This window comes from Saccopteryx bilineata, chromosome 3 (assembly GCF_036850765.1).
Source record: "Saccopteryx bilineata isolate mSacBil1 chromosome 3, mSacBil1_pri_phased_curated, whole genome shotgun sequence".
NCBI classification, from domain to species: Eukaryota; Metazoa; Chordata; class Mammalia; order Chiroptera; family Emballonuridae; genus Saccopteryx; species Saccopteryx bilineata.
Window position 1 is genome coordinate 199,690,236 of NC_089492.1, and position 144,179 is coordinate 199,834,414.

At 40.8% G+C, this 144,179-nt stretch overlaps 1 protein-coding gene and 1 pseudogene across 2 annotated transcripts; one reads left to right on the forward strand and one right to left on the reverse strand.

The window, feature by feature from the left end:
- Positions 1-17,986: 17,986 nt before the first annotated feature.
- Positions 17,987-76,916, reverse strand: DUSP22 (dual specificity phosphatase 22). Of its 2 annotated transcripts, XM_066268533.1 has the most exons (8): positions 76,692-76,916; positions 67,313-67,346; positions 58,081-58,163; positions 35,904-35,953; positions 25,370-25,444; positions 22,440-22,611; positions 21,887-21,959; positions 17,987-20,140 (listed from the first exon to the last, which is right to left on the reverse strand). In XM_066268533.1, the coding sequence occupies exons 1-8, from the start codon at positions 76,710-76,712 to the stop codon at positions 20,091-20,093; spliced, it is 558 nt and encodes a 185-aa protein (XP_066124630.1). In that variant the 5' UTR covers positions 76,713-76,916; the 3' UTR covers positions 17,987-20,090. The 2 variants fall into 2 exon arrangements, with proteins under 2 accessions (XP_066124630.1, XP_066124629.1); XM_066268532.1 differs by lacking the exon at positions 17,987-20,140 and having other exon boundaries at positions 20,148-21,959.
- A 5,294-nt stretch (positions 76,917-82,210) lies between these two features.
- On the forward strand, positions 82,211-83,371 carry LOC136329972 (AP-3 complex subunit sigma-1 pseudogene; annotated as a pseudogene).
- The last annotated feature ends 60,808 nt before the right edge of the window (positions 83,372-144,179 follow it).

The following is a 144,179-nucleotide window of genomic DNA, read 5'->3' on the forward strand; positions in this document are numbered from 1 at the left end:
GATTCTAATCTCAATGTCCAAAAAAGAAAAAAAAAAAAAGAGAGAGAGAGCGTATCTTCCCAGAAACACATGGATGGAAATAAGGAGGTCAAGCAGAAGATCCTGGAGTGTTTCTGAATGGAGGGTGATGCTCAGAGAGGTGACAGAACTTCAGGTGAGGCAAGAGTAAGCTGGTCTCCTCTGTAGAATGGAAGGAATGCTCTTGGAGCAGTGTGATTCTTAAAGTCATATGTGTCCACTGCATTCATTTTGATGTGAAACTGGCATTAGCCCAAATTCAGACTTTATCAGGTTCATCGGGACTTAAAGAGTTTAGGCTGAACATAACCCTACAGTTACAAGTAATCAGAAATCAAGAGGTGTTGGCTTGCTGACGGTTTGTTCTATGCAGATGGTGTTGTTGATTTCTTTCTCAAATATTAGGCTTTTGAAATCTACTTGTCTTGCCCTACTCTCATATTAGGGCTTTAGGAAAAGACAGAGAGAGAGAGAGAGAGAGAGAGAGAGAGAGAGAGAGGGAGGATATAAGTCAAATAGATCATAGTTATGAATCAATGTGGCTCTTATAATGATGATATAGAATTAGTCATATTTACAGGGAATGTTGACCTAACCTGTTGAGTAAAAAAATCCTGCTATATGACAGTATCTATGCTATGGCATCAGTTATATAAAATTCTTGTCAATTATCTATCTATCACCTATCTCCCTATCTATCTATCATCTATCTATCTATCTATCTATCTATCTATCTATCTATCTATCTATATCTCATCTGCCTAGATAGTAGGAGCAACAGTCAATAGATGTTAAGAGTGTTGATCTCTAAATGAAGAGGTGAAGGTAATTTTTACTTTTAAAAAAATACTATACTTCATATACATATGTACTATTTCAGTAATTAGCAAATGTCATTTTTTACCTTCAGAAAAAAAACACACCTGCTTTCATTTGAAGAAAGAGAGAGAGAGAGAAACAGAATAACATTTGTCATGTTCCCGAGCTTCAAATTCAGGTAGAGCATTTGATCTACCTGATCAACCAAGCTGAATATTTTTCGAACGGTGTTGGAATGACTGACCTGAAACATTTATGTATGAAGTTACTATATTGTTTTTTGTTGTTGTTGTTTTTCTTTTTTTACAGACTTTATTGTTTTAGAAGTTTTAGGTTTACTATGAAAATTGGGAGGAAGATACAGAGATTTCCAATATGCCTCCTGTCCCCTCCTACACTCACACACAGCCTCCCCTACTATAAACATCCTCCACCGGAGAGGTCCATCTGTTACATCAAAACATACATTGACACATCACCCAAAATTCATAGTTTACATTGCTTCTCACTCTTGGTGTTGTACATTCTGTGGATTTGGGAAAGTGTGTAATGACATGTATCCATTATTACAATATAGAGTACCTCAGTGCTTCTGTGTTCTGCCTAGTCATCTTTCCCTAGCCCTCACCCCTGCAGGCACTGATTCTTTTTTTTTTATTGTTGAAATTACAGCTTTTTAAAGGCAAGATTTTCTTTTGTATTGCTTTTCTTTTATCTTTGGAATTCAGTTTTAGAGAAAATTTTATTTCAGTCCAGGCTCTAGTACCCACCAGTTGTGTGGCTCTGAGCAAATTATTTAATCTCTCTGAGTAGGTGTCCTCAACTGTAACATAGAAACATAGTATCTATCAGTGATGAATAAATGTGTACAAAGGGCCTATGGTAATTCTGAAGAGTATATGCATGCATGAGTGTGCATACACATGTGCATGCACATATAGAATGTGTACATGTTCATACATGTGTACATGTGTGCATACATACATGTCATATATGCACATTTGTATATACACAAATGAAATGTGCAGGTATACATGTGTGTGCATGTGTGTACTTTGCCTTCAGTTTATTTTCATCATGCATTTTTGATATGGATTACTGTTAGTGTGGACAAGAAGTGATATGCTAATGAAACTTGGGTGACAAAGGACATTAAAATGCAGAAGAGCTGCCAGAAGACCCCATTGTGCCTGCTCTCTCCTCCCAACCAGCACACCCACTCCAGGTCCTCCCCATCCTGGCCTTTCTCCATCATTGGCTGGGCCTTGAAAAGCTGAGGCAGAGCTGCCCATGGGAACCACAGAGGAGTCAGAGAGAGGAGAAGTGGCCTAGGGCAGCTGAAACATTACTGTCTGTCAAATTCCCAAAGGGACCCTTGGCCACATCACAGCAGTCCCCTCTTTGTTATTGAGCTCTAGACAGACAGAGTGCTTTGTTTCTAGTTTATGATCACACAAAGCTCCAAAGAACAAAGAGTTAGACTTCACCTCTTGGTATCTCAACTACCCCAATCTTTGCTCTTAAATAAAACAAATATTTTAATTCTGGCTGATTTATTTTTATTAAATCCAAGAGGGCCTTCATGCTGTACCACATGCTAAGTGCTAAGGACTTCCTTAGTTTTGTTTTTACAGATCTGTTTTCTTTTAACCTCTCTTCCCACATAAACTTAATTTACCAATGTTAAGAATAATATAGTGGATCAAAATTCTGAAGTTGAACTGGCAAAACATAACTAGAGTGCATAATATTGGCCCTTAATATGGTGCAATTTGTTGCTATATAAACTTAATGTAGTTTATTAAATACCTTTATTAGAAACCTCCTAACGGTTTCTGCAGTTTCCTGGAAACTTAAGCTATACAAGCCAACATTGTTTGCTACTTCTGTCATTGCTAGATTTTCAAAACCAGGTTGTATTAAGACATCAGCCAGGAAACAAGAATTTTATACTCTTTTTTCCATCATTTTTTCCTCTGCTGGACAGTGCAACGTGCTGTATAATATTTTAGGAGACTCCAGAACTTTCCCAAGTGTTAAGAAAACAAGCAGTTTCAGAAATGAGTTAATATTTTAAACATACATAAAGACTATACTTTCAGGGATCATTTCTAAAGTTCATTGAACACATAAAATTAGACAAATGGAATCCCAATGCAATGACATGTATTACAATCAAAGGAAAGATTTCCATCATGCAGACACTTTGTTATAAACATGTAGCCTAAAGATAAGCAGAAATTCAGTCAAATCTAACATAGGGATTCCCAATTCAGCACATTGACACTTGGGCCATATAATTTTGTGTTGTGGAGGCTGTTCTGTGCATTGCAGGATGTTTCGTAGCATCTCTGGCTACTGTTTCCCAGATGCTGGTAGCACTCACCATCCCAGCTGTGACATTCCAAGATGCCTCCAGTCATCCCACACATTGGCCCTAATGGAGAGCTGCTGGTCCAACCCACTAGCCATCAGCCTTTAATTCCAATAAAAAGCAAGCTAGGTGGTTCACTAAAAAGAAAAGAACACCAATACATGTCACACCATGGATGAATTGCAAAAACCTTATACTAAGTGAAAGAAGCCAGACACAAAGACTACATACTGCACAATCCCATTCATATGGAATATCCTGCAAAGGCAAATCCAGAGAGTGGCAGAAAGCCGACAAGTTGTTGTCAGTGTTGGGATAGGAATGAGGATCCACTATAAATGGGGATAAGGTATCTTACTGGAGTGATGGAAATGTTCTGAATCTGGATTATGGTGACAGCTTTCATGACTTGGTAGATGTCCTAACAAATCAGTACTTGTACACTCTAGATGGGTGAATTTTATGTATGTGAATTTGACCTTGTTTTTTCAAAAACACGTTAAAAATAGGAGAGTAAATTGTATTGCAGGAGAGAATCAAAACTGCACGTAAACCTAATCCCAGTGATTTCCTTTAGCCATGGGAGTAGTCTCCTAAAAACAGAGATTAAATTCTCCACATTCTATCAACCCAAATGACCGTTACTATAAGCTCACAATATTTTTGCCAGCCAGACAGCTGCATGACTGTTAGCACCTGATGCAACTCAACGGGCTGTTTAATTACTTCTAGTGTGTGTCTCTCTATGGAAAATAATGTGCATGCATGGTCACCCATGTTCATCATGGCCAGGAAGAAGACAGGATGATTAGTGGGGGATTGTTGTGTGAGACATTCTATGTTTTCTGTTAGAACATAAAATAACTCACATTCATGATGAAACATGTCTCATGTGACATATGTGACAGGGAGAAGGTCCTAAACCACTCAGAATTCCACTATGCCCACGTAAACCTCTGCCATAGTATAAAAATAAACAAACCAAAATAACCTCAAATTTTCCTTTGGTGTGCATTAAATAATAGCTGTTGTGACCATTCAAATAAATTCTGGGATGCTCTTATTGAGCATATTACTTTATGGAAAATATCAGCTGCTATAAATTTACTGTAAAAATATATACTATATTCACTCTTTATTTAGAAGTTTAGTCTTTCCAGGGGGTTCATGACCTGTTTGGGCATGTTAGCAAGTGGAGTGAAAGAGTTTCTCCTGGTTAAGTTACAAACATACAACTGTACGTGAGGCAGCACTTAATATTTCTAGAATTTTCAGATGGAGCTAAGAAAAGAAAGAAACTGGTTAGAAATTGGGGATTTTGGGTAAGTTATCCCAAGACCTCAACAAAGCAAAGTTTGGGGCAAAGGAATGTGTTGATAGCAAATTTATCCCCACCCCCACCCACCACTGTGGGGACATGGAAGAGCCAATTTCAACAATTTAAATTCCCTCATAAGGCCACACACACACACAAAGATTTTGTGCCAGACCGGGATCCACCTGGCATGCCCACCAGGGGGCGATGCTCTGCCCATCTTGGGGCATCGCTCTGCGCAATCAGAGCCATTCTAGCGCCTGAGGCAGAGGCCATGGAGCCATCCTCAGCACCTGGGCCAACTTTGCTCCAATGGAGCCTTGGCTGCGGGAGGGGAAGAGAGAGACAGAGAGGAAGGAGAGGGGGAGGGGTAGAGAAGCAGATGGACGCTTCTCCTGTGTGCCCTGGCCGGGAATCGAACCCAGGACTCCTGCACGCCAGGCTGACACTTTACCACTGAGCCAACTGGCCAGGGCCAGATTTCTTTTTCTTTTCTCTTTTAATGACTCTGCATCTGAAATATTACAGAACACTGAAAAAATCTGAGAAATTCTGTCCCTATTTTAAGGACTAGTAAACTGAGGACTAAAGAAATCCCACTGGACCAGAGCAAGAAGGCAGCCGGGATGGTGCTGTGCCCGACAACACCTGACAACGCATCAGGAAAAATAACTGAAATGGTAAGTAGTTCTGATGAGGCCCAACTTGCAGCCTGGGGGCTGAGGACAAGAAGAGTGCTGTTCTACCTGGTTAAATCCTACCAGCTTACTAGAAAACGTCAGGTACATTTGACTTTTGCTGATCAACTCTAACAACAGGCACTGAAAGACCATCCAGATGGTATTTGTTACACACATGTTCTGTGGAATGTACACATCATAACTCTATAGTGACAGTGTGCTGAGCAGAATTCAGGTAACTAACACATTTTCAGAAAAAACAGCTCCTAAAATATGGAAACTAAAGGTGACATCACTAGAGAAGATCCAGAGTGCTTTTTTAGAAAAAGGTTTCTTTTTACATATTGATAGTTGTCAAGCTCCATGATCAATCAGGCTGAGAAGCATATGGCTGGGACAAGACCAAGTCCTTGTACCTAAGTGGTGCAGGTTAGGTTATTTTCCAAAATACCAAGTTGTCTTTTTTTTCTGAAGAACATTATCATTTTCTGCTTTCTAATCTTTTGGTTAAACTTACAAAAACCAAAGTGGAAAAGAGTATAATTCAACATCTTCACTATCTTTGTTCTAGCTAAGAAAGTCATAGATATTTTCACCTTGTACCTTTTAACATGAGTCTCTAAGGAGACTCATTGTCTCTTTAGAATAGTTGTCATAACTAATCTTCAGTTGCCCCATTGCTTTTTGTCCTACTAAAATTCTTTTTTTTTTTTTTAGTTTTGGGGCTGCCTGACCAGATGGTGGCGCAGTAGATAGAGTGTCGGCCTGGGATGCTGAGGACCCAGGTTTGAAACCTGAGGTCACTAGCTCGAGCACAGGCTCACCAGCTTGAGCACAGGGTCACTGGCCTGAATGTGGGATCATAGAGATGACCCCATAGTTGTTGGCTTGAGCTCAAGGTCGCTGGCTTGAGCAGAGGGTCACTGGCTCAGCTGTAGCCCCCCGGTCAAGGCACATATGAGAAAGCAATCAACGAACTAAGATGCCACAACGAACTGATGCTTCTCATCTCTCTCCCTTTCTGTCTGTCCCTGTCGCTCTCTAAAAAAGTTTTGGAGAAAAACAATTCTTACTTCTGGGCAAAAGGAGATGAACTCTATGGTGTTAAAAGTATGTTAATGTTATATCTGATGATTTGATAGAAGACTGAACAGGTGTCATTGATCTAGAACTGTTTCTTAGACTGTAACTCTCAACCTGCCACCTGCCGAGCTATAGACCCCCAGGAGCACACGAGCACCCCTTCCATCTGAGCACTTGTTTCTGTGCAATCTCTGTCCTGGCCCAGATCAAATCCCCTCCTCCCTGTTGGCTCAGTTCTTGGTTCACTAACCTCCTTCCCTCTCCTGTGCAGCTTCTGCCTTGCCTCTTGCTTCTCTCTGCACCTTTGTCTTTCTTGGTTCTTCTAGCTTTGTTTCTTCTAGCAGTAATTTTGATTGATTGGCATTGTCCCTCTTTTCAGACACTCTCTCTTGACCTGCTGCCCCTCTGAATCTGAATGCCACTCACTGGCTTGTCCAGACTTCTCCAGTGGATCGCAGGACACAACCAGTTCAAAGACAGCTTCAGATTCAAAGTCCTCGAGGAAAGCACTTTTACTGCATAAATGTATCTTGTGAAGATATCATTCTCATAGAGTGGTTAACTGTGGCCTCTTCTACTATTTATGTGTTCTATTAACTCATAAACTACTTAATCCATTGAGAACCAGCTATGTCCCCAACCTTTGTTTCTAAATTATTCTGGCAGATTGCTCACACAAAGCGCTCATTTTCCATTGGTTCTAGCACAGTGTAGGGCAAAGAGCGCTGGACTGAGTCAGACCTGAATTCTAGATCTGGTTCTGCTAGTTAGCAGCTAAATGTGGGTGCTAGCAATTCCATAGGTTTGTTGGAAAAATTAATAAATATATGTGAAACTGCTCTATATGCAGAAAACACTTGATAAAACATTATGTAATTGACTAAGCAAAAGTAATTTTAATTCCATTGTAGACTTCTTTTATTGGGGGAGGGACAAATTTTCATCATGCAGAAGCTGCTAGACAGAAAACCTAAAATCTGCCCTTTCCCCAAGAAACCTGAAGAAAAGATTTTGTAAAATTAAAGGAGATGTATATTCTGCATGCTGTTGTGAGCCAAAGGCACCTCAGACCTGAATAAAGAGTTTGCATGGGAGCCTTGGCTGTCAACATGTTGGCTTAGGGCTCTTCGCTCAGTTCAATGTTAGCTCTTGTCTAGAAATAGAGAAGGACTTCAGTATCAGGAGTTGTGTATCTCTAAAAGAAAAGTTGCTTTGAAGTAACCGTTTTAAACGGGTACTGTGAACTTTGTCCAGGGCTAGTTTCACACAAGCAGTCAGCATCAAACTCTTCTGAGAAATGAGTGTAAATTGTGAGAAAGGCAATGAATGAAGAAATCCAGGAAATACAACAACACTATCAGATAGCACGTGCATGCGTGGATGTGAGTGAAAGGTGATAAGAATAAGGTCAACAATATCAATACATAATAGTTTAACAATACAAGCCACAGAAGGTAGGGAGTGCCAGGAAAGTGTGGGTGGGCTCTGGCTGGGGCTGCAGGAAAGATTCACAGAGGACCCGAGTGGCCCCGACCACCCCGACGTGGGGTCAGCTAGGCGGGCCAGACCCACTGCTGAATGAACACTGGAGTCAGCAGTAATTTTGATTGATTGACTTAAACATAGAAAAAGGAAATAAACGTGTCAGTATAAGTGTTTTTTTTCTGTTTGCTTTTTTTTTAGTTAATGATGAAAAATAAAACAAGATTAGGATGCTAGGTGCTAGGGGGATATCTTGTAAAAAAAGTTTAAAAGGCTTAGATTCAATTCCCAAAACATTTGATTCTTATTTATCCTTGAAGAAAGGCTCAGAAACAAAAGATGTCCGCACATAGGGAAGATTACAAGCTCCAGGTAAGTTAAACGAGGCTGTGCCCATGTCACAGTGTGTTCAGATTTCTATAATTCCCATTGTGCTAAGTTGCATGGAGGCAAAGAAGATGCCAAGCATATTTCTATAGACTGGACTGGTGGGAAGGAAAGGCTAAGTGAGCAGGCCAGCTTTTGTTCACCTTTAGGTGGCTCAATCTTAACACAAAGGGAAAGAGATGGAGAACACACACACTTGTGAGGAAAAAGGAGAAGTTGTGGAGTGTGGAGCACAGACAGTGCCCTAGGGGTCCAGATTATAGGCTGGAGGGTAAGGATGGGAGCCAGGGGCCAGGAGCCCATGCTGCTGGCCCCAGGAGTCAGCGACAGCCTGAATAAATAAAGTAAAGGCCACTGGGAGGCTCTGACGATAGGTGGGGGGTGGGGTAGGGCAGAGAAAACCACAGGATCAGTGATTTGACAAGAGTTCACAGTAGAATAGGGTGAATGGCCCAACCTGCTCCAGGCTCTGCCCTCGAGAAGCCGGAGTCCATGGCAGAGCCTTGTAGTCCTGTGTTAGAGAATCACACTTTGTGATTTCAACACAGAGGAAGGGCACGTTTTATTACTGGGAATTATAAAAAATTTACAAATTTCAAATTAGGTTCCATTGCCAGATAAAGGTATATTGTGCTTTTTGCAATAGAGAAAGTAGTCTTTTTTTTTTTTTTGTAACAGAGACAGAGAGAGACAGAGAGAGGGACAGATAGGAACAGACAGACAGGAACGGAGAGAGATGAGAAGCATCAATTCTTCATTGCAGCAGCTTAGTTGTTCATTGATTACTTTCTCATATTTACCTTGACCAGGGGTCTACAGCAGAGCGCATGACCCCTTGCTCAAGCCAGTGACCTTGATCTCAAGCTGGTGAGCCTTTCTCAAACCAGATGAGCCTGTGCTCAAGCTGGCGACCTTGGGGTTTCAAACCTGGGTCCTCCACGTCCCAGTTTGACACTATCCACTGAGCCACTGCCCAGTCAGGCTAGAGAAAGTAGTCTTAATAAACTGTATGTACATGGAATTATTATAATTCTGACTCTTTTGGAAGGCACTATGGAAATTGGCAATTTAAGGATACACTTTAAATTGGGAATTCTTTGCAAAAGAGAAAGGGGAAAGCTTCAGCCTCCATTGATACTTTGTGAAATGTAGATTTTCTAATACTGACCCTGTTAATAAAAGGGATACCACAGGAGAACAGAGTCAAGAAAAAATAAAGCAACTTTCTCACCAGGAGCCTCAAAAATAAACATGTAGTCTCCAATTATCTTTGAAGAAAGAACCAGAAAAAAATGAAAGAAACATGCAAAAATAGAATTTTCATTTTCTTTTTTATCTCTTTCTTTATAAGAAAAAATGAGTTGGTCAAGTTTCAGGAGATGTGATAAAACCAAATTAGGAGACAGGACACATACTAACACTGGCCACAGTAACATCCGATGGGCTTCCAGGGACCCAATATTTCCTAAGAGGGTGTTGGTATAGAAAGAAGAAAGTGAAGCACATAAAAGTTTGTTTTGTTTCTCATGAAGGACCTTGTAAACACAGGTGCATACTTACTGTGTTTGACACCCAAGTCGCCTACATGACAATCATTAATAGTTATGGAATGAAACAAAGAATAACAAGGGATAGAAAAGAAATACATGTTGTAAAAACTTTCTTGTTTAATTTTATACTTATCATGACAATAAATAAGGGCAAAAATAAAATATCACAGTAAAAAAAGGGAAAAATTCATGTACTAATATTTTTTAATTACAATTATTACTTTTGAAAAATGGGAAAACATACCTACATGTTGGTCTATCATATTAATGAATAGTTACAATTAGTTTCTGAGCCTTGATTCCTGCAAACTTCTAAGTTTGCCAAAACTGCACTTCTCTTTGTCAGATTGTCAATCTATCTTCATTCATTAAACAGAACACTTTTTTTTTATAAATTTTTATTAATGTTGATGGGATGACATTAATAATTCAGGGTACATATATTCAAAGAAAACATGTCTAGGTTATCTTGTCATTAAATTATGTTGCATACCCCTCACCCAGAGTCAGATTGTCCTCCGTCACCCTCTGTCTAGTTTTCTCTGTGCCCCTCCCGCTCCCCCTAACTCTCTCCCTCCCTCCCTCCCATGTCCTCCCTCCCCCCACCCCTGGTAACCACCACTCTCTTGTCCATGTCTCTTAGTCTCGTTTTTATGTTCCACCAATGTATGGAATCATGTAGTTCTTGTTTTTTTCTGATTTACTTATTTCACTCCGTATAATGTTATTAAGATCCCACCATTTTGCTGTAAATGATCTGATGTCATCATTTCTTATGGCTGAGTAGTATTCCATAGTGTATATGTGCCACATCTTCTTTATCCAGTCTTCTATTGAAGGGCTTTTTGGTTGTTTCCATGTCTTGGCCACTGTGAACAGTGCTGCAATGAACATGGGGCTGCATGTGTCTTTACGTATCAATGATTCTGAGGTTTTGGGGTATATACCCAGTAGAGGGATTGCTGGGTCATAAGGTAGTTCTATTTGCAGTTTTTTGAGGAACCACCATACTTTCCTCCATAATGGTTGTACTACTTTACATTCCCACCAACAGTGTATGAGGGTTCCTTTTTCTCCACAGCCTCTCCAACATTTGCTATTACCCGTCTTGTTGATAATAGCTAATCTAACAGGGGTGAGGTGGTAACAGAACACTTTTAAATACTTTATTTGAATTTCGAAAAATTTCTTTCACGTTAAGCAGCAGATATATAGCAGACCTCAGCATTCATAGTTGTGAAAAGTGTTAAACAAAAATGATGAGATTAGGAGAGATTCATAAAAATCACATTTCACATCAAATTCCATAAATAGCATGTCTATGTTTCCTTGGGACCAATTCTAGTGGCTTTCCAGTACCACTGCTGTCAAAAAAATTTTAAAGACAAATAAACATGCCAATGGCCACGCAAAGTACCAGACAGAAGTAACTGACTGTGCTATTTAAAATTTACTCCACAAGTGCAGAAATGTAAACACAGGAGCTGTAGATAAAACTGCCCCCGCGAAGCTTAGATTTCAAATCATTCTGAATTTACTGGGAAAAAAAAAACCCAAAAAGATTATTGACAAGGTCATTTCCTATGTGATAATCCTTCCTGTTAACTGGGAGTTCTCCACATTCGGTTCCATACAGAAAGCATTGTTAATTAAAGGAGCCGTTATAGAAGTTTATTATTAAAACTTTAAGTGAATACACCCAATATTTAGACTTAGAACTTAGATCAACAAGATTTTTGCAAGGAGGTATATTTTATCATTGGCTCTTAAGGATTGCTGGCTCTCGGTGGGAATAAAAAACAGACTGACTTTTAGTGAATTATTAAAAATTGGGTTTTTGGTTTTTTTTTTTTAGAAAGGGAGGAGGAACAGGAAGCATCAACTGTAGTAGTTGCTTCTTTTTTTATTTTTTAGATTTTATTAATTCATTTTAGAGAGAGGAGAGAAAGAGAGAGAGAGGGAGAGAAGTGGGGGAAGAGCAGGAAACATCAACTCCCATATGCGCCTTGACTCAGCAAGCCCAGGGTTTCGAACTGGCCACCTCAGCATTCCAGGTTGACGCTCCATCCACTGCGCCTGCATCTCCTGTACTGGGAGTAGAGGGGAACTGCTGTACTCTTGGTGGCTGCTGAGGAGGCACACATGGAATTCCTGAATTCCTGGTGCTGCTTCCATGCTTAGCCAGGACACTCAGCTCTAATCTCAGAGAGGGAGAGGGACAGGGAGGGGGAGGAGTACAGGGAGAGGGTGGGAGGGTGTGAAGTCAGAGACACCCCAGTGACCAAGCCACATTACAAGGCTTGAGATGCAGTGCTGGAATTTGAGTCAAACATTTCAGGAAGTCCTACTGTAGGAGACTTTGTGGAGAAGTCTCTCTGAAAGGTTGCAAGTTAACACCAGGTGCCCAAGAGAGCAGCCAGGCTGTCCTGCCTGGTAAGTGCTCCTGAGTTCTGGCCTCTCAGGGCTACAAAGCCCTAATCCCCAGGCAAATGACCACACCTGCCCCCAGTCTCCTCAGGCTGAGAGGAGGTGTGAAAGGCATGTGGCCTGCTGGCCTTCTGCCCTGTCAGCCCCCTCCCCCACTCTGGTCACAGGTGCTACCTGCCAATAACCTTTTGCACCCCTAACTGTTTCTGAACACCAGGCAGTGCTACTTATCACTATTTAAGGTGGCGACTATCTATGGAGGTCACCTCACTTAGCAGATGAGTCTTGGTAGAGAAGTCCAATGAAGCATCCAGTCAGGCTATGACACCTGTCTCTTCTACCTCCAAACTGCTGGTTCTTTCTGCCTTCAGCCGGGCCCAAATGAAATCCAAGGTCCTCTCATGGCTGCCCACAGCTTACAGAACACGCACCTACGTTGGCACTTAGAATTTGGCCCTTTCTACTTCCCAGCCTCTGCCTTCTCTCACAGTAACCTTCCCAAGGGCAGGTCCGAAGACAGCTTCCAAGTCCATGGCATTCACTCCCATCTGTGCCTTTACTTGCATGTTACCCTCTGTCCAGAATGCCCTTGACCCTTCCTCCAAGTTCCTCATCTCCGGTCAGGGTACGCTCCATCAAGCCTTCTCCTCTCAGCTCAAAAAGTCTTTGAAGACAGGGCTGCCCTGCCTGATTCCTCCTTTCTCTGTTGGCAGTCTGCACAGCGCTGCTTATCAAAGTTGCCTTGTGGCACTGTGGTATGGCTGCAGCACCGTACAGTCTCTCCCCCCCCTGCTTTTCAAGGCTGGGGGTCTTGTCGTGAGGGCATTGTGCACAGCAGACGCTCAGATGCCACTGGACTCTGATGGCCTTCCCTTAGAGCAGGGGAAGTCAACCTTTTTATACCTACCGCCCACTTTTGTATGTGGTACAATTTTCTAACCACCCACCGGTTCTACAGTAATGGTGATTTATAAAGTAGGAAAGTAACTTTACTTTATAAAATTTATAAAGCAGAGTTATAGCAAGTTAAAGCATATAATAATAATTACTTACCAAATACTTTATGTTGGATTTTCGCTAAATTTGGCAAAATAAATCTTTATAAAACAACTTACTATAGTTAAATCTTTTTATATAATCTTCGGTTGCTCCACTACCGCCCACCATGAAAGCTGGAACGCCCACTAGTGGGCAGTAGGGACCAGGTTGACTACCACTGCCTTAGAGGGTGTCACTTGACCAGAAAGGTCTGGGTACACATAGATCAGGGGGACATACTGGCAGGCAGGGATGCTTCTGCAGTGCTTTCTAAAGATCAAATCAGTGACTTACTGTCAAAGCTTCAGATAGCACACTTCTGGGGCAAAGCATGAGAATCCAGGGTCCCAAATCATACCCACTTTCAGTATCAGCTTGTTAACACTCAGATACTTGGAAGCAGATGGCACTTCCTTGATCTCATCAGTCTCTGTCACACCCATGGCCTGGCCAAGGGCCAGGGATGCCTTGTTATAAGGCATTCCCTACTCTATCCCCTGTGGGCCACAGCGTGCAGGCTCCACCGCTGGCCAGTTTCCCATCTGGTTAGGGGAGACAGGACAGGAAGACATGGGATTGGTCACTTGTACCCTGCACCCTCCCCCTATCCAACACTTCTTAAACATTCACCCTGTCCAGGCTCTGTGGGGCCCCCTTGCACATTCCTGTACTTATGGGTTCTGGGAACCCATCTCCTAGCACTGCCCCGCAACCCCATGGGCTAGGAGGCCCTGACAGTCTGGGTGTTTCAATGCCCACTCTTGCTTCCCTTGTCTCTGTCTGTGATGTAAGTCTCCATTTGTGTTATTTGAGTTGAATAACAGCAAATCCCTAAGCTTTTTGCAAAAACCTCATCAGACATCAGAGTTCCTCAATCAGAATAATGACAACTTTTCAGGGGCAGAACACGATCTGGTACGGGTAGTGCCTGGCACGGGTCCCAGTACTGCGCACACACACTGAAGAACGTGGATTCCTGCAAAGGGCCTCCTGGGGCCCCAGGACATCCCAGACCCTGCCTGCTGCTCTCGGTTAAGTCAGAAATGCCCACTGGAGGCGTGCATGGTGGCTACACTGTACACACACGGCAGGCTTTGGTGGAAAAAGAGAAAGAACTGATTTTCCTTGTGCCACTATCTGTCTTCCACCTTACTTTCCACACGAGGCCGTTAATTTAATGTAAACCCATCTTCAGAAAACATCTTTGACATGGATGCCCGTGATGGTTAGCATTTCATTAGTTGAACCTTCCCGGTGGTACTAGCATTTGGAAAGGAGTGGTAACTTATAGACACACCCTAGTCACACTGCTTGGATTCTAATCTTCATTTGGCCATTTTTCTAAGCCTTGAGTCTGAGTAATGCTCAAAATCTCTAGAGTTTGGTTTCTTCATCTGAAAAACAGAGTAATATTAAAATTTATCCCACAAGATTGTCATGAGGACACGATTTCAATAAAAAGTCCTAATGCCAACTTCTGTCACACATTAAGTGCTCAACAATGGTTGACCATCATGCTCCCTAGATGAAAGGTTTTTGGGATCAAAAGGGGCCTTCCTAGACACATATACTGTCACAGGAAGGCTGTAAGGAAGACTGGCCTGACCACATCACTGTGCCACTAAACGGAGTGCTCATCCCTTCTAGGGAGTTTCTTTCATGCCAGTCTTGAGAAGTTCCTCACATACGTGGGCTGCCTCCTCCAGAACTTCCCCAAGGTATTCCAGAGAACCAGAATCAAACTGGACCTTAGCCAGGCCTGCTTGGTCACAGGTTTAAGACTTCAGCCTCTCATTTGCTAAGCACAACCCCTTCCCTACAACACACTTCATGGGACCTGTACTTGTGTACTCCAAAGACATGGGGGACAGGAAGGGGTCCTGGCAAAGCAGGGAACAGGCCCTTCTGCTGTAAGCCAGTGAGTACCAGGCATGAAGTGGGTTTCCACTAACCCCTGGTGCCTGGTTCTGGGAGGCATGCACTTTTGGAGAGTCATGAAAGCTGCTGCAGACAGACAAGCAATGCTCCTCTCCTCACACCTCTTCACCCTTCCCTCTGTCACCACACTAGTGTGGCTTACTTAACACAAGCCAAGCAGACTCAGAACATCTGACCCCTGGCACATGACAAGCCTCTCTAGGGACATTCTGAAGAAGCTCTGTACCACTTGGGCCTCTTGCTGTGGAGGACACACCCTTTTGCAAAGCAGAAGGTGACATTTCTCTAGGGCACATGTAGAGACCTTTTGATTTTTATTTTCCAATAGGCTCCCCATCAGTGCCTTGGGGAAACCCAGGGCGACCAACAGAAGGCAAACCTGCTCACAAGAGTCCAGTTCCTGTTTGTGCTGGCTCCACTGCTTCTGGGGGTGGGTGCATGAGGCCAAGGGGAAGGCAGTCGGCAATAAATGAACATGTAGGGAAAAGAGGGCCAACACCACGTGGATGGGGTCCATTCACACATGTCACTTGTTGCTAATGTGTGTCCTGGAGGATTGAGCAGCCAAATGAGAAGTCGTGTAAGCTGACATGGTCTCCTTGGGTCAAGCAGGAGAAATGGTGTGATCAGCATGGTTTCAAAGAGCCATCCTTAAACTACATCATTCCCAGAGGGAATATTTAACCCTAAAGTGTCAACCCCCTACCCCACTCCTAACTAGTTTTCTTAAACAGGCCCTTTGTACAAAGGATCCCATCCAAAAGGTTTCTTTCAGTAACACTACCTCTAAATAAAGTCAACACACACTGAGAATGCTGAGCTGTCCAGTACTTTCAGTCACCTATTAAATAGCGCTCTCGATGCCAACTCTAATTAACTGAACTAGAAGGTTCAGGAACTACTAACTCTTCATGATCAACAGTTTGCATAGAGATCTAAAGCCAAAATAAACCCAAATCTGCAGATGCTCAACTATGTGCTGTAATTCTTCCCCTTGATGGAAAGAGACACAGACATAGCAGGTGCAACCTTCAGTAAGATGTTTCTTAAGGTGGTTGAGCCTGAACTGCAAAATAGAACACTAATTCTGATATTAGCTGAAATAATTACGGCCAGTTATTATAGTCACAGGTCTCAAAATCTCTAGCAGGAGTAGCAAAGCAAGACAGCAATGTGTCAAGGTCTGTCTGCATGATGAAACACACCAGAGGGTCACACGGTTCCAAGCTCTGACAGGGCTGGCGAGCCTGAGGCCTAGGAGACCCTGCTGGATCCTAAGCAGGGAAGGGAATGCTCGAGCCTCCAGTAACAAGTCAAAGCCAGTTTTCCTTTACTTTTTTGTTTTTCTTCTCAGTTTCTCCCTTTCTCTGGGCAATAAAAAGGAAAGGGAAGAGGAACTTGCCTCTGAAGTCTTGGTGATTTCTTGTTAAGTACATATATAAATACAAGCGTGTTGAAAGCACGTTCTTGATAAAATTATTAATAACTCAGTCAGGATGGGAGGAGTCATCTAGTGTGGGATCACAGGGTTTTGACAGCGTGTTCCCCATTTTTGTGACCAGATACTGGTGTGCCGATCAGCCTTTGTGACCAACTCTGGTTGTGCAACATGAGCTCCGACGTTTCCCTGGGCGCCTGGGCTCCTGAGCTCAGCATGCCCCTTGATGTTGCAGACATGACTTCTGAAGTTTAAGAATTTCTCTAAACAAATTTAAAAACACCTGCAGTGGCACAGTGGATAGAGCGTCAACTTGGAATGCTGAGGTCACTGGTTTGAAACTCCAGTCTTGCCCAGTCAAGGCATATAGGAGAAGGAATCAGTGAACTACTAGAGTGAAGCAACTACGATCCCCTGATCTCCCTCCCTCCCTCCCTCCCTCCCTCCCTCCCTCCCTCCCTCCCTCTCAAATCAATAAATAAAACCTTAAAAAAATAAAAAATAAAAACAAAACAGCTGTCTGCACAAGTGCGCGCGCACACATACACCAATGACTAGAATTGACAGGTTGTCTCTATGCGTGAATAACATGAAATAGTCCCAGAAGCTGACAGCAGGGCTCCCTGCTGAGACAGAAACTACAAAGAACTGAAACTCAGTAAATTAAAAAAGCTGCTAGTGGGAAACCATCCTCATAGGAAAGCAAAAATGCTGTTGACACTCAAGGTTAATTAAGGTACTCTGAAAAACATGATTTAAGTAAAAGAATTACCTTGGGCGCAGAGAGTATATAAACATGGTGGTCTACCTTGCACCCAGAAAAGGCGATTTTTAGGGAGCAAGCAGGAGCCCTGCAGAAGCTGGGGGAGACTGGGGGCTGGGCGCACGGTGGCAGCAGCACTGTGATCACGCTTTATCTTTTACAAGAAGTTAAGAAATTGGACATTTGAATTCCACATTGTCACACACCTTGTTCCTGGGGGTCTGTCTGGGTGCACAGACAAATTGGGTCACATCCAGGGATGAGCCCTACTAGAGATCCAGCAGTCGCTGTGAGTCTAAGCTGGCAACACAGAGCCTGCACCCACCACCCCAGTGCGGGTGCCGCATGAAGCGGGCGAGGAGGCACGCACTGGATGCGAGGCTCCAGAGAGCAGCTCTGAGGCCTCCCGCCTCTGGTCTGGCACCAGTACTTTCTTCCCTCTCCCCAACCCCCCCCCCAGGGAGTCCATTTCCCTCCTTGGTTCCTCTTCATCTCCACACGACCCTGTTCAGGGTGCCATCCACTATCATCTGGATGTTTGTAACAGCTGCCTCCTGACTGCCCCCGCCACCTTGGACACTCCCATTCCCACCTACCCACCCACCCACCAGTCATGGTGTCCGCTTGCTGAACACATTCAGTGACCACTCCCCTCTCATCCTCCCCATCTTCCCTCAATCGCCATACACAATGTCCACAGAATGGTGTCCATTCTTACAAGGCTCCAAACTTGGGAATGAGACCTGCAGGGAGCTAGAGGAGCACCTGACCTCTGAGCTGGGTCAGCCCCATGGGCTGTAGACTGTGGGGTAAGCACACATCAAAGGCTTACTGTGATAACAACAGCCTGCCGCTCAGGCCTTACCTGTGCCAGCTGCTCTGTCAGCACCACTCGCCATGGCTTCCCATAGAGCTACAGCTCTAGTCACACTGTACTCTCACACGCCACAAGGCTAACAAGTGCTGGGGCTCTGCCTGGACTCCCCTGTCCTCCCACTCAGCCCAGCGAATTCCAGCACTTGGGCTTCAGGTCTCACATTAGGTATCACTTTTTCTGAGATGCTTTCCTGAGCACCACCTCCCTCGCCCCAGAACCGGTATGGTGTTTCTCCATTCCCTTCTCCACACAACGCTCCAGTACCTATCCAGTCCTCATGACCTGCTCTGTAATGGCCAGTCTTCCTAACTGCCAACCCATCGAGCCTTTCTGGGACTCAGGAGTGTGTCTGTGCATCCTGTATGAATGCCATCCGACTGTGATGAGCGTGCAGTGAGTACAGGTGGATGGACAAACAGCTGAATGAAGTGGAAGTGAGTGCAGCTGGCGTGGTGAAGTCTCCTCCACTATAGGCTGCAAGTCTGAGTTCCACACTAGAAAGGATCTCTGTGAAAAAATAAATCACAGAAAAAATAGCCTAAGAAAACTTCCCCAGGCCACGACTTCCTCATTGGACAAACCATGCCCTGGACCAGTTCACTGTAACCCACCTGAAACATGACCCAAACACCTGGTCTGGCCATGGACAGAGAAGGGGTCTGTGCCTGCAACACCTAAGTGCGGTCAAGACTATTTTAACAGACATGTCTTGGGCTTCTAGGTTGGGCACATGGGAGTGCCCAGAGGTACCTGTGCTCCACCCAGGCAAGCCTGTTGATTCATAATTAACATTATAATGCCCCAAACTGATCACTGCCATGTCTTATCACATCATCAGAGGTTGCTGCCAGAACACCCAACTCAGCTCCTAGCTGGCCCCCAGCTCTCCCCAAGCCCCTTGCCAGGAGTTTCCAGGCTCCAGAAACAGAAACTCAGAGCCTGTGGCCAGCCTGCCACCTACAAAGGGCCCAGGGATACTTGCCTTCAGTTCAAGCCAAACTTATCATTCTCCCCCTAATCCCCCAGATTTAGACAAGGAAAATGTACAAAGTTGACTTAAATTGCTTTTTGAGCCATTTTTTTCAAGTCGAAAGCTGAATATGGAATTAGAACAACTGCATTCAACAATATGCGGCAAATGTCCACAGAGTGCGGGCTGCTTCCCTCCAGTGAGCTCAGTCGTCCCCAGGGAGCTGCACTCAGTCCCCACACTGGGCAGGACACACAGCTCCCACACCCGGCTTCTGTCTGCTCATGTGGAGGACCACCATCTCTCTCATCTGCTGCACCACCTCCGGGAGGAAAACAGCCGCTACAACAAGACCGGCAGGACAGCCAGAGGCCCGGGTTCCGACCTTGCTTCATGACCCGCAAGGCAGAAACACGTGTGACACCCACGACTCAGGAAGAATGCACTGCACATGATGTTAAATGTTAAATGTGGCTAAGCTGCTTTTATTAACAAAAGTGTGCAGCTCTTGGTAAATGCTACCACGGAGAACACACACCATGGATAAAACACATACAGAGAGATATCCTGAGATGGGAAGTTTAAGAACACGTGAGCAGGGTTTGTGCAGCACAGTCATCATGAGAAGCAGTCAGGATCACTGACAGTCACCCAACACCACCACAGCTGCTGAGATTGATTCACAGATAGAGTTGAGGTAAAGGAACAGCCATAGCAGTGAAATTAAGGTAAAAATGTATCTCTGCTAAAGAGTAACCTTAGTTCCCAACATAGAACACCACCATTACAGGAGTATTCAGTTTAAAACAAAGAACAAACAAGTTTACAAATCACTCTAGATATTTAAAAATAAACTCTAGGTTGCTTTACTTTTTTGGAAGCACCAGACAAAACTCTGTGGCTTTGCAACATTTCAGAAACTTCAGGTGCATTACAGTCTTCTGAGAAAGGCCCAGTACTTCAGAATTCCTGGAGGTGTGGCTGGGGAGAAAAAGCGTTACTGACAACAAATAGTAATGCAACATTTTGAGACCTACAGAAACATATTTAGATATTCACAAGTGCACAAATATTTAAACATTCCAGTGGATATCCTCAATACTTTTTCAGTTAACATATATACTTACATTTCTTTTTGGTTTAAGAAAAAAAATGTACTTTATAGGCAAGTTGTTTCATCTGGAGATGGATAATTCTGTGGCCACATTTCCCTTCCTCATTGTATATCTAGGGCCTGTACAAGTGTGGAGACTCAGGTAACTTCATTCTCCAGGTCTCCGAAGAGCCCACCTGTGACATACCCTCTAAATCCATGGGGAAACTGCTGTTCTTTTTGTGGTAGAATCAGAGAAAGAGATTGCAACATCTTTTTAGGGAGAAGCCAAGGGTATTTTTTTCATGCTTGTGGCTCTGTGTGCTTAAACAGTCTATGTTGGTATAAAGGACTAAACCACAGAATTGCTCATGCAACATGCCAGGGAGCTGCTGCCCAAGCTGCAAACGGCAGGTGCTCTCTGGCCTGCTTGCCTCGGCCTGAATGTGGAATTTTACCCTCCAGAAAGCACTACTGGAGCCCAAATCAGAAACTTTAAGTAGCTCAGTGGTATCGATGCTTCCCCTTTGGCTTCAAAAGCAATCGAGGTTGAACATTTTCAACTATCAGGCAGAGTTGACTGGAATAAAGAAAAACACCTTTTCAAAAAACATTTAATGAGGTAGCTGAGATCAACTATCAAATCCACAGCGTACACAAAGGTGCTCAGACTTTTTAAAACGTATGTTCAAATGCAAACCACTACAGTGCTTAACAAATGTTCTCATTCCAATCCCTAATGGTGCATGCAAACCTTCTGAAGAAGCCTCTTGCAGCATGAGAACAGCGAGAGGCTGGGGTCAGGGAAGCTGAATAGGAAGAGAAAGGAAGGGCGCTGTGGGCACACAGTGCTGGTTGACTTGGTGTACTCGACGTGGAACTAAGATGCAGTCTGTGCACTGAGAATAAACACCAAGTAAAACTTGAGAACACAATGGCTGAAGAGGAGGCCTTGACTGGAGGCAGCTGGAAGCCAGGGCCTGGGCACCTTCATTAAGCTCTGGAGTCTGGAGAATGCTCAAAGCACCAACCTACATCACCTCCTGAGGCCCCTGGAATGACCCTCAGGAGGAACTCTGGCCACCTGCAGCCCTGCCTGGCCCACCCCGGGATCCAGGGAGGCTGTTGCTCTCAGCTGCCCTGCCCCCTGGGTTCTCAGTGTGTGCTCATGGGCACAGGCTGCTTCCCGCCCAGCAGCACTGCAGATGTTGACTTTAAAGCCTTCCATTCGGACTCTTGGACAAAGGGACAGGTGGCGATACCAATCCTGGCAGCATGGACTTTGTGCCTGCTCCAGCACTGTTCTCACACACGCACACTGACCCGTGCAAAGGTGTGAGACAGTACAGCAGGTTTTGGGGGGACAGGAGCAGGCGAGGGGCGGGGCCTGAGGCAGGTCTGAGGGAGGTCCTGGGGACAGGCCTGAGTCTACCTTCTTTACCACCCTCCCTTCCTGTTCTCCTAGGCGAGGCGGCAATCAGCAGAGGAGGGCGCCTGGCAGAAAGGCAGGCCCAGGTCGCAGTGTTAGGTTTCCGTAGTATAGTTGCTGTAGGCCAGAGGAGACAGGGCCCGAAAGCTGCTCCCCCTCCACACACCAGGCAGGGGCTCCATACGCCTTTGCTCTTTATATTTACCCAGAATACTTTTGGCTTCTTCTGCATCCCTCAAAGGGCTCTCTCCATACTCCTCCTTCAGCCATTGTCGATACTGAAGAGGTTGAAAAGAAAACCAGAATGTCACATATGCATACCTGCATCCACACAGACTTCTACGTATTATTTAACGGTACAAATTTTGCCACATCTGAACTGGGAAATAAGTGGGCATTGGGCAATCATAGACCTGTGGTTACCTACTAGTGTCAATCAAGACACTAATCAAGGAGAAGTTACTGCTCCTTCAAGGTTGTGTCCAGAGGACGTAGAAGCAAGGCAAACCAAGAAAATGGCACTTGATCCAAAGAGAGAGAAATGAGCTAACATGGGGCCTAAAGAAGAAGGAACAGGACAATACCCTGTGCCTGCAGCTGGTGACTTCAATGTGTGATGCAGGTGAGGTGTCCCTGGACCAGATGGCCTCTGTGAGCCTCCCTGACTTCAACTTCCTTGCTTCTAGGGGTGTACAGAAAGACTGAGGCATCTTCCCAGGGCCTGCTGCCTAGATCACCAGTCCTCTGACCGTGGTTACCTGCTGGACTTCATGCTTCTCAAACTCCTGGAGCTGTCTCTGGAAACCCAGGTTGGGGTTGGCACAGGACCTCCCCGCACGCACAGTGTGCAGGGCATCTTCCCAGCCAAAGTCAGTGACGGTCATGATGTATGCGATCACCAGAGTCACACTCCTGGAGACACCGGCCAGGCTGTAGGTCCAAGAGAATGCCACATGGGCAAGGAAGCTTTAGCATTCACAGTCTAGCTTCTGATCCATCTATAGCAAGGAATTCTGGGGACCTCATTTTAGAAAGTTTCCCTACCTTGGATTATGAGTAGACAACAAACCAGTATGTTACCTGGAAATTATGCAGAAACACACAAGCTTCTCTCTCTTACACTAGACTCTCAGGCATTGTTTATCTGTGTTAGCCTCATTTTTTATAGATTTTTTTATAGATCTGCTGGCTGTGACCCCAGACACTTTAATGTTTTGGCTTTCTCTCTCCTGAGTCCATCTTCAGAGATCTTCCATTTTTCCACACAGATAGAATAAGTAGAGCACATCAAAGAAACTTGAGGGGTCTGGCATATGTACAAGATATCCATTTATAACCTGCAGCAGTTTAGAAGGCTTTACATTTTTTTTGAAGTGGGCTTTCTTAAATATGTGAGGGCTAAATCTATAATTTAAAAAACCCATCAAAGCTTGACCAGGTGGTGGCACAGTGGATAAAGCGTCAACTTGGGATGCTGAGGATCCAGGTTTTAAACCCCGAGGTTGCTGGCTTGAACGTGGGCTCACCTGGCTTGAGCACGAGGTTGCTGGCTTGACTGGGGGGTTGCTGGCTTGAGCACAGGACCACAGAAATGACCCTATGGTCATTGGCTTGAAGCCCAAGGTCATTGGCTTGAGCAAGGGGGCACTGGCTTGGCTAAAGCCCTCCACATATGAGAAGCAATCCATGAACAACTAAGGTACCGTAGCTAGAAGCTTATGCTCCTCATCTCTCTCTCTCTCTCTTTCTTTCTTTCTTTCTTTCTTTCTTTCTTTCTTTCTTTCTTTCTTTCTTTCTTTCTTTCTTTCTTCCTTTTTCTTTCTTTCTTTCTCTCTTTCTCTCTCTCTCTCTCTCTCTCTCTCTTTCTTTCTTTCTTTCTCTATCTTGCTAGAAACAAACAAACAAACAAAAAGCCATTAAATACAAATGCCTTACCAAATAATTTGTGATCTCCATGACATGACTAAGCAGAGCATCACAGAGGGCACACTCCACATGTGCTCTGAAACTCAGTCAAGGTGTGCGCTCTGCAGGAGGTGACGGTTAAGCATCTCTAGCAGGCTGAGTAAGGGACCAATTTTAAATGCATATGCAAAGTTAGGAAGTCGCAGAAAGGCTGTGCTGTGTCAGACTTAGAGTGTTCTAGCAACGGTTTAGGATGGGGAAGTTCAGTACATTTCTCATTTTGAGAAAAGCCTATCTTCAGATTTACACAACAGTACAAAATACAAGTTCCTAGAATATTAGACCACGCACAGTTAAATATAAATAATAATAATATAGTAGTAGTAATACTAATAAACCACTTTCAAGTGGCAGCTCTTCCCTAAGGCTTTTTATATCAAAACGAGAGCTTTTAAAAAATATATCCACTTGAGCTGCAACCCTGGAGACTCTCAGCAGGTACAGGAGCTCAAGATGCCCCTTTAAATGGCTGCAACTGTATTCCCCCCACCTCAAGTGCTTTAAAGCAAATATAAATGATGTTACAAAACCTACCATTTGTATTTATAATGTATTCTACTCTTTTGAAAAGTAAAATGAAAAATCACACTAAACTGAAGGATACCCTTTTTAAAGCAGTCAAACTGTGCTCTCACATTCAATGAGTTACTGGCCCTTAGAAAATATTAAGTTTCCATGAGTGACTCCTCTGGACACCGTGCAATGGCTCCCCTTTGTCATGGCAGGACCGCCACCAACCGTAGCAGCAACACTCCCCAGGGGACACCACTGTGCATTTTCCAAAGAGCTTTCACGGCTATAGCAACTTCTTTGGGGGAACACAAAAAGTTGCTAAATAACATGAAGCCTCATTCAAGATAGTGAGGAGACATGTTCAGTCTACACTTTGACAGCCGAGCTCTCTTGTTCTACAATGTTGGCTGCTGATTCCCTACACAAATTAGTTATGCAATCAGAACGAATACTAGAGATAATAAAACAAGAGGCAACATGCACAGAGAGCTCACCACATGCCAGGTTCAGTACTACGAGCTTTATGTATGCTGTCCTTGGGGTATGTGTGTTATAACATCTTTCTCTGCACAATGTGTATATACATATATGCATATATACATATACATACATACATAAAGGTGTATGTATGTATGTAAAGGTGAATTCAGGTAGATAAATGTATATAACTATTTAATTCTAAGAGTCTATTCAGATCCTTTCAAAGCAAAGTAGTAAGCCAAACTCAAATAAAAGCCCCAACCTACAAATAAAGAAGAAACAGTCATTCTGGTGTTACAGTGACGCAATGCTAAAGATCCACATATGCAATCAAAACTCTTCAGAAAAAACAGTGTTCTGAAAGACCACTGAAATTTCAGGAGTGAGCCTACAAAATATGGACTCTCTGGAAGGGGCTGTTCTAACGGAATGTTAGAAGTAGGTTCAAAAAGGAGTTTCTGTTGTCCAGTAGCCTTGACAATTCCTACAGAAACCCTAACTGTGAAAATGAAAATCCTAAGTGAAAATGAAATTTTAGGGTTGTCTTTCCAGAAGAGCAAACAATGTCTAACAAACGGGAAGGGTCAGCTGGGATGTGTGTGTGTGAGATTTAGAGGGTAGAGAAAACTGTTAGGACATGAAACGACTGACCACACAGAGACAAACAGCTGACGGGGACCCAGGCCGAGCAGAACATGCTACGTTGTCACTAGGCAAGGGGCGTACATACCAGTGCACAAGACAGCCCTCTCCCTGGAGGCGGCACTCGTGAATGAACTTAATACTTTCTCTGAAATGTCTTGTCCTGAGGGGAGAAAAAAAGAGAGAAGTGACATTTGTCTACTCAACACATGATGAGAAGAAAAACCCAGCTGAGGTTTGCTACAAAGGTCTCAGAGCCCCCACACTGCCACAGGTTACACTGGATGGGCAGGAGCCGCCTTGGCTTTAGAGTCCATCATACTCGACACCAAGGCCTGGGGAGGGCTTCCCATCTTCTGGGCTTTTCAGAATTTCTCTACAAGGGATTTCTGAAACACCCAGTTACCACTCAGTGGCGGTGGGGTGGTTTCTGCCCAGCTCCGGGGCCGGTCTGGACCCTTATGCTCTGGTGAGGGAGGTGCCCACATCGTGCAGGCATCCCAAGCCCTAAGAGCTAGGACTTCTGACAGTCTGAGAAACCCAATGATACTCTCCCACACTGGCCTCCCTTGGCTTTGCTAGGTCCTGTCTGGTGTAGTTGAAGAGTCACGTGGAAACGGTAATTGTAGCTCCAATACCTGCTCAGGAGCTTAGTGGCTGTGGCACCTGGGGAAGTCACTTGGCTTATAAAATGGGAATAATGGTTTACATGCTAATATGCTTTATAGACTCTAAAGTCCTCCATGATGATGAAGTCACAACCCTTACTTCTCTTGACCCTGAGCTTTGTCACCACCCTGCCTCCTGCCACTTGTTCATTCTGCATGTGTATGCCAGCTCCCGGCAGGTTCTGCACTGGCTGGTGGGCTAAGCATATTTACTCTGAGAGCACCTATGGAGTTACTAAATGCTTTTCAGATCCTCTACCTCTGAGAGGCTTCTAACACAGCAATACATCTCAAGTTGTCCCTGGACTAAATTCATCTCCCTGTAAGCACTAACGGAGTACTGACTACTTACCAGGAACCCTGCTAAGCTGCAATCGACTCAGAGATGAAGAAGAGGTAGCTCCCAACCACACAAACTAGGTCTACTGTCTCATGGAGAATGACAAGGCAAATGAATTTATTGAGAATGAAAATTTACGTGTGGCATAATAAACTCCGCCTGGTACCAACTGCAGAGGAAACTTGGTGACCCAAGTGCAGGTGCCCAGATGGACGAGGGCAGGCAGGCCATAGAGAAGCTGTGAGTGTGGATGCAGGCATACACGTTCCATAACCAAACATGCAGCATGATGCTACTATGCATGTCAAGTCCGAGGGGTCCAACTGAAGGACTTCAGACTCTCACCTCAAGTTTCTGATGATGAAAGCATCACAAAACATGCTTCTATGAAATTTCCCAGGGACAAACGCTTCCAGATATAAATGTACATATTGACTGATTACAACTCTATACCCAGAGACTGGGTTGGTATAAAGCAGGTCGAAAAAAGATTCCTGTTGTAATCCTGAAATCTGGTGTGTTAGTACTGAGAGAATCCTCAGAGCAGGGGTGTGGAGCGGAAGCCCATGGAAGCCAGGCAGGGAGACTATGTGGAGGGGTGTGGGCACAGGGGCAATGAGACTGTAGGAACCCAGTCCAAAGGCAAGGCTCAGCAGGCAGGGGTGAAGGCTCAGAGCTCAGTTTCCTGTCTCTCAAGCAAAACCCAGTCCAGGCTGTAGTGAACTCTTCTGATTCTGAAGTACTGGAACTGTGGAAGGAAATCTTCAGTTGTACTGATTTTATCTGGAGCAGCAAAGTGCCCAGTCCCTCCGAACATCCTGTCTTCTCTCCAGTGCTGGCCACAGAGAAGTATATATATAAAAAAAGCTTACAGTGGGGACTTCTGAAAAAATTTTCCCTTCCCAATGAAAGGAAAGCTACCTATCTCTTCCCCAGGCTTCCCGCCAGGGCACTGGGAGGGAGCACCTGCTTAGAGCTGTGCCAGACACCTGTCACCATAGGTGAGAGGCCCCAGGGGGAAGGGCAACAGGATGGAAAGGTGACACCAGAGAGCTGCTACCCAGACCTGGGAGCACCCACCTCCACCCAGGCTTCCTGGTCAGGTGTTAAATAAAAGCCTTTATAACTTAAAACACTCTTAATCATATATTGTTACTTACAGCCAAATACAACCTTCCTAACATCAACAACTAATTCAAAAGTTTTACAAACACTGAGCCAGCTCTTCTGCCCGCCCGCACTCTGCCTCGCAGTCTGTGTGGTGCAAGCTGCACTCCGCTGTAGGCTACTGCAGGGCAGGCAGGCCAGGGGAGCTGGGTCTGATGGTGGACCCAGGGCCCAGATGGGCGGGTGGCCTAGAACCCAGGACACCCCCAGCTGAAGGGTAGCCACTGAGTGCTACAGCGGGAGGGTGCACGTCTTTGCCCATGAGGCACCACACTGGGTCATCCAAGGGCTCTGGAGAAGCCTCTTCATGCCGTGGCCCAGGCTCCCGCCTGTCCTCTGTGGGAGAGCTGCATCTTAGACAAGACAGGCAGGAAGGAGCAAGCTACCAGAAAAAGAAAAGCAAACCTAGGAATAAATGACAATTGCTTCAATAACTGAATAAAGCACAGACTGCCTCGTAACTTGGTGAGGCCTCCCAGAATATAAAGTTAGCAGTGCTCCAGCAGGCAGCAAGCCTCGGTGTCTCAGGGAACATGGTCAGTGCTTTGGTGTCTCCAAGATCTTGCAAAGATGACAAATGAATCCTTTTTATGAAAATTTCAGAATGGGAACACCTTCTTATGTCCGATTTTTACACCTGCATGACCCAAACTACATGCATAATGGAACCCAGGTCTTAAATATTGTGAGGTATACCTGGGTTCACGAGTCAGCCTTGTCATAGCTCAGAAGGAGAGTGTGAAGGGTGTGTGCGTGTGGTCAGTAGGGCAACCTTCAGGCTTACCAGAGCCCAGACAAGGTATGGGAAGGGGCCAAGGAGCTTAGGAAGTGTCCAACCCTGCCCCCACTAGACCTTATTCTTTCAGCTCTGTCTGCTTCAAGGGTTAAGTCCAGGGTAGAGCCTTGCACAACTCCGAGCAGCACGGCAGAGCCCCCAGGCACCTGTGCAAGGGCTGCTCACAGCCCTGGCCCGGGAGCACGATGATGCTGAGGAAGCATCATTATGGTGCCACTCAGAGCCCTGCATAAAACTTGACTCATGAACACATTAGGCAGGAGGCCAAGCCAAGCAGACATTCCTAGAAATGCCTTTTCCAAGAAAAGCCGGAGGCAAGCGTGCTAACTACTGCTTTGGTGTGTTGCAGGAGTGGGGGGTTATTTCCAGGGAAGCTCATGACATAAGCGCAGCCCTGGTCATTAATCTCCCTCCTCCACAGTGGGAAATACCCACGACTCTGGTGCTGATATTGCTCAACCCCTCGATGGGAAGCAGAAGCCCAGTCTGAAGCCTCGTCCCACCACAGGCTGTTTCACAGGTTCCCCTCCTGCTCTTCACTGTACCTTCCATAGGAAAGCCTGGGGAAGACGTTCTGTCCCTGCACAGCCAGCTGTGCTAACCCAAAGGCAAGCCCAACCCATAGGTGTTACACCCAAAGCTGCCTGCTGCTGACCCAGAGGGAACACCCTGGCCTGGACACAAGGGCACTTTACCAAGAGATGTCCTCCACGGGGGGGCTCAGCAAACCGCCGGGCTGCTGCCGCTGCCGGGCCTCCGTCGTCTTCTTCCTCCTCAGTTTGTGCTAGGCCTCTTAGTGGACCGGTGCATCCCCAACCCCTCTTTTTCCCCACAGAGGCCAAAACAAGAGCCTGCCAGGTTTTTCTGACCTTCAGGGAGCTCACAGAAAGGATGGTGGATGGATTTCACAAAGCTACACCACTTAGGGTTCATTTTTTTTAGCTGAATGATTTCTTCATACTTCAAGACGGCAAGACTTGATTGTTGTGATTCTTGCTGTGGGGTATGAGACAGTCCTGTCCTGCTGAGGACTCTACTTTCATGAGCAAAAGCCCAAAGGTGTAGCCAAGCACCCGGAATGGCAGCTGGGCTTGTCTTCAACCAGCCGTACTGAGTGCAAAGCCACAGCATCCAGGAAGCTTCACCTTCCCCTCAACAGAGCATGAATATATGTATGTATGCACATGTACATGTGTGCATGAAAGCAAAGGAGAAAAAACAGAAAGACAAGCACCCTTCAATTTTTTTAGTCCTCAGAAAGGAATGGGTAAAAACCAACAACAATAAAATAGCAAATGGGGGAAGTATTCTAACTGGCCCCAGGCACTGGAAGGTGAGCTCGGCTCAGAGAGCTGCTTCCTCCTGAGCAAAGTCAGTCCAGGAACTCTAGGTCCTATCCAGCCCCTCTAGCTAGCACACTGACTCTGAGTCTCTTACCCAAGCAGGAAGGAACAGACTTCATTCACACAGACAATAGTAGGACTTCCTATCAGCACACAGCATTAAACACATAAAACTAATGCACATTTACATCAGTGATTACCCAGCTTTTATATTTCCTATAATGTCAACATTTCAGAAAAAGGGGGATGTTTATAACATATTTTTTCTTCCCTTTTAAAATTATTTTTATTATGAATTTCAAGTGTATATTATAATTTGACATCTGTATGCATTATAAAGTGATCACCCTCCAAAAATCTAGTTATCATCCATCATATAACTGACCCCCTCCCCTATCCCATCCCATTGCTATCTGGTAACCACCAATCTGTTCTCTGTATCTATGAATTAGTTTTTTATTTTATTTGTCTTTTAGATTCCACATGAGTAAAATCATGTGGTATTTGTCTCTCTCTTATTTCACTTAGCATAATACACTATAGGTCCATCGATGTTTTCCCAAGTGGCAAGACTTCATTCTTTTTTATTGCTGAGTAACACTGCATTGTGTATAAATGCCACATCTTCTTTATCCTCTCATCTACTAATGGGCACTTGGGTTGCTTCCAAGTCTTGGCTATTGCAGATTATGCTGCAATAAATATAGGGCTGCATATATTTTTTAACATTAGTATTTCATATTCTTTGGATAAACACCCTGAAAGTGAAATTGCTAGGTCATATGGTAGTTCTACTTAAAATTTTTTGAGGAACCTCTATATTGTGTTCTATAATGGCTACACTGATTTACAGTCTCACCAACAGCTCACAAGGGTTCCCTTTTCTCCACATCCTCACCAGCACTTGTTGTTAATTGTATTATTGATAATAGCCATTCTAACAGGTGTAAGGTGGTAACTCATTGTGGTTCTGATTTGTGTTTCTCTAATAATTAGCAATACTGAACACTTTTTATGTACCTATTAGCAACTTATATGTCTTCTTTGGAAAGATATTTATTCATATCCTCCGACCATTTTTCATTTAGGTTATTTGTACCTTACTTTTTATACTGTGAGATAAAGTTATTTTAAAAGCAAACTAGGCCTGACCTGTGGTGGCGCAGTGGATAAAGCGTCGACCTGGAAATGCTGAGGTCACGGGTTCGAAACCCTGGGCTTGCCTGGTCAAGGCACATATGGGAGTTGATGCTTCCAGCTACTTCCCCCCCTTCTCTCTCTCTGTCTCTCCTCTCTCTCTCTCTGTCTCTCCCTCTCCTCTCTAAAATGAATAAATAAAAAAAATTAAAACAGAAATTTAAAAAAAAAGTAAACTAAAACAAAACAAAACAAAAACAAAACCTCTCTACCACCTAGTACAAAATCATTTCACAAAGACTAGTGCAACACTAAAAAAACTAGGTGGATATAATCTAATTAAAAATAGTTCAAGTTAAATAAGGTAAGCCTTATGAAAAGCTCAATACACATTCTTCACATAGTTCTCATTTCTGTAGACTACAAAGTCTTTAGGAGCCGTATGTAAGCATGTCTGTGTATGTTCACGTGTGTATTCACAGATGTGTGCACCTTTTTGGAAGGGCCGCTAAGAGCCACCTGGCTCTGATCTTGCAAATCACGTTTTAAATAATGCCAAATAGAGAACAACGTAAAAAGAGGGAGCAAAGAAGATATCAGCTAAACTACAGAAATATGCACAACAAGATAGAAAGGTGGAATAGGGCAAGTAAATTTTACTGGTATTTTAAAAATAAGCTCTCTGTATTGCTAATGCCTCTTCTCACGAAAACCTCAAGGAATTTAGAGATCTGCTTGATCTCAAACCACTGAATGTCACAAAGCCTCTACTGTAATGATGCAATGCTGCTGACTCCACAGCCCAGACCACATTCCCCTGGACTTGGCAGCAGAAGGTAGAAAACAGTAATTATTCTCTTAAAAATGTCTAGGTACAAAACATGAATAAACATTAAAATAAAAATGAACAAAACAAGCTACTATACATCTAACCACCCATTCTCAAAGTACATTAATACTCCTAACTTGAATACACCTGAAGATAGAATTTTATTTTTGGAGATGCTTAGTGTTCATAAAGAAAAACACTTCTACTTATCTCACGTCATACTATAAGAATTGTGTGAGATACAAGTACTTTATAGTGAGAGAAGTCAGCTTAAAATAACCTGCCTAAGGAAGGAGAAGAAGAAAGCAAGGGCAAATATTTCCAAAGCCTTAAGTCACCAACCCAACTAACATCTGCCATTTGGGGAACACGCAGTGTGTGTGCTGGATACAAACTCTAGGACATCTTTAGTTGTGACATGCGAAACGTGACAGCCTAGTACGAGGGGGTTACTATGACTAGAAGAACTTAAACTTTCATATTTCCTGACTTTTACAGGGCAAGGTGGTTGGGGAAACTGAGCTGAAATTTTAGGTATTAGTATTATCTCAGATGGTGTCTGCACATTGAGTTCCTGGAAGATGAGATGGGGAGTTGATGAGTATTAAGTCCAAGGCTGAAGCCTGACCTTTCTGGGCAGTTAGTCTGCAGCAACTAAATGCCAAGTGCAAGCAGCTAGTTTCAAAAGGTCACAAATCTCTTAGTAAGCGTAACTAGCCAGAAGAATTCTATGGTATAAAAATTTGTGGGTAAAGGTTTAGGATATAGAACCTTAAGCTATATCCAAAGTTATAAATAATTTTAAAAATCAACAGTTAAGTTTAAAACAATAAAGAATACAGTTTTATAGAATTTATTTTGTCACTAAATATAGGAACTCTCAGGCATCAGAAATTATAACTGGCTAGACTAAACAACTACTAGTTCTAACTGGGTAACCCAGAGTACATTTTCCAAGTGACAGATATGGTCCCTTTCACTTTTATTAGCAAGAGCATTAAGAGTATATACCTCTCGACCACCCACATTGGTTGATGATGGAGAAATGAAGGTTCATTTCAGCCTTCATATGCTCCTAATATTTACAGACAGCACGAAATGAGGTAGGTCATATAAACATAGTCAAACGTTCTGCCTGCAAACACTAGGTTAACAGTCTGATTTACTATGGAAACACGCTCACCTATTAGAAAGCATGTTATGCTTTTCAATGAAACGTTTATAATAGGCATAGAGAAACTCAAGCTATTTTATAGGCTGGCTCATTCAATATACAAGCACACTCAGCGTTCAAACTTAACTCCATAATCTCCATATCACTTCACTAGAGCAAGAAATAGTTATATAAGTATGACTCCCAGCAGCATGCCAGTTTTTCTGCCTGTTGATGACTTCCTTTCCCAAATGAAACAGAGGTCATACTCTCGTAAGACTTCATGCCAAATAGCAGCGTGGTGCGTTCTCTGCACAGTTCTTTCATTAGCCCTGGACACGGATGCTGCAATCACTCCTTCCTGAAAACTGGTATCCCATACCACACTTAAAAGAAAGGGTTCAAAAGGCAAACCACATATTTTTACAACATCGCTGTACACATTTGGGACAGGTGAGAATTAATTCAACTCTTACAGGTTAGTCCTTTGGCCCTAAGGTGACTGTATCTGGGCTGATTTTGCCAGAAGATCTGAAATGAGACACTGGAATTTGGAGAAGCCGCTGCCATACCCTCTTCCACATAAGCACATCTTCCAAGTGAAGCAGGCCTCCTGAGCACAAAAACTTATTTTCAACTCCCTTTTCTGTAAGTCTCAAGATATAGTAATATACTCTTAGTTTTAAAAGTGCTTAGAGTTTATAGAAAACACTTTCATATACATAATCTCATCTCCAAAAATTCTAAAGGCAGGCCTTATTTTCAGATGAAAGAATTGAGGTATGGATGGGGTAATGAATACGACTTACCCAGTGAAGACAAAACTGGTTTTAAATTTGAGTTATCTAATTCTATGTCTACTGCTTATTTGTCTACATAGTGCAGGGACACTCAACAGTCAGTCTACACTTGGTAAGTCAGAACTTTGTCTTTACTTGGCTCCAAGCTAAGCTAAATCTTGGGGCAGCTTAAGTACAGATGGTGGTCATCTGCTCTGACAACAAATCCCAAAATGTGTTATACAGTCTGATTCTTCCAAAGAGTCAAAGTGCCAATCAGGGTATTGACAATTTCAACATCATGTTAGAATCTCAGGTTGAGATAAGAGTAAAGCAACCATTCTAAAAATAGCTACCAAAACACAGGCAGAAGATCGCTGCGGCCTTCAGAGAAAGGCAGTGGCTCACTTCCTTCCGTACACACCATGCCCTTCCAACCACTTCTGTTTCCTGACACGACTAGTAACCAAGGAAGTTCTCTAAAGCTTCTTCTCCTTCCAGACCTAAGCTACTATTGTTTTTCTGAGTGACTGCAGTAGAAGCCTTCCTCTTGCAGTCTTAAAGGTTGACCTTTCCTGTGAAATATGGAGTCACTGTGAAAACACAAGCCTGGGTGGAATGTATTTTTCCCCACTGCCAACCAGCCTCTGCCCTTTCTTGATCTAGCTCTATGCCACCCATCCCCTCATCTAGCCCCTTCATTCTTCCTCACATCAAGCTATCTGAATCCAGGCCCATTTTTTTTTTTTCTTTTCTGTCAAACAGGAAGGAAGACCCCATAAAATTATTGTATAACCTATGATCTCTTCTCTGCAGCAGTGAAAATTCATGGTTGGCTTATGTTCCAATTTGACAGCTTCCAGAGAGGCTGGATAGTTGGAATACCGCATATAAGATCGCATGGTCTGCACTTCTGATATGTAGGTTTTGTAGGCAATAGAACTTGAGAATCATGAAGGATGAATCCTGACAAGCCTATGGACTCCCAAATTCACAAACACCACCATAGCTTATGACTTCCCTGATGAAAAGCAGTAATATATAACGCTAGGAGGATCATGGTATCTGACCTCCAATGACAGCACATGGCCAGCCTGTGAAGCAGAGTGGACACTGAATGGCTGCTGACTCGACTTCTGCCCCCAGCTTCTCAGCCTGCATGGTTCAAATTCAGGCTTTAGTAAAACATTAATCTACATCATGGTCTTTCTGGGTAACGTCTTCAAACTGAAGGGTGTGAATGTTAGAGCTGTCACTGCTGTGGGCCTCTGGAGACCTGTCCCCCACGCTGCAAAAGCCCAATCTTATGGGTCTCCACATGATTGCTGTGATCTGGGAAAGACAGCAATTACAAATTTATCTTTCTAGGGACAAAATGGTGTCAAAGGTGTATTCAGCTGGAAAGAAAGAGAGGATCGGACTTCCCCAAACCAGAAAAATCTATTCACTCAACCCAGACAGGTTTTAAAGGTAAGCTGTTCCACAAAGTGGCCACTCACCACATGTGGCTGTTGAGTACTTGAAATAAAGTTGATCCAAACTGAGATGCGCTGTTTAACTGTTAAAAAAGCTACCTGACTTTTCATCCTTTTTCATATGAAAAAAGGATGCAAAATGTCTCGTTAAAAAAAAATGAGCACATGGTTGACATGATAGTATTTTATATATTCAGTTAAATAATACATATTACTAAAATTATTCCCATCTCTTTCTTTTTTACCTTTTTAAATGTGCCTCCTAGAGAATTTAAAGTTACATGAGGACATGCATTTGTGGCTCATATTCTACTTCTGTCAGACAGTGCTGTTTTAGCTAAAACCTAACAGCTTCTCCCTGGCTGGGTAGATCAGCTGGTTAGTGCTATTCCGACACACCCTGGTTGCAGGTTCCATCCTCAGTCAGGACACAAACAAGAACCCGACAATGAATGCAAACATAACTGGAACAACAAATCGATGTTTGTCTCTCTCTCTCTCTCTCTCTCTCTCTCTCTCTCCCCTTTCTTCTTTCTCTCTGTCTAAAAGCAATCAATAAAATATTTAAAATATAAAAAAAAATTAAAAAGAAAAACCTAACAATTTCTTTAAGGGTTTGTTTTGGAGAAAGGGTGAATATGTCGAAAAGTTTGGCCTGAGGTACTCTTTATAAAATTAGACTCTTACAGACACTCACCAGTTAGTGGAGAAGGACTGGTGAGCAAGAAGCAGGCCCCCAGCTAAGCTCTGCCCAAGCGGCAGCACAAACTTTTGTGGGCCTCATGGCCCCCCAGGAAGGCAGCGGCGGAGCATGGCAGCAAGGGTCCCACTGACCCCTTGACTTCACTCTACTTAGTTTGTTAGAGACCTTCGTTCATTATTAAATCTCCAAATAATACAGAAAAACAACAACAAAACAAAACAAAAAAACTTACAGGTTTTGAGATGGTGAATCCGCTGCTGGAATGCACAGGTATTTAACCCCCTGTAGAATGATAAAAGAATAAAATAAAAAGATGAGACCCAGTATAGAAAAATATTTAAAGGAACTATTTACTTGGTTCCTGGTAAATATCAAATCAAATCAAATAAAAAGCAGAAGTTTTTCACCCATCTTTTGTTGCCAAGGAACTGGGGAAAACTCCTTAATTAGGTTCCTGGTTATGTTCCATGACCACATGTACAAGCATTCATGCTCTAGTCTGGAAACAGCTTGTAGACAGGACACACAAAAAAGTAAAATAACTAAGTACTTTCCAGTAAGTGTTAAGTTTCAAAACTATCACTTTAGATGCTTATTCACATTTTTTTGCTATTTCATTTAGGACCACTGTTAGTAAAAATTATAATATTATGATGCAAGACAAATAAGATTTATAGTATTACATTACAGTTTTCTATACCAAATTTTAGTATGTGGAGATTACAATTTCACTGACACACTTGATAGGAGCTTCAACACATTGGAAATAATGTGATTTTGTTTCTTTTCCAGAAAAGAGTTTATTTATTAAACTGAAAGGCTTAAAAAAATGAACAGTTTGAAAAACAGCAAACTTCATATAGTTCTCTATGAACAAAAATCTATAAAAATTTTTATGTTAAGTTCATGTTGCACAAAAATCATGTTAAATTTGTTTTATTAAAAACCTGATTGTTTCTTCTTCAAAGGGACTTAAAAGTATAGTTTAAAAAGTCTTCAATCTCAAGTAAAACTACAAAATCTAGAAATCTCAGCAACCTTTGCAAAAGAAAATGGATTCGTAAAGACTTAGATGGACCATTTTTAAAACCCTCCTCTCTTGGTAGATGAATGTCAAACAATCCTGCCACCATGTAACGGATAAGAAATGTGTGTGAGAACACATCAGAAACTAGAACAATAACCAACCTATGAGAGTAAGAGGAGGGCAGATGTACAGCATAGTGACGTACGCAACCATAGGTTCCTCAGCAGACAGAATCATAAAATAACATGTCTTTTAGAAATTTGAAAATTTTGCAGTTGATCACTAAAGTTCTACTATTAACTTCTGTCAAGAGGAGTATCTGTGCTGTATTTACTCATGTAGTCTTGTAAGGAATATCTAAATCTGTGGTTGCCCCAAACTCTGTCACAGGTTCATATGGGTGTTCTCTCCTATGGTGAACCCCACTGTCCCAATACATGACCCACACAAACTACACTACTCAGCCTCCTTTGCTATTAGGGTGCAGATGCGAGACTGGATTTCAGTACCTGACACACCAACAGCAGCAGATTTGGAAACCTGGCAAAGAAGAGTGAGATGGTACAGAGAAGCTGTCTGGCAGGCAGGTACAGACAGAAGGTGGCAAAGGCAGCAGCAGACCTCACCAAGATGGATGTATGGTGTGGTCTGGGTGTTGCTCCTGGAACTTCAGCTAAAACCCTGTTTCTCCAGAGATTATCAGCTCTCAATACACCCCCTACTGCTGACAGTGGTGTAGACGAAATCTGTTGTCATTATGACGGGCCAGAAAAAAGAATTTTTTTTTCCTATTTAGTTCACACACACGCGCGTGTATATAGATATAGATATACATATATTTTCAGCTTTGAGCCAATCATTTCATCTCCCAACAAAAGATCCTTTGGATTGTGAAGAAGACACGTTTTACCGCTGCTTATCCAGATGGGAACATTTCACATGAGATCACACGGGCGTTCGTATGCCAAGGATAAAAATTAAGGATCAGCTGCTAGCAGAAGAAAGCGAAGCAGCAGATTCTTCCTCTTTCAAGTTTTGCTTCATCATTCGTAACTGCCCCCTTCTGTCTCTGCCCTCGTTTTCCCTGGACTCTGGGTGCCATGCTCTGTGGGAAGCACTGAGGCAGTTGTCTGAAGTTCTCAAGCACCTTCAAACTCAGGTAGTAGAGCAGTGATTTTATTTGACTTTATTTTATTAAATGAGATGTGGGGAGGCAGAAAGACAGACTACTGCATGTGCCCTGACCAGGATCCACCTGGCAAGCCCTCTACCTGGGTGATGCTCTCTGCCCACCTAGGGCAGCTGCTCCATTGCTTGGCAACCAAGCTATTTTAGTGTCTGAGGTGAGGCCATGGAGCCATCCTCAGTGCCCAGGGCCAACTTTGCTCGAACCATTTGAGCTATGGCTGCACGAGGGGGAGAGGGAGAGAAGGGGTAAGGATGGAGAAGCAGATGGTCACTTTTCCTGTGTGCCCTGACTGGGAATCAAACCCAGAACTTTCACACACCAGTTGACACTCTACCACTGAGCAAACCAGCCAGAGCTAGAGCAATGATTTAAAGGGAAAGAAAATGGAAAAGGAAAATACAGTGTAAAAAAAGGTTACTTTACTCCTTTGCTCCAAACAGGCTTGTTGGTGTAGAAACATAGTCTGATCCAGTTCTGACAGCCACCACTGAAATGACTCACTTTTTTCATTTACTCTTAAGTGAAAGTTGTCCATGGATTAGGCCCAGAGCTTGTGAAATCCCTTCCTCCCAGACACTGCCTCCAACCTCTTTCAGAATGATAACTCCAGGGGGATGAGAGGGCTTTCAGGTCTTCACCTTCCCTTTCATTGTGATCATCAGTCTGAGCAACATAAATTAATCAAGGACGCTGAGGTGATCTCCTCTAGGACAGGATAGAAATTCCTGCTTGTCATACAGGCTGACTTAACAGCCATTTAATTCTAGCAGGATCTAAAGTCAGCCCAGCCCATATACTGGGAGGAAAGAGAAAAAAAAGAATAAGAAAAGGAAGAGACTGGCCAGAAGGGAAGGCTAAAAAACTCGTAGCTTATTAAGAGCATTCACGGTAAGTGTCAACAGCAGTGTGATTGCAAAGCATTGTGCATTCTTCAGGCATCAATGTGACCCTAAATGGAATCACATTCCCCTCTGTGGTGCCTGGTGCACAAAAGAAAAGCAGGCCAGCCCCAGAAGTAGATGAAACTACAAAAATGGCAGAGGAGACTTCCTCTCTTCCTGAGCTACAGAGGGTGAGCAGGCAACTTTGGTCCATGGTGGGCCCCTCACCTTCACTAGCTGGGATCGGTGTGTGGCATCTACGGCTTCCTTTCTGTGAACCTTCTAAGCTTCTAAGGAACAAAGTAGCTCCTAGCCACAAGTTTGGGGATCCCGAACTGTTATGCAGGACAGAAAAAAGATCATGTCCTCTCAAAGATATGACACTAACCTTCTTTGGAATGGTGCCTAGTACGGAGTTGGTAGGCACTCCCTAAATGTATACTGAATGATGAGAACAAGATGAAAAACAATGAGCATAAAGATCACAACATAAGACTAGAGCAAGGGAAGAGAAATATTGTCAAGTGCCCACGCTGTATCGTGGTGACCCCAGAACCAAGGCTGAACTTGTGGCCGTGCTGTGTGAAGGGCACCTGCGCAGCCTGCTCCAGGCACCAGTCTCCTGACTGTCTATTCCACGGGACACGCTAAGGAGCAGCTCACTCTGAACTACAATCATAAGGAGACAAACTATGCAAATGTAGCAAAGAAAGGAGTCAAAACTGTCAAAATGTTCAGCTGCTCGCCACCTAAGAACATCTATTTATCTTGGCTTAGTCATTAATAAAGCACGAAAAATATCTTCCTTGGAGGCTACAGACTGTAGAACATAAGGTACCTGAAAAAATGCTTCGATGCCTGCACACGTGTGCAATTCATGGCGGTTAATTACTAATTCAGAAAGCAGCAAGAGTGCTGGCAGCATGAAGGACCTCAGTGCTACAAGAAAATTGGATGAACTTAAAATGATCTTACTAGTAAAGAGATTGGGTTCTGCAAATATTTTAATGTGATCTGCAGTCAATTTTCATTAATTGGACCTAAACAGAAGACCATTCTCTAGTGCTGAGTTTCGTAGAGACAGAGAAAAGGGATGGGATGTCTGTCTTCGGCTCAATTATGGCAAGTATAGCAAATTTAGAGTAACACAAAAGAACATTCTATAACAATCTGAAAAATTCATGTTATCAAAAATAGTAGCAGTGCTTCTATTAGTATAGTATTTATGGAACTTACTATTTTATATTATCTCTAATATTAAAAAATCCATAAAACTAAAATTGGTTATCTTATTTTGAAATAAAATTCTTACTAAATAAATCCAATTAATATTAAACTTTTATGGAGCTAATAAATGTCAAGTTACAACTACCAGTTGGCCCAAGACTGCACTGAAATATAAAAACAAACAAACAAACAAACAAAACCCCAGAAACTGAGTCTCTGCTTCTTTAAGACCATCATGATTTCTAGGGGGAAACAAGCAGCTAATTTATTTCAATGGTATGGCCATTTGCTTGGACGAACAAGTTTAGAGAATCGCACCAACACTGATGTGATGGGGGCCTGAGGGAGAAAAAAGGCGGAGATTATGAAAAAGCCTCTTATATGCACTGACCTCATACACACTGAATATTCATAATACCAAGCAACACATCAATTAGTATTACATAATGTGGAAAAAAATTAGGAAAATACAGAAAAGTAAGAGTTATACGAGATCTGCCAACTAAAACTTTTTGAAGAAGTTTTTGTATCGGCCTTTGAAAGAAACTATAGACAGTACTTGGGTGAAATGAGAGTTTAGAAAGTATCCCAGGGGCTCTTGAACAAAAGGTTAAAGCTTTCTAAGTGCACATTCTCAAAAGTTCTAATATTGTTTAGTTTTCTGTTTCAACAAGCCCAGTAACCACCAAAAGTAAGTTTTAGCCTTTCTTTGGGCCTGAAACTAAAGTGTACACCTAAAATGGTATGTAGGCTAGTACTTAAAAGCAGGTGAAGATCTGATCTCAGGATTAGTAAAGAGATCAAACTCTCGCTTGTTTCAAGTACAATTTCTAAAATTCACTGGTCTTTTCTTTCTGAAACATTGTAAGTAAGAGTCATCTGAAGGGCTTAGTTGATATTTTACTTTTCAAAAGAAAGACCAAGCCCTTCAGAACCTGTTTTCTCTCTGGGAAAGCTAACAGAAACCAGTTACAGAGTATAATTCTACTCTCTGACCAACCAAAACATAAGAGAAAATACTAAAAGGAGAGGGAGTTCAAGAAGGGGCAAGAATTGAGAAATCTCTGCAATGGAAGAACTATTTTAGCTGCTAATAAAAGTGACACATTTAGAAACCTTGGTTTTCATCTTATCCCATCAGGTACCAGTAGCAACATGAGTGTGCACACAGGTGAGGTCCTCCTCAAAGTTATTTTTTCTTTGACCATCACATTTACGAGTTCTCAGGGTGGCAAGCTGAATTGAACTCTGAGGTTCCCAAATACAGAGCTCTTTATTAACACTGATCATCTAATACCCATTAGCGAGTTGAGCAAAATACACTAGGGATCCTAGCAAGAGCTTAATTTCACAATACTCGCAAAAAATCTGACTCCAAAAGAAGAAACATAAAATTAAAATAAATTTAAATGTGGACCTGTCCCACACCTGACCAAGGCCACAGCTCATACAGTAGTCCCTCCTTATCTGAGGTTTTGCTGTCCACGGTTTCAGTTACCTGCGGTCAACCACAGTACGAAAATATTGAATGAAGATTCCAGAAATAAACAATTCATAAGCTTTAAATTGCACGCCCTTCTGAATAGTGTGATGAAACCTTGCAATGCCTTGCACCATCCCAGCCAGGACTGGAATCACCCCTTCATCCAGCACATCCACACGCTGTGGACGCTTCCCATCCGTTAAGTCACTTGGTAGCTGTCTGGGTTATTGGATCGACTGTCACAGTATCGCAGTGCCTGTGTTAGAGTCACCCTTATTTCACTTAATAATTGCCCCAAAGTGCAATCGTAGTGATGCTGGCATTTGAATATGCCAGTGAGAAGAGATGAAGTGTATGTAAGATAAATGTACTTTGTAGATTCAGTACGATCTAGTTTCAGACATCCACTGGGGTCTTGGAATGTATCCCCAGGAATTAGTGTACTATTACAAAAAACAAAAGCCTCTCCCTCTTGAGACAATCACTCTCTATACTTTATTTTATTGTGGTAAAAATATACATAGCATATTATAAAATATATATAACATTTTAGTCATTTTAAGTATACAGTTCAGTGCATAAAAGAACACTCACATTTACATCTCGATCATCCACCCCCTCCCTAAATGTTTCATCTTCCCGGGTTAAAATTTTGTACTCATTAAACACCAACTTCACATTTTCCTCCTCCTAGCTCCTGATAACACTTCTTCACCTTCCTGTCTCTGAATTTGACTACTCCTGTACCTCTATACAACCCTACAGGTAATTTGACCCTGAAAAAATCAGTTTGGCCACACTCTTAAAGACCCAGGAAATGGCCATCACAGACTTGAGGCTGTTTTCAGATACAAATGGTAGATGTGACAGCCTTAGTCTCCGTTATCAAACCCCTTGCTCGCAGAGCGTTGCGCTCCAAAGAAAGCATATGAAAGTTCCCATCTAGTTTATGTGTGTGGGAGCCAAACCCAGTGTCTGGCACATGCATTTTGACTATTATTTTTGAGTTTAAGAATTTTCACATGGCCAATCACATTTTAAAGAGCAAAGGTAGAATACAAAAGTATATATATAGTAAGATTACATCTGCAAAACATGTATGTCTGTGGACTAAAAACTGGAAGTTAGCATAAAACACAAAAGCTAATAAGGGCTAATGGGTGAGATTCTCAGCTACCTCTCTTTTTAACTATTTGTACCGTAACAAAAATCTCAAATAAATAACTAGAAAATGACCACAGAGGATAAATACCATTTTTCAATTGTGATACATAATTCTTATTTTAAGTCTAGGTTCTAAACTGAAGATGAATCTTCCTAAGGTACCTATTTGCCACTGATTCTTCCTGCACCAGCTAAATTTAGGAAACACTACTACAAATAACAACTTCCAAGAACTCTGTGGTGCTTGATGGGGTAGAGAGTGGTGGTAAGGTCAGAGTGGAAAGATAAGATTTAGCCCTTAGTTTGATTTTGTGAGAAAAAAATGCAAATGAGAAACCTCTAACACCTGTTAACTTCTTTCAGGTTAGTCAAAAAATGACATACATTTGACTCGTCAGATCAACAGATGAGGACCCAAATGCTTATTTTTGCTCAAGCTATTTCAATGAAAGGCTAAAGTGGGCATAGTCAGCACATCAGATTTCCTTGAGCCAACAAGGGCGGGTTATGGGAAGGAAGACAGTGAGGAAGGTTCACACCAGCTCAAACCCACCACTGAAAGCCCTCTTCTGTGATTTCAGTTCTATCTGGGGACTTGCTGATGTACTCAATGTGACTCAAGTTTCAGCAGTCTCCAAACCAAGAAACTGCACAGTATTACTTAATAAATGTTAATGCTCAATGACCATTTAATATTATTACTGTGAATGAACACTGATGCTTAGCAATTATCAGAAATCAACGGTAGAAACTTCAGGAGCATTCTACAGATTCTCCTTATAAAACTTGATACAAAGGTACACTGTCATCTGGTCTCTCAACAACAGTGCGTCCTTCCTGTCTGCAAAATAAAAATAATCCTGTCCTCAGTCCTTTAATACTTGTCCACAGCTGACCTCCTGCCCTCACCTTCATACTTGCCCCCTGTGACTCCCCCCAACTCACCAAACTCTCGGTATCCTGACCTGCTTGTGAGCCTCTCCAAATGTCTTATACTTTCCTGCCCACCCTCCTCAGGGTTCCTGTGGTTTCTTCCCTCTGGAGTACCCTTGTCCTTCAAACTCTTTCCAGTAACACTTCCTCAGTAAAACCTCCCCTGACCTCATCTCCCTCCCCTCAGACTGACTCCAGCTGCCTGTTCTAAATGCTCCCTCAACACACAGCACAACACAAAGCCAGCACAAATGCACCAGGGACCCAGGACAGAGGGTAGTCATTGCTGGTGAATGGTCAGTCTCTCTAGACTCCAAATCCTTCGAATGCACAGACTCTATCTTAGTCATCTTTCTCTCAGTATCCTAGCTCTTCTTTCTTCAAAGACCATCCATTAATGTGAAGTAAAGGAAGGAATACATGGGAAGGGAGATCCACTTTTACAATTTTAAGTACATGGCCGCCAATCCAGCGTGCCCTCAAAGCACTGTCCCTGGCTGGGCAGAGGTACCTAGAGCTGGCTCCAGAGCCATGCAGGCCAGGTGTGAGTCACCTTAAAGGGCTAGGCCTCCATCTTTAGTTTTCTACGTGCTCTAAATCAGTGGTTTTCAACTGCTGGTCTGAACAGATCCACAAAAGAGTTAACCACCCCAATGTTGGTTCTGTAATATTCATACAAAACCACTCTTCTCAATGGTCTCAGCAGGATATTGTGACTGGTCTCACTAACAGTGGAAAATTGTAACTAAGGTGAAGGCATGTAAAATGCTAAGAAATTTTCAAGACTGGCATTACATTGCAGACGCAAGCTTTAAGCCCATCACAGACCCCTGGCGATGCCGGCCTGGTCAGTAAGATCTATTCCAGTTTATGCTCCCAGCCACCTGGCCATGAAGAGCAGAGCTGACCAGATGAGACCTTGGGGACACAGCCATGTATGGCCATTGACACATCGTCTTGAGCTCCTTTCGCACTACAGGGGACAACAGTTACCACAGAAACTTTACGGCCCACAAAGCCCAAAATATTTACTGTCTGGGATTTGATAGAAAGAGGGTGCCAAGCCCTGATCTAGACACTGATATCTGACAAAGTTACTGTGTGCCCTCTATGTTTAAATATGATATAGCACACCCCCTTCTTGGAATTGAAACGTTCAATCCTTAGTTGTGTTCAGTTCCCTTCCTACTCTGCAAAAGAATGAGACAGAGGAATTTCCCTCTACTATAGAACTTTTTAAACAAGGAAATTATATGCAATATATTAGGTGCAGTTGGTAGGTGCTAAATAAATGGTGGAAGGCAAGTTTGTTGTCATGGCCTGCACTTTGATGGCAGTCCGCTGTTATCAGCACACACGGGCTGCACAGGCCAGGTGGCAGAATGCTGACAACAGGTGAGCCAGGAAAGCCAGCACAGAGAGCCACGCTCACTTTTCAGTTTGTCCCCGAGACCTGGAGAAGTGCGCATGCCTGAGCCGTGTTCACTATCTTGTCAGGGTGACTGTTTTCCTTCTTAAATATAGCTCTCTACTCAGGGCACAGCACAGCACTGTAGTCTCTCACACAGATGACCAAACACAAACACAAGCAGACCCCCTCACTGGACACAGAATGATAAACCTACTGCAAGGTGAGCTATCGGCTTTGTAGACTGTCTTCAGGCTTGGACACAATTCACATAACTTAAGAAGATTTTCCTAAATAACATTCACGATCCCTTGGGCCTAATGTCACATCCTTCATTTGGGATCAGATCCTGGCAATGGTTTCGAGAATGAAGCACACACTGACACAGATCAGGACACTGCTCTAGAGTCGACCAATCCCCCACGGGCTGGCAAACAACATGCAAAAGGTGGACGCGGTGAAGGTCAGGTGTGACCTGCATAGGAAGAGCTACGGAACTCAGAGCCGGGGGTGAAGAGAAGCAGAGAATAGGAGCTCTCTCATTTCTCCTCATTATAAGGAAAAGCATTCCATGACAATGCAGGTGAATGTGGGTTATTAGAGATTGTACTAAACTTCTAAGTTTCATGGTACATTCACATACAGCAGGTGTGAGGTATTCTACTTCCCAAACATGACAGGAAAGGGAATCACTTTCCTTGCTCTGCTCTAAGTATTGGATGGTCAATGTTCCAGGTCCTTCCTTCAAAGGGGCAGCACTTCATGAAATCCTCTTTCCCCAACGGCTGCCATTGAAAGCAATCCAATGGGCTATTTTTACTTTGACAGCTGCATCCTCTTGCACTGGGCACAGAAGGAAGTCCCAAGCCACCTTGGTTAGAGCCTGTGCAAGGGGAACTCACAAGGAGAGAGAGAGAGAGAGAGAGAGAGAGAGAGAGACCCCACAGGCCACCAAGGAGGTCAGAGGTCTCTCACTGGGATCTGTAGGACCTTGAGATGACTGGTTGAAACCATTGAACCACGGTATCATTGCACATGTAGGAGCAGCAGCAAGAGAGGCTTCCATCAGAAAAGGTACAAAGCCTCGGTTTAAAGGAACGTTTAGAAAGATCAAAGGCTTGAAAATGTAATTCTTACTTCGTTAGCTATGAGATTTACTTTGTCTTTGGGGCATGTTATATTGCAGTTTAAATTAGCAATCACTGGCCCTGGCTGGTTGGCTCAGTGGTAGAGCATCGGCCTGGTGTGCAGGAGTCCCGGGTTCGATTCCCGGCCAGGGCACACAGGAGAAGCGCCCATCTGCTTCTCCACCCCTCCCCCTCTCCTTCCTCTCTCTCTTCCCCTCCCGCAGCTGAGGCTCCACTGGAAAAAAAGATGGCCCAGGCGCTGAGGATGGCTCCTTGGCCTCTGCCCCAGGCGCTAGAGTGGCTCTGGTTGTGACAGAGCATCGCCCTCTGGTGGGCGTGCCTGGTGGATCCCGGTTGGGCGCATGCGGGAGTCTGTCTGACTGCCTCCCCATTTCCAGCTTCAGAAAAATACCAAAAAAAAAAAAAAAAAAAAAAAAAAAAATTAGCAATCACTCACAGTAGATTTGGAACTGCCTTCTGCTTGGGTGCAGAGGGGCTGGTCTCTGACAATGTATTTCATTAAATAGGTCAATTCAAGTGACCCATTCCTAGGCCCTGACCGCCTGCTCTTAAGGCCAGTGCACTTAGCAATGATCTCTAAGATACTCTGCTTAGGAAAAGTTTCCAAGACCAGGAGGCTGAAGACAAAGTCTGGGCTTGAGACATTTCACCTCGTGATCACACAATTGTCAGGAAAGTCTGTTTGCAGACATTAGAATGATAAAGGGTAGGCCTGAGGGCAGCTTTCCCAAATGCCCTCTCCTTTTCCTGGCAGAAGGCTGTGTTTCTTGCTTAAGAATACTTGTAGGTTACCCTACCCCCTTAATGGGGAAAAAATCTGAGGACCAAATAAGCATGTCCACAAGTGGGCCCTCAAGAGGAGGAGGCTGTAACTCAGATCAGATACATGCACTTTCTCTCCCCCTCCCTGTGCTGTGCACAGCAGTGGCCACCCTGAACTGTCACCTGCACTCCCCGTCTTCTGCAGGAGCGCTGCTCAATGAACGCTGAAATTTAACATCCCTGCTAGCTGTGGCGATAACTGAAAGGAGAGAAATAATTTCTCAATTCAAACATGGGTTCGACACTAAACTCTGCCACAGCACACACAAAAAGGTCTCCAAAACATCCCAAGAGTCAGACCACAGAGAAAGAGAAGGAAAAATACTTCAAAAAAGCAGTGTGGGAACGAGCTGTTCTCAGCCTGCACTAAGTGATGACACCAGCTTGGGGCCACTGCTTCACTCTCGGCTTCAAAGTCAGACTGGATCACTTCCCTTGCAGGTGTGGCGGGCATAAAGTCCACCTGCAGTCCTTACCAGCACTGAATTATTACGAGCACCTGAAAATGGCAAATTTGCTTAAACCAGACTTCAGTAAACCAGGCTACATTTAAGTCATTTTTTTTCTTATGGCTAAAAACAATGATGGCATTGATAAAGCCACTAACAGTGCTTTGAGTATTAACCAACCAGCCACTTATAACTTCTCAAACATCTGATTGCAGACTGGAAGGACATGCACCCAAGGAGCCTGACACCAACTCAGTCTTCCGGGGCTAGACAGCCTCTGCCATGCCAGCCCACCAGGATACTCGGGTTCCTGCTGCTCTGTAGTCACATGCTGGGCAGTGTGTCCCAAACACAACCCTCTCCTTGGTTCTTTCCAGTACACTAGGCTGCTCTTCCCTTTTAAACTCCTTGGCAAAATTGCATCCCCTATTAAAGCTTTCCATATTTGCCCCAGTGTCACTTACTCTGTCCCATCTAGTGTCCACAGACTCAATATGGCCATCCACGAGAGCCTTCTTGTTAACGGTTAATGGTGAAAGAGCTGCAGAATATCTGCCCCAGAACTCCTCTCCAGTGTCTTCGTGTCCTGCAGTGCCCTATGCAGGAAACCCCAAGGAATATACTCCAAAGATTTGAGATCAAATAAAACCCATCAAGAGGTATGGTCTTAGGAATAGTAATCAAGATGTATCCACCTCACAACATATGGTGACTGATGGGATCCCATGTTTACATGGTTTGAATGTTGTAGACCACTTAAAGACAGGTGCTTCCAGCCTCCCAGGATTCTGTTCATCACCTAACCTCTTGGTCATGGTGTAGTAGCATTTTCGTGCATGGTCTTATTCAACCCCAACGGCTTAGCTGATGATGCCAAGGCCTTCACTGCCAGCCTAGGTCTCTCTCTTGAGCCCTGTACCAACGAACATCTATCTGCTTGAGATCACATGAGCATCTCACTCAGAACTGAGCTTGGTTCTTTCTCAATGCCATCTCTGCCTCCTGGAGTACTCACATTCTTCAGTGGCACAGCTATTCTTTCAGTCCACCAAGCTGTGACCTCAGACATCCTTAACACCCCCCCCCCCGCTACACTCCCCATGTCCAACCAGTGAACAACTATTTGTCCCACCTGAGAAATGGCTTTCTATATTTTGAAGCTGCTTTATGAAGTACCTACAAGTTCATGGCTGTTGTAACTTCTTGATGAACTGTTCCCCTGATTGCAATGATTTTCTTTTCTTTTGCTTTCAGTTCTATTTAGCTGATACGATTACTGCTTTCACCTTTCTTTTGGTTCATGGATGCTAGGAATCTTTTTCCATCCTTTTATTGACAGCCTTGCTGAGTCATTTTGTGGAAATTACTTCTATGGAAAACATCCCACCTCCCAGCATCCCAGTTCAAACCATCATCACTTCTGACCAGGATAAGGGTAAGGGCGTCCCTACAGCTTCCTCGGTATCAATCTCTCTCACTCCATCTCTTTCCCTAGTCAAAATCCTGGTAAAAAATCTGAATGTTACCTGACTTTGTTCACAAACCTTTGCTAAGTCTCTGATGCACACAGATAAAGTTTAGCCTCAACCTGACAAGTAAAACCCTTCCTAACATACTCTGGGCCTCCTCTTCCAGCCTGGCCACCTGCAGACCTGCTCCAAGGAGCTTGTCACGAGTCTCAGAACAACGCTGCCTCTGTGTGCCTGTGCTCCCACATGCCCCATGCCCCGCACGCACTGCTTTCTTACCCCCTCCACTGGCACCTTCTCACCATTACTACCTAGCTAACCTGTTATCCTTTAGTATGGCACAAAAGTGTCAACTCCTTGGCAAAGCCTGGCTGACCTGGAAGAGTTAGCCATTTTCTCCTGAGTGCCCCATGGACCCTCACCTGTTACATATTTGCAACTCTACACTGTTGTAAGGAAATCTGTGCCTGTCCCTTCTTAACACCGGACCCCATCTTACCCCTATTTGTACCGTATTTTATCCCCAACTCCTACCACACAGTAGTTACTTAATAAATAAGTAGTTAATAAACTTCTGCTGGATCTGAAGGAATAATCCCCAGTATTGCTGAAAGGAGAACTGACGATGGTACCACCTCACCCTACCAGGCCTTCTTCAGTCTATAAGCAGTTGACTTCTGTGCATCTCCAGTGGCTTTGGTCTTGTTTCCCCTTCCTGACCAGCTTGAAATGGTTCCTCCTACTTGAGACATAGCTCCCCACTGAACCAAACCATATTCGTCCTACAAGGTTGCCTAAACACCCCTCTTCACAGTCTTTCCCAAATCCCCCAGGCCATGGGCACGGACCACTACCATACTACCCACACCATGCACTTCAGTACTTATGGCAACCTAGTCAGTGTCTACTACCACTGCAGCGCCACACAGAGGACAGACCATGTGCTACATGCTTCTCCTGAGACCTTGGTTTGGAGATCCTGGCAGGTCTTGCTGCTGGGAGGAATGTGCTGCTAGGTAAGCACATTCTGGGAACACAGCATTTGTACACCATGTGTTTGTCCTCAATTACACGGGGGGCGGGGGGCAGGAGAGGTGGGACCAGAGGGACCTCAGCAGGGAATGAGGAAGAAACTGGGACTTGACTTAAAGAAAAAGTGTAAGAAACATGTTTTGAGGAAGTCTTCAGTTACGTGGAGACGCTGGTAAGTTTGAATACTAAATAAAGGTCCACAGTTAAAGTGCAGGGTGCTCTAGAAAGTCAGGAAAAGGAAGGTTAACACAGATCTCTTTAATTTAGAGACAAAAATAAAATAACAATTCATCTCTAGACTCAAGGAAGTACCAGAAGATTTAAAGCCCTTTCCAGTCCATTCCTGTTGTGATTCTGGCTTCAGGACTCCACTTGTAAATGAGTTTGTGACAGAAGGGTCAGCAGCCAGATGTAGCTGCCTTCTCATGCACTTTACGCCCACACACAAGGAACTCAGATACAGCTTGATTCAAGAAAGAGCAATTACTAGATAGTTTTCGATACCTACCATGATCATTTCTGTTTGAGTCATTTCTATTTAAGTCTGAGGTTGGTTTCAAACAAATCTACCTCAGCACATGAAAGCTGCTGTGAGCTTTTGGTATATAGTGGGTGCCACTGATATTTGGGTGTCATCAAAGAGAATTTCCTAGAGAGGTGAGAACACCTGAGGCTCACTGGAAACCACTGCCAATCTGAAAACCATCCCAGGTTACACAATGATCTGTTTTCAAGGGCCCTGCACCTCATTAGTGATTGCATAGTGTGCTATTTTCTGCAATGCCAGTAAAATAACTGAACTCATCCACACTGGAAATAATGGCTAATCCAAATAGGAAATCTTGCTCAATGCTTCAAACTATATAACTAAGGGAATTGGGAATCCTAAAAAAGGTCATAAACTTACTTAACTAGAACAATCAAGTAGAACATAACTAATATTGAAAATAAAATCTATACATTCGAAATCTGTGTCTTGTGCTAACTTATCCCTCTAACAATTAAGATGACTGAATTGAATGTTTTGTACCTACTGACCATGACTGACAAGGATGTAGCTTGTCTGATGTCACATGTTCACACATGAATCCACAGGAACACTGTTAACCAAACACAGAACCCATGCTAGCCATGTCTGAACACCCAAATGCAACCTCCTGTCACTACTTTGACACCAAGAGTATGGCCACTCACCTGCCTATCTTCCGTCCTCACCTTTTGTTATTCAGAGAGATACTATGAAGACACTCCCATTACAAAAAATAAATAATAATAGAGAAAAAGTGAAACTCATCCTTTCCATCCTCTTCTCTCCTTCTAATCTACTTCTTCACCATCTTAGAAGTTTGATAAGGTTCTTTCCAACACTTATGTGTGCATTTACACCCTTTCATATGTCCATCAGAAATATATAATTGGTACTTAATTCCACTTAAATGAGATCACATTGTAGATATTATTTTACAACTTGCTTTTGCTTGACAATTAATCTTTTTCTGTACACACATATAAACATTACCCTTCTTTTTGAATTTCTGCAGCACATTTCTTTTTCTTTTCTTTAGTGAGAAGCAGGGAGGCAGAGAGATAGACTCCCGCATGAGCCCCGACCGGGATCCACCTGACAACCCCCCTACGGGGTGATGCTCTGCTATCTGGAGCAGAAGCTCTGTTGCTTGGCAAGTGAGATAAAATATTTTAGTGCCTGAAGTGAGGCCATGGGGCCATCCTCAGCACCCGGGACCAACTTGCTCCAACTGAGCCATGGCTGTGGGAGGAGAAGAGAGAGATAGAGAGAGAAAAGAGAGAGCTGGAGGGGTGGAGAAGTAGATGGGTGCTTCTCCTGTATGCCCTGACTTGGAATTGAACCTGGACATCCACACGCCAGGCCAATGCTCTACTGCAGATGAGGGCCAAGGCCTCTGCAGACTATTTCTTAATGTGGATATATTATAACAGAACTTAACCTACTGCTGAACAAGTAGGTTGGCTACAATTTTTTGCTATTATAAATAGAGCTGCAGTGAATGAACATCCTTGCCCATACCTCTCTGTGTACCAGATAAGACATGTAGCTTTCAGCAGTTATCTTTCTGTGCCAGGGGAAATGTGGTCTATAGCTCCTGTGACTTGAAGGTCATGGACAGAATGAACTTGTGGGTCCTGAGAGCTGAAGACTATGTGGTCACCAGTAAGAAAGGCACGCCTGGGGTGAGGTCCTGAAGTCTGCCTGTGTAGCCACCAGAGGAGGACCACAGGCATGGAGGCTCTTGCTTGTGAGCCAGAACATGTGCCCCTGTGCCCTGAATGTTCTCTTAGCTTTTCATGATCTGTTTATAAGCTCCCTGAAACCTGAGACAACATTTCAACCAACTCTGCCTCTACCTTGAGCACACTGCTGCGGCACATCTTCTCATTTCTTATTCACCTGCTGTGTCTTTGATGTAGTGTTGTTCTTTTTATAGGACCATGTTTCTAATGTCAACCAAAGGTAGCTGAAGGACACTTAAGAGATCAATCAGGAGGTCACAGAAGTCTCACAGGGGATTCTTGGTTGTAATAACTTAGCACAAGGTAATCCTGAACATACATAGGACACAACAGCTCTATAAAGCAGGACATCTGCATTTGCCAATGCTTGTAAGCAAGAAACTGCACAAACAATCCACATAAACGAAGCTACAATAAGTTAAGCAGACCCTCTGGTTTCATAGATCACTTGCGATTAATATATCATTCTTAGCATATGTCTTCTTTCAACCCTCATCTCCATCCCAGGGAGCTACAAGTCACCAAAGACACAGTATCTCACTTTGGAACAGAGTTGAAAGTGCATGTGGCTCTTACTCTCAGGAAGCATCTGAAGAGGGACCCTGTGCACCAGACCAGGCTGAGTCCTCGAGGTGGGCAGGAGGACCTTGACGGAGCACCAGCCAGCAGGAGCCCTGAGACCAGCTCAGGAGCCTGGATAGAGGCAGTGAAGAGCTGGATAATCAAACAGGGGTCAAGTGGCCACTTGATGTATTAAAGAAGAAAGAAGCTGCCACAGAACAAAGAAAGATCACAACCCAACAGGGTAAAAACACACAGGTTATAGAAAAAAGGGAAGCACCGAGGTTGAAGGGCACTGGGAGTGTCCTTCTCAGGAGAGCTGGGCTGGCTTTGAGGGGAGGGTAGTGCTTGGGTGAGCAATACAAGGATGAGAGAAAAAATTGCACAAAGAAGGACAGTTTCTTATACTTCAAATGCCTTTTAAAAACTTGGTTCTTGTTTATTTTGCAGTTGGAAGGAGAGAAATGGGGGTGGTCAGCCAACAGCCATGTGGCAGGTGAATGAGGTCCTTCTAGGAGCCTCACAGACTCTCAGACCACAGCCTGAGCAGACTGGTGTTTCCTCACAAATAAAACATCAATGCGAACAGATAGATAACAGTAAATATTAGAACCAGGACAAGTGGCCAACTACAAACAAAACTGTCAAAATTAAATTTTGAACCTGGATACCTCCAAAAAGGAATGTCTTTGGAGTTCAAGGAAATATAAAATAGAATCACCAGGAATAAATGCCCACCAATGAAAACATCTTATTCCTTAAAAGATTATGACTTAAAAAACTGCAGCTTGAATGGTTCAAAATATAAAAGTCTCAATTTAAAATGAAAAGAATATCCAAGCTGAATTCAAGCTCAAAATCCTCTCTGTATACTACCATGCTTTGCTTTACATGTACAGGGGTTAACTATTTCACACATCAAGAGACACTGTTTCACACATCAAGAGACCAAACAATATTTGTTCAATTTGATCCTAAAATAAACATTAATTAAAAATTAAAAATCCATGGCTTATTAGGCCAGTAAAGGAATGAGATTACTTTTTTGAAGCATTTTTGTAAATAGTGAAAAATAGTTTTGTTTCCTGCAGGTGTTCTGGTTAAATACCCATAATGAAAAATGAAACAAACTCTGAAATTTTTTACATTAGAAAGATAGAGTTCTGTTTCTTTTTTCAGGGGAAGGGAGAGACCTTTCATTACCTCAATATTACTTCCTCAGCAGCTTTAACAATGTGAGGCTTCTGATTTTAAAAAGCCTTGTCTTTGTGACAGGAGTTTCCGCCGCTCCTCAAATCTGAAGCAGCCAGTAGGTGCTCAAGACTGGGCTCACAAATAAGAAAACACTTCTGACCAAATGCAACTTCCCCACCGAGTCCTACATACAGAAACAGAAAAGGGTTTCCCCACTTATATGTTATACTCTATTTTTCGCTCCATAAGACGCACTTTCCCCAAAAAAAGTGAAGGGGAAAATGCCTGTGCATCTTACGGAGCAAAAAATACGGTATTTTATTAAATATTTTAACACACCATTTGGTTCAGATATAATTTTCTTATTTTCCTCCTTAAAACCCTGGTGTATCGTATGGTCAGATGCGTCTTATGGAGTGAAAAATACGGCAATTACAGGTCTAGGCTTAACACCTATTGAAATTATGTGTGTGGCAATGATAATTTTTTCCTCTTAGCTCTGCCATTGGCTAGCAGGTGATGTGAGCAAATTGTCAGACCTAATTATGCTATGAAGGTACCAGGATGATGCCTTGCTGGGCTCACAGAGTTCTGAGAGGACTGAACTAAATAGGTGTGACCTTGCAGAGTCAGGGCCCTCACCAGAAGTTATGTCTTGTCACTGTCCACCGGCCTCTCCTGGCTGGAATGCTACCAACCCGATTTCCCAAATTCCAAGTTTTTTCCAAAGACTCAATCAAATGCCTGGTCACTGCAAATGCCTCCAGATTCACATGGCAGAAGACAGGCCTCATGCTCAGAGCTCCCACAACCTCTGTCCTACTTGGTTCCGAGTGCCTGCCTAGAGCCAGAGCTCCTTTTTCAGTGCCGGTCATTGTTATTCACATACATATGTAAAACAACCATAATACATATCTTGTTTATACACTAAGGGCTTTGCCAGGTCAAATGTTGAGTCTTACTGTTATCTACCCCAGGGCCTGGCATGTAGTAGGAGCTCAAGAAAACAATAAATCATTAACTCCCTGCCTTTAAAGGGAAGAAATGTCTAGACAAGTGATTCAACAATGTGAGGAAAGAAATGTTGCTAATAAAAAGTAAAGAAGAATAAAACTCTGTGTTAGTGATGGCTTGGGGAACCACACACTTTCATATACTGCTAATAAGGGTGCAAATGGTACAATCTTCCCAAATCTGATGTGGCAATATCTACTAATACTGGTAGCAAAATCAGGGGAATCAGAGGATCAAGGCATTGAGGCACTCTGGGAAAATCTCAGCCTAAGAGAGAAGATCTAGGTTTCCATGAAGCCACATACCAGCTAAAGGATCAAGCGCCAGTCTCTTCGTGTCTCTGAATTTCAGCTTTCTTGTGCACACAGTGATGGAGTTAAGTAGGTAATCTCTAGGACCCTATTCAGCTGGCATAAAAATGGATCAGAGCTCTTCAGAATCTCATATGGTGGTTTAGGGCTGACTCAAGGGAGTATGAAGTTCCCCAAGTGTCTACCAAGTTTCTCAGTCTTCATTCTGGAGGATCTGCTCCTCCAACACTCTTCAGAAGACAGAATAATTGAAACTTCAGACCTTTTTCCCTTAATTGACAACCTCGCTTCATATCATCGGTTCAGAAGATAAAGAAATCTTGTCTCATCCACCAAAACAGCATCAAAGACTTTCTGGCTCCACTCGACCAGAGGCAAGCAAGGCCTAGCCACTCTAGAGGTCCAAGAACAATGTCTTCCACTTTCTTCTGCCTATCGGGTTGCTAGGAAGAGTGTGAGACCCTGCTAATACTATATTGGAAAACCCCACCAAATATAACCCAAATAATAGAAAACCCAGTCTAATCTAATTAAAATCAACCATGTTCCTTAAAGTTTTTCCTAAATAAAATCAATAAATGCATAATAGCCAGAAATGTCTTCAGCATATTCAGGAGGATTTTCATGGTGGGTAGAATTCAATAGTATTGTTATTGGCCAGGTGTTGCAACATATTACACCTAAGAGAAAGTAAGAGGCACAAAACCTGTGTAATCTTCCATACTGCCTATTCTATCTATACCAGGATGTCACAAAAGGTCAGCATAACATGAAGCTGCAACAGAATAAAATCCATTTAATTCCCGACCTACTCTAAACAAACAATGTCCCTGACTTCTCTCAGGCTGAGTGAGACTGCAGTTTCTGGAACTAAATGTGGAATTTAAAACAGGGGAAGCATCAGGCAGGGGCTAACCAAAGGCCTGAAACGTCAGGATCCCTGCCTGGTGAGTCTCCTCTATTCCAATAACTTGATATGAGTATGCCAGTTGCAATAACTTTTGGTGCCTCAGTTTTTATAAGAATGTATTACTAAATCAATTGTGAAGTTAAAAAAATGAATACAGTAAGAGTGGCAACATTAAATTATGTTATGCTATAAAATAGTGATCCAATCATGACAAATATGAGATCATGGGAAAGTGCTTATTATCAAGCTGAGGTAATAATAGTACCAAAGGCACAACAGGATGTCACTGAGTTAGAGCCATCCCTGTGAAAAGCAGGTGCAGTTTCTCTTTCATTTTTTAGGGCATAATCTGTCTTTATAGACTGAGATATAGAGGGAATAAAAAGAAATGTGTAGTGTATTATCGATGGGAACACTGCCCACAGCTCTGAGGATTTTACATAAACAGTGTTCTCTATGTCAGGTTACAGCCCCGCTTGTTTACTTTTTAGCCCTTCATTTCCCCATGTGCAAAATAAAGAGGTTGGACAGGCAGGGGCTAGAGATTTTCCATTTCTAACCCTTGAAGATCTTGTAACTAGACAGGAGTCACAAAACAAATAGACTTAATTAAGGGCCATGCTCAAACACGACCACAAGCTCCATTAAATGGAGTATAAAGTTGGGAGGCAGGCTTGCATGGTGACATCTATGTCATTTATTAAAATAAAGGAAACATCAAGCGACATGTTATGATTTAAGAGGAAATCAATCATGACCAGTTTATACTTAACGTATCATCATGGCCATAGCTTGGCTATACTTTAAATATAAATTGACATTAGTAGATGAAAAAAATGAAGTGGCCATCTTCAAAAGCACCTTTCTGCTCCAAAAATGATGTGCTATTGTTGCTGCTGTGGTTTTCAATAAAATCTTGTTGCACACAAATTATAGCACCTTAACAAGAAACCATGAGCTAGACAACAGAAGGAAGTATGAGCTCACAGAGCTGGATAAATGAACTGAGCATTGATTACCACCAATGGTTTTCTGGTACCCTAACATTAAACGGAATCGCTTACTAACCCATGTCCTCATTTGCTCTACACTAACTGAAATATGGCAGATATGGCAGATCTGATGGCTAAGGAAAATAGATTTAAAAGAAAAAATATATTATTTATCCATGTATAATGTAAATGGAAATGGAAACAGCTTGAATTAGGATTATTTCTTTCAAAACAAGTCACTCCATTGTCTCCAACAGCTCACCCTAAAATAAAAAACACGAAACATATGACAACCACACATGCATTGTTTTCTAAAGAGAGGGACTTGGGCTCTGTCAAGGCTAATGAACAGAAATAGATTTTGCTTGTGGCCAACAACTCAAATAGTCCATTAGAGTAATATTGAAGATGTTTTCAAAATGAGTGTCTAGGCAGATACATCTTGCTAACTTAAAAACCAAAAACGAAACAACAGTGCCTACACTGATCACCTCTGTACCAGAGAAGCCTTGGGAAGTCTCCACTGACAATTTATCTTTCATTGTCTTTTATTTTCAAATGTAAACCGTATATAATTGAGCTGAAATAAAAAAAAAATCAGGAAATGAGCAGCCCAGATTCCTTTGGATTCTAAAATCAGAGAAAATTTTGAAAGGAATAAAATGGGTTTTAAATGTTCTTAAAATCCAGAGGAGAATAAATTCAGCATCAGCTTATTCTTTGGCACACAGCCAGGAAGCCAACCTAGCAGTGCAACAGGAGTACGATCTGAAAAACAACATACCCTTCCACCACTCCATGGACAGAGGATGGACCTACATCTGGCCCGGGCACAAAATTAATGCAGCCAGCGATGGTGTCAGAGAGAACATGGCTGCCTTCACCTGTGTCCTCTGCACCCCCACAAGAACACGGCTCTCTTACCTCTAACATAGGTCGGGCACTATCGTGGACAGACAGAATATGTGTCACTTTGTTCTTGCTCAACTGTTCTGCATCTCTGGCATCTGTCACAGAAGAAAGAGGATGAACATTTAAATATTCTCTGCAAGTGAATGACTCTCAAAGTTTACTCAGAAAACAAACAAACACAAAATGACTTACATCTTTCTTTTTTGAAACTTCCTAATTGACCATACCCAGAAAAATCTATACCTAGAGAATTTAGAGCTATCTCTTTCCTATATTTTGCAGATAACTAAGATTATTTTCAATTGGCACATCTTTTGATGGAAAGTATTGATCTACAATTTGAGAGGTATTTAGATTAATAAACATTAAAATCATGAGTACTGCTATTTAAAGGAAGTGAACCAGTGGGATCATTTTGTGGTTGACATTTGTTAAATTGCAAACAATAAAACATAACAATAAAAATGTTTAAAATACTTTTAAAAATTACCTCTTGATAATTAATAATCTAAGTTAAAATTATGTACAAGAAACCCGTTACTGTATAAGAAATAGGAACCTGCCAGATGTGACTTTACCCTTATGTCAAAAGCACGGTGGGTTCAGGTGTAGACAAGACTGTGGTTCACAACATATTCACTTTAGGGCAAAAGTAAAAATGGAACATTTTCTAGAATTCCAAAAAGAACTGTTCATAAGTTATGAGTTGGCTATTAAATTATCTGCATATGAAACTAAAAAGACACCCAAATTACCCTCCTTTCCAATGTGCCCACCTATAGAAGAAAAGTCTGCATGAATCTCTGCTAATTTACAAAACAGGCATCCAGCAAGAAAGAAGGTGGTCATTTGCCCTTTGCCCCTGTCCTGGCCTGGGATGAGCTTTTTAAAATGAGAGAGGCTAAAATGGACCAGAAGGTAAATGTTTAATCATCACATTTCTGGAGAATATTTAGTGGCATGGGAAAATACTTGAATATAATGTTAAGCAGAAGATAAAAATAAGTACAAACTATAAATATAATACAAATACAATTTGTAAAAACACATAAAGACAGATACATGTACACACATGCTGGGGTAAAACTGCTATAAGGAATTAGCCCCCCAAAGTGGTAATCTTTAAGAGTAGATTACAAATGTTTTCAATTTTTTTCTTTTTTACATATTTTTGTGTATATTCAACATGAGTGGTTCTAAAAGGTTAACATGCCTATGAGCATGATTCTAGTGGGCTTGTTAAAAAGGCAGCAGGTTCCTGGAATCCAACTTAGTTCAAGGTCTATGACAGGGCTGAGGAACATGCATTTCTAGTAAGCTTTGATGATCAAGCAAAACCTAAGAACACTGCTGTAAATCTTCTTCAATAAGCATGCACCACTCAGAGTAAGAAAAAGAAATCTTTACGAGTAATATTAAAATGTTGGTTTTGAGGCTCTCTTTATTGCTCCAACCATCTCGAGCTTCCCACTCCGACGTGCATGGTAGCCACTGACCTCACTCACAAGGGACTCAAGTCCAGCTGCCTCTCCCACCCAGTGAGTACCAAGTTGCAGGCTACAGCACAAGTGAGGTTTGAATTGGGCAGGAGCTAAAGTGAATATGTTTAAGACCCCACAGGCAGTCAACCTCCACTTTCTCACCAAAAAGTGACTGTCCAGTCACCACCAGTAAGTATATGTGTGAATTCAGAAGTAAAGAAAAAGCAAGCTGGAGCTTCCACTGCTCACCGAGGCGACCAGGCAGATGGGGCAGAAGAGGCAGAGACAGGGCAGCAGTGGAGCTCTGCAAGGCAAGCCTGGGACACTCAGAGTCTGAGCCTGCCCAAGATTTGGATTTTAAAGGCCATTTGTTTAAATATACTCTCCTCTCTTACCCTCCCCTCCCCTCTTCCTTCCTTCCTCTCTCTCTCTCTCTCTCTCTTTCTCTCTCTCCCTTTCTCTTCCTTCCCTTCCCTTCCCCTTCCTTCCTCCCTCCCTCCCTCCCCTCCTCTCCTCTCCTCTTCTCCTTTCCTTCCTTCCTTCCTTCCTTCCTTCCTTCCTTCCTTCCTTCCTTCCTTCCTTCCTTCCTTCCTTCCTTCCCTCCCTCCCTCCCTCCCTCCCTCCCTCCCTCCCTCCCTCCCTTCTATTCTTTCAAAAACAGCTTTGATGGGATAATTCATATAACAAAAAAAATCACACTTTTAAAGTGTACAATTCAAGTTTAGCACATTCAGAGTTGTTCAATTATTACCGGTCTAACTTTAGAATGTTTACATCATCTCATAAATATACTTTTGTAGCACAGATGAAGATAAACAACAACAAAAAAGTGGTTTGGGAATAAGATGATAGATAAGTGAATACAGAAGACCACTCAGTACCACAAATGAGACAAGGGACTGTTGGACTCCATAGAAAATGGCAGTTATTGGCAGACAAAGCTCCTTCTGCTCTCTGCTCCTTTCTGTTTCATTACAGTGCTGTCTGCACGGATATATCACTTTGGAGTCACCCTTTCCCATAAGCACATGCTCTGTCCACCTATCTGAAAGTGCATACAATGTTTAATCAAAGCTGCTGGATGACACAGGAGCTTTTATTCCTCAGGACTACAGGTTCTTGATGTCTCTGGATGGCTGCCTACAACCGTGGCAATGAGTGATGAATGCGTCTGTCTGTAGGACTGGCTGGCTATGGGGCTGGCTATCAGCAGAGTCTCAGGGCAGAACTTAGTCTTGCTGCTCAAACTAAGTCTGCCAAGCAGAAGTAGGACATCACTTGGAAGCCTGCTAGAAATACAGACTCCCAGCCCACAACATACCTATACACTCACGACCTGCATGTGAACAGGAATCCTAGAAGAATTGTCGGGAGCCCTGAAGGGCCTCCAGGAAACAGCCTTGGATGGTGCCCCTTCCCCACTGCAGCATGTTAGTGCCATTTCTGAGTTAGAAAACAATTCACAGCCATTTACCATCACAAACACAAGTCACTGTTAATATAATTAATGGGAAGATTACAGGTCAGAATTGAAATGGCAAAAAAAAATCTAGAGGAAAACTTGCTGACCATGGTTATCTCAGGATGTGAGGTTTTAGGAATTTTCCATTCTAATATATTTCCATCATGCTTGGATTTAGAATTTTTATTTTTATTTTAACTGCTGAGTCTGCATTTCTTCTAACATGGAGAAAAACAAAAGTTAAAATTACTGCTCATAAAATTCAACACAAGCCTGACCAGGTGGTAGTGCAGTGGACAGAGTGTCAGATGGGACGTGGAGGACCCAGGGTAGCAACCCCGAGGTCACTGGCTTGAGTGTGGGCTCATCAGGCTTGAGCACAGGCTCACCAGCTTGAGCACGGGGCCGCTGGCTTGACCCTGAGATCATAGACATGACCCCATGGTTGCTGGCTTGAGCCTAAAGGTCACTGGCTTGAAACCCAAGGTTGCTGGCTTAAGCCCAAGGTTGCTGGCTTGAGCAAGGGGTCATTCACTCTGCTGTAGCCCCTTGGTCAAGGCACATATGAGAAAGCAATCAATGAACAACTGAGGAGACTGAGGAGCCACAATGACGAATTGATGCTATTCATCTCTCTCCTTTCCTGCCTGTCTGTCCCTATCTGTCTCTCTCTCTCTCTCTCACACACGCATATATATTCATTCAACATAAACTGCATTAATAAGTAAAAAGACCAGACAACCCCTTATTGGTAAAATCAGCTAACCATGTTCTTTCCCTCTCTCTGCCAACATCTCTCTTGGCTCCTTGATTCCTGTCCCGTTTCCTGTTACCTGCCCCATTGCCGGTCACCACCCTGTTGTTCTGCTGTAGCTTGCCTTCTAAAAAGCAAATGTCACCTTCACAGAATGGGAGCACTGAAACAGAAATACCAAACAGATCCTTGTCCTCTGCTATAGAATGTTCCCTGTCCAGCGGGGAGGAAGACCCCACCCATTACTGGACACATCTCACTGAGGTAGCCAGCGGGTTCCTATAAGGTGCTACCCTAAACCGCAGAGTGACAGCCACTCGATTCCTGAGGAAGGGAAGCCTTCACTCTGTACTGATACAGAAGGTGGGCGGGGTAACAAGCCAGTCCAGCAAAGTCAAGCAGAATGTCCTCTGAATAAAATTAACAAAAATATAGTCAAAGAAGAATTAGAAATTAACACTATCAACACACATGCTCAAGAAAAAGCTTCTTTGGTAATGCCCTTCCAATAGTCAAAGCACCTGCCGCACTGATCTGTGGGCTTGAAAGGACAGCCGTGATGGGTGGATTGGGAGAAGGAAGGTCTCTGTTTTAAAGAGACCTAGGCCTGACCTGTGGTGGCGCAGTGGATAAAGCGTTGACCTGGAAATGCTGAGGTCGCCGGTTCAAAACCCTGGGCTTGTACGGTCAAGGCACATATGGGAGTTGAAGCTTCCTGCTCCTCCCCCCCTTCTGTCTGTCTGTCTGTCTCTCTCTCCTCTAAAATGAATAAATAAATAATAATTAAAGAGACCAAATTCCCTCTGCTCTGGCAATGGACCCCAAGCCATGTTCTCAGTCATTTCCAAACCAACTTTTCCCTCCCAAGTTGAAATCCGCTAAGTGATGGGCAAGAGATCCCAACCAGTTTTTCAGTTACACTTCCCACTGCAAAATTGCATGACTTCTAAAGTTATAAATTACTATGCATTGTAAGACCTGCTATTTATCAATTAGCTATTATTGTAGTGGGTTCTACCTTTAAGTGGATACATTTCCAAACTGGTCTGGGGGCCAAAATGGGGCGGTTCTTACATGTTCCCTTCTCTATCAAATTCTGGCTCTGACATTTATTGGTCCTGTACTTGGGCAAGTTTTTCTGTGCTTCACTTTTCTCACTTATAAAGTGGGAAAATGGTAAGAGTACCACCTTGAAGGGTAGTCAGAAGTACTAAATGGCACAACATGCATAGAACAGTACCTGGCTGGCATGTAGTAAATGTTTTTGTTGCTATCATTATTATTATCATCATGGCCAGATTAGGTCCCAAGGCTGCAACTTCCATCACTTCTGAATGATTCCAAACACATGCTTACTTCAAAGACATCGAATTCCCAGCTCTCACTGCACCACCTGGAGCTTAGCACTTAACACCCAGCTCTCCCTGGCTAAGCTCACAGCAGACCACACCATGCCAGTGCCCAGTGGCTCACCATCTCTGTCTCGTCTGAACAACAGGCATTCTCATGGAACAAAGCTCTGAGAGTTCAAATGTCTCTCTGTACATCACCTGCAAGGCAGTGCCCGAGCCTGTTTCCCACTTTTCTGTACTTCTTTCTGTGGACATCTCCAAACAATGAGGGCTTCCCGTTTCTACTGACACCCACTTTTGCACTTGCTAAGTTCTGAGGAAGCAGCTAACCCTACCCTCTTGGCCTAGGGAGGGGCTGATCTTTGAGTCTCAACGCCCCGCCTTGTACTCCTTGTGTCTGGGCAGAGCCAGTTATAGGCATCTCAAGTGAGAGGCTCTCATCAAAGATGGGAAACAAGAATCTGGGTTTGTCTGTGGGTTTTTCTTTAGGTGGAAAAATCACCAAGTGATAGAAAACTGTGATTTGTTGCTAAGTTAAAAAAAAAACAAAGAAGTTGCAGAGTGACATGTGAAGGACTCCACTGGGTGGATAGATGGATGGATGGAAGGAAGGAAGGAAGGAAGGGAGGAAGGGATGGAGGGAGGGAGGGAGGGAGGGAGGAAAAGAGGATGGGAGGAGGGGAGGGGGGAGGGGAGGGGAGGGGGGAGGGGAGGGACAAAGGAGAGGGTAAAGACCATTTGATGACCACTAGACCGAAGGCCTGAATGGCCTCAACTCTTTCAAAGAGTTGAGTCATACTCTTTGAAAAATAAAGATCTCTCAGAGAGTAATAAAAAAAAAGTCCATAATATTTTTTTAAATTTTATCTAGAAAATTAAATTTAACAGGGTGATAATGAGCAATAAGAGTACATAGTTCTTAGCTTTTTCTGATTTACTTATTCCACTCAGTATAATGTTCTCAAGGTCCATCCATTTCTATGTTGGTGGTTGTGCTACAGTAGGCGTGTTTATTTGCAATTTAAAAAGCGAAGGGAATGACTAAATGAGACATCATACTAAGCACAGATGACATCTAGGGTCATTTTCCAGGAGGAGTCATGATCCTTGAACCTTGGGTTTCCATACTTGCTAATGCTGACCAGCACCTACTGCCCAGTTGGCATAGAGTGGGTTTATGAGCATCCACCTCCTTCCTGCAGCAGCCCAAAGTAGGTGTATGGTTCCCATTTCACAGACAGCAGGGTGAGGAGGGCCTGACCCTGCTGAACTACAGTGGACCAGGCATGCAGTGAGTGCTTCAGCTGCACTGTCTGGCTCAACCTCATCACAGCCCCAGGGCTGACATTTTTATCCCAGCTCACACAGAGGTTGCTTAAAGTGTCAAGGGCAAACATCTGGCTCCTGGGCTGTAGGGTAAGTGAATTCTTTTTTTTTTTTTTTTTTTATTTATTTACAGGGACAGAGAGAGAGAGAGAGTCAGAGAGAGGGATAGATAGGGACAGACAGACAGAAACGGAGAGAGATGAGAAGCATCAATCATCAGTTTTTCGTTGCGACACCTTAGTCGTTCATTGATTGCTTTCTCATATGTGCCTTGACCGCGGGCCTTCAGCAGACCGAGTAACCCCTTGCTTGAGCCAGCAACCTTGGGTCCAAGCTGGTGAGCATTTTTTATTTGCTCAAGCCAGATGAGCCCGCGCTCAAGCTGGCGACCTCGGGGTCTCGAACCTGGGTCCTCGCATCCCAGTCCAACGCTCTATCCACTGCGCCACCGCCTGGTCAGGCGGGTAAGTGAATTCTAAGACAAGCCCACCCCACAGCTTCTCTCCATTCTGCAGGACCTGCCCTCTTGTTCTGTCCCTGCTGCTCCTGACGCTGAACCACTGAAGGCCAGAACACATGTCAACATCAGACTCCTAGCACAGTGCCCTGCACATTGGGTGCTTGCAACAAGTTTGTGGAACAAATGGGTTAATTCACAGGCAATTACATATATGCACACAACACCTCCTTCCAGCTTCTTATGTACTCATCGCACTCTGATTCCTTTGTCTTAGATGAGCCTAACACGTGACAAGTGTTGAAGACAAGCTTGTGAGTTAGTATGTGAATAAAACCAACCACAGATAAATGTTAGAATAACTGAAGTCAGTGGCCAAACACGGGCCACTGAATAAAGACAGGTGTGAGTGCTACAGAGTTCTCTAATGGGCGAAACCTGCAGAGCAAGAATCCGGAAACTGTGAAGGATTCCAATGTCACTGAACACTTAGAAAATAGTCTACATGTTAGTATGAAAAGAGTTTTAGTATCCCTTAAAGTTGTGTAGAATGCTCTTCTATAGGAAAGGAACCACCTATGTGGAAGGATAAAACTCTCACAAACTGTTGGCAGAAGTATTTTTTTTGTTGGTATTTGCTACAATTTTTAATTTGTAAACACTTCCTCTAGTAATTCTACTTGTAAGAATTTCTTCTATATTCTGTTTCAAAAACAAAGATATTTCCTTCATGAAAGCAGTTAACAATAATGCACTAAATAAGACCCTAAAGACATTTGGTCTTTAATGTACACAGCTCCACTGGCTACCCACCACAAAACACTGGTGTTTTTTCAGAACTACAAAGCTACTCATTTAGGAACTCCAGTACTATATTGTTCAGAATTTCTAGTAGCAATTAGCAGCTAGCTATCTTACTTCTCTGCGCTTACTTCTCTCTGAGGTGAACTAGCAGTGCTAAGAGCCTTCCAGAGAAAAGAATAAACATTATGCAGAGAAATCATAAACACTGCTTTTGTAATCAATTTAAATCTGAACTCCCAAATTTAGACAACCAGAAAATTGACAGCAAGCAGTGTGTTCTGACTTGTCCGAGGAGGGCGGAGTTTCAGACGCCTATGACAGAGTTTGGCTCTCTCAAACCAGCACAGGCGGACCTGTGTCTGCAAGTTTCCCATGTGCATTCCATCCTATTAAGTACAACACCCTGTCTCCATGCTAAGGAATCAGTGTTCCCACTTAAATACACTGAAAGCATCACACAGCATGGGAACCCAGCCCCTCCTGGGAAATCAAAAGCCTGTTTCACAGCCTAGCCTAAATATTGATTTGTTCAGATTATTTCAATGCCTTGTGATTCAATAAAACTACAAAAATTAAAAAACAAAACAAACAACCTACCTGTTTGCTACCATGCACTTTGCTCCTTGGGTTTCTACTCACCTCTTTGACTGCAGCTCATAATGTGGCAAAAATAAAACTGCCTCTTATTTTTCTCAGGTGATTAAAAAAATATGTTTCTGGAAATATACTAATAATAACTAGAAAAACTTGATAAAAGATTATAAATAAATGACAGGGCTGCTAAGTGTGTCTTTCAGCCATCTCTTTTAGATCATGTTCCAACATGTGTGCAGAATTAAAATGAAGATCAGAGGTCAAATTGGAATGTGCATGTTCTGCACTACTCCATCAGCGTTGGCCAAGGGGTTGGGGCATGAGAATGAGGGTCCAGCAAGGGGCCTGGACACAAGCGGTGGCCACATCTAGCCCAGCCTTTGAATAAGCTGAATTTTACACCTCGGCTTTCTCATGCATGAGGAGGAAAAGGCTAAAGCTGGTCTTTCAAAAAGTAAACTTACCTTTGGGTGGAAGCAACCCAAATGTCCATCCACAGGTGAATAAATGAACAAAATATGGTACATACATAAAATAAAATATTACTCAGCCTTAAAAAGGAAGGAAATTCTGACACCTGCTACTGCAGAGAGGCACCTTGAGGACATTATACCAAGTGAAATCAGCCCGACAAAAAGTGACAAATACTGCATGATTCTATAATACTTATATAAGGTTCCTAAGAGTAGTCAGATTCAGAGAGACAGAAAGTGGAATGGCAGTTTCCAGGGGTTGGGGTTGGGGTTGGGGATGAGGAGGTAGTGTGTAATGGGCATGATCATTAGTACCAAATGGGGATTAAAGTATCAATACTAATTTTTAGTTGGGGAAGATGAAAAAGTTCTGTAGATGAATGGTAGTGATGGTTACAAAGCAATGTGAATGTAGTTAATCCCACTGAACTGTACACTTAAAAATGATTAAAATGGCATATTTTATATCACACATATTTTACCACAACAACCAAAAGAGAGAGAGAGAGAGAGAGAGAGAGAGAGAGAAGAGAGAACTCACCTTTGAAGTTGCCAATATACAGACCAGGCAGGATCTAGGGGAGAGACACAGACCAGACATGAGTGTCACAACCTGAAGCTGACGGTGTTTGAGCACAAAAGCTGGGTCCTCATCAGAGTAGTTGGGAGCATAGCTCAGGCTTTCCCCCTGCCACATCTGCTTCCAGAACCTCCCTAGATAAACAGCATGTACAACTAAGTATCCTTGTCTCCAGGGCTCTGGCCTGTCCACGGCCAGTAGTCAGCCTGCCCAAACAACCTAAGGATAGAAGCAGGCTGGTGCCCATCAATGCACAGAACTAGGAGGACCAGGAACCATTACAAGACCTCACGGATTCCCGTTCCTTTCTTACTTCAAGCCCCTTAAAGGCTTGCTCCCTGGCATCCTGAATCTAGCTCCAAACCCAGGTGCCTCCAGCATTCCCTGCATGCCCCTTCCCCACGACTCCTCCTTTTCTCACTGCACCCTACACACCCCTCCACCACCCTACACACCTCCTCCACTTCCCAGGCTTGTTTCACGGTTCCAACAGCTGCCCTCTGCTGTTCCCACTGTTAGGCAGCTCTGAGTCATGCTCAAAGGAGGCCTGTTTTGATCCCAAGTCTGGGATAGACCCAGCTTCAGTGCCCGGTCTACTGTGCAACCCTCACACTGATACCATCACAAGGGCATTACGAGATGAAAGTCCGTCCCCCCTGCTGGACAGGAAAACTCTCTGGGCAGCAAACACATCCTGTCGCTCACAGCTGCATACCTAGCTCCTGGCTCAGGGCCTAACTCATGATTATCATTCATGCGTGAAATCAGTGGTAGTCAACCTGGTCCCTACTGCCCACTAGTGGGCATTCCAGCTTTCATGGTGGGTGGTAGTGGAGCAACCAGAGTATAAATAAAAAGATAGATTTAACTATAGTAAGTTGTTTTATAAAGATTTATTCTGCCAAACTTAGCTAAAATCCGACATAAAGTACTTGGTAATTATTATTATATGCTTTAACTTGCTGTAACTCTGCTTTATAAATTTTATAAAGTAAAGTTACTTTCCTACTTCATAAATCACCATTACTGTGGAATCTTGTGGGCGGTTAGAAAATTTTACTACTAACAAAGATACAAAAGTGGGCAGTAGGTATAAAAAGGTTGACTACCCCTGCACTAAATGAATGAATAGACTGTCGAATGTGCAAGTTAATTAAGAACATATAGGTGCTGGATGGTGGCTCAGTGGTAGAGCATCAACCCAGCATGTGGAATTCCCAGATTCTATTCCTGCTCAGGGCACACAGAAGTGACCATCTGCTTCTCCACCCCTCTCCCTCAGCTTCTTTCTCTTTTTCTCCTGAAGCCATGGCTCGACTGATTCGAGCATGTTGGCCCTGGGTGCTGAGGACGGTTCCGTGGAGCTCCCACCTCAGGTGCTAAAAATAGCTCTGCTGCAAGCATGGCTCCAGATGGGCAGAGCATTAGCCCTGGCATGGGTTGCCAGGTGATTCCTGGTCAGGGAATGTGCAGGAAGGAGTCTATCTTCCCCTCCTCTCAATTAAATAAATAATTAAGAACATATATTTGCTCTTAAACATCTACTTCTCCTAGCACAGTCATTCTCAAACCAAACTATCCATCAGAAAATCACCAGAATGTGTTAAAAATTCAAATTTCTGGATGAGCCCCCAACCCTTATACAGAATGATTCAGTAGACTGGAGATGAGAACCAGGTACTGTATTTTAACAAGCACCCATCAATTTGTAAAATATAAAACAGTTTGTAAAATATAAAACTAGAAACTAATTCTTGCCTTGCCAATACTTTGTATGGAAACTCTGAAATCCAAACATGGACACTGCTTTGGAAGCTACAGCACCTGATATGATTTCCAAATGCAGGCAGCATACCAGCCTTGATGACACTTCCCTGCAGACCCCAGGGCCCAGGCAACACCTTACCTCAGCGTCACCCGCCCACACCCCCCTCTACTTCACACTTCCTATTTTTGTGCACTCACACCAAGAAATCTGAAAGCAGCACATGTAATGCTCTTCATGGGCGTGGACTTCTTCAAGCACCTTTTCCCTTACTAAAAAATGGCCTGTGTGCAAATCACTGCAGGGGCTTTCTTACCTGCTCTACCTAAAGCAGCCATGCTTGCACATGCTGTTGTCGAGACCTTCCAATCCAGAAAAAATACACAAATGCAAATAAGCTTAACAGACATCAAATAAGTCATAGATTAGCAAAGTCCTACCCACCCAAAAGCAGCAGCACCACCAGAACTCCAAGAAGCAGTTGGAAGTCACTCTGACAGGAGATTCCTCTCTCCTCTGGCCTCCACTTGTGCCTCATTAAGCACTTTCTTCTCCTCAATATCCCCCCAATTTATTTGCTCCTCTTGGAACTTTTGTGCAGCTCCCTTGTTTGGTTTCTTACGCTCTCCCCTCTTATTTATTACAACAGCTTACTAGATGTCATCCTGCCTCTGGGCTTGCCAGCTTCAAAGGGTTCCTCACTCTGCCTCCACCAACATGCAAAGTCGATCATATAGTATTTCAGGTTAAAATCTTCTTAGGGTTCCAAATAATATCAGGATGACACCCGAATTCAATACCTCAGCAAGTGACACCTTCAAGGACTAAGGTGCTACAGCCTCTGCCCTATGTCTAACTCCTTCCCAATCTTCCCCACACCCATGGACGCAAAGACAGGTGAGGCCCTCCAATTCCAGCCCCCAGGTTTTAAAGGAAACAGCCCAATTTTCAAATACTGTCAACTATATTTAAAAAAACAAACCCTTAAATATTGCAATAGATAAATAAACACATCTTCAGACTAACTATGGCCCATGTCAGTCTAATTTATTTGCTGCCTGCATCATATCTGTGAATATGGTTTCTCTACCTTGATTGGTAGGTACTCAAGTAAATGGTTTTTTCAATAAACATGTAAATAATGTGAATAGGGTAGGAGGAGGCAAGTAAAGAAGAGATATGAAAAACAATGATGAATGAAACCCACAAGCTCAAACTTTGTCTCTTTCTGCCCTGGCCAGGTCTCCATTTGGATGCTCCCTGCGGGGGAGCACCCTGAGTACTGCCAGGCTGACAGCTGGCAAAGACAGAGGTCTGAACTTACAAAAATCAAGACATCAACTTACTAAAAATTACTTAAGATGGACATTTTGTATGCATTTAAACATATTTCCAAACAGTACAAGGAGAGGACAGAGTTGTGTAAACTTTTAATTTCATTTTCCAGACCAGACCAGAAGAATAAGCTAGAGTTTCAAAGACTGGAAATAAAAAGCAAACTGCTCAATCTCAGTTTCTTTCGTAAAGCATTACAAAACAAGATCAAGAAAAGCTGGAGAATTGGCCATTGGCAGGGAGAAACCTCACATTTTTGTTTCGAAGAATAAAAAGACCATGAATAGTTAAACTTCTACACCAATCAGCTTGTTAATTCAAACTTAAAACTAAAAAAAAATTTGGCTTGACTTCTCCAATTTTATTGTGGTTAGTAATTCCTAAATACAGAAAAAGAGAAAATACAATGAAACAAAATAATTTTCCAGCAAAGAGATGGCTTATAGAGGAGACTAGGGAAGAGGTGAATATTCATCTGGGACAACATGGCTGACCAATGAATTCACAGCATCTGAACTCAAGCCAGAAGCAAGAACACAGCAGGAGTGAAATCATCACCACCTGGTAGGAAGTAAAGATAGATCAAACAAAGAAATTCGCACATGTGACCCGGGAATGTTCTATGACTATAAAAGAATAAGCTCAGAATTGGTCCCTAATCACCTCTGAGCCTTAGAAACAATTCTTCCCTCTGCAAAGGATGTTCTCCCCATTGTTTACCTCTGTGGCTCCCTGTCACTTAGGTCTCCCATAAGAGGACAGCTTGTAAGGAGGTCTTACCCAACCAGTGAACTCCCTAACACCCTCCTCTATCACATCACTGTGTTTTATTTTCTTCAAATTAATCAGTGCCTAAAGTTATTTTATTTGTTTACTTTTCTGATTGACCTTGAAGCAGGAGGCATGTCAATCTTGTGCCCTACTGTGACCAAAAACCTGCCACATGAAAAGATTATCACAGAAGGAAGATGCTCTCTGACACCGCTGGTCAAAAAAGATTATTTTCTGTTAAAAGACCATCTGGAGATAGATAATGAAAAGTAATAATACTTTGCGACTATGCTAAACGCTTTCCATGGTTGATGGCTCCCCCTGATCAACATCATTCATATCCACACTTTCCTAACACTGGTCACCCTTAGCCACAAAAAAAGCTCTTAAGCACAAAGAATACTGCTTCTAAGGCAAGGAATATTTTGAGTTTACTTTTTAAACATTTCTCTTAATATTTCTTAGTATTTCAGGGTGCCATGGAATCTAAGACCACCACCCAAACAGATGTAAGGGAGAAAATTCCTGCTCAAGTAGCAGTACAAGGTAATGGGGGTGGGAGTCATTCTCCAGCAGTCAGGGAGGACTTTCTGAATTTTAAAGCCAGGGATGAGGGGAAGAACTTTGGTGGATTCCTGAAGGATTAAATATCACAAATGCTTAATGCCATTTGGCTATAGACTTAACCCATTTGCACTTATAAAAGTAAGAATCTGAGACTACTCTTTGTACACTTACATGCCTTAAGCATCTGTTTCTTCAATACTAAATAAAACTGCAACATTGGAGAAAGAACATACCCTGGGAGACCACTGTCATGAAGCTATGTGTCCATTAGCCCGTCAGACACAACTGCATAGGTGTGCTACTCATACTACACTCACCTCCCACAGGACTAATTTGGGTGGCAGGAACTTCTTGTCTTTCACACTTATTTCCCACTACAGGATCTAGCACAGTGCTTCGACAATATCAGGTGTTCAATAACATAATTTCATGAATGGGTGTATAGACAACCAAATGAACTATGAAGGAAGCCAAGTCAGATAGAAACAGCAGCATCTGATAGCACAAAGATGTCTGATTTCCAACTCCCTTACCATATGAAAGCAGTGGGATGAACCTGCATCTGAGCTCAAAGGAAAGACTTCTACCATCTTTAAAATCAGTGGGAACAGGGTTCCCAACCCAGCTCTGATACTTCCTAGTATTAGGACCTTTGTCACAGTCCAGCCACGACGAGTCTATTACGGGGTCTTCGAACAGGAAAAGGTATGGAATTGAAATAAATGATAGACAGGGACTTAAAGATATATATACATACAGATGGGTTCAGGAGGACGCCACGGCAAACAGTCTCTACTGTTCCTTAGCCGTAATATGCCTGCTCCCATAAACACATCCACTTTTATTTATAGAAAAAAATATAGTCCATCAGCAATTCAATTAAGTTTCCAAGGTAACTCAAAGACATCCCCCACCATTCCATCCAAATCTACTTTACACTAATAAGAAACTTAGCTTCCAGCCTCCTCCGGAGAACATGGGTGAGACAAATGAGAATAAGGTGTAGCTCTTTGTTAACTAGGCAAAAGAGGTGGGGTTTGGGCCCAGCACCTCTGTCCAGATTGCAAAAATACCATTTATTTATTCGGTCCCCAACAGACCTTAGTCATGCTATTAAATCTCTCCACTTCTCCATTTCCCAATCTGTACAAAAAGGAAAGACAGACTGATCTCCCAGGGCTGCAGTGAGGCTTAGATTTTATAAACTGCAGGCACATAACATGAGGCTAATAAAACTAATAGGTCACAACTGCTTTGTTTTCTTTCTGTATGTCATTACCTTCAACTGGCGAGAATTCCAGAAGCCTCTTTCTCTTACAATCTCTGCATAACACACTGTGTACACCTATCTGAGACAGTCATGACGTTCTCCTACAGGAGACTGAACATATGGATAAGATCCATGGGGGTCATGAAATAGATATAAAAACTGCTACACTCAAAGCAGTCAGGACAGCATCTGCATTGTTTAGTTCTTAAGTTTCCTTTTGCAAGGATAACCAACTTGACTAAGGTTGGAAAGAAATCTTGTTCCAGTAACATCATGACACACGTACTGTAAATTATGTGTTTACTTCTAAGGGCATTGTATGTAGCTCATAAAAAGTTCTCGGAAAAGCATTTCTATAGTGAGCACCATATAATAATTCCACTGATTCTACATACAAATCAGTCCTTCTTCTTCTTTTTTTTTACATACAGGGTAACTATGAAACCTAGCTCCAAGTCACACAGTAATACATGAACAAATTTAGTGAAGACTTTAATTCCTGGCTTCCAGCAGCCTACTTTGCCACTAACCTTCTAACTTCGAGCAATTCATTCTGATCTCAGCTTAAACATCTGTACCCCAGCAGGATCTTTGGCCTGGCTTGAATGACACTTCTAGTTTCTTCTCATCACATCTATCAATACATACCCCAGGATCCTGAAATTGCCTGTCTTATCCTCTGCTGTCTCCATTCCTCCCTACCCTGTGTCAGCATGCTCGCTCTCTTTCTTCCGTGTTGTGTAATACAGTAGCCATTAGCCACAGTAGCTGAGTACTTAAAATGTAACTATTCCCAAATGAGATATGATTTAAGTAAAAAATACACACCAGACTTTAAAGATTTAGTACAAAAAAATGTAAACCATTCTATGAATAATTTTATATATTAGTTACAGGTTGAAATGACAATATTCTGCATATATTTCAGTTACATAAAATAATTACTAAAATTAATTTGACCCATTTACTTTTTAAATGTGGCTACTAAAAAATTTGAATTAAATATATGGCTCACATATATATATCATATATATATTTTAGAAAGAGAGACATAGAGAGAGACAAATAGGGACAGATAGATAGGAAGGAGAGAGATGAGAAGCATCAATTCTTCATTGTGGTACCTTAGTTGTTCATTGATTGCTTTCTCATATGTGCCTTGATGGGGGAGGTGGGGCTACAATCGAGTCAGCAACCCCTTGCTCAAGCCAGCAACCTTGGGCTTCAAGCCAGCGACATTTGGACTCAAGCTAACAATCTTTGGGCTCAAGCCAGTGACCATGGGGTCATGTCTAAGATCCCACGCTCAAGCAAGCGACCCCACGTTCAAGCCAGCAACCTTGGGGTTTTGAACCTGGGTCCTCTGAGTCCAGTCCAATGTTCTATCTGGTTGGTCAGGCTGGCTCTCATATTTCTATTGGGCAATTGCAGGTCTATACTGGAGTTCTGTGAAGGACCAGTTCTGTGCCATTACCAGTATACTCTCACAGCACCTGACTATACAGTGGTACCTTGAGATACGAAGAGACCAACACACAAAATATTTTTAAGATATGAGCTGCGACTCCGTCTGTATTTTTGTTCGAGATCCGAACGAAATTCCAAGATACGAGTTGTGATTTGGCAAGCTGCAGCTAGTTGGCGCATTGGCGCATTGGCGCATGGGTCCAGTATCAGCAGTTTGATATATGAGTTGACTGACTTACGAGCTCGGTTACAGAATGAATTAAATTCATATCTCAAGGTACCACTGTAATAGCAAGTACACAATAAATATTTGTTGAATTAAGGATGTCTCTATATCTGTCTGCACATCTGTTTCTCCATCTCTACATTGGAGACAGTGGTTCCATTTACAATACAAGGTGGTTAGGATAATAATACCATCAAGGAATGTATTATTTTCTCTGAAAGGTAAGATTATTATGTGACTATGACGGCTTTTGCTGAAAACCCTGAAATTAATTTTGAACCCCTGGGCAATCATTTGTATTTTGAAATATGTTCTTTGAATTACAATATAAACATAATGAATTAAATACTGAAAGAAGTGGAGCGCAAACAATTTAAGTGGGAAAAAAAGGTAGAAAGAACCAAAGGAGAGCTGAGGTATGACCACCATTAATGGGAAAGCAGATAGGGCCCACAAACTTGGGAAAGCAGCTTTTTTGTTCTGTTTTGATTGAAAAGCAGAAGACTCACGGTGCTGATGGAGTCCCGTACTAATAATGGGGACATGATGCAAGTATTTATCCAAAAGACACATAGTCTGTTTCCAAACTTGATCAGGGCCCACCTATTATGCCCACCCCCACTATACAAAAACATCCTACACACAATGAATGATTTTGGTTACCAAAAAACCTTATGGAGGCCCAAAACACACAATAGTTCTTTCATGAAATGGATCTGCAGAACACACGAAATACAAACTGGGCAAGTTAAAAGAGTTAAGTACGCAGGATGATCTCTACTGCACTTTTCCTTCCCCACCTTGTCGCCTAACACTTCCTACTCCACACCTAACCCTCCAGCTTGAAGAACCAAATCAGTGCTGATCCCTGTGCTGAGACAAATCAAAATAGAAAGCCCAGTGTTACATCCACCCAATATGCAAGTTTCACCGTATGTGGAGAAGTGGGTGAATGGAATTCAATGAGGGAACAGAAGCAGAAGACCAGAAGTTAATCTCTGGCCAAGAACCATTTCAAAGACCTGTGAATTTGTCTTTGTTGAGGGCTTTAAAAAAAGTTTTCTAAGTCTGTTCCCTTAAATCAGCAGTATCAGATCAGAAACCCTTTAACCTTGCGATTTACAGGAATACATACATTCCAGGCAACTCACAACTGCTACAGCTGGAATCTGGTACGTCCCCGTGGCAAGAAAAGTAAAAGACTATCCCAAAGCCTAGAAAGTGTGTGTGTGTGTGTGTGGGGGGGGGGGGGGGGGGTGTCTGGAGAAATGAGAGCAAAGGGTGGTGACCAGAACAAAGAGCACTGCATTTTCTAGAACGCATCATCAGCACAAGAAGCCGGCCAACAGGCTGCACTTGCTGCAGAAGCCACCTAACCCAGGATAAATTAGCCCTGAACTCTTCTCTTGTCCCCTAGCCCCCACCACCAACCTCAGGTATTTAAAAACACCTTAGGACTTAAGTCTCGTCAAATTCTCTGTCCACCAGAAAGAGGTATCTGGACACACAGGGGGAAAAAAAATCTGGAGGAGAGAAGGAAGTTAGACTGGAAGACACCTATCTACTCCAGTGCAGGGTGGTGACGCTTCAAGAGCCCCGTCTGGGAGTGAAGGGGCGGGGAGTAGAGAAAGAAGAAACCGCAGTGCTCTGAGCAAAGCCGACGTGTCGACAGAGCAGCTCCCAATGCTTTTAAAGGGCACGGCGGGCTGCCAGCCCAGAGCGCCGCGCGCCCGGAAGCGGCGGGGCGAGAGGGGCCTCCAAACACAGCCTCGCCGGCGCCCCCCATGCCCGCCCCTCCCCCACGGCCAGGTCGCCCCGCGAGGCAGAGGGGGCGCGCACCGGGCGACTGCGGGCCTGGCTCTCCCCGCACACGCAGCGGCCGGAGGGGAAGGCTGACAGTGGAGGCAGAAAGGGCAGAAACGAGAGAAAGACACGTTACCTTGTTCATCCCATTCCCCATGGTGGCGGGGTGCGCGCTCGGCACCCTGGGCAGAGAGGGCGCAGGCTCCCCGATGGCGTTACCACCCGAGGAGGAGGAGGAGGAGAAGGAGGAGAAGGAGGAGGAGGAGGAGGAGGAAGAGGAGCAGGTGGGGCGGAGGGAGGAGGCTAGGCAGGAATGTCGTGCTAAGTATCAACAACAACGACAATCCGGGACGTCCGGGCGGCGGGGGCGGACGGACGGAACGGCGGCGTCCCTGCGGGGAAACGATGTCGCGCTGCCCCGGACACCCGGTCGCGGCGCTCGCAGTACTCGGCCGGCTCCGTGGGACGTGGGGTCGGCGGCCAGACGGGGGCGAGGGAGGGGGAGGGGAGGGCGCGGGCTGGAGTCGGGGCCGCGGGGCGGGCGCGCGCGCACGCGCATTCCGGGAACCCGCGGCGGGGCGCGGGGGTCGCGCAGGTGTCGCCCCCGTCCGGTGGCGGAGCGTCAGCGGGCCGGCTCCCGGGAGACCTTTTCCCCTGGAGTGGGCCTGTGGGGCGGGGGCGGCGGCGGCGGCGGCGGCGGCTCTTACGGGCAGTCGCCGCCCCGCCCGGGCTGCCTGGGTGAATCAGGTGCTCATCACCGCGGCCGCCCGCCCCGGGTTTTCTGAAAGCGCAGATTTAGGCCCTGATCGGGGGATTCCTGTGGCCCTCCCCCACCCACGGAGACCGAGAAGCGCACCCGTTTAGGAAAGGGGGGCTCGCTTAGTCATGTCTGGAATGACCCTACGTCCTTTCGCTGGGGAGCAGAGGGCCAATCTCAGACCCTGGTTTTGGATTCCGTGTTTCCCCTTCTTTAGATTATAAAGTGTCTCTAGTCTAGGTGGATGGTCGTGCTGGGACACTTGCTTTTGGAAAGCCCCTGTCCTTTCTAAGCGACATAGTGTCTGTCGAGAATGGAGCACGTTCCATCTGTAGCAGTTTTGAGTGTTCGTCACCCTTCCTAAACTTGAACTTTCTGGGGACAATCCTTGATATTGGGGTTTCTCAATTTCATTTTTATATGCTCAGCAATGCCCTGGGCATAGCAGGTGCTTAATAATATTTGTTAAATGAACATGTGCATCCCTCTACTATGGCTAAGCTCACCACTGATGACCTCATTTCATTTGCTCCTCCTTACTCACCCAAAGTTACAACCACATTGGCTTTTATGTGTTCCCTGAAGCTAGCAGGCTTCGTCACATATTTGGACCTTTGTGTTTGCTGTGATCTCTACCTAGACATCTCAATCTTTACCTCTGCATACCACCAAATGTCACCTTCCCAGAGAGACTTTTCCTGACCACCACCCCCATCTAACGTAGATTCTCCAGTCACCATATTAACTCTATAGTCTTTTCTTCGTAGCACTTAATGTGATCAGACAGCATCATATTTATCTGCTTACTTTTTCTCTGCCTCACTAGAAAGCAAACTCCAGAGGAAATGGACCATGCCCATCTTATCACTACTATAGGCAGTACCTAGTCAAACAGAGTTCAGTAAATATTTGTTGAATAAATTAATACATTTCGGGGGCTGAGAAAACAGCAGTGAGAAATGCTGACATTTGGAAAAGAACTTGCAGACTCCAGCTTGGCCATTTCTCTCCTGTATGCCACATCATCTATGAAACAACAGGTACCAAATCCTTGCATGTAGGAAGCTGCCACTCAGAGTGTACCCAAATTGTCTACTGTTGGTCAGATGGGACCCAGACCAGGCATCATACTGTGTGCCCCTTGCTTTTGGAGTGTTTCTTTCCTACCACCTTCACTTCCTCTTCACTTGGGCAGCCAACCTCTTACGCCTCTGCTCCCCACTGTCATTACTTTTACTGGCTTCCTTCTTGACTGCCAGCGGAATTTCAAGACTCACCTTTGTTCCCAAATCTCAGAGTGATCATGGGAAAGATGACCACCTTTTCTGACCATTTTCTTATTCCTTAATATAGGCATTGGACAATGAATTTTTGAATGTCCAATCCAGGGATCAGTTGAACGATTTCTGTTTTCCATCACTCTACGTGTGCTGTTATTGCTTCCAGTAGCCAGTAGAACTTTCGAGAACACAACTACTTCTTAAGTTGGTACATGCCCATAAGTGACAAACCCTCTCCAACTTTTGTCATTTATTTTGAGCGTGTCCTTTCTCTTATTCAGTTCTTCTCAATGTGTTTCTTTAATTCAGATCGACAGTGTAGTAATCTCTTCGAGGTTCAGAAACTGCTGTGGCTATTTTCTAATAGTCAAAGTGGCACTGTGCCCTGCGTTCAGTATGGCCCTATACGAGCCACAGGCTCAACTTTAGATTTCATATTGTCAATTTTCAGATTTTGTAAATTTCTTATTTTGTGTGTGTGTGCGTGTGTGTGTGTGAGGGGTCCCCCTGCATTCCCCTCCATGCTAACCTAGACCTAACCCCACCTCCCTCCATCACAACAATACACTGGGAACAAAATTTTTGTTGCATACACAGAAACACTTGTTCTTACCTAATTCAAGTGTGCTGATCTCAAATCTGACATTAATTTTTCTCTGTAAGCTACAGTTTTTTAGCAATTCAAGATTTTAAGTTTTTATCTTATTGTAAAATTTTCAACATTTAGTCTAACAATGAAGTAGAATGTCTTCTTGGGCATCATCTTTGTGAAAATATAGTAACATATAATGCATTAAATACACTAATACAATAAAAGATATGATTGCATCAGAATTTGTCTACAAATTCAAAATAGAACATATTAAAACACTTATTTTAATCATAAAATTTGCACAAAACGTATTTAAATTCTATTCAGGCAAAAATTTCTGTTTGTAGCTCTTGCGTTTGTATACTTGAGGACAATCTCCTTTGATGCTCCGGCAATAGTCTACTCATCACTAACAGCTCCAAGATTTTCGGGAAACTTATCAAGGTGACTATTCAGGTAATGAATCTTAACGCTCATGTTACATCCAGTGTCGCAGAAAGCCAACCAGAAGTTCCTTTGAAACAGAAGTTCATAGTTTTCTGGGTTTTTTTGTTGCCAAGGAAGTTCTTTTTACTGCCATGCTGCTTTCTCCTCCTTATTCATCTTTCTGGCAAATTCTTCGTCATGTATGAGGGTTCAAATTTGAGGTCCATCGAATACACTTGCTTTTATGTTCTCAAAAGATGAGGCAGGAAAAGCAAAAATAATATGTTGAAAGCATTCACTTTCTCTATTCAAAGCCTGAACAAACTGCTTTATTAAGCCAAGTTTGATGTGAAGTGGAGGAAAATGATCCTGTCTTGATTAACTGCAAGTTCATTCACAATATTTTGCATCCCTACTTCCAGAGCTTCAAGTTTTGACCACTCCTTCTGTGTCCAGTGTTTCTCCCAAGCTCAGCTGTCCCACAAACACAGAAAGCAAGGATACTTTGTGAATCCTCTCTGTTGTCCTAGCAGGAAATTTACCATTTTAAGATCCACACAAATGATCCAGTTATGCTCCTCATGCTTCAGAAAGTCAAGGACAATTTTTATGTTATTCTTACTAAGTCATTCAATTCGGGTTGGCTAAACTGCTGAGGGGTTAATGACTGCTCGGTATCAGAAGAAGACCATTCAGATTCTACAACCATTTCCTCATGCATCTTACCAAAATACACTTGATCACCATGTTCACTTTCTTCATCCTTAGAAGAAATAAAACCATTGAAAACTGGAACCGGGAGTGTCTCGAGATAGGTTGTATTGCTGAAGGAATATTAGGATATGCGATCATATGCCGTTGTTTCTTGCCATTGCCCTTTGTATGGATCAGACAGCAGAAATAACAGTCACTGCTGTGGTCCTTAGGTTCATGCCAAACAATGAGAATACCAAAAGGCATTCCTTTGCGTTTTCCTTTTGTCCTGTCACGAAGCATTTCCTCACAATTATGACACACAATATGAGGAACCCAATTCTTGTCTTGATTGCCAAGGGGAACTTGAAAATAGATAATATATGCACGTGTCACAAATGATGAAATATTGTGCCTTTGACGTTGAAGTGTGTAACAGCCACATATATAACAGAAGGTGTCAGAACTATTCTTACATTTATGCCTACTTGAAGAAGCCACAGTTCAATCTTAAAACAAAATAAGAGGGTGTTTTTTATCAGATAACAATTTTTTACATTTAAAAACAACTACAATTATGTAAAAGTTGTATGTTTTACAACTACATTTTGTAAAACATTAATTGCTTTGTGGTTATGTTCAATCCAAGAGTTGTTGCCCTTTAACTCCAATTTAAAAACCAATGCATGCCATTAACTGTAACAAAAAGAAATTAAAATTGCATAAAAACTAGAGCATGCACCAAAAAACGGATTTCAGTTTGGAATCAGCAATGCAGAAATATATAGAAACAGTTCTAAAACCTCATGCAATAGAAAATGAAAAAAAAAATTGTTCCTCACTGTTATCAGCTTGTCAAGCCTGCATTTCTATGACTTAAAAAGAAAAGGGAACGTCCAGTTCAATTTGGCAACTTTTCCTGGTTGTCTCTCTTTTCACAGTACCCAGTTGGAGCTGAAACTCCTGCTGACCTGATAGCCTACCCACTTCCAAGCTCCTTTCTTTCTTCTTTCATAGCTCCTGGTGATAGAAAGTAGGGAAGGAAGGCATCTCCTAGTCAAAGCTGGCATGAATCTCCTTTAGAGTTATTTAAAGGAGAATATATTTGCATTTCTTCACTCATAAAATTTTTAAGAAATGATAAGCCTAGTGAAATTTTACATCATTTAAGATTTTTACTTCCACTTTCCTTCCTGCTGTTTTTATGTCTTTCGGCACACCCAACACTACAGATTTTTGGCAACAACTCCTAAAGAATTAAGCCTTCCTATGTGCCCAGTGAGAAGTGATCTGTCAGTCATGTGGGCCAGGTCCATACATATGTGGTAAAGGATAACTAGTTAGTGAGCAATTCTTTGAACTTTAAGGTGAGAATGTGTGAAACCCCACAAGCAGAAGCTTAACCATTACAGTCAGCCAAATCATTAGGGGTGTTACTGATAATTTCAGAGAATTGAAATAAGTTTCTGCCCAAGTGAGAATTAGTTATGTAATTTTTCTTGGCCCTTTGAACATACTGTAATCCAGAGATTCTCAATTTTTAGCACTGCTGACATTTTGGGCTGAATAATTATTATTCTTTTTATTGTCAGGTTGTCCTTTGCATTGTAGGCTATTTGACAGTATTTCTGGCCTCTACTACTATTCATCAGTAGCACTCCTCAGTTATGACAACCAGAAATGTCTTCTTCAGCCCTTGAAGAGCAAACTGTACCATCTGTATGTTGTATTAATGTACAATGGGGCCACAGAAATGAAATCTCTCATGCTTTCTCTCTGTGAATCTTTCCCTCTATCTTTTTCTCACTTGATAGCCAGTTAAATCTACACTAACAGACACTAATTCTTTGCAAAAATTTTAGGTTACACTATCCAATAAAAGAACAAATTAAGAACAATAAATTGAAATGAAGGGGGTCGCGCGCGCGCGCGCGGGACGGGGCGGGTGGGGAAGGATCGCTGGCGAGATCTGGAGGCAAGGCTCTAGCTCCCGCCTCCGCCCTGGCCCCCAGCGCCCACCGGGTCAATCCGGCTCAGTTTTGATCAAAGCGATCCTTATCTTCAACAACCGTGGGAAACCGCGGCTAAGTTCTACCAGCCTTACAGTGAAGATACACAATAACAGATCATCAGGGAGACTTTCCATTTGGTATCTAAGAGAGATGAAAATGTTTGTAATTTCCTAGAAGGAGGATTATTAATCGGCAGATCTGACAACAAACTGACTTATAGACATTATGCAACGTTATATTTTGTCTTCTGTCTGGATTCTTCAGAAAGTGAACTTGGCATTTTAGATCTAATTCAAGTATTTGTGAAAACATTAGACAAGTGTTTAGAAAATGTCTGTGAAATGGATTTAATTTTCCATGTAGACAAGGTTCACAATATTCTTGCAGAAATGGTGATGGGGGGAATGGTGTTAGAGACCAACATGAATGAGATTGTTACACAAATTGACACACAAAATAAACTGGAGAAATCTGAGGCTGGCTTAGCGGGAGCTCCAGCCCGTGCTGTATCAGCTGTAAAGAATATGAATCTTCCCGAGATCCCAAGAAATATTAACATTGATGACATCAGTATAAAAGTGCCAAACCTGCCCTCTTTTAAATAAAATAATTTTAAAGGCCACTCCCAGGTGAAATCCAGGGGGAAAAGTCATCTAAGTTTACCATGCAGTTGTTTACCAAAAATAGAGGAAGACAGTCTTAACTTTTGCTCTTGGATTTAAGTCAAGGTACTGTATAGAAGTGTGAAATCAGTATGATGGTTCAATGTTGTTTTTCTTGCTCAGTGATTTTGAAGAAATTGAGTAGTTCCAGTGTGATTTTTTTCTTTCTTTTCTAAACTGCATTCCTATGCCCACCTAAGGCATGCCTCTAAGCATTGGCTACAACAATATTTCAAAAAGTGTTTGAAACATTTTAAATTACGTACAACCCAAATTTTTGGTGTTTTGTATTGATCACAAGTGCAGCATTCCTTACTTCTTTCTGTTATTTGTCACAATTGTTATTTAAAGAACCAAGTATGTATTGCATGAAAACATTATGACCTTTTCTTTTTAGTTTAAATAAACTCCAAGGTAACTGGACTGCTAAGCAAAAAAAAAAAAAGAAAAGAAAAGAAAAAAGAAATGAAGAGCTAATCTAGCCAAAGCATGACTGAAAGGAACAGAAAGCCAGAAACTAATGAATGTGGAAAGAAGAAAAGAGGGCACTGTCTAGAAGTACCGAAGTAAAAGCATAACACATCTTCTGTTTCCCCAGAACTGTCCAGAAAGAGGGCTCCAAGTTGATTGCTTCAGGCCATGCAGAGCAGCCTAACCATGAGGATGGGCCTCTCAATGACCTCAACCTTTGAAAGACCACCCACCAATTTCCAGCCCTCCAAGGTATCTTCTGATTATGAAGTTGATTTCCTCTTTACACTCAAGAGATTTGGAATATATATATATATATATATATATATATATATATATATATATGAGGTTTTGAGAGCTTGAATGTCAGAGCACAGAAATCTGAAGATGGTGGGGACAGAGAAGAACAGCAAGAAGAGTAGATATCTAGGTAAGCCAGCAGAGCAGTTATGGGGTTGGACAATCTGGGAGGAGGTGAATGGAGAGATGCTAGCAAGCATTTAATGGGAGAGTTGTTAAGGTCTGTCAGTATGTAGAGTTTCTGGGGGAGTTTGCAGAAGCCAGACCAGTCTGGGAGGAACAAAGTTATTAAGCAGATTTTAGAGCAGAGTATCAAAGGTGAAATAAGGCATAATCCTTGTTCCTAAAAGTTGGGTGGAAGGTGACATTTTTGTCAGCTTACAGGTCATAACGTTCCTTTATATTGTCAGTATACTTAGTTTCCAAAATCATCAGCATCAACAGGGCAAGGCCAATTGTCATCAGCCTTTGTACTCAGCCCCTAAAATAGTTCCTTCAGTGTGGGGAAATATTCAGATGTTTGTTCCTTGAGGAAAGAGCACTCAGCTGGGAAGTTGTTACATCTGTCCAGGTGTGAAGTTAAGTTCACCAGTAATTCATCCTTTTTTACACGCCAGGTATTACATCAACACTGCATTGACTTACCTTTACTTTTCTAGAGCAATGCAATGTCCACGTGGGATGGCTCTGTTGTCTAGGAGTGACCAAAGTTCTGTTGTTCTTTGTTTTCTTTAAAACTGATGCAGTGTACCCTGGTGTGTGTGTGTGTGTGTGTGTGTGTGTGTGTGTGTGTGTGAGAGAGAGAGAGAGAGAGAGAGAGAGAGAGAGAGAGAGTTTGCACACAGTACTGTCATGTTCCTGCACTTGGTCCCTTGACTGCAGCCATAGCTGTAATTGGCAGAGCCCAGTACTTTCTGTAGTTGTATCCTTAACATTATGTTGTGCTTTGATCTTTAGTTAAGAAACCATTCCTGGTTTATAAACACCCATCTTGTAGGTTGGCTATGGTTATTTTCCTTGTCTGGAGTAGTTTGGTTTGACTTATGTACTTCCCTACCTCTGCCAAGGAAGGTCTACCAGGGATAGCAAACAGGGCCTTTAAAACTTTTCATGGTTTAAAAATTTTTTTACGGTTGATGATGTAAGCTGCCAAAATCTGAACTAGTAATATCTTTTTGGACTCAGTAGAATAGTCATCTTTTTCATTTAGGTCTGAAAGAACTGTATAAGATACAGTTTGGGCCTTGCTTCCTTCCCTAATTCACCTGGGCACAAAGAAACACACCCAGCAACCCTTGCTAGTTGCTTTCCGTATAGTACCATGATCATGGTCTCCAAAGATTTATAAAACCTTATTCAAAGTGACCACATGGCTTGCAATCTAGTGTAGAGTGGGATAGTCCCTAAGTATCCTTGGTCGGAGGATCTCATCTCTCTGCATTCACCACACCTGCACAGACCAGATGCTCTTTCAGAGGCGCACTTCTGCTTCTTCAAATGCCTGCAAGGGCCAGGGGGCAGCCCAGAAGTGAAGACACAAGGGAAAACAGCAAGGGAAGCCCCAGCTCCGGGGAATGATTGGTCAAGAGCAGCTCTCCTTAGATAACCTAACAACCATCTGCTAAATGTTGTTTAGAGTTGTTCCCTAGTGAAGAGTTTATGTTGGTTTGTTTTGTTTTTTGTAAAATAAATTGAACTATATCTGAAGACATTAAAAAATGTCTAGGTAGGGGGCTGCTGGGAGAGGGGGGTTTCCTCAGAGGATGGAATGCCCCAGGAGAAATTTCACTTGTGAGAGGGGAAGCCCATTTTATATGACATAATGGTGTCATTATTTAACACTCTGTTGGATTTTACAGTTGTTACTCTTTACTATTATTTTGATTAATCATTGATCATTAAAACCCTGTGAATTATGAGAAAGCCATCATTAATAAAGTGCTTCTTAGGCTAGACCACAGACCAGGATTAGTTTCTTTCTTATCCACACCAGAGCACTTGTATTTTTCTCACTGGTCTATAGGAGACCACCTCCCCCTATCCAGACAAGATGTCTCACCCAGAGCTACATGTCAGTATTCAAAGACTGACATCCTTTAAGTGCCAGTTGGCTTGTATTTTGACTTTCTTAGTCACATCTGTGTGCAAACAAGAATACAAGAACAACTACAAAGAAGATAAGCACTGGAGCACATATTTGGTTCACAGGAAGTTAGGGTATATTTCTCTTTCACATCTCATATTCAGTAAACCCTAAAAGGCGGTAGAAAATCTAAGCCAAAGCTTGCTCTGATTCACTGATGCATAACTTGCACACTGGACAGTCTATAACAATGTCTCAATCTAAACACATTTATATTTGGATTTATAATTATGTCAGTTTTTTCCCCCATTCTGCTTCAAAATACAAGAGAGTGCTTATTTTACCTCTTGTAATTAAAGGGTCCATGCAGGTGCTTTTTCCCTATGAAAGGCAGTTTGTCTAAAAGGTGATATGAGATCTCTATCTCTACAGAAAGAAAAACCGGTGTCTCTTTTAAAAATTTTTAAAAAACTTATTGATTTTTAGAAAGAGGAAAGAGAGGGAGAGACAGAAGGAGAGAGAGGAGAAGCAGGAAGCATCAACTCATAGTAGTTGCTTCTCATATGTGCCTTGATCGGGCAAGCCCCTGGTTTTAAACCGGAGACCTCAGCATTCCAGGTCGATGCTTTATCCACTGCGCCGCCACTGGCCAGGCAAAAAACTGGTGTCTTAAGTGACAGTTCCCTCTCTTGCTTGTGAAGGTTTTCTCTGGCAGCCTCACAGGTGAGCAAATGCTGTGGATTTATAGAAAGAAAGGCATACAAGTCAATGTGATATGTGGACATCTTTTCTCACTGCAATGTTTTTTTTTAATTGACAGGAGCAGAGATAGTGAGACAGACTCCTGCATGTACCCCAACCGGTATCCACCCAGCAACCCCTGTCTGGGGTCAATGCTCAAATCAACCAAGCTATTTTTAGTGCCTGAGGCTGACACTCAGACCAACCAAACCATCCTCTACACCTGAGGCCAGTGCTCTATCCATGGAACCAATCAGTCAGGACCACTGCAATGCTTTTTAAAATATATACAACTTAAAATGAACTTTTGCTTTTAAAGTCTCATTATTTTCGTTGCAGTCATAACAATTAAACAAATGAAGCAGGAGGATCTCTGCATTGTGGTTATTTTATTTAAGCCATTGATGAAGCTTCTTTTTTTGAGTAATAGCAACTGTAAAACTTCCAAGTCAGTGTAAGTGTTGATTCTGATTGCCAGAGTTACATATCTGACTATCATAAATAAGCTGCAGAAGTAAAATGTCTCAGCACATGGTCAGCAAAACTACTTTGAAACAGACCATTCTTCCTTCTAGTTATCAATTAAGTGTAATGGTTTTACAGAATTAAGATAATAATTCCTCATCTCTCTCTACCTATTTCCTAAAGAAATATATAGTCATTGTTTGAATCAATCACTTTCTATTCTTTTTAATTTTGTAGAATTTCTTATTTCTAAGATATTTACTCATTATATAAAAAGAGGAAGCAATTTGATTCTTTCACATGGTACAATATATTATATGGGGTGACCAAATTGTCACAGTTTGCCCAGGACTTTCCTGGTTTTAAAACTGAAAGTCCTGTGCCCTGGGAAGCACTTCAGTCCTGAGCAATCCAGGACAGCTGATTAGCCTACAGCTAGGGTGTATTTGGGGGGAAATATGCATCAGTTTTAAATGAGAAAAATAATTGTTATTTAAAGCACCTTCCTCTATATTTGCAAATGGTTCTGTGAATGAAATATCAAAAAGGAACAGGTGCCTCTCATTACTGGGCAGGACCAGGCAGTTTTCAGCTGCCTTGCACACAAAGCAGGAACTATTCCCTCCTAAAATGTTGTAATGGGGAACTGATACTTTCCCAGAAGGAAAATATTGGCCGCAGAAAAGTCAATGTCAGTATTTCTCCCTGGAGAATAATACAGTTTGATCTCTCCTCAACCAAGTCATAGTTGTGTTAGGTTCCATTTGAATATCTTCCTTAGAAACTATCTCAGAATAACCATGACAGCCTAATAGATTTTTTCTTATAATATTAGATTGAAGAGATCACAGTACTTGAAAGACTAAGTGCTTATTTCCAAGGAAATGGAGAAAGTGGTTAGATTTTCATAGTGTGTAAGGTTTGGGTACATAAATATATTAATCCTTCCTCATCTTCAATCCACTTCCTGCCCCACTGTCCTGCATCCCAGTCACTGTTCTTCAGGTAATGTTGTCTTGGATGATTAGTGCACACTCCTCATCTCCGAGCATTGAGGTTGGCTTTTTTATTTGCTTAACCAAAATTGATTGCAAGCCTATTATGTCTGGGCCTTTTCTGGAAGCTGAGGATACAGAAATAAAAATAAAACTGCCCACACTTAACTCACATCTATTATAAGTCAGTGAGAAAGAAGGATTATATGTAAGTAACTTCCATGTAATGTGGCACACTCTGAATATAAACCTTGCTTTTAGAATTTAGGGGAGGATACTCTTCGAACTTCCTCAGCTGGCTCTTCTGTTCTGTAAAAGTAGGCATCCTTATATTTCTGCATTTCTGGTAGGCAGGTTATTTTCAAAATATACAATCATGTGTTTCAAATATGATTTCAGTTATTTTGAGGCAGGAATATAAGATCAGCCTGTCTTAGTACCACATTCTGGGACTTTTGGTTCATAGGGTATCATTTCCAAGAGTGTTGTAATGTAGGGAATGATGTATGCACTTTATCCTAGACATAATAAAGGCAATACCAGAATGTGCTCTTGTTTATTAGTCAAAACCAATTTTAGTGGCTTCCCACCTCTCACCATCCCTCCCCTCCCCTTGCCCTTTATGGGATTCTCAAAGGTACCACTTTCAAGGAAAGCTTTCAACTTTAGAAAAGTTGCAAATAAATAAAATCAGTATAATTATATATAATTACACTCATACACAGTTGGGAAATATTCAGCCTTGTGAAGGGAAAACTTTCACCTGTATTTCTTGAGGGTGACCTCAAGAGATAGATGGTTGGTAATGAGCTAAATCAGCAAATCAATTTGGCATATATAGAAGAAAGTTGAATTGCAGATCTTGAAATACTTAGAAGATCATAAGATTCTAATCTAAGCCACTTGGCAACCAAGGCACAAAAGCATTAAATAATTTTTTTAGGGCCACCCAGTAAGTGTCAGAAAATATTTGCTGTTCTGAGTTCCCCCTTATTACTCAGGACCTTCTTCTGGATTATCCCAACATCTAGCAACTAGATAACCAACTGTCAGCACAAGTCAAAGCCTTTGGGATTTAAAACCCTGATCCTACTTCAAGTTGCTTTTATTTGGGAGGGTCGGTAATCATGATAAAATAGTATTTTGAACATTGACTCTGAGAAAGCAGGTTGAGATTCCAACCAAAAGCAAGGAGAACAACTGCTTCAGGTGGAGGGACGTGTGTGAGCAGTGGTACAAAGACTGGCAGCAGAGGTATGTGCCAGATTAGAAAGTGAATGGTGATGGTGGCTATAGTGGGACCACGAGAAATTGAAGGGAGGTTAAGGCCTTGAATGCACCATCTCTCTGAAGATCACTTATTAGGAAAGTTAATCTGTTATTAGTACTGAAGATGGACAAAACGGGGAATAGTGAGATTTACTAGGAAGCTATTTCCATTGTCTAGAGGTGATGCACTAGATATCTAAAGAAGTAAGACTGGGTAAAGGGGATGGGGACCATGGAGCAAGGAGAGTAAATTGTATCACAAACTTCGAATGCCCTCTATACACCAGATACTAGGCTTGGCCTTAAAGATACAAAAATAAAAAGATCTAGTTTTCACCTCTCAAAGGAATTTGTAATCCCATAGGGAACATGGGCAAGGAGTCAGATAATTGTTATGCTGTATCCCAAGTGTTGGGGACAGTTGCATAAAGTGGTTAAGGGGATGCAGGCAAAAAGGGTCTAACAGGTAACTGAATCCAACAAAATAGTTTAGGTAATTGCAATGGTGAATTATCTCATGAAAAGCAGTGTGTCAAGACTGAGAAAACCCAGAGTAGCTGCTGAGCAGCAGGAGATGACTATCGTGGAAAACTGTTGCCATCCCTAGCCCTGAAGTGGTTAGAGGAAGAATAGATTGATCAGACCCCAGTAGAAGCTGAAGCATGGCCAGAACCGTAGTTGACGAGTGGCATGAGATGAAATGTGTCCCCTGAAATTCATACGTTGCATCCCTAACCCCCCAGTACCTGAGAATGTGACTGTATTTGGAAATAGGGTCTTTAATTAAGGTAAAATGAGGCCATCGAGGTGGGCCAAACCCAATTTGACTGGTGTCCTTATAAAAAGAAGAAATTAGGACACAGACACAGAGGGAAGACCCTGTGAACACATAGGAAAAAGACACCCATCTACAAGTCAAGGAGAGAAGCCTCAAAAAGAACCCACCTTGCTGACATGTTGGTCTTGGGCTTCCAGCCTCCAGGACTGTGAGACTATATATATATATATATATATATATATAAATTATATATATATAATTATATATAAAATACAGTATGTCCGTAAAGTCATGGTGCACTTTTGACCGGTCACAGGAAAGCAACAAAAGACAATAGAAATGTGAAATCTGCACCAAATAAAAGGAAAACTCTCCCAGTTTCATACCTACTCAGTGCAGTTTGATGTGGGCTCACGCACAGATTTTTTAGGGCTCCTTAGGTAGTTATCCTGTATAGCCTCTACAGACTCGTCACTGACTAATGGCCTACCAGAAAGGGGTTTCTCCACCAAACTGCCAGTTTCCTTCAACTGCTTATCCCACCGAGTAATGTTATTCCTATGTGGTGGCGCTTTGTTATAAACGCGCTGATGTTCACGTTGCACTTTGGTCACGGATTCGAATTTAGTGAGCCACAGAACACACTGAACATTCCTCTGTACCGTCCACATCTCGACTGGCATGGCCGTGGGCTGCTCCACTGTATACATGGTGTTACGTCACCATCTGCGCATGCGCACATGCTGCCACATCATCCTACAGAAACTGGGAGGGTTTTCCTTTTATTTGGTGCAGTTTCACATTTCTATCATCTTTTGTTGCTTTCCTGTGACCGGTCAAAAGTGCACCATGACTTTACGGACACACTATATTATAATTATATATAATATATAAAAATTATATATAATATATATATGAAAAAGAATAGTTGTTGTTGGCCCAGTTTATGGTACAGTATTTCTCCATGTATAAGACACTCCCATGTATAAGATGCACCTTCATTTTGGGGCCTGAAATTTGAAAAAAGTATTATTTAAAGTTATTGAACTCAAGTTTTATTCATCATAAAATTTATACAACTCCTCATTCACTGTCAAAAAAGCAGGAAATGCAAGTAGAAAATCTACAACCACTGTATAAGACGCACTCAGTTTTTAGATCCCAAATTTTTCAGAAAAGGGTGTGTCTTATACATGGGGAAATACGGTACTTTATTAAGGTAGCAGCACTAGCAAACTAACATGAAGAAAGAAATCACCACTCTCCCAGAAACATGACTTGATCAGGGAGACCATATGGAAGAGATGCTCTGGTCTCTCTCCCCAATTACTCTCTGATATCATTCAAAAGCTAAAACCACCTGGAAGCCAGCAAAGGGGCCCAAATGATGTGTTCTGTGTATGTAGTCTCCCAGGTCATTTGTAGTACAGAGAAGTGTATGACTAGATCAGGCTAGGAGAGGTGATAAATAGAAAATAATCAACAAAGCTATCCATGTAGTCTTCAGAAACCAAGAACGGTACACAGAGGAAGTGACTCCTGAACTGAATCTAGGATAACAAAATAGTGAACATGAATAAAGCATTCATAATCTTACTTAGCCCACAATAAGAGCTATGTATGGTATTTTTATTGTCTTCACCTCCAGACCCATTTTTATTTATTATTTTTAGTTCCTCCTAGCAATCTGGGGAAGTTGATATTATTCTCCTCATTTCTACAGATAAGAAAATTAGGCTCCAAAAGGTAAGTAAATGGCTAAGCTAGTTTTCACACTCAGGGCTGCCTGGCATTCCTGAGGGTATAGTCATCAGCCAGATAATGAAACCTGGACAAAGAACATTTTCAAAGAGAATGTTACAGGCACAAAGGCATTTTTCATGAAGTGGTTAACCAAAGTGAGAATATAGAGTGCAAAGGGAGAGAGAGGTGAGATGTGAGCAGAAAGGGGCGGGGCAGGATGAAAAACATCCTCATATGCTATGCCAGGTCGTTTGGACATCTTGGAAAACTTGGAGAACTTTTGAAGGTTTTTGATTTTAGAATGAGCATCTTGAGGGCTGGCTTTGTGGAAGATGCCACATTCTAGTAAATGAGACTGAAGATAGGAAAAATCAGTTAAATGGTTTTTGAACAAAGCTAGATTGGAAATAATAAAGGCTATAAATAAAGATTCTCAGGGCTGGTTGGAGGAAAGGGAAGAGGGAGAGTTAATAGGACTTGAGGACTAATTGGATATGAGAAATGAGGAGAAGAGCAAAGGGCTACTCCTAGGTTCTTAGCTTGGGAAACTGCATGCATGTCATCTACAAAGGCTGGGAATGCAAGAGGAGGAAAGGCTTGGTGAGAAAATGATCCTTGCTGTCTAACCAAGCTGAGTGTCAGGTGCCTCTAGGTTATCCAAGTAGAAAATATAGAGCCAAGTGATACAAGAAAATTCAGAAAACCCAATGATGATGACTTAAATTTTATTAAGTGTCTTATAGCATAAATTGCAATATGTTGATTGCTCTTGAAAAAATTATATTTTTCCTACATTTGTTATAAGAGATAAGCAAACACCACCATGGTTAAGTCATATTATAGGCATGTTATTTTAATAATTTTTTAAACAAACCATTAATTAAGTTCTAATTTTGCATATAGTACCAAAATAAGTGTTGAGAGATGGGAAGGTAACAGAAAAAGCTGAATAAGACAGAGACTTCCAGGACAAGTTGACAGAGTACCAAAAAATAAGACAAGGTATAACCCAAAAAGGATGGAAGTGTTAAGTATACAAAAAATGTGCTCATAGTATATCTCAAAATTCTCAACTTGAACAGGTTTGGTGATGTGAACTATTTATAAATCCCAGTCAAGTCATCTTATCAGTAGTAGAAAATAGTATTAAACATAAAGGCTGAACTCCAAGTAGCATAGATATCATCACGTGGGAGCTCGGACCACTAGCCATCTGAACTGACAGTTGAGCAGTACACTGAGAACCAACACTTTGGCCCCCTGCCTGGGAATGCGCAGGATGGAAAATACAGCAGAAACCCCTTTGTGCGCAGGCCACGTGGGCAGGCCTGTGGCACATGTGCCACAAAAAGACTGTGACTGTATTCCGCATCAGAGGTCACTAACTCTTGCAGAGTCCAGGCAACAAGGCAACAATGAAGCAGATGCTTTGGCCTGAGTTCGCAGACTGGAAGACGCTCCAAGAGTAGACACTGCTGGGTGGCTACCTGGGAAACTGCCACATGGTCAAAGAACCATGTGTTAAGGCCCGACACCTCCCACTAAGATACACAGAGGTGATGACTACCTGTCAGCAAAGTCCATGGTATGCTGACAAACAGCCATGCCACCTCTCTTGTGACAGTGGGAAGATACACTGAGTGGGACACCCCTAACCACTTGGCAGGTGGATTACATTGGACCCTTACTGCATAGCATAGGACCTCATTTTGCTTTAACCTGTGTTGACACCAGCACAGGTATTCTACAGGCCTACCCAAATGGAAAGGCTAACCAAAGAGCAACTATTTGGGGGATTGTGTACCTCATATGGCATTCCACAAGTCATTGAAAGTGACCAAGGCTCCCACTTCAGTTCATCTAATACAAGAATGGGCTCAAGCCCTCCACAATGACTGGCATTTCTACCTCCCATTCAACCCAACAGGGGCCGGTCTCATACAGTGTTACAATGGCCTCTTGTAGAATGCCTTACAGACTGACACTGAGTCCTTCCAGGGTTGGACAGCATGACTGACAGATGCCATTCAGATGCTAAATGAACAACCACAGGGAGGACAGGCAGCCACACTACTGCTGCTAACCCAACTGTGGGTGGTGCCCATTTGTACCAGTCCAGGTTTGTGCCAGTCCAGACCTCACACTGGGACAGGAACAACAAGACAACATGCTCTTACCCGCCACTCAGGATGTTTCCCCAGGTGGTTCACTCTGACTTGGGATTGGACAGTGCAAAGCAGACCCAAGTGGTGCTCTCTGGTCTCCCCCTGGGGAGAGGGTTTGGCACAACACCTGCAGTTACAGCCAACTGTTTCAGAGACATGTCCCACCATGATCTGGTGTCATAATCCTGGTTCAGACATAATACTTAGGGGCACTTATATTGCCTCTGTATGGCAAATCAGAGCTCCTCCTTTCTCTCTCTCTCTCTGCAGGGAAGCAGGATAGGGAGGAGGCAAGCATGGGCCTGGTACTGTAAGCCTGACCAGGCCCCACAGAGTGTGACCCTTTTGATGCAGAAATGCACAACAGTGTGCATCCTGCCAGATGCAAAGATGTTCCACTCATTGTTCCTTTCTCTCATTTGTCTTACTACACTTATACAGGTGCCTACAGCTCCTTTCTGCAGTGGGCTGTTCTTTTGTGGGTGTCCAGAATCGATGTGTTTGCTGCCTATGCTCTGAATTCCCCACATTTACCATCGACTCATCCTGGGAAGCACACGAATTGGTCCTGGTTTAGTCTCTGAAACACCACTGAACTGGCATTCAACCAGACTAAGAGGCAAGTTTTCCAGCTCATGCATTAAGGAGTACAACAGGTAGACAATAAGACCATCCTGGACGTCCCTAGGGGCCAAACTTAGATATGCTTTAGCCAGTTTAGTAAGTTTCCTTTTTCTTTTGCTTGTTTGTACTCACAGCTTATATTGTTTTGGTGGTATCTGGATGCAATGTGCTGCCAAGTCTCTTTCCACACAGGGGTACTTGTGAAAGAGTCATGTGTAGATTGTGAGGTGTAAGAGCAACGTTGGGGTGGAGTGTCGGGGTGGAGGGTGGTGATGGTTGTACAATATTGTGAATGTACTTAATTTTTATTATATCATATATTATATATAACTTTATTACTTAAATTTTACATTTAAATGTCATTTAACATTAGATAAAGGAAATAAAGGAAACTTACTAAATTGTCTAAAGCATATCTAAGTTTGGCCCCTAGGGACGTCCAGGATGGTCTTATTGTCTACCTGTTGTACTCCTTCATGTCAGAGTGGTAAATTTTATGTATATTTTATCATGAAAAATAAGCTTTGATATTGTTCCAAAAAACTTCTCAGGCTCAGGTGACTTCCAAACATTTAATGAAAAAGTAGTACCAACTTTACACACAGTATTCAGAAAAATAGAGAAAGAACACTTCTCAACATTCTGTGAAGCCACTGTTGCATTTGTACCAAAACCAGACAAAGGCAATATAAGAAAAGAAAACTACAGACCAATTTTATTATAAATATAAATGAAAAAATCCTGAACAAAATATTAACAAGTAGAATCTGCTGATATTTGAAAAGTATAAGTCATGGCCAACTGAGATTTACCTCATAAGTGACAATGCTGGTTCAATATTAGAAATCAACCAAAATAATCCACCACATCAACAGACTAAAGAAAATAAAGGGACCCTCTGGATAGATCCAGAATTTTTTTAAAAGACTTCAACAAATATTTCTTATAAAACTCTCAGCAAACTAGGAATACAAGGGAACTTTCTCAATTTGAAGAAGGGAATCTATTAAATACCTGCCATTAACATCATGCTTAATAGTGAAAAACCAAATGTTGTTCCTTTAAGATAAGGAAAAAGGCAAAAATGTCCACTCTCACCAATCCTACTCATGTCATACTAAAGTTGCTAGCCAGTGCACTAAAAAAAGGGTGGGGGTAGAAGGGAAGAGTACAGATTGAAAAGGAAGAAATACAACTGTCTCTGCTTGCAGGTAACATACTTACCCACATAGAAAATCTCAAATATACAAAAAAATGCTACAACTAGTAAGCAAAGTTAATAAGGCTATAGAAAACAGGACTGGTATAAAATATCAATTGAGTTATTTTATAAAATAACAATGAAAAAGTGGAATTAAAAATGTTTTAAATAGTACTTTTTACACTATTGCACCAATAAGCAAGAAATACTTAGATGTAAACTTAGTAAAATATGTGTAAGGCCTATGTATTTAAAATGAACAAAACACTGATGAAAGAAATCATATAATACCTAAGTAAATGGAGGATTATACCATGTTCACAAATTGGAAGACTCAACATTGTTAAAATGTCCCATGCTCCCAAGTTGATCTATAGATTTAATACAATTCCATTTATAATCCCTGAAGGAGTCTTTGTAGAAATCAGTAAGCTTGTCCTAAAATTTATATAGAAAGACAAAGGAACTAGCATTCTTGAATAAAGAATACATTTCCTTATTGTTTAAGCACATGTAGTTGGATTTTATGTCACTTATAGCTAATAGCATCCTAACTAATAGGAAAGCTACAGTTTTGACAACAATATTCCGTAATGATGTCCAAATGTAAAATAAAATAGTTTTTATCAATCCAGGATGATAAAGATACTTGAAATATCCACTTAAAATATGTTTTTCATAAAATGTTCATTGAATAATAACACTGGGGAACAATTTTTTTGTTGCATCCACAAAAACACTTGTTCTTACCTAATTCAAGTGTGCTGATCTCAAATCTGACATTAATTTTTCTCTATAAGCTACAATTTTTTGCAATTCAAGATTTTAGGTTTTCATCTTATTGTAAAATTTTCAATATTTAGTTTAAAATAATGAAGTAGAATGTCTTCTTGGGCATCATCTCTGTGAAAATATAATAATTTATATAATGCAGTAAATACACTAATACAATAAAAGATATGATTGCATCAGAATTTGTCTACAATTTCAAAATAGAACATATTAAAACATTTATTTTAATCATAAAATTTGCGCAAAACGTATTTAAATTCTATTCAGGCAAAAATTTGTGTTTGTAACTCTTGTGTACTTGTTGAGGACAATCTCATTTGATGCTCCGGCAATAGTCTACTCATCACTAACAGCTCCAAGATTTTCGGGAAACTTATCAAGGTGACTGTTCAGGAAGTGAATCTTAACACATGTTTCATTCAATGTCGCAGAAAGCCAACAGCATCCTTTGAACCAGAAGTTCATAGTTTTCTGTTTTTTTTTGTTGCCAAGGAAGTTCTTTTTACTGCCATGCTGCTTTCTCCTCCTTATTCATCTTTCTGGCAAATTCTTCGTCATGTATGAGGGTTCAAATTTGAGGTCCATCGAATACACTTGCTTTTATGTTCTCAAAAGATGAGGCAGGAAAAGCAAAAATAATATGTTGAAAGCATTCACTTTCTCTATTCAAAGCCTGAACAAACTGCTTTATTAAGCCAAGTTTGATGTGAAGTGGAGGAAAATGATCCTGTCTCGATTAACTGCAAGTTCATTCACAATATTTTGCATCCCTACTTCCAGAGCTTCACGTTTGACCACTCCTTCTGTGTCCAGTGTTTCTCCCAAGCTCGGCTGTCCCACAAACACAAAAAGCAAGGATACTTCGTGAAACCTCTCTGTTGTCCTAGCAGGAAATTTACCATTTTAAGATCCACACAAATGATCCAGTTATGCTCCTCATGCTTCAGAAAGTCGAGGACAATTTTTATGTTATTCTTACTAAGTCATTCAATTCGGGTTGGCTAAACTGCTGAGGGGTTAATGACTGCTCGGCATCAGAAGAAGACCATTCAGATTCTACAACCATTTCCTCATGTATCTTACCAAAATACACTTGATCACCATGTTCACTTTCTTCATCCTTAGAAGAAATAAAACCATTGAAAACTGGAACCGGGAGTGTCTCGAGATAGGTTGTATTGCTGAAGGAATATTAGGATATGCGATCATATGCCGTTGTTTCTTGCTATTGCCCTTTGTATGGATCAAACAGAAATAACAGTCACTGCTGTGCTCCTTAGGTTCACTGCAAACAATGGGAACACCAAAAGGCATTCCTTTGCGTTTTCCTTTTGTCCAATCACGAAGCATTTCCTCACAATTATGACACACAATATGAGGAACCCAATTCTTGTCTTGATTGCCAAGGGGAACTTGAAAATAGATAATATATGCACGTGTCACAAATGATGAAATATTGTGCCTTTGATGTTGAAGTGTGTAACAGCCGTATATATAACAGAAGGTGTCAGTACTATTCTTACATTTATGCCTACTCAAAGAAGCCACAGTTCAATCTTAAAACAAAATAAGAGGGTGTTTTTATCAGATAACAATTTTTACATTTAAAAACAACTACGATTATGTAAAAGTGATGTTTGTAAAACATTAATTGCCTTGTGGTTATGTTCAATCCAAGAGTCATTGCCCTTTAACTCCAATTTAAAAACTAATGCATGCCATTAACTGTAACAAAAAGAAATTAAAATTGCATAAAAACTAGAGCATGCACCCAAAAACAGATTTCAGATTTGGAATCAGCGATGCAGAAATATATAGAAACAGTTCTAAAACCTCATGCAATAGAAAATGGAAAAAAATTTGTTCCCCAGTGTAATAAATAATCTCATTTATTAAGTATTTACTATGGGCCAGACCTTTTCTAAGTACCTTAAATATATCAACTTAATCAATGTTTATGGTGCTACAAGTCAAGTACTATACTCCCATTTAAACTAATCAAAGGCTGAAAGTTAAGAGAGGATACTTCCTCATAATCATAAACTGAGTAAGTGGAAGGTGTGGTATTTGATCTTAGGCCATGTGACTTCAGAGCACCAGCACTTAACCTTACTCTAATGTGAACTCTCTGTATTATGCATACTTACTCACTATAGTGTATTTTGTTAAGAATAACCACAGAACAACCCCACATAGAATTCTTATAACTATTATTTGAATAATAAAATTGTTTTAAATTTTTAATAGTATTAACAAAGTTTCCATATGTTGAACTGATTAATAGAATCACAAATTAGAATTTTTTGAGTTTTTTTAAATTTCATATATTTACATTTCTAGACATCTACTGTGACTCTATTTCTGTTAAAGGAGGAACATCTGCTAAATATGTCTTTGCTTGCCAAGTTTATCTGAGTCGGTGGAGGAAACAACAAAGAGGAACCACAACTCCAGTTATAATTCTGAAGAATAGTTAGCAATATAAACTTGTCTTCTCAGAGTATGGACTAACAAAGAAAATAAAAAAAATTTTACATTGATTTAGAGTGGCAGAGAGAGAGAAAGAAGCATCAAGTCGTTGTTCCATTTAGTTGTATACTTACAGATTGCTCCTCCTACTTCTCTGACCAGAGGTTGAGCCCATGACCTCTGGCAAGCTTGATTGATGCTTTATGCACTGAGCCACCCAGCCAACACCTATATATTTTTTTCATTCAGAGACTATATGGCTTTAATTTTAAGAACCTAAGTTCTTCAATTACTGAATATTCTTTAAGTTCTAGGGGAGAATAAATTAAATTTAATGAAATGATAATATATATATATATATATATATGCTTTCTATTGCTGCTTTAACAAATTACCTCAAACTTGGTGGTTTAAAACAACACAAATTTATTAGTTTTCAGTTCTATAGGTTAGAGGTCTGATATGGGTTTCACCAGGGTAAAATGAAAATGTTGGGACCCTGACCAGTTGGCTCAGTGGATAGAGCACCCTCCTGATGCAATGAGGTTGCAGGTTTGATCCCTGGTTGGAGCGTGTATGAGAAGCAGCCAATAAGTGCACACTTAAATGAAACAACTAAGTTGATACTTTCTCTCCCACTCATCAGTGGGGAAAAAAAAAGATGTTGGCAGGCTGCATTTCTTTCTGAAGACTGCAGTTGAGAATCTGTTCCTCCTCGTTGGTTTGTTGGCAGAATTCAGTTCTTGCAGTTGTAGGACTTATGCCTGTGTTGTCTTGCTGGCTATCATTTTCCGATTCTAGAGTTTTCTTGATTTCTTCCTTCATCTTCAAAGCATTGGCAAGTTGATATTTTGTACATTGCATCTCTCTGACCCAATGTTCTTTCATCTTCCACTCATGTGTTTAGATTGCACCAGGACAATTAATCTCTTTATCCAAAAGTCCTAAACCTTAGAAACATCTACAAAGTTCTTTTTCCTATGTAATGCAACCTGTTCATAGGTACCAGGGGCTAAGTTGTAGTTGTTTTTGAAGGACTGTTATTTTGCCTACCATATAGAACATTAGTTCAGATTGTTTGAAGCTGAAAGTAGAAAACTTGACTGATAGTGAAAAAAAAAAATAGGGTTTTTTTTTTCTGTGATGAAATAAAATCTGGGGACAGTGAAATCAGGTTTGGGTGGTCCATCAACGATCTGGTTTGTTTTTTTTTCTTTCTACATCACCATATTTAATGTGTTGGCTTGTTGTCACTGCAGTTCTAAGCACTATATCTGAATTCAAGGCCAGTAGGGAGAGGTAGTCCTGAATTCCTCTCCCAAACTTCTCTTATGTATCTTTAGTCTTAAGTGGCTCATATGGCCACCCTTGGTGCAAGAAAAAATAAAAAGTAAAGTAACTGGCAAAGATTAACTACATTGTTTTGAAAGTCTTAGCAATTACGTTATCTCATGAGAACATCATTAAAAATACCTGGGTTTTTGAAGCAAAGAATCTCAGTTAGTAGGCAGTGTATAATGAGTTATATCACAGAATCCAAGAGAAAATAAAGCAACCAAAAGTTGAAATAGAAATACCCGACAAATCTCCAACAACCTGAGCAGCAGGTGTTCGTGAAGCTTCTCCTTAGCTACTGCAATGAACTGGCTCTCTTCCAACTCCTCATCCCATCTCTGGGTTTTTACTTCCAGATTTTTAGATCCCTTTGAGTAACCATTTTATTGGCTGAGGTTAGGTCAGGTGCCCACTTCTGGGATGATCAACTCTGACCCTGAGGTCAAGGACAGTTAGTACATACAAGGACTAACTCTGAAAGTCTAACTTTGTGTACTGAGGACTATTCTCAGAGAAAAAATAATTATGAGATGGACCTTTAGCCAAGAGATGTCTGTTACATTAAAGAAGGATACTTAAAAATGAAAATTGTGATTAAGTGGCTGTGTCATGATTTTATTATGTGATAATACTAGCTAACACACTGCACTGATAGAAGATTTTTGAAATGATATTGACTTATATTCACTAAATTAATGTTCTCATCTTGGATAACTAACTCATTTGATGAGGACTAAAATTAATGTGTCAATGCAAGGCATGTCTGGTGATGACTCTACCAAAAAATATAAAGAGTATGAGTAAAGTTTTACACTAGTACTTGAAAAATGTTAAAATTTATTATTGCCAGTTTATCACTGAAAACTGCAGTTATATGCACAGGGGATTCTGGAGAGAGGGTCTGTATCAGAGATCTAGTTGGCAAGTTGGCTGTGGGTTATTAACATAGTGCACTTATCAACATGTGAACTTGTACAACAAATCACAACCTATTCTCATTGGAATGTTTTGTTGAAGAAAAATTCAATCTATTCTGACTCTGGTGCTTTCATATTTTATATTTATTTAATTTTATAAACTCTAGAGTGATATACAAAATGCATGGTAAATTTATTTTTTCTAGGCATAGAAATGAAATAAAAAAGCAGTTATAGAAGGGGATAAAATATTTGCAAATAGTATATCTGATAAAGAGTTGATATTCAAAAAATATAAACAACTCATATAGTTCAACAGCATAAAACAAACAATCTGAATTTAAAAATGGGAAGAGAAAACAGATTTTTATTTTCAAAGAAGACATTCCAATGGCCAACAGGTACATGAGAAGATGCTCAATGTCACTAATAGTTAAAGAAACGCAAATCAAAACCACAATGAGATATCACTTCACACATATTAGCATGGTTGTCATAAAAAAGGGGGGGAGGTAGAGGCTGGCAAAGATGTAAAGAAAAGGAACTTTTATACACTGCTGGTGGGATATAAATTGGTGCAACCAGAGTACAAAACAGAATAGAGTTTTCTCAAGAAATTAAAAATAGAAATACTGTATGATTGAGCAATTCTACTTCTGAGTATATAGCTGAAGTAAATAAAATCACTATCTAGAAGAGATAGCTGCACCCCACGTTCATTGTAGCATTTTAAAAATAGCCAAACCTGAAAACAACCTAAGTGTCCATTGATAGATAATAAAGAACATATGTGTATATATGTAAATATATACACATAAATATATGTATAATAAAATATTATTCATTATATATTATATTATATATATTATTCATTATATGTATAATAGAATATTATTCAGCCATTAAAAAGAAAGAATACTAATTTTGTAACAACATGGATGGACCTTGAGGATATAGTGAAATAAGTCAGACAGAGAAAAACAAATATTATATGATCTTCTGTATGTGTAAAATCTAAAAAAACAGAACTCATAGCAACAGAGAATAGATGTGGAAGAAATGAGTTAAGGCTGTCAGAAGATACAAATTTTCAGTTATAAAGTACGTAAGTTCTGGGGATGTAATGTACAACATGGTAAGTATAGTTAAAAATTTGTGTTGCATATTTGTAAGTTCTAAGAGAATAGATTAAAAATTTTCATCACACCTGACCTGTGGTGGTGCAGTGGATAAAAGCATCAACCTGGAACACTGAGGTCACCTGTTCGAAACCCTGGACTTGCCCAGTCAAGGTACATAGAAGAAGCAACTACTACAAGTTGATACTTTCCACTCCTCTCTCTCTCCTCTCTCTAAAATCAATAAATACAATCTTAAAAATATTTGTTTTTGTCGCAAGAAAAAATAATTATGTGAAGTGATAGATGTTAACTAAACTTATTGTATTGATAGTTTCACCCCATATACATATATCAAATTGTTATGTTGTACACCTAAAAGTTAAAAAAAAAGAGTTATATGTTAATTATATATCAATAAAACTGAAGGGAAAAAGAGATCAAAGACATGGAGAAGGAGTTGGTAAATATAAGAACCAGAAAATAAAAGAGTTACTTACAAAAAGGAAACTTTTTATATATCTTTTATTTTTCTTTTTTGATGATAAGGTATAGAGTGCTAGTACACATTTATTCTTTTATGGCTAAACATCACATACCAGCAACTATGGTATCTTCAAGTTAAATCCTAAGAGTGAATTATAGCACAATCATAAGACTTATGGAAAAAAATATCTGTGCACCATTACTATATGGACTTTCAATAAATACCATAGGACAAACTGAGGCCTGAGAGCCACACATTCATGAAGTACATGTTAACAATTTACCCTTAGAACAGACAGTGATTATCAAAAGGTCAAGTTTAACCTTGTCTTTTCAAACTGAGATGCCGCAGAGAATATATACATTCTTTACAGATTGCAGGTGATTTTAAAAAGTCCTCAAAAATGTAAACATTGCAGAGTAGAGACATTGAAAATAAAGTTTTACTGTTGAACAAAGTGACAGCACAAAAAGAACACTTTCTTCAAATCCTCAAAATAATTAATTTTTCTAATTATTCTCCTGAAACCAAAATGAATTATTTTTATAAACATGATAATATACCAGGGACACACACACCTTCTGAGTGTTTTTTTATGTTAACATATATTTTCAGTAAATATTCAATATATTTTATGGCTTATTTAAATAGAAACATGATTTTCTAATTTATAAATAATAGTAATCATTATCCATTCAACCACATTTATTAAATATTTATGATGTTTCATGCACTGTGTCAGGGATGCAAAGCAGAGTATGACATGGTCCTTGCTCTAGAAGTGCCCACAGTAAGTTGAAGAGACAGCATGTAACATTTCTTTCCTTTCTCACATGATGAGGCCATTTCTATACAAATGGGACTGCTTAGTTCATATAATTGAAATAATTATGCAAGTACTTCATGACATCCCCAAAATTCTTCCTGAACAGATCTGAACATTACTTTTCTAATACACTTTGATTCTGCCTACAAATAAAACAAAGGCCTTTTTCCTGAGATAAACAAAAATTGTTATGGTTTTGGTAGTGGTAATGAAACTGATGACCTCAAGCCATTAATTAAATGTTCAAATCATATTCAATACATCACTTCTGTTTAAGAAGGCAGGAAAACTTGTAATGCAATCTAAAGGGTTTGTTTAAAATGATTAGAGTTTTAGTGCCTGAACAGCAACTCAATGATCTGAACAAGGTGAACCTTATGAAATAGCTCACTTAGGAAAGAAGTTGGATGTTCTTGAGTGTATGAGTAGCATATATTTGTCATACTCATGCACTTTTAAGACTCATGGCTTCACAGTGACCTTCTGCCTTTCCAGATCTCCCAGGGCTGCCTTTCCAGTCCTAAAGACCTTGAACTAGGGTTTTTTTTTTTACAAGCACAAGCCTATGGAAAATTTATGCTTGTATTAATGGGTAGCCATTTTTACTGTACTACCAAGTCTTCTGTGGACCCACTGAGGTAACTTAGGGGAAAGATGGAAAAGAAGGAGTAGATGTTTTATTACCCAACACAAAGCAATATGGGAGCCGCTGGAGAGGACAGCAATTTAGGACTTAACATAGTTGCTTCTTGAAGGTGAGAAACCAGGAGCTAGGACCCGATAGTCCCAACAGCACAAGAGAAGATGTCTATCCTGTAAGGGTTCTAAACTTCAAAGCTCTGTTGAGAATAGTCACCATGACTGCAGGGGCCTTGTGATGTGTCTTGTGATCTGTCAAAAGACCCAGCTCAGTTCTGAGGTTCAACCCTAACTACCTCAGCTCACACGCTGCAAGTGGGAGATACTTCCTGCAGCTCACCCTAAATGTCAAGGCTAAGGGCTATTTAGAGGGAATGGGGAGTACATTATCAAAAAAGTAAATCTTGTGGGACAAAACTTGTCTCAAGATATTGTAAGCCCTACATCCTACTTTGTTCACTTATTTGATATCATTTGACAAGGATTTTTCATTTCTAGACAGAAGTTCTTTAATAGAATTTTAGTAATTTAATTGTAATTAGACCTCAATTGTCAGAGGACAAAACAATACAGCATTAAATTTTAAAATACCCTCAAACAAGACAAAGGGCAAGAATACAAATAAAGAAAACAATCTTCTGCTTGGCTAAAATCTGTTTTCTTTCAAATTTGGATTAATGATGCTTTTCCAAGAAATTTTTAGATTCTGGCTGTTTTGCTCAGTGGTAGAGCATCAGCCAGGTGTGTGGATGCCCCAAGTTTGATTCCTGGTTAGGGCACACAGGAGAAGTGGCCATCAGCTTCTTCACCCCTCCCCCTCTCGCTTCTCTCTCTCTTCCCCTCCGGCAGCCATGGCTCAATTGAAGCCAGTTGGCCTCAGGCACTGAAGATGGCTCCATGGCCTCTGACTCAGGTGCTAAGAAGAGCTTCATAAAATAACTGAAAATTTAAATTGAAGTCACAGTCCTCCATGACATTGAATTTGGTATCTGGAGACTTTTCACTTTCTTTCTGTGCTCCATGTTACTTTGGTTGTTTAGCACCACTGTGGTGGGGGAGTGTGGTGGGTAATTCAGTTCTGGTTTTGTTATCTCCTGGTGCTATCTTCTTTTCACTAATGGCTGCTGACCCCACTGTGTTTTTGGAGTCATCTTTACTGCCTCTGCTATGATTGGTGTGGCGAAGGGGACAAGTTCACAGTCTTGCAGCTTTGTCCCTGGCCAGCAAAAGGCTGTGTACTGTTTCAGGCTTCTCAACCTTTTCTTTCTGTGTCTGCCATGATAGGGAGAGGAAATGGAGAGGCCTTTTTCTGAAAGAACAGTGCTTCAGCTCTTCTTACATTATAGGATACAGTGTGAGGGCTGTAGCCTGCCTGTTCAACTGCTACATGCTTGTGTTGCTGCAGTGGGTCCTTAACTGCATCTGTGACCACTGTCCTTGTCCTCCTCCCATTTGGCCTCTCCTCCTCATGGCAGTGCACCCACCTTCAGATGTTCTGATGTATGGGTCTTGCAGATGTGCTTATCTGTTGAGTTGGGGATCCTTTATTGAATTATAATTATCTGACTTGTAAATTTAAAAGGAGAAACAAAAATGTCTTCTCATTCTGCCATGATGCTGATGTCCCCTGGATGGCTCACTTTAAAAGGTGAATATTATAGCATATAAACTATATCTCAATAATGCTGGTGAAATAAGTGCTAAGAAGATTTTAAAATGACAAAAATAAATTTAATACATATATAAAATTTCAATAGAGAGGCAGATATCAGTTACTGGGTCTTTTCTCATGCTCAGATCAACTCCTCTTGTTCACTCCCAGTTTCAGCCTTGTTTCATTTCTTCTTCTTCTTCTTCTTCTTCTTCTTCTTCTTCTTCTTCTTCTTCTTCTTCTTCTTCTTCTTCTTCCTCCTCCTCCTCCTCCTCCTCCTCCTCCTCCTCCTCCTCCTCCTCTTCTTCTTCTTCTTCTTCTTCTTCTTCTTCTTCTTCTTCTTCTTCTTCTTCTTCTTCTTCTTCTTCTTTTCATTTGCTCAGGCCACAAAGGATTCTTTATTCTCTGTTGGTAGTTAGATATCATCTGTTGCATCTCTTGGGGCTATTAGTTCAAAAAGACTAACCAAGGGCTAATGCTGGAGTTCCTTACATAACCTCTTTCTTGCCAGACCGCATTGCTCGTTGGGTAGATGCTTCTGTTCTGGGCTTTGTCAGAATTGGTTTTGAATACTAGTTCCTCAACTAGTGTCTAGCTGTATGAACTTAAGAGACTTACTAAACATTTAAAATTTGGCTTCTTCATCTGCAAAATAAGGGCATAATACTTGTATTCATTTCCTAGGGTTTGTGAAATTTAAATAAAGTGATGCAACTGAAGAATTACCAAATACCTGGTATATCTTAGTTTAATAAATGCTTTATCATTTTATTTTCTAAAGCAGAACACTTTCATCTTTTGTTTTTAAGGGTGTCACCCCCAATTATAGTAAGAATACTCTTTAAAAGGAACAGAAATGATGTAACAACAAATTTTAAAACTAGTTACAAAACCTTACAAAGTGCCCACAATGTATGAAGAAAGAATCTACCAATTTAGAGTTTCTGGCTTTTTTACTCAATAAATGTGTGGTAAGTAGAATAATAACTATCTATATCCTAATCCCTGGTATTTGTAAATATGTTACTTTATATGGCAAAAGGGACTTTGCTAAGATTGAGGCTAAGAACCTTGAGATGCGAGATTGTCCTGGCCCAATCCTAAAAGTGAAAGGTGACAATGGAAGAGTGTATTGGAAAGATGCAATGTGAGGACTCCCCTTGCCATTTTTTTAAAGATGGAGGAAGAGGGTTTTGAGCCAAAGAATCCAGTGGCCTTTGGAGGCTAGGACTAGCCCTCAGTTTATAGCCTCACAAAACCACAAGCCTAGGACCGACAACTTCAAGGAACTGGGTTCTACCAACAAACCGAATAAGAAACAGATTTCCCTTATAACCTTTAGAGAGGCAAGTAGCCTGCTAACACCTTGATTTTAGCCCAGTGAAACCTATGTCAGAGTTCTGTCTTACAGAACTACATATATAATGTAATTTGTGTTTCAAGTCATAAAGTTTGTGGTAATGACAGAAATTAATACAAAATATTTATTGAGTGCAATCATACCTGTACCAGGCCAGAATAGGTTGAAAGGAGTGGGGGAGGGTATAGGCAGGAGAGTTACCCTCCTGGAGTTTGATAATCCAGTTGGGAAAGCCAATGTTAGCTAAATATTCACAGAGCAAAACAATGAAATATTTAAAGTTCTTTGAAAACAGAGTATGGGAACTTTATGAGATTTCAAGGAGACTTATAAGACATCAGCAGGGAACTTCAAAAACTTGTACTCTCAGTTTTTATTTTTGATAGTGGAGCTCATTCACAGACCTTCGATCCTGGTATAAGGCCTTCTAGTACCTTTATTCTCAGGTTTCTTTCCCCAGGTGGAAAACTCTATCAAGGTAATTTGCATCTCTGGGGGCCACAACCAGTTCACTATGCCCCTACTGGCCCCATAATGATTCCCTTTATGGAATTTTATTTTTCAGGTTGAAAACATTTATAAATCATATTTAAGCTAGAAAAGTTTGAGATTTTACGCTAGAAATACCAAGAGCAAAGTGTTACACTGGAAAAGGAAAAGATTCACTTCTTTTTTCATGAGAAATCAACATGATAAGAAAAAGAGTTGATCTTAGTCATATTGTTAGTAAATTTAAAATTTTTATTTAGAAAATAAACATTTTTTACTTTTTCATTTAAAATTAATTTTAATTTATTGTGTTAATATGGATTCAAGTGTTCCACTCAATATAACACCTTCACCCCCAAACACATGACCCCATTATACCCCTCTGCCCTCTTCCCTTGACTCTCTCCCCCCTTTCCCTTTGGGATATACCACACTCTTATCTGTATCTCCGTGTTATGTATATATAATTTCATTAATCCCTTCACCTTCTCTGATCCCATCCCTTCATCCCCCCTTCCCTCTGACAGCTGTCCCTCTGGTCCCTGTCACCCTGACTCTGGCTCTATTCCATTCCTCAGTTCACTTTGTTCATCAGATTCCACATATAAGTGAGATCATATAATATTTGACTTTCTCTGCCTGGCTTATTTCACTTAGAGTAATAATCTCCAGGTCTATCTATGCCATCGCAAAAGGTAAGATTTCCTTCTTTTTCAAAGCTGTGTAGTATTCCATTGTGTATATGCACCAAAGCTTTTTAATGCACTTGGGACACTGGGGTTGTTTCCAGATCTTGGCTATTGTAAACAATGCTGCAATAAACATGGGGATGCATATCATCTTTTGAATCAGTGTTTTGGCATTCTTACGATATATTCCTAAAAGTGAGATAGTTGGGTCAAAAGGCAGTTCGATTTTTAATTTTTTGAGGAATCTCCATACTGTTTTCCACAGTGGCTGCACCAGTCTGCATTCCCACCAGCAGGGCAGGAGGGTTCCCTTTTCTCCACATTCTCGCCAGCACTTATTCTGTGTTGTTTTGTTAATGAGCGTCATTCTGACAGGTGTAAGGTGATATGTCACTGTGGTTTTAATTTGCATTTCTCTGGTGATTAGTGACGTTGAACATGTTTTCATATGTCTATTGGCCATCTGTATGTCCTCTTTGGAGAAGTGGATACTCAGTTCCTTTGCTCATTTTAAAATTGGATTGTTTACCTTCCTGGGTTTGAGTTTTAGAAGTTCTTTATAAATTTTGATTATTAACCCCTTTCCAGATGTATTGGCGAATATGTTCTCCCATTGTGTGAGTTGTCTTTTTATTTTATTTATGGTGTCTTTTGCTGTGCAAAAAGTTTTTAGTTTCATATAGTCCCATTTGTTCATTTTGTCCTTTATTTCCCTTGTCCATGGAGATTTATTGGCAAAAATATTGCAACGAGAGATATCCAAGAGTTTACTGCTTATGTTTTCTTCCAAGATGTTTATGGTTTCGTGAGTTTTAAGTTTTTTATCCATTTTGAGTTTATTTTTGTGAATGGTGTAAGTTGGTGGTCTAGTTTCATTTTTTTTGCATGTACCTGCTCAATTTCCCCAACACCATTTATTAAAGGGACGGTCTTTACTCCATTGTATGCTCTTACCTCCTTTGTGAAATATCAATTGGCCATAAAGACATGAATTTATTTCTGGGTTCTCTGTTCTGTTCCACTGATCTGTATGCCTATTCTTATGCCAGTACCAAGGTGTTTTGATTACAATGGCCTCGTAGTATAACTTTATACCAGGAAATGTGAAACCTCCTACTTTATTCTCATATTCAAGATTGCTGAGGCTATTAGAGTTCTTTTTTGGTTTTATATAAATTTTTGGAATATTTTTTCTATATCTTCGAAGTATGCCATTGGTTTTGTAATAGATATTGACCTGAATTTATAGATTGCTTTGGGTAGTATAGACATTTTAAAGGTGTTTATTCTTCCTATCCATGAACACGGTATATTCATCCACACATTTGTATCTTCCTTGAGTTCTTTTTTCAATGTCTTATAATTTTCTGAGTACAAGTCTTTTACTTCCTTGGTTAAATTTATTCCCAAGTACATTATTTTCTTGTTGCAATACTGAAGGGGATTGTTTCCTTAATTTCTCTTTCTGACAGTTTATTGTTGGTTTATAAAAATACTTCTGATTTCTGAATATTAATTTTATATCCTACCACCTTGCCAAATTTATTTATCAGGTCTAGTAGATTTTTGAATAAGACTTTAGGGTTTTTAATGTACCATATCATGTCATTAGCAAATAATGATAGTTTTACTTCTTCTTTTACAATTTGGATGCCTTTTATTTCTTCTTCTTGTCTGATTGGTGTAGCTAGAACTTCCAGAACTATGTTGAATAGGGGTGGAGAAAGGGGGTACCACTGCCTTGTTCTTGATCTAAAGAGGATTGCTTTTAATTTTTGCCAATTGAATATGATGTTGGCTGTGGGTTTGTACAGATGGCCTATATCATGTTGAGGTGTGTTCCCTGTATTCCCACTTTGCTGAGAGTTTGAACACAAATTGGTGCTGGATTTAATCGATGCTTTTTTCACATCTATTGATACAATCATGTGATTTTTATCCTTCCTTTTGTTTATGTGATGGGTCACATTTATTGATTTGTGAATATTGAACCAGCCTTGCCTCCATGGAATAAAACCCACTTGAGCATGATGTATGATCTTTTTGATGTATTGCTGGATTTGGTTTGTTAATATTTTCTTGAGAATTTTAGCATCTATGTTCATTGGGAATATTGGCCTATAGTTTTTTTTATTTTATTTTATAGTGTCTTTACCTGGTTTTAGAATGAGGATCATGCTTGCCTCATAAAAGGAGTTTGGAAGTCCTCCTCTTGAATTTTTAGAAATAGTTTGAGAAGCATAGTTGTTAGTTCTTCTTTGAATGTTTGGTAGATTTCACCTGTGAAGCCATCCAGTCTAGGACTTTTGTTTGCTGGAAGTTTTTTGATAACTGTTTCAATTTCATTTGTTGTAATCTGTCTGTTTAGGTTTCCTGATTCTTCCCGACTGGGTTTTTGAAGATTGTATATTCCTAGAAATTTATCCATTTCACCTAAGTTGTACAATTTTTTTGGTGTATAGATCTTCATAGTATTTTCTTACAATCCTTTGTAGTTCTGTGCTGTTAGTTATTACTTCTCCACTTTCATTTCTAATTTTATTTATTTGAGTCCTGTCTATGTTTTTTTCTTGGTGAGTCTGGTTAAATGTTCGTCAATCTCTTTTACCTTTTCAAAGAACCAGCTCTTGGTTTCATTGATCTTTTGTATTGTTTTTTAGACTTTATGTCATTTATTTCCACTCTGATCTTTATTATTTCCTTCCTTCTACTTCCTCTGGGCTTTATTTGTTGTTCCTTGTTTAGCACTTTTAAGTGCAGGGTTAAGTTATTTGAGTTTTTTCTTGCTTCTTAAGGTATGCCTGTAATGCTATGACCTTCCCTCTCGAGCCTGCTTCTGCTGTGCCCTATAGATTTTGAGTTGTTGTATGTTCATTTTCATTCATTTCAAGAAATTTTTTATTTCTTCCTTGATCTCATTGTTAATCCATTTGTAATTTAATGACATGTTATTTAGCCTCCAGGTGTTTGAATGTTTTTCAGTTTTTCTATTGTAGTTGATTTCTAGTTTCCTGCCATTGTGATCAGAGAAGATGTTTTGATATGGTTTCAATCTTCTTAAATTTATTAAGACTTGTTTTGTGTTCTAACATATGATCTATCTTAGAGAATGTATCATGAGCTCTTGGAAAGAATGTATATTCTGCTGCTTTGGGGTAAAGGTTCTGAAGATATCAATTAAGTCCCGTTGATCTAGTCTATTATTTAAGGCCGCTATTTCTTTGTTAATCTTCTGTCTGGAAGAACTATCCATTGATGTTAGTGGGGTATTAAAATCCCCCACTATTATAGTATTGCTGTCGATCTCACCCTTTATGTCCATCAAAATCTACTTTATATATTTAGGTGCTCCTATATTACGTGCATCAATATTTACAATGGTTATATCCTCCTGTTTGATTGCTCCATTTATTATTATGTAGTGACCTTCTTTATTCCTTAGTATAGCTTTTGTCTTAAAGGCTTTGCTTGTCAGATATAAGTGTTGCTATCCCAGCTTTTTTTTGTTTCCATTTGCATGGAATATGTTTTCCCACCCCTTTACTTTCAGTTTAAGTGTATCTTTTGTTCTGAGGTGGGTCTCTTGTAAACAGCATATATACAGGTCCTGTTTTCCTATCCATGTAGCTATCAATGTCTTTTGAATGGAGCACTTAATCTATTTACATTTAAGGTTATTATTGATATGTACTTATCTATTGCGATTTTATTCTTTAAATCTACAATCCTCTTTCTCTCGATTTATTTTTTCTTTTGCTCTTTTTATAGCAGGCTCCTAAACATTTCTTGCAGTACTGGTTTGGTTGTGAAGATTCTTTAAGTTTTTTTTTGTGTGTTTTTTTTTTGTCTAGGAAACTTTTTATTTCTCCTTCAATTTTAAATGATAGCCATTCTGGATAAAGTAGTCTTGGTTGTAGTTTCTTGTTTTGCATCACTTTAAATATTTTTTGCCAATCCCTTCAGGCCTCAAGTATCTCTGTGGAGAAGACAGATGTCATCCTTATGGGAGTTTGTCTGTAGGTAAATAACTGCTTTTCTGTTGCAGCTTTTAATATTCTTTCTTTGTTTCTTAACTTTGGCATTTTAATTGATGTGGCGCTTGTAGGCCTTATTGGGTTCCTCTTTAATGGGACTTTCTGTGCTTCTTGAACTTGTGTGACTTTTTCCTTTACAATTTAAGGATATTTTCAGCTATGATTTCTTCAAACAGATTCTCTATCTCTTGTTAATTTTCTTCTCCTTCAGGAACTCCTATGATGCAGATATTGTTTCTCTTCATGTTGTCACAAAGGTGTCTTAGAGTTTCCTCAGTCTTTCTGAGCCTTTAAATTTTGCTGCTCTGCTTCTGTGCTTTCATTTATCTTGTCTCTAAATCACTGATTCGATCCTCTGCTTCATCTAGCCTGCTGTTGATTCCTTCTACTGCAGTCTTCATTTCTGTTATTGTATTTGTCATTTCTGACTATTTTTTTTTATGATTTCAATGTCCTTTTTGATGCTCGCTGTCCCTTTATTTAGGTGCTCATTATGACCATCCACTAAGATCCTTGAGCATCCTAAAATCATTATTTTAAACCCTGTGTCTGGTAGTGTGACTACTTCCATTTTATTTAGTTCTTTTTTCTGGAGATTTCTCTTGTTGATTCATTTGGGTCAAATTTCTTTGCCCATTTTTTTATATGTATTAGGTAGCACTATCTGATTTTGCAATTTGTTGTGGTGTTTTTCTGAGGAAGATGGGCTTGGTGGTACTGACCTCCAGGCCACCTGATTTCCTTGCTTTTGAATGCTTCTTGAGAGTAGTAGTATTTTCCCTCCTGTTGTATGTGAGTATTGAATACAGTTGGTCTTTTCATGGGTGTGGTTATTCCTTCAGGATGGCTGGCTTTAAGGGTCAACCTTGATCATGTGTATTAGACACTGTACAGTGTCTGCCCTGTTGGGCATATTTATTCTCCACAGTGTCTTGTGCCTGCTGGACTCCTTCTTTGTGTATGCTGCTTGTGTAGTTAGTTGAGTCTAGGGTTGGTGCTGTCTGCCACTCATTACTGGTTGTGCTGGCTCTAGGTCTTTTTGGGTTGGCATCAGCTCTTGTTTGTAACCTGCCATGGGCTACCTGTCTGGAACTACTGCTATGTTCGCTGTTTTTGTTTGGGTTTCCTGTGCATGGGGAGTGTGAGAGGGGCCAACCTGTGTATAAGGATCAACTTTCTTCTGCTTAGAGATGATGGCAGCTCTGTTAAAGCCCCAAGCTCTGTAAGCTTTGTCTCCATTTTTCAGCGGCTCCACCTCCTCTTGTAGCTGCCTGATCTTCCCACAGAGTCTTCTATAGAAAGACTATAGTGTAGGTTCAGACTAGCTTCATCCAACCAACCCCTCTACAGGTTACAAGCTTGGTGGCTTAGGGCAGCTGAGTTTGGGAATACAATAATAGTGGGACCTGCTACTTCAGGTCTCTCTTGGTCAGGAGCTCAGTACAGGGAGCATGGTTTCTACTCCAGAGTCTAATCTCTCAGCCACTGCTTGATACTCAAATTTTATTTCTCTCTAGCAAGTTGAGCAGCAGGTTCATATTGACTGGGGCCAACAGTTCCCTCTGCAGAAGTTCTTACAGCTGATAAGACCCTGGTCTTAGGGAGGACGACTGAGAGAGTGCTCTCTGGGGCTGACTGTGTCCCCCCAGAAAGTGGTTAAGCCCCTCAACCAGACCCAACAATAGGCTCACAGGGATCCACACTTTAAATTTCAGTGTTCTAAGCCTCTCTCCCTCCCTATTATCCAGTGCACATGAGATGCTATACTTGTGCTGATCACAGAAAATGGAACTCACCTCAGCTGGACCAGAGGATCCTTCCTTAGGATACTGCACTAGCTGGGGTTCTTAGGTCCTGAACTGATGCTTTCTATAGCTGGCCCCTGGATGTGCCAGTCCTGGGGCTTCCTGGAGGGGACCTGACACAGTGAAGGACATTGCCTGTGACTGGTCTTCTGCAACCTTCTTGGCTTTACAAGAAATCCAGAGTTTTGGCTGCCTCTGCTGGGTCCAGGTGCCCATGGAAATACCAAGCCACACACCTAGGCTGGCTTTTACCCACACTGAGCCTGGTGGAAGGTGCACAGAAGGCCAAGGTTTCTTGAGTCCCGCCTCCTGCAGCCTCTGTCTGCTGGCTGCTAATTGGGCTTGGCCACTGAAAGAAACATTTGGTAGAGTCTAGAGCCTGGGGCAATTCCCCCAAATTAGGAAGGGTATGGGTTTTGGTTTGCCCCTGGGCCACAGGTGTCAGTCTGTCTGGACTTTTTCACAGAACTCAGTAGGGTGTGGCCCCAGGAGTCCAGTGGGTGTGGCCTCTGAGACTCAGAGGTGTGGTTGGCCTGCCCTCTGGACAGTTTCTACTGAGTCTCCCATGGGGCGGAAGCACCAGTCATAGAGTTTGGAGTGTGTGGAAGGAAAGCTCTGGCCTCAAAGCCAGTAAACTGAGTCATTGACGGGCCCCCCTACTTCTTAGCATCTCAGAACAACCCACTCTTCATAGGTAGGGCAGGAAAGACTCCCAAGGGTGAGGCAGTTGCCTTTTCCCAGGCTGATGCTGCTCAGAGGGGACTTCTCTACCCAAGAAAGATGGCAACTGCAGTATTGGAGAATGACTCAGTGCAGGGGTTTTGGTGACCACCAACTTCATACTCTCCCCATACAACTTTGGTTCTCTTAGCTCTCCCCCACTGGAGCCCTGGGTAAATGGCAGTGAACAAGATTTTCTGTGCTGGCCCTTTAAGGCGGAGCCTGTATCTCTGAGAGCTGCTATCTCTTTCTTGCAGACAGAAACCTTGGCTCTTTTCACAGCCAAATGTTATTTGGGCACCTCTTCTAAGCCCTGGGATTCTAGGTTGGGACACCAGTCCTGGGGCTTAGGGTCCTCCCCCTCAGGGCAAACCTCCCCACAGGAGAGTCCCTCCAGATCCTCAGCCGCTTAGTTCCTGGGAATGGGGCAGCTCTTTTCACATCTTCGCCCTTCCTACCTGTCTTGGTGTGGCTTCTTCTGTAGTCCTTGGTTATAGACTCCTCTTTGTTGAGTTCAAAGTTGCTTTTTCAAGATAATTTTTATTAAATTCAGTCCTGGGAGGTGGCAGTTGGAACATCCACCTACTCTGTCACCATCTTAGAATCACTCTAGTATTTATTTTTTGAGAAATCTCCCTATTGTTTTCCATAATAGCTGCACCAATTTGCAATCCCACCAATAGTGCACAAAAGTTCACTTTTCTCCACATCCTCACCAACACTTGTTGTTTGTTGAATTTTTTATGATAGCCATTCTGACAGGTGTGCAGTGATATCTCATTGTGATTTTAACTTGCTTTTATCTGGTTATTAGTGACATTGAGCATCTTTTTATATGTTTATTGTTCATCTGTCTGGCCTCTTTGGAAAAATGTCTATCAAGTTCCTCTGCCTATTTTATAATTAGATTGTTTTTGTGCTATAGTTTAAGTTTCTTATTTATTTTGGATACTAACTGCTTATTGGATAGATCATTGGCAACTATCTTCTCCCATTCAGTATGTTGTTTTTTGTTTTATTGATAATTTTCTTTTTTGTGTAAAATACTTTTAGTTTAATGTAGTCTCATTTGTTTAAATTTTTTTTAAGTGAGAGAAGGAGAAATTGTGAGACAGACTCCACACCTGACCCAAATGGGTTCCACCTAGCAACCTGTCTGGGGACAATACTCAATCAATTAAGCTATTTTTATCCCCTGAAGCTGACACACTCAGGCCAACCAAGCTATCCTCAGCACCAGGGGCCAATGTTCAAACCAAGTCACTTGCTTCAGGAGGGGAAGAAGGTCAGAAGGAGGAGAGGGAGAGAGAGAGAAGCAGACGGTTACTTCTCTTGTGTACTTTGACCAGGAATTGAACCTGAGACATCCATATGTTGGACCAATGTTCTATCCACTGAGAAAACTGGCCAAATCCTGTTTATTTTTACCTTCTCTGTCACCTTTACTGGAAGTCAATAATTTTTAATTATCCCTTCAATTTTATGTTACAACATACATAAAATATTGCCAAGCAGGGAAGTTCATACAAACTTTGATGTTCATAGTTCTTAATAAACTTTGAGTCTTTTAAATTTTATGTATGATTTTAAAGTGAGAGGAAGGGAGGAGAAAAACAGATAGACAGTAACATTGATCTGTTCATGTATATGGCCTGATGGGGGATCAAACTGACAACTTTTATGAATTGGGACAACACCAACCAATCTGTCTGGCCAGGGCTGTGGTTTTTTACTGAAGGTCAATCATGCAGGCATGGCTGACTGCCATGTTCTGATGTTGGTCTCCAGTCCCTCAAAGGTCAAAGAGGTCATGCCTCTCACCTGATACCCCTACCATAAATCAAAGTATCAGCATAAACTTTCTTGTGTGGTCTCAGGTTAAAAAAAACTGTTTTAACTGACAAAATAATCCAAGAGTTTAGAGATTATCTCATAGGAGTTTAGCAAAGGTCTGACTTCTTTTGTAAAGTACAGTACAGGTCTGGATGATCTAGGCCTACTAACTTAATGCCTTACTACACAGAAGATAGTCCTACACTTCAGCAATTTCACTTAGATTTATTTTTATTTAATTAGAAAATAAATAATATATTCAAAATTCAAAAGACATAACATGATTTAAAATTAAAAGTATTCCTCTCACCTCTATTTCCACTCCCAAAAACAATGTTCTAAAATTCTAATTCCAGAGATATTTTAGATGTTTATGCATATATAAGCAAAACTGTATTGTATACTCCTCTCTCTTCTTTACAAAAGTTAGAAAACTATACACATTCCTTTACTTTTTTTTTAACTTAACAATATTGGTAATCCTTCTCTATCAATGCTCTTATTCTTTATTATGGCTACATAATTTTTCATTATGCATGTATTTGTACACATAGATACCATAGTTATTTAAGTAAACCTTAACTAATGGGCATCATGTATTTGCCAAATTATTTACTGGAACAAATATTGTTTCAATAAATGGCATTATACATAAAGGGTGAGGCAAAAGTTGGTTAACAGTTGTTCACATGAAAATTATGTAATAATTAATATATAATAAAAGAATAAACTCTATGTTTTGCACACTCACAATAGAAAACCTACTTTTGTCCCACTGAATATTTTTTTACACCTCTGAAAATATCTCTTTAACATAAATTTCTAGAGAACAATTTCTGGGTCAGAGTGTGCATTTGGAGTTTGAGAACTGTTACCAAATTTCCCTCTATAGTTAACAATTTACATTCCCATCAGCAATATAGAAAATTGCTTCCTTCTGTACACTCTATGAAAAAAACATTGGTGATTTTCTCAGTGGAGAATAAATTTTTTAGTAAAGTTTTATAAAATCTTGATAAGGGTTAAATTAGTTCAAACATCAAAGTAGAATTTTATTTCTCAGACTAATCAACTTCTAGATAAACTTTTCTTCTTTTTACTTTCTTGACCTTTTCTTCAATTTTACCCTATGAGCACAAAGATAACATTAGAACTCTATTGAACACTATGTCTTAGCCATAAGTTCTGCAGTGGCACTTACTCACTTTATATTTGTGTTCTGTTTTTCAATTTTTCTTCTCTCTCCTTATCATCATTGTGCCTGTTAAATGTTCTTTTCTAAGTTTTTCTCTCTGTTAAAATGGTAGATACAGTAACTTCCACATCATTATCTCTCCCATTCTTGTACATTTCTAAGCATCCTTGCCTTGCAGGAAACTCTGTTAAGTGTAAGTTAACATTTAAGTTCATTATATATATTTTTTCTGCACATGGTGTATCCAAATAATGCAGCACAGCCAGAATTTCTTATTCAAGGTTTAGGGTAAACTCTCCTTGTTATTGCATATATTTGTAGCTAGCTCCAGAAATTCTGACTTTTCTTAATTTGGTTTCAAAATGTTTGCTATTATGCATTCTTTCTCTCAAGAAACAGTTTTCTTGGCCTAGTGCATCCTACCAGAATTGAATATGTCTTCTAGAATATCATTTGTAATCATAAAAATAGGTTATGTAAGCTAGTGTTTAGGGAAGCTGTGACTCTTATCTCTCTACTTGATTTAACTGGGACTGGGAGACAGCTTGAGTGTTTCATGGAAAAACAAGTGTTCTGAAGCTTTTCATCCACCCATTACATTCAAGAGTAATAGCAAGAATGTTAAAGGATCACATCTGATCACCAACTGTGAGACAGATGGATAAGAACAAGAAAGATGATGAAGAAAACCCTCAGATCTCTATATAATGGTGGATCATTCAGTCCCTAGAAAGTCTGGCAATGTTAGTATGATCCACCAATGACACACAAACAAGAAGTGCATGTTTGAAATTTCCAATACAAATGGCAGCTGAGAGTTGTGAGTGGAAAAGTTACACAGATTATTCACTATGTTTTTTATTTTGAACTCACTGTTTCTTCTTTTTCTTTTTTACTGTGAAATATATATCATGAAATTTATCATTTTAAACATTTTTAGGTAAACATTTAGCGGCATTGATTACATTCACAATTTGTGCCATCATTACCACTATTTCTGAACTTTTTTCATCACTCCAAAAAGAAATTTTGTACCCAGTAAGCAAAAACTTTCTATTGCCCTCCAGCCCCTGCCCAGTCCTTGATAACCTCTAATTTACTGTCTATATTTATATATTTGCCTATTCTAGATATTTTAAATAATAGAAATTATATGAGTTTTGGGTTTTGTGCCTGACTTATAGCACTGAGCTTATTGTTTTCAAGGTTCATCTGTATTGTGTAGCATATATAAGACCTTCATTCCTTTCTACAGACAAATAAGATTTTATTTTATGCATATACATTTTATGTATCCATTCATCATTTGGTGAATACTTGAGTGTTTTCCACCTTTGGTTATTGTAAACAATGCTGCAATAAACATTGTTATAAAAGTATCTGTTTGAGATATTTGCCAAATCTCGCAACCCTAGGGGTTGGGCTTCTGGGTAACAAGGAACAGGATGCTTTTATTACTTAAAAGTTTTCAGTGGGGAGGCAAGATGGCAATGGAGTAGGCAGATGTTTCAATTTCCGCCTTACAGAACCAAAGTGAATTACAACTTAATTTTAAGAACAATCATCTGAAAAAAACAACTTTGAGCTAAACCAAGGGGAATTTATAACCAAAGATCACCAAAGAACCCACACTGAGACTGGTAGGAAAAGTGGAAACGCAGGGAGGGCTTCCCAGCTCCCAGGAGCAAGCTGCAGCCTGGAGGGACTCGAATGGTGGGAGGGGAGGTTTCTGGAGAGGGTTGGGTCCTGGGCCCCAGGACAAAAGCCCCAGCCTGCATCCCCAGAGCCTAGAAGAGGCGTATGAACAGTATTTAGCTGCAAAACAAGCCAGGATACTGTTTGCAAGAAAGAGGCAGATTTATCAAACCCAGGATTCGACTTAAAGGGACCACGCCGAAAACCTTTTTCAAAAACACTTACCTGGAGCTCTGGGGTACAGGGATAGCTGAGAGGACCCAAGTAGCAGGAAGAGAGTGTAATCTAGGAGGCACAGGGAGAAACACTTTGAGGAACAGCCACTCTAACCCCTGGGCTGAGTCACTCCCCAAATCTAAAGTGAATATTTATCTGGAATGGAACCAGCAATACCAGCAAAGGGAAGCAGGTTACCAGCCAAAGAGAAGCTCTCCTGTTGCAGTCAGAGCAAAGAATAGCTTAGAAGCAGGGAGCTATCAGGGATACAATATTGAGTGCTGAGGTCTGAGTTGCATTGCCCCCACCCACACTGCTGAGTGCTTGCTGGAGGGCAGGCAGCAGTGGGACGCAGAAGTGTGGTCCAGTTGGCATAGGCAGAAGCCAGGGGCCAACCACAGCTGCAGAAGGTGTGCACAAAAGTGATCTGACCCATGGCTGTGGGACAGGTGCAGCCAAAATGGATGAATGCAGTCCAGCCCGCAGGGGCAGGGTGGAGGCTGGTGGCCAGCCAGGGCTTGCAGCACAGGCACGTGAGCACAGTTCCACCAGCAGAAGTAGTGTGGAGGCCTGGGGTAGGTCAAGGCTTGCAGCCTAGGCATGTGAATACAGTCCTGCTTGTGGAGGCGAGGTGGAAGCTGCAGTGACCACTGCAGTGCACCAGTGCTGGCAACGCCTGTGCCCGAATGCCCAAACAGTGGATGAGGGGGTGGCAGTCCTGCATACAGAGCACACTAGGGAACACAGAGGCCACACCCATTAGTCTCCTGTGGCCACACCCTTCTTATACACAGACAAAATGGGAAGGCAGAGAAATGCAACACAAATCAACCAACAAAAGAAATCCCCAGAAAAAGATCTGAATGAGATGCAAACAACCAAATTATTAGATGCAGAGTTTAAAATAATGATTGTTAGGATGCTCAACAATCTTAGAGCAAGAATGGATGGACATAATGAGCACCTAAATAAAGAGATAACAAGTATAAAAAAGGACATTAAAATAATAAGAAAGATTTAGTCAGAAATGACAAATACAATATCAGAAATGAAGACCACACTAGAAGGAATTAAAAGGAAGATGGATGAAGCTAAGGATCAAATCAGTGATTTAGAGGATAAGATAAACAAAGGCAGGGAAGCAGAGCACCAAAAAGAAAAGAGGCTCAAAAAGTCTGAGGAAACTCTAAGAGAACTCTGTGACAACTTGAAGAGAAACAACATTCACATCACAGGGGTTCCTGAAGGCAAAGAGAAAGATCAAGAGATAGAGAATCTGATTGAAGAAATTATAGCTAAAAACTTCCCTAAATTGATGAAGGAAAAAAGTCACACAAGTTCAAGAAGCGCAGAGAGTCCCATTAAGGATGAACCCAAAGAGGTCTACTCCAAGACACATCATAACTAAAATACAAAAATTAAGAGATAAAGAAAGAATACTAAAAGGTGTAAGAGAAAAGCAATCAATTACCTACAGAGGAATCCCCATAAGGATGACACCTGGCTTCTCAACAAAAACATTAGAGGCCAAAAGGGAATGGCAAGAAATATTCAAAGAAATGCAAAACAAGAGCCCACAACCAAGACTTCTCTATCCAGCAAGGCTATCTTTTAAAATTGAAGGAGAAATAAAACATTTCCCAGACAAAAAAACCCGCAAAAAACAAAAAACAAACACTCAAGGAATTCATTACAACCAAACCAATGCTACAAGAAATGTTAAGAGGCCTACTGTAAACAGAACAAAGGGGGTAAAAATTTAGTAAAAGAGGAATGTAGATTTAAAGAATAAAATGGCAATAAACAACTACATATCAATAATAACCTTAAATGTAAATAAATTAAATGTTTCAATCAAAAGACATAGGGTAGCTGCACTGATAAGAAAATGATCTGTACATGTGCTGTCTACAAGAAACCCACCTCAAAACAAAAGATACACATAGACTGAAAGTAAAGGGATGGAAAAAAATATTTCATGCAAATGGAATGAAAAAAAAGCTGGGGTAACAATTCTAATATCAGACAAAATAGACTTTAAAACAAAGGCTTTAGTAAGGGATAAAGAAGGTCACCACATAATGATAAAGGGAACAATCCAACAGGAAAATATTACCATTATAAATATCTATGCATCTAATATAGGAGCACCTAAATATATAAAGCAGATTTTGATGGACATAAAGGGTGATATTAACAGCAATACTATAATAGTAAGGGATTTTAATACCCACTAACATCAATAGATAGATCCTTCAGACAGAAGATTAACAAAGAAACAGCAGTCATAAATGATAGACTAGATCAACTTGATTTAATGATATCTTCAGAACCTTTTACCCCAAAGCAGCAGAATATACATTCTTTTCAAGTGCTCATATACATTCTCTAAGATAGACCATATGTTAGAACACAAAACAATTTTCAATAAATTTAAGAAGATTGAAACCATATCAAACATCTTCTGTGATCACAATGTAATAAAACTAGAAATCAATACAATAGAAAAACTGAAAATCACTGAAACACTTGGAAACTAAATAACCTGTTATTAAATAATGAATGGGTTAGCAATGAGATCAAGGAAGAAATAAAAAATTTCCTTGAAACGAATGAAAACAAACATACAATAACTCAAAATTTATGGGACACAGAAAAGCAGTCTTGAGAGGGAAGTTCATAGCACTACAGGCACACCTTAAGAAGCTAGAAAAAGCTCAAATAAACAATTTAACCCTGCATTTAAAAGAACTAGAAAAAGAACAGCAAGTAAAACCCAGAGGAAGTAGAAGGAAGAAAATAATAATCAGAGAGGAAATAAATGACATAGAGGCTAAAAAACAATATAGAGGATCAATAAAACCAAGAGCTGATTCTTTGAAAAAGTAAACAAGATAGATGAACCTTTAACCAGACTCACCAATAAAAAAGAGAGAGGACTCAAATAAATAAAATTAGAAATGAGAGAGGAGAAATAACAACTGACAGTAGAAATACAAAAGATTGCAAGAAAATACTGTGAAGAACCGTATGCCTATAAATTAGACAACCTAGGTGAAATGAACAAATTTATCAAAAAATATAATCTTTCAAAAATCAATATAGAAGAATCAAAAAACCTAAACAGATTGATTTTTATCAAATGAAATTAGAAACAGTTATAAAAAAACTCCCAACAAACAAAAGTCTTGGACCAGATGGCTTTCAAAGAAGAACTAACTACTATCCTTCTCAATTTATTTCAAAAAATTCAAGAGGAGGGAGGACTTCCAAACTCCTTTTATGAGGCAACATAATACTGATTCCAAAACCAGGCAAAGACACTACAAAGAAAGAATATTATAAACCAGTATCCCTGATGAACTTAGGTGCTAAAAGTCTCAACAAAGTATCAGCAAATCGAATCCAGCAATACATAAAAAAAATATATACATCATGATTAGGTGGGATTTATTCTGGGGAGACAAGGCTGGTACAGTATTCACAAATCAATCAATGTGAGTCAACATGTTAACAAAAGAAAGGATAAAAACCACATGATAACATCAATTGATGCAGAAAAAACACTTGATAAAATCCAGCACCCATTTATGATCAAAAGTCTCAGCAAAATTGGGACACAGAGATCATATCTCAACATGATAAAGGCCATCTATGACAAACCCAAAGCCAACATCATAATCAATAGGCAAAAATTTAAAAAAATCCCCTTAAGATCAGGACCAAGGGAGAGGTGCCCCATTTCACTACTTTTAGTCTACATAATTCTGGAAGTCCTAACCACAGCAAACAGACAAGCAGAAAAAATAAAAGGCATCCAAACTGGAAAAGAAGAAGTAAAACTATCATTATTTGCTGATGATATGATACTGTACATAGAAAACTCTAAAGTCTCAGTCAAAAAACTACTGGACCTGATTAATGAATTCAGCAAGGTGGCAGGATATAAAATCAATATTAAGAAATCAGTGGCATTTTTATACACCAATTTCTCTTCTTAGAGAGAAATTAAGAAAACAGTCCCCTTCACTATTGCAACAACAACAAAAAATAAAGTACCTAAGAGTAAATTTAACCAAAGAGGTTAAAGACTTGTACTCGGAAAATTATAAAACATTGTTAAAGGAAATCAAGGAAGATATAAACAAGTGGAAGCATGTACCGTGTTCATAAATAAGAAGAATAAACATCGTTAAAATGTCTATATTACCCAAAGCAATCTATAAATTCAATGCAATTCTTATTAAAATACCAATGACATATTTCAAAGATATAGAGCGCATATTCCAAAAATTTATATTGAAACATAAAAGAACACAAATAGCCTCAGCAATCCTGAAAAAGAAGAATAAAGTGGGTGGTATTACACTTCCTGATATCAAGTTATACTACAAGGCCATCGTACTCAAAACAGCTTGGTACTGGCATAAGAACAGGCATACAGATCAATGGAACAGAACAGAGAACCCAGAAATAAACCCACCATCTTTATGGACAATTGATATTTGACAAAGGAGGTAAGAGCATACAATGGAATAAAGACAGTCTCTTTAACAAATGATGTTGGGAAAATTGGACAGCTACCTGCAAAAAAATGAAACTGGATCACCATCTTACACCATTCACAAAAATATACTCAAAATGGATAAAGGATTTAAAATAAGTCATGAAACCAAAAACATCTTGGAAGAAAACACAGGCAGTAAACTCTCCGATATCTGTCTTTGCAATATTTTTGCTGATTTATCTCCATGGGCAAGTGAAATAAAGGACAGGATGAACAAATGGTACTATAGAAAACTAAAAAGCTTTTGCACAGCAAAAGACATCATTAACAAAATAAAGACACTCACACAATGGGAAAACATGTTCCCAATACGTCTGATAAGGGGTTAACCAAAATTTATAAAGAACTTGTAAAACTCAACACTAAGAAGGTATACAATTCAATAAAAAAATGGGCAAAAGAAATGAATAGACACTTCTCCAAAGAAGGACATACAGATGGCCAATGGGCATATGAAAGGATGTTCAACATCACTAATAATTAGAGAAATGCAAATTAAAACCACATTGAGATACCAACTCACACCTGTCAGAATGGTGCTCATTAACGATACAACACATAATAAGTGCTGGAGAGGGTTCGGAGAAAAGTGAACCCTCCTGTACTGCTGGTGGGAATGCAGACTGGTACAGCCACTGTGGAAAACAATATGGAGATTTCTCAAATAATTAAAAATGGGGCCCTGGCCGGTTGGCTCAGTGGTAGAGCATCGGCCTGGCATGCAGAAGTCCCGGGTTTGATTCCCGGCCAGGGCACACAGGAGAAGTGCCCATCTGCTTCTCCACCCCTCCCCCTCTCCTTCCTCTCTGTCTCTCTCTTCCCCTCCCGCAGCCGAGGCTCCATTGGAGCAAAGATGGCCCGGGTGCTGGGGATGGCTCCTTGGCCTCTGCCCCAGGCGCTAGAGTGGCTCTGGTTGCAACAGAGCGACTCCCCGGGGGGCAGAGCATCGCCCCCCGGTGGGTGTGCCGGGTGGATCCCGGTCAGGCGCATGCAGGAGTCTGTCTGACTGTCTCTCCCCATTTCTAGCTTCAGAAAAAAAAAAAAAATTAAAAATGGAACTGCCCTTTGACCCAGCTATCCCACTTTTAGGAATATATCCTATGAATACCAAATCACTGATTCAAAAGAAGAAATGTACCGCTAAGTTTATGGCAGCATTTTTTACAATAGCCAAGATCTGGAAACAGCCCGTGTTCTTCAGTGGACAATTGGATTAAAAAGAAGTGGTACATATACACAATGGAATACTATGCAGCCATGAGGAAGATTGAAATCTTACCTTTGATGACAACATGGTTGGACTTGGAAACTATCATGTTAAGTGAAATAAGCCAGACAGAAAAAGAAAAATATATGACCTTACTCATTTGAGGAATCCAATGAACAATGTGAACTGAGGAATGGAAGAGAGGCAGAGACAGGGTCACAGGAAGCAGAGGAACAGCTGTCAGAGGGAAAGTGAAGGGATTAGTGAAATTACATATACACAACATGGAAATACAGATAAGAGAATGGTATATCCCAGAGGGGAAGGGGTGAGGGAGTCAGGGGAGGGGACATGGGGATATAATGGGGGACACATGGTTGGGGGTGAGGGTTTTATATTGAGTGGGACACTTGAATCCATGTTAACACAATAAATTGAATAAATAAATAAATAAATAAATAAATAAATAAATAAATACTAGAGCTATAATATGCCCAGAAATTCCACTCTGAGTATTTTTCTAAAGAAATCCCAAACACTAATTATGAAAAGATATATGCAGTCCTTTGTTTGTTTTAATATTATATATGGTAGCCAAGATATGGAGCAATCTAAGTGTTCATCAATAGACAAATATATAAACAAGAAATAGTGTGCATTGTGGATGAAAGGGGTGCCACATGCTAAACTTGACAAGCTCAGGGAAGGCCTGCATATCAAATTTCACAAACTCAGAGATCTAAAGTAACACATAGGATGATTTAAAATACAAACTTCCTAACTAAAAGCCAGTCGTGGTGGGTAGTCATGTCCCATTATCTGCCTTCACAAAGATTAATGTCTATCTTCAGTTAGCCTTTTTATGGTCCTTTTGCATGTATGATAACACACTTTTGGAATGTCAGAGAGTCCCCATTTTCCAGACCTCTCAGGGCAAAATCTCCCATAAGACTATGAAAGCCCTCATTGTTGTCTTGTTGCCCAAATATCGTGTTGTAAATGACAATTGTGAACTATCCCATACCCACCAATGTAGAAGAAGTATACTGCTTACTAAAATTAGGGGGATATTTCAAAAAGAATATGAAGCTATAGAATATCCCCTAATTTTTATGAGCAGTATATTGTGTCTCTGTTTTACTCTTTAGCCAATCTCAGATTTCCCTGCTTTACTTTATCCTGTCTCCCTAATCTACCACCAGTGGACTTCCTATAACTCCCTTGCATCCACTCCTTTGATTGTAACGTGTAAAATAAAGTGCAAAATAGCCGTTCTCTAGAGTATTTTCTCCATTCGTTGAGATTTTGCTTTCCAGTAATTGTCATTGGTTTGGCTCAAATAAACTCATAAAAATTCTCTACCAGTTTGTATGCTTCTTTCATTGACCATATACAATGAAATATTACTTATCTATAAAAAAATAAAATCTTATTGTTTAAGACAACATGAATGGACCTAGAGATTATTATGCTAAGTGAAAAATGGAAGTGTACTTGGGAGGAGCTGGATGATAATATAAAAAGGATTAAGAAGTATAGGCAAACCTGTAGTTACAAAAAGTCATGGAGATGTAAAGTACAGGAATATAGTCAGTAATACCATAATAATTATGTATAATGTCAGGTGGGTACTAGAATTATTGAGGTGATCACTTCATAAATTAAATAAATTTCTAAGTAGTGTGTTATACACCTGTAACTAATATAAAATTAACTGTCAATGGTAATAAAAAATTTTTAATTATATAAATTTCCTGAAGGATCTTTTTGATTAAAAAAAAGAAAAGAAAAAGCTATCAGTAAGACTGCCCCAGGAAGGGATACCTGGAAGCTTATGCCTGGTGCCTTGCATTTTGAGCCATGTGCCTTTTTTTCTTGCTAATTTTAATTTATATTCTTTTGCTGTAATAAATTATAAACATAAGTATAACACCTTTGCTAAATTCAAATTCAGTGAGTCCTTTTAACAAATTGTTGAATTTGAGAGTGGTCTTGGGGACTCCCTAACAACATTTATTTCTTTATTTTTCATTTGTTGGATCTTTTTAAATTGATTTTAATTTATTGTGTTTACATAGTTAGATTCAAGTGAATCCCACTGAATACATCCCCCCACCCCTATGTTCCCCTCAACATCCCCTTTCCCTTTGCCCCCCTCATCCCAACTACCTCCTTCCTTCCCTCCAGGATTTGCTTTTCTGCTCTCTATAACACTGTGTTATGTGTATATAATTTCACCAATCTTTTTCCCTTCTCTGATCCCATTCTTTCATCCCCTTTCTCTCTGTCTGCTTTCCCCCGGTCCCTTTGATCCCACCTCTGCCTCTATTTCGTTCCTTAGTTCACATTGTTCATTGGATTCCTCAAATGAGTGAGGTCATATAATATTTTTCTTTCTCTGCCTGGCTTATTTCACTTAACATAATAGTTTCCAGGTCCATTCATGTTGTCGCAAAAGGTAGAATTTCTTTTTTTTTATGACAGCATAGTATTCCACTGTGTATATGTACCACAGCTTTTTAATCCACTCATCAACTGATGGACACTTGGGCTGTTTTCAGATCTTGGCTATTGTAAACAATGCTGCCATAAACATGGGGGTGCATTTCTTCTTTTGAATCAGTGATTTGGTGTTCTTAGGATATATTTCTAAAAGTGGGATGGCTGGGCTCGCGCCTGTAGTCCCAGCTACTTTAGAGGCTGAGGCAGGAGGATCGCTTGAGCCCAGGAGTTTTGGGCTGTAGTGAGTTATGCCAATTGAGTATTTGAACTAAGTTCAGTCAATATGGTGACCTTCTGGGAGCAGGGGACCACCAGGTTGCCTAAGGTGGCGTGAACCAGCCCAGGTTGGAAATGGAGCAGGTCATTTGTTGGATCTTTAATATGAGAATTCAATGGTGTAATATAAACCCAGAGTTTACATACTTGTTTTTGATCCAATTACAGAGTAGTTTACATGAACTTTCTCATCAGAATGGAACTGGTCAATTAAGTTTGCAGTCTCTCTTTCTCTCTCTCTTTCTCTTTCTCTGTTACACACACACACATGCAAAACATGTCCCCAATATTAAACATTCATTTCCATAAGAGTCTTGATTGATGAATTAATGAAAACCATGAGAATGGTTTCATATAGTATTTAATCAATAAATTGTATCATACATAGGCCTAATGTGATAATTTATTGTATGAAATGTATGGAAGAAAGAATAAGAATACTTTGGATGACAGATTAAGAAATTATAGATGCTTTCTGATAGCCTGCAATTACATCCTTAAATCAACAAGATGATATAGAAGAATAAAAAAACCAGCATTTATATTAAAATATATATATAAATGGTAGGGAATTCAAGGAACAGCATGGATGTAAATAAGAACTGGGGGTTTAAACTAGCCCAGAGTTCTCAGCAAGTCAATAATGGAAACAACAGAAAAAGGAACATGACCTTAAGTTGAACTAATAGAAGAGTAATAGCCACCTGGAAAGGATTCTTCCCTGACAACATCTGAAGGCCTATGTTTAGTTCGTGGCATGACTGCTAAAGGTCCAAAGGAGGATACCTGTACTTAAACGAGATCGGGCGCGTTCAGGGTGGTATGGCCATAGATGCCAGTACTTAGGAGGAGCCTGGAAGCTACGACCCCTGAGAAATGGCTGAGGGCAGTTGGGAAACCGATCTAAGAGAGACAGTGTGGGTGCAGGTAGTATTCATGGGGCAGGCCAAAATTAAGAAGAAAAAAATGAAGTCCTGGAGTAACCAGATTTTCTAGTTTTTGATGAGTAGCTTGAAATCTGATTATTATATAAAATCTTCCAATTTCCACATGTTGGCAACTATTTTAAAAATTGAAACCTTGTGCAAAAGATATGAAACCCCAGCATGGGTCAGTTTGTAACCTCAGCTCTATTTAAATATCTGACAGCCCGCAGGCTCAAGGAAACATTGTCAGGTTCTTGGTTCATCCAGGGGTTGAAGCTGCATGGAGATAGACTCTTCTTACAAGAGGAAGTTTCTAACAATGACTTCTGGAAAACAATGCCAGAGATTGTGTGTTGAGCAAACAAGTGTGTAACAAATGTGTTAGTCTTGCTCACTTTATTTTGCCTGGTTGGTGCATGAGCAGGGGGCAGCACCATGTGTGTATAGTCTATGGATGGCTGAGGGTGCTTGCCCTCAGGGCAGCAGATTGCAAATTGTGGATTGCCTGCTGCCATTAGGAGGGGTGATTGTTTGCCATTGTTTGCTAGAGAAAGGGTTTTTCCCCCTGGCCAGTTTTTGCTGGAAAGTCCAGAAAAAGAGAGAGAGAGAAAGAGAGAGAGAGAGAGAGAGAGAGAGAGTTTTTCTTGTTTGCTTTCTTGTCTGCCATTGCGAGACTCTAATAAATGGAACGGCCCACCATCCTCCAGCTCCGCAGTTTCTTCAACTGCCCAAATCCAATGTGAGCCTGCATGACCATGGCCACCTGCCTTACAGGTTGTTTCTTCCCAGAGTTATGGGCATGTGCACACTAGAGACCCGCAGCCAACATGTAGATGATAGTCTCACAGCTGTGTTGTGGCAAAGGCTGGACTGGATGGTGTCTCCCCCTCCTCCCTGTCAACATACATACATCAAGCAGCACTCTGGTAAAAGTGTCTTTCATTTGAATTACAAATGAATAAATGGCTCCTTATGAAGAACCAGTAAGGAAGAAAGAGTCTCCTAAGTAGCCAGGGGATGTGGGCTATAAGAAACAGTTATCATTGAACAGAGTTTAGTGTCCAGTAAAATATGAATAAGTTTAAAACATTCCTTTTCAAAGTTGTCTTTTATTTTTATTTTTTATTTTTTTGGCAATGTGAGTATTGGGCAGATAAAATATATTATGCTCACTTTGTTAAAGATGGCACTGCCCACATGGAAGCCTGTCACCCAAGTGATTGCTTGGGATGGACATGATTATGTTAATATGTGTTGGGGGAGGGCTTTTATGCCAAAAGATTTTAAAAGGAAGAGAGATCACGTTGTTCTAGGAGAAGAGTGATTATGTTCTAGGAGGAGGGCAGAGAGCAGGAAGGAGAGCAGAGAAAGGCCACGTGGAGGAGAGGAGAGGCAGCCAAGATGGCAGAGTGCTGGAGGAGAAGCCAGTTTGTGCAGAGTTTGTACAGAAAGAAGGAAATGGGGAACAGAGGTGAATAAGGCTGGTGAGGTAGAAACCTTAGATTCTAGGAAACTCGGTTAGCTTTGTGAGCACTGAATGAGTGGCTTTGGGAGCCCTGAATGGAAAGGGAAGTGTTTTCCCACTGTGTGTATTACTTGCCCGCCAGGTGCAAGCTAGGATTAAAGGTAATGGCCCACCAGTTCATGGCTCGTTGTTTTATTACCGACTGTCGAATCAAATGTGAACCTGCATTGGCCAGGCGGCTGTGATGGTGGCCGTGGCTACTGGCTATACAGTAGTAAAACAAAATAGATATGAGTTCAAGGTTTATTGTTAACCATTAAAAATAAATCAGTTTGTGGTTAGAATATACTTCCTGTCATAATAGAAGCTTCAAAATGAAAGTGTCCGTTGCGTGGCCTGAATGATCAATAAATCAATTATGTATGTCTGTGTTGTTATTTGATTAGTCATTCGTGCCTTATTGCAATAATCACCCATTGAAGAACTGTCTCAGTGTATACCCACAAAGTAGCTACAATATACCTTATTAATGTCCTGGTTTATGTAAAAACATGTAATAAGCATATATACATAAATAAAATGACCTTCAAACATTAATTACTTGTTCACCATTGTCTTGTACAATGTAAACTGTTTTGTTCAGTACCACATAGTTAGCACCGATGGTAGCACATAGTAAGTGTTCAATAAATCACTGTTGAAAGACTTCTATTCCTTATTTGAGTAACACTCTTCTGTCTTTAGCTTCTTAACTAGCAATTTTGGTGCTAGAAAAAAGGAACATGAAAAAAAAATCCCTCAAATTAAATGAAGCCCTAGGGTATGTGGCAGAAAAAGGAAGATATTCCTATGCCCAAAGAAGGATATTGAATCTCTAGTCCTATTATCCCGACTGGTGATCAGACTGGCCTGAGGCTGGCGCTGGTCTTATGGCCTCTTCTGGTGAGGCCATAGTGCTGATGGCAGAACACCTGTTGAAAAACTGGGATTCATTTGCATGTACAGTCTTTTCAAATTATTATTTAAAACATGCTGGGCTTCTAAGTTTTGGTGCCTTACAGGCAAAGACCCTTTAGAGAAAGCCTAGTTTCAGCTTTAGCCCATAACATTCTCAGAGACCTACTGGAATGATCAAAGGGTGAGACATCTCTGTCCTTACCTGCTCCTGCCTCAGCCCCAGGAAAGGGAACTTCTGACCTTGTAGAAGTATTGGGAAGAGATCTCCCCCTCTTCTCTTTATCCTCTCTTTAACTCATCAGCAAGAATGACTACTTGTGATATCCATTACAGGTCAGGGTTAATTGATAAAGGTGACTACTCTCCACTCCCCCCCCCTCCTTGGTGTCTCTCTCTCTCAGCATTTTTTTAAAGAAGCCTGGCAACAGGATGCACCTGTCCTTCTCCCCTCCTGGGGTAAGCATAAGGGGCCAGGTGCTGCCATTGCAGGGACAGGGGGAGGGGGAGGCTACAGCTGTCCTGTCTGTGGATGAGCAGTTAGTCAAATTAAAGGCCATTTGGAACTTGGGTTCAAGCCAAAATTTTTAATCTAACCTTACTCCAGTGATAAAGTAAATACGTTGATCCCATATCTGGCTTCTGCATCTGTTTATCAACAAATACACAAAGCTATACCAAGAGAGGGGTATGATGAAGTAACATTCTCAGACTCCAAAAACAATAATGCATTTGATTTTTCACAAAAAATGAAAGACATTTAAAAGTTCAAATAAAGTTCAACCAATATTTTTACATAATAATTCTTCAAGGCTTTAGTGAGGCTTAAATCAGGGCATGCCAGGTTTAGTTTCATAGAAGCAAGAATCTTTTACATATTTTATTTTTCTGGAAGGCAAGTGTTGGTGTCTTCTCAGAAGCCTAATTATTGGTGTCTTTTATTCTCACTTGAGACTTGAAACAATTAGAGAATAAGATATCCAAATTGTTAATATTAATAAAGAGAGAGCTTATATCCTTATAGTTGCAGGTAAGTGTGGGCTTCCACCCCGTCATGGGCAATATCAGAGGCTCTTCTTATGGGAGGTCTGTCTCTGCAAGATTTACAGCATGGAAGAACAGTAAGGAATATGAATTTCCTGTGACGATCTTGTTCCAAGGAAGGAGGTGGAAGGACAGAGTTGTGCATCAGCAGTTTCTCTTTCTAAACTACCATGTGAGGAGGATGACTCAAATGGGTAGAAGGTGACCCAGAGTGTTACATTAATAGATGTGCATCCAGCTGGAAGGTGACATTAGGAGGGGGTAATAAGCTTCCCCCTTCAACAACAAAAGTGGAGGTGAGGAGTAGCAGAGACCATTTGCCAGTCTTCTCTAGGTAACTCAAAGCTGAGCTGAGTACTTGGCTGGTTCAGAGCCAGGAGCTAGATCTGGGCACAATGAGGCAAATGAAAAGTGTAGAAAGAAGTTCTCTATACTGCTCACTAGCTGGCTTGCTAGCTCACTCTGCCAATAAGGTGTAACTTCCAATAGAAAAGTACGCAATGTAGATACTCAGATAACCACCATCGGACTGAGATATAGAACATTTTATGTACTGCATTTTTTTTAGCAAGAGAGAGAGAGACAGAGAGAGAGAGAGAGAGAGAGAGAAGGACAGACAGACAGGAAGAGACAGAGATGAGAAGCACATCAACTCATAGTTGCATCACCTTAGGTGTTCATTGATTGCTTTTGCATATATGTGCCTTGACAGAGGGGATGGGATCCAGCTAAACCAGTGACCCCTTGCTTAAGCCAGTGACTCTGAGCTAAAGCCAGAGACCTTGGGCTCAAGCCAGCAACTTTTGTGCTCAAGCCAGGAACCCTGTGCTCAAGCTGGTGAGCCTGCATTCAATCTGGTGACCTTGGGGTTTTGAACCTGGGTCCTCAGCATCCCAGGTTGATACTCTGTTCACTGTACCACTGCCTTTTCAGGCTAGAATGCTGTTTAAAGACTTGACCCATACCTTCTGCTGTCCAGGGAAATATCCTAGAGGCCCTCCCCAGTACCTAATATCCAAGACTATAGATAAATTTTTGAATGTAAAAAAAATTCAGTTTTACACCATCAACTCTCAGTTCCATTATAAACTGCCATACTGGCATTTACCTTACAAAGGTAATCTTTATTTATTTTATTTATTTATTTACTTATTTATTTTTTATTTAGTGAGAGGAAGAGAGGCAGAGACAGATTCTTACATGCACCCTGATGGTGATCCACCCGGCAAGCCCACTAGAGGGCGATGCTCTGCCCATCTGGGTTATTGCTTTGTTCCAAGCTCTTCTTAGTGCCTGAGGTGGAGGCCATTGAGCGATCCTCAGTGCCTGGGGCCAACTTTGTTCCAATTGAGCAGTGGTTGCAGGAGGGGAAGAGAGAGAGAGAGAGAGAAGATTGGAGAAGCAGATGGGTGCTTCTCCTGTGTGCCCTGGCCGGAAATTGAACCCAGGACATCCACACATCAAGCCAATGCTCTATCACTGAGTCAACTGGCAAAGGCCCAAATGTAATCTTTAAATGGTATCTACTTAATCAATTTTAGCAGTAGTTACAAATTAAGCATGGAATAATTAATGTTTTAAGCTTGAAAATTTCCACCAATCAAAAGATGTTATTCTTTCAGGGAAGTGATTATCTGTCCCAGGCACTGGCTTTCTCTTTAAGAGAAATTGGAAGTTTTTCTCCCTCATGGTAGCAGTGTCAGAATTATAATTACCTCATCAATTGGAGATGTCTCATGATTAGTCAAACAAAAACAGTGAGAGAAAAATAAAAGTAATTCTCCAAAGAAAATTACTTCTCCAGGAAATACCTTTTTTCTAAAACACATGTTTTAGAAAGGAAAACTTACAGATATTGTAAATGGGTATGCTGTCCATCAATAATGCAAAGTAATATTCTCATGCTGAAAAATTTCTTATAAACTTTTTTCCACAAGGAATTTTAGACCTAAGTTAAGATTTGTAATTACTGAGTTCAACTAATCAGCTTTAAAAAATTGCTAAATATGCTTTCATCTTAAAAGACTACATGAGGATCAAATATATATTTATGTATTTTTAAAAATTATATATATATTATGCATATATATGCATATAATTTAAAGTAAAATATTTTAACTCTTCTTCCATTGTATGTTATGTTAGTGTGCTGACCAGCTGGCTAACGGTACAAATACAGACCTGTGATCCTGCTATGGGCACCCACACTGGGGGCCAAGAGGGCTCACTCAGGCCTGCACAGCCTGGCTTTGATGTAGCATTTGTTAGCCAGACCTGGGAGAATGGAGAGTACTCAAGCAGAATCAGATCAAATATCGTTACAGTAGCACTGATTGATTTATTTATCTATTGACTTATTTTTAGCGTGCGCGAGAGACAGGGACAGACGGGGAGGGGGAGAGGAAACGCATCAACTCGTAGTTGCGGGACTTCAGCTGTTCATTGATTGCTTTCTCACATGTGCCTTGATTGGGGGGCTCCAGTTAAGCCAGTGACCTTGGGCTCAAGCTAGCAATGTTGGGCTTCAAGCCAGTGACCATGAGGTCATGTCTATGATCCCACACTTAGGCAGGTGACTCCACGCTCAAGCTGGTGAGCCCACACTCAAACCAGATGAGCCCTTGCTCAAGCCAGATGAACCCACTCTCAAGCTGGAGACCTCAGGGTTTCACACCTGGGTCCTCAGTGTCCCAGACTGATGCTCTATCCATTGCACCACCACCTGGTCGGGCTAGTAGCACTGATTTAGATAATAAAGAGCAAGTAACTTGAGGCACTAACAGAAAGCTCAGCTATGAGTGTGTCTGACCAGAGCCCACATTTTTTTAACTATATTAACCATAAACTGCCCTACTTTAGACATTTGCTCTTGTTCTCCTCTTTAGCTCTGAGTGGTAGGACAGCCTTGAGATGAACACACATAACATTAGTGCCAACTAAAGACTGTGGTTCTTCAGGATATTGAACTACAGTTCACTCTGCCTTTAGCTAGAGTGAATAGTCGAGCTTCTGTAAAATTAGGACAAATATGAGGTGCTGGCTTAGGCTTATTTTAGCTCTGAGAAGCTACAGATCTCTATTAGAAGCTTTCTCTGGATGTTAAGGTCATGATTAGTACAAAGCAGAGTGCAAAGGGCCCTCCAGGTTTGCCTGGTCATTCTTTGTTCATGTCTGTATTTTTAAAGGAATATGAGAAACTCTTAGAGAGAACTCTAAGTCACTGAAATCTCAAAAATAAAGTTTCTTCTTATTTGATGTCTCATGAAAAAATATGTTTGTTATCAGAGTTATGATTGCCTTTCCTATCACATTGTATTAATATGTGATTGTAAATATATGGTTTAGTGTCAAGTTTCATTGCCTTCTAGGAACTTCTATTTCAAAATTGTGTGGTTTGTTCTATTGGGCTAATATTCTTTTAGTTTCTTTTTAAAGTCAAAAGTGTGGTTTACTTGCTGAGCCTGTCTCTACAATTTTACCTTTAGTTTATTATGTTCATTTGTGAATTTATTCAAAAACCATGCATTGACTAAATATGGATAAACCAGCATTAACCATGGGCTTCTGTCAGAGATGGACACCAAGATACCTTTTGTCGGCATGTGTATCCCCCATTGTATTCTCATAGTGAATAACAGGAGATTTTACTTGTATGACATAATTTCTCAACATTAACTTCAACTTGGCTATAGCCTGTTGGATTTATGTGGAGGGGAAGGAATGGCTAACACAAAATTGGCCAATCACAGTTCTTTTCTAAGAATTTAGAATTGAGACTGAGGGAGAAAAAAAAAGTTTTTCTCCTTCCATATAAAACAGTGTGGTAGTCAGAGGTATTTTCTGCCAAGTAGCATGTACTGCTTTTTTTTGAAAATTTTTTTTTGAAAAATGAGGTAGGTTAACAAGAAGAAGTGAGATAAAGATGACCTCTTGGTTTTCCTTCCACATTCAAGTTAATGTTTTTAGTCTCTTACTGCATCCAAATTGTACCCCACTTTATAATTTTTCATGAAATACTCCCTGCCCTTCTGTTCTTACAACAGATCTCCCACTTTGTTTGATTTAATTCAAGTATGTTTCTATTGCTCACAAGAGTCTTAACATGGTATCCTTGACCATAGCAGATCTCAACTTAGTAAGACAGACTGAAAAATACGTTATACAATACTTCTCAGTATGGTAGGACTCTGAATTTCTGTGCAAGGAACTGTAAATGTTTTATTCATCCCTGAATCCCTGACACATTGTAGGGTCCAGTGAAGTGTGCGTTAACTTTTCAACTAAATGAGTGAAGGAAGAGCAGTGAAACCTTACACAGGTTACATAAACACTCTTTCCCAGTTTAAGGGAGTTAATTTTTAAGGGAGAGATCCCTTAAAAATTATTTGGTTTAACTGTTTATTCTACAGAAGAGGAAGCTGAGGCCAAGAAAGCAAAAAGCCATTTGCCCAAGGTCAGACAGCTAGTTAACAGAACTGAAACTACAATTCACGTCTCCAAACTCTGAAGCCAGTATTCATTCTACTATCATATGATATACAGTACTCCCTTCTTGCTGAACCAATTTCCATTGGCCTCAATAGATAATACAGCCCAAAGCCCCCAAAGTTAGTTCCACCTCTTTAAAACTTCCTCAATGTTGGTTCATAATTCAGCCATCATATTCTCAAAGAGGAAACTCATGGCGTTGACTATCATGGGGCTTGGCTAGCCACAGGCACTATTCAACAAGTGAACGAGTTGCTGCCCAAAGTGAATGTGTCATAAAAAGACCCAACATGAGGTAAGCAAGACAACCCACAAAAGTATTTATTGGTTTTATTATTTGGTGAGAGGAAATTGTTTTCTGTTCTTACCAGTAAAAAAATAAAGAAAGAATTGATTACCCAAACACTGATAAGCAAAAACATTCTCTCAACTACAATGATGTGAAAGGCATATCTGAGTGGGACCTGGGATAAAGTAAGACAAAATAAATAAAACTGCTAATTAAGACACAATTAAAAAAAAACTACATTAAAAAGGAAGGCAAGGGAAAGATGAACACAGGATTTACTATTCTAAAAGTTAAGTTGGGGTAGGAGGGAGCAGAGGATATAAGAAAAGAGAGGACCAGAACACTAGAATTAAATTACTGCCAAAATGTTGGCTCTTGTATGGGTGGTGATAGGTGCTGGGTTTATGGATGCTTTTTACATTCATAAAAATAATAAATTGACTAAATTAATAAAAGAGGGTTACATATGGATGAATGGTGAGAATGTGTCATGAACTCAGGATTATGAACAATCTAATTCTGTGCACTAAGGGGCCATGAACAAGAAAGAAAAGGAAAAAGAAAGAGCAACTCTGATATCAAAGTAATTTTCTTACTTTTCTCCTCAAACTAGAAAACAAGCTTTTCATGACATGCCTATCTTAAGTTTGTTATTTTGCCTGTTCTGAGAATGACTTTGTCACAGTCAGGTAGAAAATTAAAGTTTCTTTAACTTGTTTACTATCTGTGTTGAGCTATTATGCTGATAAATGAGTATCAGCCTTACTTTATAGAACAATTTATTAGAAGCAATAATACCTTGCCTATCATTCTAGACTAACACATTGTATGATAAACATGGGTTTCCTATTTGTGGCATACAGTATCAGATTGATATGCTAAAACTTACTTCAGTTATAAAAAAAATGAAAACAAGCTTTTCAGGTGCTTCAGTATTTTTTTTAATGAACAAGAACATATATTTTTAAGATTCCTGAAACTGAGTTCAAAAAACAAACAAAACTAAGAAGGAAAAGAAGAATCAATGAATTAAGAAAGGTGGAGATGAGTTTTCAATATCAACAAAGCTATCTTATTAGTGCTTTACCTGTAGTAGTAGTAGTTGATTGCCTACAACTTTATGAAATAAGAATTTATGTTATATAATCCACCCTAGTGATCACTGTTTTGTTAAAAGCATTAACATAAATAGAACAAATCTGATAAAATATTATTATTTGAGGACTTCCTGTGAAGGAAATATAAGGATCCTTTATGTTATTTCTGCCATTTTTTAATTTTGTTTAGAAAATTAAATTTAATGGGGTGACATTGGACTGTCACTTTTCTATAAACATAAAATTATTTCAAAATATAACAAGATTTTAAATAAATAAAGAAAGCAAAAGTTTAACATAGGCATTGTAATGCCAAAAAAGCAAGACTGGCAATCAATTTGAAAAGCTGATTCAAAGACTTATTTTTATAAAAATAAAAGAACAACAGTTTTTAAAGAGTATTGTAAGAGAAATTATTGAATTGAGTTTAAATGATTATCTCAGAGTTGCACAGTTAAGAAACTCACAATTAAATTTTCAATTTTTTAAATTTTTATTTATTAATTTGAGAAAGAGAGAGAGACAGAGAGAGAGAGAGAGACATTGGCCCATTGTCTCAACCATCCAGATATTGGTTGATTCCTGTATGTGCCCTGACCTGAGATTAAATCTGCAACTTTGTATTGCAAGGGTGTTTTTAACAACTGAGCCACCCAGATAGGACACAATTAACTTTCTTAGAAGAAGTAGTATTTCTCTTCCTCTGAACAATTCTAAGGAAGAAAATGTTCAATTTTATGTTCTAAATTCTGTTGAAGTTACCAACAGTTACTCAATGTCAGGGCTGTAAGATGCCTACATGAACCAGTCCCATTTGTGAAATTTTATATGTTCACCCTTTATCCAGGTGGCCCTGTGAAGTGGACTGAGATCTTACTGAATCAGTCTTCCACCTTCTCTTCCAACCTCTCACTCTTTTATGTTTCTCACTCTTTTATAGTTCAATAGGAAGTTTTCAAGAGGAAGAAAAGTAACTAGAAGGAGACCAGATATGTGAAAAGAAACTAGGATAGCAAAATCTAAAGGATTCTGCAAGATGTAAACAGATAATATTTTTCCTTTCTTATTTTTCCTACAGTCATTGTCAGGAAGATGAACTAAATTAATAAGGAGAATAGGTAGATGAGAGTGAGGGAAAGAAGTTCCAGATTATCTTTTTATATTTTAACATCTTTACACCAGATATAAATAATCAAAACTGACAGAAGAAGAAATAAAACATCTGAATAGACATATAGCAAGCAAAGGGATTGAATTAGTAATCAAAAAAGTTCCTACAAAGAAAAATTCAAACTCTAATGGCTCTATTGATGAATTTTACCAAATATTTAAAGTATATTTAATTATCACCAATCCCTCATAAACTCTGTTAAATTAATTATGTTTTTTGTGTGTGCCAGAGACAGAGAGAAACACACAGAGGGAGGGACAGATAGGGACAGACAGACAGGAAGGGAGAGAGATGAGAAGCATCAATTCTTCATTGTGGCACTTTAGTTGTTCACTGATTGCTTTCTCATTGACTGGGGGGCTACAGCAGAGTGAGTGACCCTTGCTTAAGCGAGTGATTTTGGGTTCAAGCCAGTGACCTTGGGCTTCAAGCTAGCAACCTTTGTGCTCAAGCCAGAGACCATGGGGTCATGTCTAAGATCCCACGCTCAAGCCAGCGACCCTGTGCTCAAGCTGGTGAGCCTGTGCTCAAGTCAGTGACCTCTGGGTTTCAAACCTGGGTCCTCTGCATCCCAGTCTGATGCTCTATTCACTGTGCCACTGCCTGGTCAGCTCCTTCATAATAAAACTCTTAATAAAAAAAGAAGAGGGAACACTTTCTAACTTATCCTATAAATCCAGTGTTACACTGATACCACACCTGATAAAATATCAGAAAGAAAACTACAGCCTGACCAGATGGTGGTGCAGTGGATAGAGCATCAGACTGGGAGGCAGAGGACCCAGGTTCGAAATCCTGAGGGTGCAAGCACGAGCATAGACTCATCTGGCTTGAGCATGGGCTCACCAGCTTGAGCAAGGGGTCACCGGCTTGAGCATGGGATCATAGACATGACCCCATGGTCACTGGCTTGAAGCCCAAGGTCACTGGATTGAGCCTAAGGTCACTGGCTTGAGCAAGAGGTCACATGCTATAGCCCCCCCCCCCCCCGGCAAGGCATATATGAGAAATTAATCACTAAACAACTAAGGAGTTGCAATGAAGCAATACACACAAAAAACTTTGAACTAATAAATGAGTTCATCAAGATCAAAATATACCAGTTAATTGATTCTACACAGTTAATTGATTCAAGTGAACAATTTGAAAATAAAGAAAAATTTTATTTATAATGATATCAAAGTCCTAGCCAGATAGGTCAGTTGGTTAGAGCATTTTCCCAAAGCACTGAAGTTACCAATTTGATCCTTTTCAGGACACATACAGGAGCACATCAATGTTCTTGTCTCTCTCTCCCTTCTTCTCTCTGTAAAATCAATACAATAAACATTAAAAAAATAAAAAAGAATAAAATACTTAAAGATTAATTTTAATATGAGAAAAGTAAGGCTTCTGCACTGAAAACTACAAAAATTAACTGTAAAAATTCAAGACCTAAACTCTTGTAACAACATGTTTATAAATTGAGATAATTAATATTTATTATTAAGATAAAAATACACCCAAATTTATCTATAGGTTTTTTTCAATTCCTATCAAAATTCCCTCTGGCTGCCATTTCTTCTTCTTCTTCTTCTTCTTCTTCTTCTTCTTCTTCTTCTTCTTCTTCTTCTTCTTCTTCTTCTTCTTCTCCTTCTCCTTCTCCTTCTCCTTCTCCTTCTCCTTCTCCTTCCTTTCTTTTTCTCCTCCTCTTCCTCCTTCTCCCCCTCTTCCTTTTCCTCCTCCTCCTTCCCTTCCTTCCTTCCTCCCTCCTTCCCTCCCTCCCTCCCTCCTTCCCTCCCTCCCCCTCCCTCCCTCCCCCTCCCTCCCCCTCCCTTCCTTCCTTCCTTCCTTCCTTCCTTCCTTCCTTCCTTCCTTCCTTCCTACCTTTCTTTCTCCTTCCTTTTTCCCTTCCCTTTCCCCTTTCCCTTCTCCTTCATCTTCTCCTTCTCCTTCTTCTTCCTCTTTTGTTGAAAACTCTTATGGAAGTGCAAGGGGCCCAGGATAGCCAGAACAATCTCATAAAATAAGAGCAAAGTTAAAAGACTCACACTTCATGATTTCAAAGCTAATTACAAAACTACAAAAGGCAAGGCAGTGCAGTATAAAGATGGACATGTAGACCAATGGAAAAAACTTGTGAGTTCAGAAACAAATCATAACATATATGGTAAACTGGTATTTGACAAAGGTGCCAAGATAATGTAATAGGAAAAAAAATATTTTTAACAAATGGTGCCTGGATAATGGTTAGCCACATACAAAAGAATGAAATTGGACTCCTTCCTTATATACAAAATGATTAACTCCATATGAGTCATAAACCTTAATGTAAGAGCTAAACCTATAACCCTCAAAAGAAATCATAGGAGTAAATCTTTATATCCTTGAATTAAGCAAATATTTGCAAATTATACGTCTAATAAGGGACTTGTATCCAGAATAAATGTAAAACTTTTACAACTCAGTAATGAAAAGAAAAAAAATCCAATTTTTAAAAAAATGAGCCAGTGATATGAATAAACATTTCCTCAAACAAACTACATAAATGATCAATAAGCACATGAAAAGATGCTCAAAACTGTATAGTACTAAGGAAAGGAATATCAAAACCATAATGAAATACTTTATACCTGTTAGGAAGACTACTATCAAGGAGTAAAATAATAAAAAGTGTTGACAAGAATATAGAGAAATTAGAACACCCTTATTTTGTTGTTAGAAATATAAAATGATATAGGCACTTTGGAGAACAGTTGGCAGTTCCTTACAATATTAGGCATACACCTAGAAAATTTAATCCTGGATTTATACTCAAGAGAAATTAAAACATATGTCTACACACAAAAAAACTTATACATAATGCTCATAGCAGCAACATTCATCATTATGCCAAAGAGTAGAAACAGCTCAAATGCCCATCATCTGATGAAAGGATTAAAAAAAATGGTATATCCATGCAATTAAATATTATTCAGCCATAAAAAAGAAATAAAGTGCTGATTCTTGTTACAATGAATCCTTCAGAAATGATAACTGAAAAAGTCAGACAAAAAAAATGCTACATTATGTATGAATCATTTATATGAAATGCATAGAATAAGTAAACCTGTAGACATAGAAAGTAGTTGCCAGGAGAAGGGGGGGGGGAGAATAAGAAATGACTGTTAATGAGTAACAGAGGTTTCTTTTTTCCTTTTCTTTTGAGAGATAATAAAAATATTCTAAATTAGATAGTGATGATGGTTACATAACTCTTTGAATACATATTAAAAACCACCAAATTTTATATTTTAGAAAGGTGAATTTTATGATATATAAATGGTATCTCAATAAAGCCATTTTACAAAAATGTGTGTACCATTTCTCCTTTCTCTTGCCCTAGTCCTTATATGTATATTTCTTGTATTTCCCCATGGTCTCCACTATAGTCACTCCATAAGGAGCATTTTCACTTATTTCTAATAGTTGTGAAAAATTCAAGTTCTTCTGTACACAGTAATACATTTCACCAACAATGTTTTATGCCAAGAGGCGATTACTCCTTCACTTCCCCTTCTTCCCAGAAAGATCTTAATGGGTTGATATATTTCTAAAGCTTCTGTTTGAAAGTCACATACATTGCCGAAAAGAAGGTGAGAACATAAAGATGACATAATCACAAGTCTTTGCCACAGCTGGAACCAAGGGCACATGTACTACTATGAGTAGGGGTCACTATGGCACTCCTCTATTATGCATGAGTCATCATCAGAATGGGTGGCACCCTCACCATGATGGATATGAAAGGGTGTGAATTTGTGGTTGGGGATGTGTTCTACAAATGTAGGAGAAGCAAACTCAGAATAACTGGAGCCCTGCTAAATGGAATCTTATCCAGACTTTGTGTTTGCTATTCTCCTCTTTGGTGGAAAGAGCTCAATCAGAAAAGAAGTTAATATTAAAAATTAAAAAAAAAAATTTAATAGGACAATGATCAGTTGGGACCAATTAATTTACATTTGTATGAACAAGAATCATTTGCATCATACATAATTAAATATATATTAAATTATATAAATATATTAGCACTTCAAAGTCTTTTACAATTGTTTATGACAGATAAATAGATGAGCAAGACTGGTCTCAAGAT

Bases quoted from the DNA above. Each gene is read 5' to 3' on its own strand.
- DUSP22 (XM_066268532.1), bottom strand. From the start codon at position 76,712: ATGGGGAATGGGATGAACAAG. The intron at 35,954-58,080 runs GTAAGAGAGCCG...ATCATTCTACAG, and splicing joins GTGCCCGACCTATGTTAGAG to GGGGTTAAATACCTGTGCAT. The intron at 22,612-25,369 runs GTATGTACGCCC...TTGGACCTACAG, and splicing joins GAGGGCTGTCTTGTGCACTG to CCTGGCCGGTGTCTCCAGGA.